The 144,179-nt window shown below is 39.7% G+C and overlaps 1 protein-coding gene and 1 pseudogene across 3 annotated transcripts; one reads left to right on the top strand and one right to left on the bottom strand.

Moving 5' to 3' along the window:
• The first annotated feature begins 56,399 nt into the window (after positions 1-56,399).
• Positions 56,400-115,617, top strand: LOC114293906 (protein LIGHT-DEPENDENT SHORT HYPOCOTYLS 10 pseudogene; annotated as a pseudogene). Of its 2 annotated transcripts, XR_014340327.1 has the most exons (3): positions 56,400-57,174; positions 112,996-113,032; positions 115,337-115,617. The product of XR_014340327.1 is annotated as a protein LIGHT-DEPENDENT SHORT HYPOCOTYLS 10 pseudogene, transcript variant X1 (transcript). The 2 variants fall into 2 exon arrangements; XR_014340328.1 differs by lacking the exon at positions 112,996-113,032 and having other exon boundaries at positions 115,337-115,565.
• Positions 69,759-72,503, bottom strand: LOC145799762 (uncharacterized). The gene is made up of 3 exons (XM_082889396.1): positions 70,909-72,503; positions 70,394-70,770; positions 69,759-70,102 (listed from the first exon to the last, which is right to left on the bottom strand). The coding sequence occupies exons 1-3, from the start codon at positions 72,501-72,503 to the stop codon at positions 69,759-69,761; spliced, it is 2,316 nt and encodes a 771-aa protein (XP_082745522.1).
• Positions 115,618-144,179: the final 28,562 nt, after the last annotated feature.

Below are 144,179 nucleotides of genomic sequence, written 5' to 3' on the forward strand. Positions count from 1 at the left end.
AAACGTACTACTACGGTACTATTACTCAATAGTGCACAAAGATTTTCCCAAGGTTTATTACAAGTCGACATAGTTGTCTTGCGGATAACAGAACATTAATAATAACTATTAACAGAAGGCAAATGTATCACTGCATTAACAGGGACAGAACAATTCATATCATAACGGCCTCGGGCCCACGTCTATTACTAGGGACAGAACGACCTTAGGTCCATATCAATGCCATTATTCAAGCATATTCATTAATTGAATCAAAGCACAATATTAATGGAATAGGCCATTCACAAATAATAATACATAGATCATAATCACAGGAAGTAAATGAAACATATCGATACACTACTATTACTCTCAATGATCGGCTCCCAGTAGTAATGGGACGATGTCCTCGCCTCGACCTACAAGCACAGTGCACAACACATATTATGAGATCACAATCGATCCTTTACTTATTCTCTTTGATCATTTAATCAATTAGTCATGGTGGTACCAAGCTCATTATTCCTTAATAAGTTATAATCCATGCCTCAGAAGATGGGAGGAGTCGATAGGAAAATGGGTCAGACGAAGAAATGGTACAAACTGGTAAACAGAAAGTGAACAGTCGTCACTAATTTGGGCTTAACTATTTATGTACTTAGAATTTGGGGCTAAGACCACCACCATTGAAAACTAGACTTCCGGAGCTTGATTTTAGGCACAAGAATAACTCAAAACGGAGTCCGGATGCAAAAGATATGCTTATTCAAAGTTACCCAGTACATGCTGAAACAGGGGTGGCCGCTCGTGTGCCCATTTTGGCCACTCGTGCGGTCTGGGCCAAAAACCAGTCCGAAAATGACTCTTTTTGCTCCAACACTTGGTTTTTCCATTTTTAAGCTTGGTTCTTAACATAAATCACTCAAAAACATGTAAAATTGCCTCATAACATGGTAAACTAAAATCAACCAAGTGTAATCTCATCTCAAATAAATCAGTCTTTGCCTCAAGTTTGGAATCCAAGTCTCATCTTTTCCATATATTCAAACTTCCATAATATATGCTCAAAATCGTGCAAATACATCTTACCCATGGTTGATTCTCATGTTAAATCTTGTTATTCTATAAGATTGAACCCATATCAAACAAATTAAAGGAAATCAAGGTTCAATTCCTTGAATTCAACCCAATAAACTCATAACCCAACACACTTATTCATTTACATATCAAACTTCCAAGTTAATCTTTGATCTCATGTAGTAGATGAATTATCTACAAAGATGATAGTTAGAGCCCCATACCTTCAACCTTTCCTTTTTCCCTTTGATCTCTTCAATCTTCCAAGCTTTATGGTTGATCTTCTCTCTTTAATTCCCTTCAACCATCCATGAATGTTGAGCTTTCTTAAAGAATTTGTCTCTCCTTCTCTCCCTCTGTCTTTCACAGTTCTCTCTCTTTCTACCTTTGATATTTTTGGCTCAAATATCTTGAGTTCCCAACTCACATAACACGTCTCCGTATATAAAAATATGCACACACTTAAGCTTTTCACAATAAGGAGGGCCAAACACGCCCTTACGAATCGCACAAAATCAAATTTCAATTAAACTTCCCAGATGACTCTAAAAATTATGTTGATCATAAATATGTCCTCTGTTCCGGTTTCTGAAGCCTCTAAGGCCTTCAATTTACAGTACAAAATTAACCACCCAAACGTGTATTAACGAAACAGACAAATTAGAATTCCAATTAATTTTCCCAAATAGTTCTAAAAATTCCCATTAACATACCCAAGTACTCAATTTGGATTTCTAAACCCGTAAAGGTCGGTAATGTCAATTTTAAAGCTGTGGCTCAACAGATAATTCCCCAATTTGAACAGATATCATTAAATTAAAATACTTTAACCCACAAGGACTTAAAAGTAATTTCGGATACAGATTTTGGGGTCGTTACAAGTCGGGCCTCAAGGTTGAGAAGGATCCGATGTTGTACAATATCAGGATCGATTCCAGGAATGTCTTTCTAGGACCACACGAAAACATCTTTGAAATCTTTTAACAAAGCAACTAAGCGCTCACGCTCCTCTGAAGACAACGCGGACCCGATCTGGACCAGACGCGGATCCTTCTAATTGCCCACATTAAAAGTAATGATTTCATCAATAAGGGATTTTGCAAACCTCTCCTCCTCTTGATTAATCAAATTTTTCAAAACCAGAAGAATTCCTTCCTTTTCATTTTCATTAAAATTTTGAAAATCCTAATCAATGCAATAAACAAGCGGCATAGAGAAATACTCAAAATTTGTTGCAACATTCTCATTCATAAAGTCCAGCTTATCCAACTCTTCGGTTACAACGTCTCAAAAGAAAAAGAAAAAGATGACCTGGACAAGACCTTGGCATCCGGGTTATCACCCCCAATAATACTGGACTCAGACTCAGAAGAACCAGAATCCGATTCTGACTCCATAGACTCTGTGGAATCAGATTCTAGCTCACTACCCGACTCAGAACTACAAAGGTAGCCCTCCTCCAATTGTCAAACAAGAGATGGTACTTCAGATGCATCCAAAATGCTGCTAGATGGGTTCACACCCGATTGGTCCCTGATCATGGAGATGGTCAAGTTATCTCCCAAGCTCTCTGAGTCAGTCGGAGGATCTGAAAGCAGACATGTCAGTGCTGCCCCTACTCCAAGCTTGTTACTGTCCGAGTCGTTGTCCATGCCCTGTCCAGCTTCAGCAATTGGTTCAGCTTGTTCCTCGGCATCACTGCCTTGCAACTATAAGTCGAATAAAATCTCGAAACCAGGGACACGCTGCTTTGCAGAATTCATCCAGGGCTCGGGAAAGCCACAAAATGGAAAGTCTTCACCCTCCCAAACAAAGTGACCATTCAGGGTTACCCGAATCGGTCTGTGAATGAGCTCATAGCATTTCCCAACCTGCTTGGCTTGAGCTCTGTCTGCCATCTCTTTCTTTTTCCTGGCCCAATCCTCTTTGGTGGGCGTATAGCCAAGACCAAAGGCATGCGGATTATGCGGCACATCAGCCAATGCTGTGATGCCTTTCCGGCCACTTCTTCCTAACCCCATTCTTGGCACATATTGGGGCTTGTTCATGAAATAAGCTGATTAGGCGCTGTCATACAAGCCCTCATCAGCTGCCAAGATGTTCAAAATCACCCGGGCCTCAACCAGAGTAAACCCTGAAAGGAAAACATCCTCCTCGCCATGAACGATTTCCAGCACAGGTGTAGTTACCTCTAGCAGAGGATGGATGGACGAATTCCCAAAGACGATTGCCACTCCCTTCCCATGGGGGTATTTCAGCATTTGATGGAGGGTAAAGAAGACAGCTTTCAGCTGGTGCAACCAAGGTCTCCCTAGTAGTAGATTGAAAGTGGCTGGCACATCCAAAACATGGAACTCAATATCTTGTTGTGCTAGGCCCACTTGAACTCTGATCTGTACCGTGCCCATAACCTCTCTGCTTGTGTTATCATATGCTCGAATCACCTGGGCTGTACGCATGAAATCTACTGGTTTCAAGCCGATGGCATAAGTTATGCGGGAAGGACAGACGTTGATAGCTGACCTAGTGTCGATCAATACCACTGGCATCCACTTTTCTATACACTCCACTAATATGTACAGAGGTTTGTTGTGTGCTGAGCCTTCTGGCAGTGGTTCTTTCTCGGAAAAGGTTAAAGTTGGCACGGCGCCTCCTGGGAAGACCAATCCTACAAGTTGTTCAAGAGTCATGTCAATGGATTATTTGGCCCAATCCATCACTGATAGTACAGCCTGTCGATGCACTCGAGAAGCCATAAGCAAACCCCAGATTGAAATATCGGCTTGAATTTTCTTTAGCTATTTCAACACCGCCTCTCCTTTCAACTATTTTTCCTTCTACTTCTCAACCTCTTTATCTTTCCCAGAGGCTTCAGCTTGGTCTAAGTGCTGCTGCTTGAAATACCGTCCACTTTTTGTCATATGGTCAATCTCTTTAGTGTACCAAGTATTGCCTGGTAGGTCTTCACCCCAACCTTCTTCGGCGTAAGCCAAAAGTAGATCGTCATCCTCCCACCATATCCCTTCGGTAACCGACAAACAATTGTCTGGCTCTGGTTTGATCATTCTCACATCAGAAATATCCCCCACAGGATGTTGGGCTTTTCCAGCTTCCTATTTGTCTTGATCCCTTTCTTGCATAAACCGCTTCAACGCGGCTTCCTGTTTTGCATCCGCAGTACTCACGGTGCCCAGTTCCTGAGCTAAATTCTTGATGCCGGTGCTCTCCGATAGTTTCCCCTTTTCCTCGGCCATTCCAGCCACTACAGCTATTCTTGCTTCCTTTTCTTCAAGTTTTGGTTCAGTTCCTTCCTCCCTGTCAGGTTCATCACTTAACCATCCTGAGTTATCTGTCGACCCATTCAAATTAAACCAGTCAATCTGCACGTCCCCCTGATCTTGTTCGTCATAGAACTGCAGATTCTCCAAGTATTCTTCCAGGTCTGCTAGATCATCCAGACCTTGGCTCGGGCCATCTTTCCAAACCACATTGACCTCCACTGCTATTGGTAATACCACCTCGGGCTTGGCTTGATCAGTTGGCACAATGTAACAGTACGAGTCATATACCCCCTCAGATAAGTTTGCAGAGCTCTCAAGCAATGGACTGACATTTACCTCCAAGGCATACCACTCTTCTTCTACCATTGTCACCACCACGGGTTCAGGTTGAAGTGTGGATGTGTTCATCATGCACAAGTCCATGCTTTCAGGAATGAACAACGTCGGTTTATGTAGGTGGAAAGAGGTAATACATGCATTGGGGTCATAGGGAATGGCCAGTGTATGTATTGAATTTAGGTTCTGGGGTGGGGGAACTTGGTTGTGGGCCGGGAGAGGGTTGGTGGTTACATTTGGCTTTTAGGGTGGCGCTATCACCTTGTTATCGATGAGATCTTGAATCTCATGACGCAGCTTGAAGCATTGGTCGGTGTTGTGACCATACTGTTGGTTAAAAGCATAGTATTTGGCTGGGTTGTGTTTAGGTGGGAGAGGATCGGGTAGTGGATGTGGCTCTAATGGCTTAAGATGCCCCTTTTTTATCAGCACCTTCATGGCTTGGGATAAAGGCATGTAGAGTGAGGTAAAGACCCTTTGGGATCAGGCTTGGTTGTTTGAGGTTTGTGGAGTTGTGCTGGCGAAAGGGTTGGCAGTCTTGGCTGTGGTACTGACGACATTCACATCAGATGGGCGTGTAGTTGTGCTTCCACTAGTGGTTTCATTGGAATTGCGCGCAAATGACCTCTTGGCCTGCTCCTTCTCATCGGTTATCAACCCTTGTTTCATTGCATCTTCAATCTGAACCACTATATCATGGAGCTCAGTGAAAGTGAACAATGGTAAGAAGATCATATTCTACAATAATTTCCCTTGCAGATTGTGGACCACCATCCTGATTTGATCCTTCTCTGACGGCTTAGTAGTCATCATCGAAGCCTTGGCCCTCTACCTCGTTACAAAGTCTGAGAAGCCCTCATTTGGCTCCTAATGGGTTGTCTCAAGATCACGGGTTGTGACATCAATCTGAGTATTGTATGAGTATTGTGCGATGAAGGCCTCGGCCATTTTCTCCCAGCTCAGCTTCACTAAATCCTCCAGTTTTGCAAACCAGATAGCCGTTATTCTTGACAAGGTCCGGCCAAAAAGTGACAGCTTTTGAAGTCTGGTGAGGCCCATCAGCCACAGGATATCGGAGAACAACCGCAAATGGACCATGGGATCCCCAGAGCCATCGAACCGATCTATGTGTGGCATTTTAAACCGATCTGGCAAGGTTACTGCAGAGTCAGTATATCCATCTTCGATGTCCAGGATTGAGTTCACAACCTGTGCCCGCTTGAAAAGCTTCTCTAGCCTGTTAACCTTAAGTACAGTTAGGTCAACCTTGAATTCAAACGGAGGCTCAGTTTGATACACTGGTGCCTTGGAGGTTTGAGGTGGGATCTGTTCCACTTGGCTGCCTTGATTCTCAGCCTGGGCATTAGTAGTAGTTCCGGGTGCTGGGATACCCGCAGGAGGTGCATGGGAAGCAGAAGCCGCTGCTGGCTGTGGTTGCTATTGCTGCAGCCTATTTATTACTTCGGCTTGATGGGCTATAACTTCATCTTGGTGAGCAGCATCTTGCTGCATGGTTTCCATTGTTTGCTGGAGATGACGAATCAAGTCCTCCATACTGACTATAGGGTACTGAGTCATCTGAATAGGTGAGTGATCTCTTGCTGGCCTAGATGTAGAAGATTCAGCCTGACTAAATGCAGGTGATTACTGAACCGCTGAATTGTGCCAAACTCTCCTCCGTCTAGTAATCGGCGGGAGCGAAGCAAACACAGGTTGTCCCCTAACAAGATCCTCGGATCTATAAAGTCTACTTACACTGGTCTAGAGTGCTTAGGGGCTATCCGAACTATCTGAAGCAATTGTGATAAACTACCTTGCAAAAAGAAATAAAGCAAAAAGGAAAGCAATAATTAGAACCGCACAGCACCTCAACTCTGATGTTAACAACACACAGTTGTAATCAAAAGCTGCAAAACTGCACTCAACACTGATTTCTGCCTCCAAATCTGATACCCAAACTTGCAACTGATACAGACATTCTTGTAGAGTTTCACTCTAAAAGCACATACCATTTAAGTGGGAGCCAAAACACCCTTATGAGGGGAGGGTTACCTTGTCCTAGTTTCGTCAAGAACTAGGGTTGGCTATTCAAGCAAAGTGGTTTCACACAATCTTGTATTCAAGTGAGCATCTTGTCCTAGTTTGGAACAATCTCTATGGCTTTCCATATACAACTAGGCCAAATGGTCAAAAAATGGTACCTCAGCAAGACTACCTAATATACCTCTCACACCTAACACCGAGAAGTGAAAGGAGGATCAAGCGGTACAGCGGTAGTCCAGATCCAAGAGTTGTGTTCCCATCGTGGCAGAGCCCACGACCGGTCAGCCTTTTGGCAAGCTTTTTAGGCAAGCCTCTGGAAAACTGTCCAGGAATAGCAGATGGCAAACACAGTGACTTAGGCGCACCCATACAAATGCAATGCAAAGAAATATATAAGTGTAGAAAAGATTTCGTATCTTGAGTTCGAGTCAAGTTCTCTAAATCCCCAACAGAGTCACCAGAAACTGTAGCTCAGCTTTTTCACACCCCTTTCAGAAACTCAAAAGAATCCCTACAGTTCAGACTCCCGTGATTCTGAATCTAATCTCACAAGTGCAATGTGAAACAGATAAACACCAAAGAGTCCAAATCCGACAAATTGTTTGGAAAATTGATTTTGAATCAAAAATGCCAAAATTAGACTGCTTTTCCAGATATAGAGTTGCCACTTAAATATTTTACTTTTGAGGAAACTTAGGAAACCCATGACTCGTGCCAAAGGTCATGTATCTGTCACCACCAAAGTTGCCTTGGTTCGAGAACTTGGGTACGAGAGGGGAAGGTCATGAATAGATTTGAGCACCCCGCTCGCCTGATCAAAGATCGGCCTCTACTAATCATGGTATGAATCCTATGTACATTATATGCTCTTGTTCCAGTTTATTAGGCTAGCATTACTATGTGATGCGCACACACACAAGGTATAGACTAGTTTGCTAATATTGAAACAATTCAATTTCATGTTTGTTTTTTGAAAATGGTTTGATTTTTCCGCTTAACAAAGTGGGCTTAAAGTATGTGAATTTGCCACTTGACAAAGTGGGCTTAAACGTACATTTATTGAATCATTCCAATTCAAGCAACAAGCCTTCATCCACAGGCACTCAAACAGTTCAACAAGTAAGCACTCAGCCTCATGGCAAGCATGCTATACATGGCAACAATCACACTCATGCAATTATGCTAAAGCACTAAAACTCACCTAGTACTCCAAGCTATGATAAAAACAAAAGAGTTAGAAAAATGCATTATTCCAAACTATGCGATATGACTAATGCAACACATATGAAGAATGCAATTAATAGGCTCGGCTACTAATATGACACATGAATCGATTTAAATAGCATGCGGTCTAAGCACGTATTCAAAGAAGTATTGAAATGACAATGCAGTTAGAATGATGAATCGAGCCTCAGTGCATGCAATACAAATGAATGCAAACATGAAGTATGCTAATTGACATGTGATGCTCCTAATCTAACCATCATAAGTAGATAAATAAAAGGGAGAAAGACGTGGGGTTCGAAGACATACACATTATTACATTACGCTCTCACGAAGGAGAGTCCGAATCAATAAGCTAGCTAATTAACTAACTAATTAAATCTAAGCTAATTAAGCTAATTATTACAAAACTGAATGAATGACTAGCTAAACTACTTAACTAGTTATTACAACACTTGAATTAACTAACTAGCTATTCTAACTAATTAAATAATTACAACACAAATGCAATTAAAATAAGCAACTGACTACTACGCCTCGGGAAACGAGGGATGTGCATGCGCATGCTCGGATTCCACCGAAAAAGACCACCGTTTAGCTTCGAATACCTCTGTTTACACAGTTGAACACCAACACTACTACTCACTCTGCTCTGCCTCACCAACACTCTGCTGTGTTTTGCATTAGTGGCTGGTCGGCCACTAGTAAAGGCTGTCGGCCAAGGATGGTGGTCTACCAGCCACTGATGCACAGGTTCATCTTGCTATAACAAAGGACAAACAGAGCATATACAGGGTATTTCAAGAGTTTGTTTTCACAACCTACCCCTCCTTTTCATGGGAAAATCAAAGGAGTAGCAAGTTTTGGTTCACAAACCATCAATGGATGCAATTTCATTGCATGATGGCTTGTGAAACCAAATGTGCAAGTTCAATAAATGCAAAACAAGACACAAACCTCCTCTCTTTCATGAATGATCAAGGGAAGAAGTCAACCTTGTTGACTTGAATCATTTCATCACTACCAAGTATGAAATGGTTCAAGTTTCCATGTGTTCAATCAACGTCCGATTAAACACAACAAGTTATTATCTTGCTCACTTTTAGTCCTAAGTTTTAGTTACTCATTTTAATTTACCAACCATTCTTTAATCCAATTAAGTCTAAAAGGTGAATTAAAGTCCTCTAATGGAAAGAGGGCTCAAAACACAAGTTGCTTTGGGTATGAAAGCAATATCATACCGTTGGTAATGAATCCCCTAAGGGATTAAACCATTAAGTATGAAACCTCAATTTCATACTTGGGCAAGCAAATGACTTGAAACCACTTTCAAAGCAAAATTAAAAGCCAAGAAAGAAAGGAGGTTGCAGAGTTATACTTGCTGAAATGAAGTAAGAAAAACACTAAAACAATGCAATCAACTCAAACAAGTGGTGTCTAAAGGCCTAAAACAGCAAGCTTGTGAGGATACTTACACTAGAAGAATGCAAAACAAGACTCAAATGACTTAACCAACCCCGAATAGAGTTAAAATATTCTAAATGAGAGATTAAAACATGCTAGAATTTATCTAAAACAAGCTAGATTATTAAGCTAGCGCATAGCATAAACTAGGCTAGTAAGCAAGACAAAAGGAGGGGAGGCTAACCCCTCCAAATTTAGATTTCAAAACATGATTTTGGCAACCGAAATAGCGCTGAAAATCAGTGTTTAAAAGCTTGAAAAAAGATAGTAAAAGGTGGGAAACATTAAGGCAAAGGCCTCCAAAACAAAGAACAAAGAATGGCTATCAACCCCTCAACCTTTAATGGCCTTAAACCCAAGCTTCGGCCCAAAAAAACACAAAGTTTTGACAGCCCAAAACAATCAAAAACCAGTAGGAATAGAAGCAAATAAAACAAAGTTACAAGCAAAGTCTTATACCTTTGAAGAGAAGAGCAACTCTAAGCAACAAAACCAAGCAAACAACACCCTCTAGAGCTCAAACCAAGCTCAAAAGTACCTAAGCTCAAAGATGGTGACATTTGGTTAAGGGTGTATAGGCAAAGGTTAAGGAATTGTAGTCAAAAGTGTAGAGAATTTGTAGAGAGAGGAATATTTTTGAGTTCAAAATTTTCTAACCTTACTACAAGAGAGAGGGGGTCCCTATATATAGAAAACGTAAAATTCCCTCAAGGGGATCCAGCCCTAGATATGGGTGAAGATGCATGTATCTGTGCAAACAGCTGGCATAAAATATATGCAAAATACATTGGTGGCCGGCCTACCATCAGTGGTGGCCGGCCTGCCACATCAGTGACCGGCAGCCCAAAAGTGATGGCCGGTTGCCTCTAGGGATGGCCGACAGGCCACCAGAGGTTGCAGGCTGGAAGACCAAGGCATGGTTCAAAAATGAGACAAAAAGGATGTAAGGTTTGAAAGGCTCAAAGTTGTGGTATTCCGCTGAGGACTTCGAGCACTTGGCGAGCATGTAAACTCATCATCGGGTGTGTACGCGAGGACGCCCAAGTCATAAGAGCCGTCAAAAATGAGGTGTCTACACACAGGCGCATGGTTCTATCTTTCTTTTTCACAAATAATACTGATGCACCCCATGGCGAGGTGCTTTATCGAATAAACCCTTTGTCCAGTAGGTCTTGCAACTGTTCCTTCAATTCTTTCATTTCAGCAGTAGCCATTCTATAAGGGGTTTTTGAAATAGGTTGAGTGTCTGGCACATTATCAACAATAAACTCTATCTCTCTATCTACTAATTGCCCTTGCAATTCATCTGGGAAGACATTTGGAAACTCTCTAACAACAGGAATGTTATTCAATTCAGCATTCATAGAATGTTCAGATAATACACAACACAAATAGCCCTAACACCATTTCCTGATCAATTTACATGCTTTCATTGTAGATATCAGATAATGTGGTGGCACTACCTCATTACCCACAAACACAATCTCTTCCTGCCCTGGTGATCTAAATACAACTCGTTTCGTTACACAATCAATGGTGGCACAGTATTTAGATAAGCAATCCAAGCCCAGAATTACATCAAAGTGTCTAAAGTCCAAGGGCAATAGATCTACATACAAAGTAGCATTCCCAATATGCATATCGCAAAATCAGCACACAGATGTACACAACACAGATTCTCCAGATGGAGCAGATACACATAACAAATATGGCAATGATTCTAAAGGTCTACCCAATCTAGATGCAAATGTATAAGTTACAAGGAAGTGTGTTGATCCGGAGTCTATTAACACAAAAGCATCCTGATTACATATAGAAATAGTACCTGAGACGACAGTTTCTGTATTCCGTGTATTGCCCGGAACGAGTGCAAAGACTCTCCCCTACCTCACAGTGTCTCCAGTGGTGGTAGGCCTCGTAGTGTTTCCGGGTTTTAGGATCAATGCAGTTGAGCTAGACTGTTTTGTTTACAATCCCTAGCCATATGCCCTATTTTACCACATTTAAAGCGGGCCCCTGACACACGGTAGCAAACCCTACGATGCCTTTTACTACAAATGTTGTACATTGAAGATGTGTCTCGGGAAGAGATAGAAGTACTTGAGGAGCTCGTATTCTTCTTTTTTGAAAGTCTTTTCTTTGAAAAGAAGCCCTACCTCTTACTTTTCCAATCAATCAATGATTTGCTCTGCCTGGCTAGATTAGCTTCTGATATTATGGTCTGATCCAATACATTAATGTAAGTTTCTAGCTTTAGTACATTCACCTTGTCCAAGATATCATCTCGAAGGCCTCCTTCAAAATGTCTTGCTTTCTTATAGTCAGTATCGACCGTGTGTGCTACAAATTTGGCCAATTCAGTGAACTTGGCCTCATACTCAGCCACTGACATGTTGTTTTACTTAAGTTCCATAAACTCTGACACTTTTCTATCATGGACACATTGTGGAAAGTATTTATCATAGGAAATTTCCAAAAACCGTCTCCAATCAATGTCTTTATGATTCTCACGCATCAACATCCACCACCTTCTCGCTTCGTCTTCCAATGTAAAGGTGACTAGTAATACCTTCTATGTTTCTTGACAAGGAAACACCTCAAAAAAAATTTCTATTCTAAGGACCCATGCCTCTGCCTTCAACGGATCCAATCCTCCATGAAATTGTGGCCGTTTCATTTTCTTGAACTCTTTAGTAAGAGCTATAGTTCGATCATCGTTGTGCAAGTCTGGTACAAGTGGTGCCGGAGGTGGAAGTGGAGGCGGAGGGTGTGGCTGTTACCACTGTTGTTGTTGTCTCAATGTTTCTACCATATCCTGTATTAGCCTTTCCATTCTGTCCATTTTGGCAGTCGAGGACTCCTCTAATTCATCACCTTTTGCTCTCACCATTGTCTGATTAAACTTGCATTATTCTTTATACAAAATGTTCACAAGTATGCATATACAATAGAGCATACATATTCAAGTAAATCACAGTGTAAGCAATTCACAAAGTATATAGCACATAATCATCCATTTCAAAACATCTAAGCATATTTTCAATGTCTTCAAGTCAATACTTATCACATGAATGCATCCTAGATCTCTTCTAGATGCTTATTGCTCATTTGGACAAGTGTGTGAGTCATTAACTCGTGCTCTGATACCAATTTGTCATGACCCAATCCTGCCCCTATGGATAGGGTCATAACCGGCCAGTAATCATGAGATTACCAGTGGCCTCAAACCTGATTAAACATATTACAATAGAAATGAGGTGCCAAACGGAAGCAAATTTAAAAAAATTTGTCCAATAAGCTGTGCTTACATGGCAAAGCAAAACATTTCAGAAGTAGTATATAATAACTCACACACATATGCATAGAATTAACATCTTATATTCATCTAGGAACTTTCAGATATTCAACCAGCCAAACAAAAACTTATGTACATAGGTGATCCAACGTGTTCACCAAAATAGCAGAAAAGTAAACAAAAGATCAAAAGAACAAAAAATAAAGTCTCGTGCATGAGACATTCGGGCTGACTCTTCAAACTGACTTCCTCTCACATTCTTCACTAAGGCTAGGTTTGGACCTCTCTTTGCCCACCTACATGCTCATAAATCAGAGTGAGTGAAAGCCCGGTGAATAATATCAAAATAAAGAAATTACATGAATGAAATTTGTAACGAACATATCCAACAGCCTTAGGCCCATTCATGTTTCTATCTAGTACATCAAACGGCCTCAGGCCCAAACATATGCCTCGGGCCCAATTCATTCTTATCAAATGGCCTCGGGCCCAATTCATCCATGTCAAACGACCTTTGGCCCATTCATTTATGTCTAACAACATTTGGCCCAATCATTCATGTCAAACGGCCTTTGGCCCAATCATTTATGTCAAACGGCCTTTGGCCCAATCATTTATGTCAAATGGCCTTTGGCCCAATCATTCATATCAAACGGCCTTTGGCCCAACGTTCATGTCCAATGGCCTTTGGTCCAATCATTCATATCAAACGGCTTTTGGCCCAACATTCATATCAAACGGCCTTTGGCCCATTCATTCATATCAAACGACCTTTGGCCCAATATTCATATAAAACGGCCTTTCGCCCAATTATTCATGTTATGTGCATTTCATACTTGAGATCATAAGCATGTCGTAATCATAATCATATTCCAACGGCTTTATTCAATCATTGGCATGACGAATATCCAATTCAATTTAACATCTCCATAGAACTCATGCGTAAGTGAGCATTTGGAAAGTAGCATACTTCAATACATTCTTATTAAGATATAACTCACAGTGTTCTACTGATGGATTTGCCCTTGTGCTTGGCCCTACATAATTTACAACATATCGGGTCACAAGCGATTCAATCCATTCTCAAATTATTTATTTCTCTTAGGCCTCTTTTCTATCCCTTTCACTCATTTACAATGTTTCATGGATGCCTAAGAGTGCTTAGAAATGAAAGAGAACGGAAAAAGAAGCGTAAAGCAACTTTTCAAAATTTCTGAAAAAGGATTGGTCGCTCAAGCAGACTGCAAAACTTTGAGAAAGTACTGGTTGCATGCATTTTACGCTCGAGCGAGACTTTTGACACTCGAGTAAGAAGTCTGGAAAAATAGGGTACGCTTGAGCATAGCTTTGGCCACTCGAGCCGTTGTGCAATTTCTACAGAACTTCTGGGAGATCGACTTTCATGCTCGAGCGACACTTTTCTCGCTCGAGCAGACAAGTCAAATTCTGTGTTTTCCAGAACTCTATTTGAAGCTCAAATCACACTCCCAAAGCCCAAAGCTTGCAATTCTTATACCAAAATATGGAAAAACATTGCCTAGCATGTAAACATGGGTAACTTGAACCCAATTGTCCAAAATCATGATCCATATTTCAAATCATCACAAACTCTTTCGTAATTTCAAAACTCATGCAACTAAGCCTCCAATCTGCATAAATCATGTATGCATGTAAAATATTTACTCCAATTCCACTTCAAATGATACAAATGATGCTCAAGGTCATAAGGCTCAACAAAACTATACATGCATTAACATGCCAAAAGCTCAAATGTATATAAAGCTCACTGTAGACACCCCATTTTTGACCGACCTTAAGACTCAGACGTCATCGATTGAGCGCTCGGTGATTGCTCATGTTGTGCTCGTTTCAAGGTTTTGGAGTTCTTGGCTGAGAGCCTCGCCTCTAGACCTCGGGACCCTTTATGTTTTCACTCGATCTGCGGACTAAGTCTTGTTTTCTCTTCCTGGAGGGAGGGAGAGGTCTTGTAGACCATCTCTTAGTGGTCGTAGACTACTTTTCGTGGTTGTAGGCCATTGTTCCCGTTTGGAGACTAGTTTTCGATTTTTGGAACCGTCGGTCGTGCGCCTCGGTTCGAGACCGCTTAACATTCTCCGTTTGGCACGTTCTTTGGAACACACCTTGTTTCCTCTATCTAGAGGGACACTGCGGTCCGGGAGACCACTTTTGTGGTCGTACGCCACTTTTTGTGCTCAACAGCCAGTGTTCGAGGCCCCCAGCCGCGCGTTTTGCCTCCCGAACTCTCGTTTTGCATCCGTGTTGGTTCATTTTTGGCATGAACCTTGTTTTCCTTGTTTGGGAGGTGGTACAAGGGTGGGAGACCACCTTTTCTCCTTGGAGACCACTTTTCCCCACTGTAGACGTCCCCGAACGTCCCGGGAGAAATCCTGTTTGTTCATTTGGGCTCACTACAGTTCGGACTCGATGTCACGGTTCTTAATCTGATCTCACAATGTGCGATGTGACATTGATAAATCACCAAAGAGTCCAAATCTGGCAAATCGTTTTGGAAAACTGATTTTTAAGAAAGAAGTGCCAAACATGGACTACTTTTCCAGATACAGAGTCGCCACCTAAATATTTTATTTTGGGGGGAATTTAGGAAACCCTGACTCATTGCCTAAGGCCACGTGTCCGTCATCACCAAAGTTGCCTCGGCTCGGGAACTTGGGTACGATTGGGGAAGGTCATCTATGAGCACCCCTGCTCTCCTGATCAATAGATCGGCCTATACTAAACATGATATCTAGTTTTTGATAACACATGCGTTCTTATTCTGGTTAATTAGCTAGAATTACTATGTGATGCGCACAGCAAAACAAGTATAGACTAGATCGCCTAATTTGGAACAAAGCATCGCATATCCGTTTGTTTGGAAAATTGTTTGAAGTTTACTACTCGCAAGTAGGCTAAAACACAGATTTCAATGAATCATTCCAATTCAAGTAATCCAACCTTCACCCACAAGCATTCAGGCAGTTATAACACATAAGCAAATAGCCTCCTGGAAAGCATGTTTTCATATTAACATTCACATACATGCAAGATGCTAAAACATAAACACTCACAGTGTACTCCCAGCCAAAACAAGGAACATGTTAGTAATCCATGTATGATCCAAGTCCATGTTAAGATGGCTACTGCAACACATACAAAATGCAACTAGAATAGGCTCAGCTAATCTAAGAATGGCATGTGAGATGCGACAATTCGATACACGTATTCAAGTTGGATTTGAAATACTATGCAATTAGTATGATGCGCCGAGCCCGGTGCATGCAATACGAACGAATGTATGCAAACATGCGTAGCATAAGGATGCTAATTGAAGCATGCCCTAAAACTAACCATCATAAGCTGGTAAATAAAAGGGAGAAAGATGTGGGGTTGGAAGACATGCACACACACACGCACACTTATTACAACATTGCCCTCTCTCGGAGGGTCCGAATAAATAATACAGACCGAATAATTAATCAACCACCCTAGCTAATTAAATATTACAAAACCCTTAATTAATTAACAAATTAATTACAAAATAATCCAAGTATGAAATAAAAGAGGCCGCCGCAGCTCCGCCTCGAAATGATTGGATGATGTATGCTCGATTCGCCTCGCCCGGAAACCCGTTTCCATGCCAACTGTTGCCTCTATTTGCACTGTTTCATGCCTCTGAAAGCTGCACAAGTCCCAAGGCTACTTCTGAACCACTCCCTGAACACTGTGGGAGGTCACCGGCCAAGAGACAGGACTACCGGCCATAGAAGGATGGTCATCGACCAAAGATGGGGCATTTCTTCCTGCAGAACACTGGTTTTGCAGGAACACTGGTTTTGCTGCAATAGAGGACAGACAGTGCATGACATGGAATTTGCAAGCCAAATGTATGCACGACCACCCTCTCTATCATGCTATGAACTCAAGGGAGTATGGCTCTCGACCCTCGGGCCACCAATCACGCATTTCGATACATGATGGCCAAAGGTGTCAAAGGTGCATATCAATATGGAATGAATGCAACAAACAAATGAATGCTACACACTCTATCACGTTGGGTCAAGAGTGTCGGCGACCGAGGATTGAGGCACGCTTCGTCACTTTAAGTACTAAACGTCCCTTGATCCTCATGTTTGGTTTGACACCCCAAACCAAACAACAATGCAATGCATGCAAGTATGCCAAATATAGTGCAATGCATGCAAACAATGCAACATGAGCATGCCGACTCAAAGTAATGCAACGTAACATGAATATGCCAAGTGCAACATGGCTCAAGCATGCACACAAAGGCTAAAGTAGCGAGCATGCCAAATGCAAAGCAACCTACACGAGCATGTGACAAAAGGTAAACTAGCAAGTATGCAACAAGATGTACCATGTTAAGCATGCGGCTATATACAAAGATGGACTTAGACCATAGTGGGAAGACCTTAGCCACGTCCAAAACAGTAGCCAAAGTGATGCATTAAGGTGTCGAAAGGGCAAAACACGCATGTTCACACATTGATCCATAAACTATGCAACAATGCACAATCCTCAAATATGAGTGAGATGTGATAAACATGAGAATATGACAATGCAATAGGCTCTGAAATCATGTTAAGAGTGATGCCAAATCAACTAAACAAGACAAGCATGGCATGCTAATGGACTTAAAGCTCAAAGCTAGCCAAAGGACTTGAACCATGGCCATATCAACCAAGCCCCAAGGGACCAAGGTGACCCAAAACAATCCCATGGCAGGCCAAAATAATGCTAGAACATGCATGGGATGAGGCCAAAACATGCTAGGAAATGGGCGCAAAAATGAGGGGCATTCAAAGCCACAAAGAGAGCACTCCACTACAACTACCTTAACCACACATGGCATGGATTATTCAAAGAAAAAAAGAGCTATAATATGCCAAAAGGAGCCCCAAAACCCACTAATATGGCAACCCAAGGACTTAAACAAAGAGGCATGCACAATGACCTATTTTAAGGCACAAAAGAACAACTCTTCAAAGCTTTGAAAGGGTGGTAAATGCAAGCATACAAGCATGGAGCATGGACTGAAATAGCATGATAAATTATTCCAAATCACTTGAAATAACCCGAATAAAGCATGCTCATGACTCATACACTCAAAGCTAACAAGCTAGGATACATGGTGGCTATACAAAACATGGCAAACATGACCAAATTAACACCAAACAGAGCTTAAACATATCAAAACATGGATAAGAGTTTCATGAAGTCAAGCTAAAACATGCAAGTATGATGGTCTAAATGCATGATACATGTTATGACAATAGAGGGGATTACAAAGCAAGTGCATGATGCAAACAATAAGCCATCGAACCAACATGAAACAGAGGTCTAACATGATAGACTAACACCGAATACCCTCTGAAAGGGAGCCAAATAAAGCCATGCAAACATGCTACCTTTATGAGCCCTAAATGCAAGCAAATGAGTCATAAGGGGAGAGGGGTGTCCCTCCCCTATACAAGACCTCAAAACCACTTCTCTACCACTGAAAATCGTCCAGATTTCAGTGGTGAGAAGGCCAAAACAAAAGGGTTACAAAGCCCAAAAAGGAAGGCACAAAAAGAGACCAAACAAGGCCTAAGAGGGGGTGGACGACCCCCAACACAAAAGTGACCTTAATGAAACATCTTAAGCACGAAAATACAAAACTTTTATCAGTTATACACTAAGCTTAAAACAACATGCAAGATAGGCTAAAAGCTTAAGGCAAAATGGGGAATAAAAGAGTTAGTTCTCACCCTTGGAGAACACTTCAAGAACACCAACTCCAGCACCTCCTTTTGATCAAAAACCAACTCAAAACTCTAAAATCAACCCCTTAAAACCTCAGCAACCAAAGTATAGTGTAACACTAGGTGTCTTAGTGCAAAACTAAGAACAAAAACCCCTTTAGAACACTATTACACACACAACTATATACAGAGAGGGAGATATAGAGAGAGAGTGATATATATCATATATTACAGGTTGTTCAACCTCTAGAAAGGAAGGGGAGGCCCTCCTTTTATAGGAATTCAATTCCTAAGCTTCTTGGAGAAGCCAACACAATGGAGCAAATCCTTCCATACACATGTATGGAGGGGGTGTACTGTGGATGCCAGCTGTGAAAGCTGGCATAAAATATCTGCCAAAAGTAGATGGAAACGGGTCGGCTGAAAAATATGGCCGATTGACCAACAAAAATGGCCGGCCGACCAAAAACATTGCCGACCGACCAAAATATTTGGCCGATAGCAAGAAAACAAGGCCAGTGGCCTCAAGCTAAGGCCGGTGAGGTGTGGGGATGGCCAACAAGCCATTCCCTGCCCTCAGAAGCAAAAACACAAGTGTTTGGTGCACAACCAAGCACAAAACAAGCAAGTCGAGAGGTCTTGAGGCAAGGCGCGCGACCGAAACCTCCGAGAACTCCAGACGAACACGAACATGGATGATCATCGAGTGTTCAAACGATGACGTCTAAGTCTTGAGGACGGTCAAAAATGAGGTGTCTACTCCCACCAGCCGGTTTTCTTGTCGGGAAACTAGTTTTCTTGATCTTTGGGCCACATTTTCTGGTTTTCCACCCCACCATTGGCTTGCTTTCAATGTGGAGACCACCAATACCCTTGGCCAACCACCTTTTTTGGTCGGCTGGTTTCCTCCTGTGTGGATGCCAGTTGTGCCAGCTGGAAGGCACAGACTGTATCCTCCATACACGTGTATGGAGGATTTGCACCCAAGTTTTTAGCTTCTTAAGGAAGCTTTAGCTTCAAACCTTTATAAGAGAGACCCTGCCTCTCCTTTGCACAGGTTTAGATTTTGGCTAAGGCAAAAATATATATATCTCTCTCTATATCTGTACATTTTGGGTTCAAAAGTGTGTTGTTCTTGACCTATTGCACCACACCTCATAGTCACACACCCCCACCATTGATCTGAGGTTCTTGGAGGGTATTTTCAGAGGTTGAAGAGTTGGTTTTTGGTCCCAAAACTTGTTAGTTTTGCTGAGCTTCAAGGGTAACTCATTTTCCCTCTTTTTAAGCTCTATTCTGATCATTCTCTTAGCCATACTTGCATGCATATTTAGGCTTTGTTGTCAACTAAAAAAAGCTTCATATTTAAGTGTTTTTCATGTTTGTTTAAGGCTCTTTTGGTGTTGAGGGTCATCTACCCTCTTGCATGCTCTATTTAGCCTTGTTTTGTGCCATGCCATGACACCTTTGTGTTGATCTTTGCTTGGGCTTTTAGCCACTGAAATCTAGTGGATTTTCAGTGGTTTCCATGTGGTTTTGAGGGCCTAAATCAGAGAGGGGAGACCCTCTCTGTTTTGGCCTTGTTTGTTTGCATTTTTGGCCCTCCAAAGGAGCACATACTTTTATACTTCCAAGGCTTGGTTTAGGCCCTTTTTGGTGACTTTTGGGACCTGCCTAGACTTTTTCTATGGCTGGTTTGGTCACCTTGTGTTTTCCTCTTGCATGTGTAGAATAATCCCTTTCATGGCTTATCAAAGTAGCACCTCATTCTTTCATGTATTGGTCATGTTTCAGTTGGTTTTTGGCCATCATTTGGCATGCCATGATTCTTTTTTTGGCTGGTTTGGTAGCCTCTCGTGTGCTTCATATGCTTGTAGTGTAAATCATGTTAACTAGCTCGAAATGCATGACATTTTGGCCCTTTATTCTAGCATATTTTGGCCTTGATCCAAACTGATTTTGTTCATATTTTGGGCTGCCTTAGCTCTGTTTTAAGGCCTCTTGGTCGAATGATGCTTGTCATGCATGCTTGTAGTGTAATAGCCTTGCCTAGCTTTAAGTTTTTGAGGTCCCTTGCATGCCTAACTTGAGGTATTTGCATGTTTTGGCACTATGAGGAAAGATATTTTAGAGCTTATTTCTTGGCCATATTCTCATGTTTGTCACTCTTTCAATGTGCTTGAGAGTTGCATCATTATACCCCATTTGTGAGCCATTGCATGGGCTTCATTTTTGTGTCTTTCAAGCCATCATATTAGTTCACTTTTGCCCCTATTTTGGCCTGCATAGGGTCTGTTTGGAGTTGGTTTGGCCATTTGAGCATTGCCTTGCATGCCTATAGTGTAATACACTTCACTAGTTTCAATGCTTGAGCCATTCAACATGCATTGTGTGAGTTGTTTACATCATTTGGAGTCATTTCGTATGCCATTTCAGAGTTGGAACATGTGTCCTTGCACTCCATATTTCATCCTTTTCAATGTGTTTGGAAAGTTGTGTTTTATGTCTTAGGCTTGGAGCCATTGCATTAGGCATGTTTGCATGAGTTTTGAAGCCTTGTTTTCATTATCTTTGGCCACTGATTTGGGTGTGGCTGAGGCCCATCCATTTTGGTTTAAGTCCATTTTGCAATGAGTATGCCATTGTAGTTCATAGCATTGAGTATGCCACATTGTCGCATGATTGATCATTGCATTGTGCATGCCTTGTTCATCTCATTGTGTATATTAGTTCCATGTGCATTGTGTATGCTAGTGTCATGAGCAATGTGCATGCCATGTAGCTTATAGCATTGTGTATGCTAGTTGCATGTTTGCATGTTATCCCTTGCATGTTTGCATCACTTAGTTGCATTGCAATAGGATTGTATGCTAGCGTCGTATTGGTGCATGCCATGTTATGTGTTGCATTGTGTTTGAAATAGGAGTTAGTCTGAACACGGGAAGCGAGGTGTAGACACCCCATTTTTGACTGACCTTAAGACTCAGACATCACTGATTGAGCGCTCGGTGATATTGCATATTGTGCTCGTTCAAAAGTTTCAGAGTCCCGGCTGCAAGCCTTGCCTCTGGACTTCCGGACTCTTTCGTGCCTTGCCTTGATTTGCGAACCAGGCTCTGTTTTCTCCATTTTCTCTTCCCGAAGGGAGAGAGAGGTCTCATAGATCATCCCTCAGTGGCCATAGGCTACGTTTCGTGGTCGTAGGCCATTTTTCCCATTTGGAGCCCAGTTTCCGATTTTTCGGAGCCGAAGGCCGTGTGCCTCGGTTCGGGACCGCCTAACCACCACCGTTTGCTCCAGTTTTTGGCACACACCTTGTTTCCTCCCTTTTGAGGAACACTGTGGCCCGAGAGACCAACTTCGTGGTTGAACGCCACCTCCGGTGCTTAACAGCCTGTTTCCTCCGGTGCTTAACAGCGTGTTTCTGAAAAGCCAGCTTTATTTCTTCATCGCTCTCTGTCGCCCGTTTTCCTCACTAAAAAGCTAATGTTGACCACCCCGGGGCCACTTTCTTTAGCCCTAAACCCCATATTTGTGTTGTACACACCTGGGAGGCCACCAATATGTAAAGGCCGGCCAGTAATTGTCCTTGACCCTTTTGAACCCCTCTAAAAAGTTGACTTTTCTCTCTCCTGGTTCACATTTTTTGGGTTTTGACCACATAGTTGTGTTGTGCACACATGGGAGGCCACCTTTTTGAGGTGGCCGGCCAGCAATCTTCATTGACCCTTTTGACCCTTGCCCGGCCGGCCATGGGGGGTGGCCGGCAAGCCACCTAAACCTTTTGAACTTGGCCGGCCATGATCCTCTCTCCAAGTGTATTCCAGCTGTGCAATTTGTTTCCCCCCAGATTTTGTATCCGAGGGGGGCTGCCTTTTGGGGGGAAATTTGAATTTGATTTTCCCCCCCATTCCTTGCCTCTCTCCCTCTATAAAACTAGCACCCCAGCTCCATTTTGAAGGGTTACGAAAATTGTTTAGAGCCATTACATACAATCCTCCATCTCTCTCTCCTTCAACCCTCCAAACCCTAAGAGTCTTGCACCATTTGCACTACAACCCATAGCACCACACCTCCACAGTCCATTCCAGCAACTTGGAGGCTATTTGCAGAGGTTAGAAGCTCAGAAATTTGGTCCAAGAGCTGCTGAAGTTTGGTCTTCAAGGGTAAGTCTCCTTCTCCTCTTTTCTTACCTTATTTTGCTCTATATCTAAGCCATATTTGCTAGCATTTTGGGGCTATTCCCAAACTGCAAATGGTCTTATTTTGAGCTTATCTTCATGTTTGATCAAGGGTCTTTCTCTGTTTGAAGCCACCTGCTACCCCTTTCCCTTTATCCCTCTTTTATGGCTATTTCTTGCATGATATGTTATACCTATTTGTAAGCATTTATGGGCTTCGAGCCAAACTGTAAAGTGCTTCATTTTGAGCCCCTCTTCAACTTTGTTGAAGGGCTATTCACTTTTTGAGGCCAGCTACTATCCCTTGTCTCTATTCTCTCTTTTAGAGCCATTTTTGCATGATAGATTAGCCCTATTTGTGTTCATTTTTGAGACTTTTTATAAACTGGAAAAAGGCTTTTTTTGACATCATCTTCATGTTTTATTAAGGGCATTATTTTATTTGAGGTCACATGTTTCCTTGTATGCTTGATTGTCCCTTGTTTTGAGCCTTACACCTAAGCCCCAGTTGCATGCTTTGTTTGGCCTTCTAGACACTGAAATCTAGTGGATTTTCAGTGGCTAGCACACTATTTTGAGCCTCCAAATCAGAGGGGGGGTGACCCCCTCTCTCCTTGACTTGTTTGGTGGTCATTTTGGCCCTCCAAAGAGATCCTATCTTGCATGCTTTGAAGCCACTTTCCAGGGTCAATTTGGTAAGTTTTAGGACTATCATATTTGATTTTCATGGTTGTTTATGCCATGCTAAATGTCTATCTTGCATGTGCTTAATAACTCCTCGCATGGCCCTCTAAAGTAACTCAGCATTTTTGCATGTGTTGGCTTCATTTCAGTGGTTATTTGGGCCTATTTTCACATGTTTTGTTCACTGATTTTTGCTGGTTTGGTGAGATTCCATATGCTTCACACACTTTCCATGTAAACCATGTTTGCTAGTCAAAGTTGCATGCCACTTTAGTCCATCTTGCTAGCACTTTTTGGCCAAGCTTTGAACTAAAAATCTTCATGTCTTGGGACTACCTTGGCTCTGTATTTATACTTCATGATCAAATAATGCATGCTTTGTATAGCTATAAGTCATTGCATGTGCCTAGTCTTGAGTTTCGGGGCTCATTCCATGCATCGGGTGCCATTTTTTCATGTTTCGGGGCTGTTTAGCATCATGTGTTCAGTGCTGAAATTCACATGCTTGTATGCCATCTTACATCCCTTGCCATGCCTTGTTAGAGTTGCATGTTGTGCCTTAGGATCGGTCCTCAGTTTGCGTGCATGTGTGCACGCATTTCGATAGTCCCATTTTCACCTAGTGGCTACTGATGTGAGTGTGGCTGAGGTCCACTCATGTTGGTGTAAGTCCATCGTGCATTATGTATGCCATTTCATTTCATAGCATTGTGTATGCTAGGTTGTATGTTAGAGCATTGTGTATGCCTCGTTACATCATGCATTCTGTATGCCACTTCATAGCATTGTGTATGCTAGGTCGCATGTTAGGATTGCATTCATGCATGTCATGCATATTGCATAGTGCTTGGGATAGGAATTAGCCCAAGCACGGGAAACGAGGGACATTTCGTACTCCGAGTGACGGAACGTGTCTCAATTCCCTGTCGCCGACATTCCGGATTACCCATGATGGAGTTTAGGCCTTGTTGTGTCCATATGTGCATTCATTTCATATTGAGTCGTGCAAATCAACTCCTCGGCCATCATGCATCGAGATGCGTGATTGGTGGCACGAGGATCGAGGACTACACTCCCTGAAGAGTAGTCATGCATACATATGTGAAAATACTTTGCCATACCCCTGTGTTGCTCTCTGTTGCAGCAAATCAGAAATCAGCAGCCTTCCGGAACTTGGCACGTATCCCGAGAACAATTGCAAATAGAGGCGAACCGGGGCATCACAATGGATTTCCGCGCAAGGCAACTCGAGCATGCATCATCCATCATTCGAAACAGAGCTGAGGCGGTCCACGGATTTGCGTGCAATTTACTGCTTTTCTAGATTAATTTGCTAATTAATTAGGATTTTGTACTTATTCGGACTATACTATTTATTCGGGACTATATATTATTTATTCGGACCCTCCGAGTGAGGGCACAACTGTAATAAGTGTGCGTGTGTGTGATGTATGTCTTCCAACCCCACGTCTTTCTCCCTTTTATTTACCCGCTTATGATGGATAGATTAGGGCATGTTTCAATTAACATACAGTATGATAGCATGTTTGCATTCATTCATCTGTTTTGCATGCACCGGGCTTGGCGCATCATACCAACTGCATTTGTATCTCAATTCCAAGTTGAATACATGTTAGTTGTAGTATTTCACATGCCATCTTTAGAATAGCCGAGCCTATCTTAGTTGCATTTTGCATGTGTTGCATTAGGCATTTCTTTATAGTTAGGATCATGCATGGATTTCTAACATAGCTTTTGTTTTGGCTTGGAGTACTCAGTAAGTGTTTATGCTTTAGCATCCTTGCATGTGTGTGAGTGACTGCCATGATAGCATGCTTACCATGAGGCTATATACTTATGTGATATAACTGTCTGAATGCCTGTGGGTGAAGGTTGGATTATTTGAATTGGAATAAATGCATTGACTGTGAGTTTTAAGCCTACTAGATAGTGGCAAAATCATGTTTTTCTAAGCCCACCCGAGGGTGACAAATCCACGTCTTAGCCTACTTGCAGGTAGCACCATCAAACTACTTTCAAAAATAAACATGAAATGTTTTGTTCCAATTCAAACGATCCAGTCTATACTTGTATGTTGTGCGCATCACATAGTAAATCTAGGCTAATAACCGAAATAAGAACGCATAAAGTTTTCAAAACTAAATATCATGGTTAGTAGAGGCCGATCTTCGATCGGGCGAGTGGGGGTGCTCACGAAGTGACCTTCCCCAATCGTACCCAAGTTCCCGAGCCGAGGCAACTTTGGTGATGACGGACATGTGGCCTTAGGCAACGAGTCAGGGTTTCCTAAATTTCCCAAAAAAATAAAATATTTAGGTGGAGACTCTGTATCTGGCAAAGCAGTCCATGTTTGGCACTTCTTTCGAAATCTGTTTTCTCAAAACGATTTGCCGAATTTGGACTCTTTGGTTCAGATTTAGAACCGTGACAATTTGAGAGTCTGAACTTGTAGTGAGCCCAAATGAACAGAACGGGACTCATCCTCCCGGGGCGTTCGCGGACGTCTACAGTTTCTGGCGACTCCGCTGGGGATTTAGAGAACTTGACTCGAACTCATGATATCTTGTTTTAACTACACTTATGTGTTTCTTTGCATTGCATGTGCATTGGTGTGCCTAGGACACCGTGTTTGCCATCTGCTATTCCTGAACGGTTTGCCAGAGGCTTGTCTTGTCAAGGCATGACCATAAGGCTGGCCGGTTGTGGGCTCTGCCAGTATGGGAACACAAACCCCAGTTTTACCGGGCACCCTTTTTGACCATTCAACCTAGTGCATATTCGGAATCCATAGTGACCACTCCAAACTAGGACAGGTTGCTTACCCGTTTATAGGTTGTTTGAAACCGCTACGTGCGTAGTGAAACCCTAGCTCCTGACAAAATAGGACAGGGAAACCTTACCCCAACATAGGGGTGTTTTGGCTCTCACTTGTTAGTTATGTGCTTTTAGAGTGCGTCTCTATACGAATGCATGTATCAGTTTGCAAGTTTGGGCATCAGGCATGCGGGCACCAGTTCAGTGTTTCTGGGTATCAAGGGCCTGCGGGCACCAGTTCAGCATTTTCGGAATCAGTTATCTGCGGGTATCAAATTCAGTTTTAGGCAGTGATTTGAGAATAATGATCAGTGGTCGAATACAGTTATTCAGCTTTGTTTACATCTGTTCTAGTAAAATTGGGCTGAGATGCTGCCTGTTTTCTCTTTAGGGGGGGATCAGAGATTTAGTTCAGAGCAACCAGTGTTCTCCTTCATTGAGGTAGGGCAGAAAAAGGCCAATCGAGGCCCACCAGTCCATCAGATCCGTCAGTCACTTGTCCGGTTCATCAGATCCATCAGTCACCAGTCCAGTCCATCTGATCCGTCAGTCACCAGTCACATCACCTCTGTTCAGTTCAACAAAACTCGTGATGACGCAAAATTCAGAAGAAATTGTGGTTACGGCAGCCACATCAGACCAAGGAATCACATTGCAGGGTGAGACCAACGTTGAAGTACCACACCCACCTAGGTCACCTGCCGCGCACCCGGTCTGGACAACCCAGTTGTTTCAAGCTCGTGAGCCCACCACGTTTGAGTTGATGGGAATGATTCGCGACCTTCAGAGATCCGTGGCTGATCTAGCCTACGGAATGTCTGCTCCACCACCAACCACATCGTATGCCGGGAACTTCATACCGGAGGAGTCCCCGCTGCTAGGACGAATTGTAATCGAACTTAGCCAACCTGAAGCCATCCCAAGTTCCGGCAATGGCATGTCGACGACAACGGGGCTCCACTCTGATGTAGCAACTCAAACCTTCTACCAAGCCGAGGCGAGTGGTAAGAACAAGATGAAGGTGGACACCGATCCCTACGAACAACTCCTGTGGGCTGTTGAGGCTTTGAAAGCTGGAGGATTGAATAAACAGCAGGTGCTCGCTGTTGTTGTAAAAACTGTGGATGACATCTTCCCCACTCAGGCCGAGAGCAGTTTAAGCCAGAGGGCAAATCGAGATGGGGACCGTCGTACCAGAACAGTTCCTTCCAATCCTAACCCTGTACCTGGAAAAGATCAGAGAGCCAAGGCAGCACCTGCCGACCCTTTTTCGAGTACGTCCAGCAAAAGTCAGCAAACCTCGAAGTATCCGCCCCGAGGTCGCAGGGTCTTCCATGCCCTCTACATGCCTTTGTCTAAGGCCTTTCAAATCCTCGTCAAAAAAGGGCACCTCGAGCCTCGGCCTCTCCCGAGTCCTCTTCCAGCTAAGCATGATGGTACCCAGTACTATGCATACCATCAACAAACCGGTCACAGCACCGACAACTGCTTCCGTCTTCACCACGAAGTGCAAGATTTGATTGACAATGAAGTCATCCTCCCTCCAAGCTCAGCGAAGTCTGTCACCACCGGGTTGGTGGATTTCGAGGATAATGCAAGTATGTGATCAGGGGTTCGACCACCTATGGGCGGCGCGCAGTTTACCTCGGATGTGGCGTATGGCACGCACTATTTTGAGCATTTGCGAATGCTAGTTTTGTAGTTTTTGACTTGGGTGTTGAGTCAGTTCTGTAGTTTTGTTTTGAGTATGTCTCATTGTCTCGAGTCAGTCTTCTTGATTAAGAGTTTGTCTTGTTGTATCGAGTCAGTCCTGTTGTACAAAGGTCGGGTGATTCCGGGGGTGTTACCTCGGGCATCACCATTTTGTTTTGTGTTTGTCTTCTCCTTTTGCTTTGAGTCAGTTCCTGCTTAGAGCCAGTTACACCAACAAATTTGAATGGAACAGCGATAATTTTTACGCTCTTGCATTTGCTTCTGCCATGTGCCAGTTGTGCCAGAAGTTCTTATTGAGATGGCAGTATTTGACCAGAACTGTGTCTTTTCTGTGCCTTGAACTCGTTGCATTGACCTAAGTTTTTAAAACTTTTTCTAACACTGTGGTGAAAACAAAGAGGAAGGAATTCCTCGGGATTTGCAAAAATTTGATCAACTGAGAGAAAGAGAGGTGTGCTAAGCCCTTAATGAATGAGATCATGCTTGTTAATGTGAGTACTGAGAAGGATCCTGGCATGATCCAGATTGGTTCTACATTGTCTTCAGCGCAAGCGACTAGTCGCTTTCTTAAAAGATTTCAAAAAATGTTTTGCGCGGTCCTGCGAAAACCTGTGTGGAATCGCTCTTGAGATTGTGTAGCCTAGGATCGCTCTCAGCCTCGAGACTCGACGCTTGCTTTCAAACCTCGAACTCAGACTCAGAAAGTTCAAAGGTCAACCATAATGTGAGGCTTGCGTGGCCAGATTCGAAGCAGCCCTCGAACTAGGGGCAAGAAAAGTCAGATCAAGAAGATCAAGTGTTTTCAAAGGAAGCTTGTGAAGCTAGATCAAAAGCCCTCAAACTAGAGGCAAAACTGTCAGATGTGCTCGAAGAGTCAAAAAATTGGGATGTTTCTCAAGCTAACAAAGATCGACAAGAATGCTAAATCCCAGAGGGGAAGAGAGAAGAAAGTATTGCTGAAGAAAAAACTGAGTTCCGATCTACAACACTAGGGGCAAATTCAGCCTCCACGGGATGGACTCCTGCATCGTCAGCGAACAGCAGCCACTCTCTTGGATTCAGATGGATTCGAGATCTCAGAACCATTTGACATGGACTAAGCTACACTTTTATCCTTAAGAGGCTCGCTGGGCCAAAAACCCGGAAGGGCGACTCAGGCAAAAGTTAGAGCAAGAAAACGAACAAAAAAAAAAATAACAAAAATGCAAAGAACAAAAAAAAATGAAGAAAAAGAAATGAAAAATTCTAAAAAAGAATGAACAAAGTAGAAAAGAAATGAAAAGAAATGAAAAGAATTGAAAAGAAAAGAAGAACATAGCTCGCAAGGTTGAAAACCCGGAAGGGCGGCCTTGGCGAAAGTTAAAGCGCAAAAGGAGAGGTTAAATACCCGAGTGTACCTTAACCCCGAACTACGTAAGGCTTGATTCCCATCTTTGGGATACGTAGGCAACTTCATTCTGAAGTCTAGCCGTAAAACACTCCAAATTGATTGTGCCCACGTAATGGTTTTGATCATCTTTGCCTTCTCTGTATCTGAGAGTTTGGTTGTGTTCGTCACTCTGAGGACTGACTACAATGCGCTGCGGTGCCATTCAAACAAGGGGCAACTTTCCGTTGCCGTTCAATGCGCTGCGGTGCCGTTCAAACAAAGGGCAACTTTCCGTTGCCATGAAGCTCTCTTCAAGCAGGGGGCAATTTTTCTTCGGATCTGAGGCTGTGCATCTCAAGAGTAGGTTCCGTGCTCGTTGAGCAGTAGTCGTTTGCAAAAATAGTTTTTAAAATTTTTTTTTTTTTACTGAGGTTGACTAATTTCTCGAAAATTATTTCATTTTCCCAAACTAGACCATTTCTTGGACCCAAAAAAGGAAAATTTTTCAATGCTCATAACCTGACTTGCATGATTTCAAATCAAAAATCGAACAAGTGTGTTAATCTAACTCTCATATTGGTCAAAATTGTTTTAGTAGAAAACCAAAAAAAAATGGTCAAAATTATGAACTAGGGGCACAGTTGAGTCAGGTGTTCTGTCTTTCCCCCATTGTCAACATGCTTGCCAAGAAGGGCACTCTACCTGCTAGAAACGGCACAGCTGAAGCTATCAGTAAAAAGCTGGAAGCTCTATCACCCTCCAAGCAGTGAGGTATCAAGCTAAGTGCGAAACACGAATTGGAATGGATCAAGATATTCCACTTCCTCATCTGGATAGATCTGATCACGTCCAAACTCCCCAGCAAAGCATCATCAACCGATGTCAGCTGCAGATTTGCTACACACCCAGTTGTAGCGCAACCCCTCTGTGGGAGAAACTCACTGTTGTGAACAAGAATAAGAATCTGGTAGAATGCCAGGGGCAAGAGCCCACAACTTCCTGCTTACCCATCAACCACCCAGGGGAGGGATTTAAAATGAGAGATTGAAGAATAGAGAGGTATGCGCTAAGAGAAAAAGTGAGGAAAAGGGCTTTTTCAGAAAAACAGAGCCTGAGGGCCGAGTGATGTGAGAATCACAATTGAGAAAGGGTGGGAAACAATACCCAGAGAAACTGGCTCCTCGCGAATTGAGAGGTCTCTCGTCTTTGTAACACGTCTGTGTGTCGTGTCTTTCGTTTTGTTTGTCTCGATTCTTGCTTTGAGTTGTTCTGAGTGTGTCTCGATGCGTTTAGGTTGTTTACCCTTTGTTTTCCATTGTTGAGTCGTTTTGGCTGTGGTCAGTTATAGGCTCAATACCCGGTTGAGAACCCTTTTCTCATTTCAATTTCAAAAATCGTTTTGTGCTCAGAGTGCCGTATCGTTCTCCACATTTGTGCAAAACAAGATTTTGTTCTTTCAAACAAACCGCAGGGTTCAACCCGAGTCATATGGGAACAGTAAAGCCAGAACCCATCTGAAGCTATATAGGTTCCAAACTTCGAAGCAAAAGGAAAAGAGGAAGATGTCGGACATCTGAGTTTGTTTCAACTTTTGCAAGTTCCTTCATCGCATCCTGTATGATCAGAATGAGCTGTGTTCAAAATTAAAAGACTACTGAGTTATGAACCGTGTGTTCAAATTGAGCAGTGTTATGTTATGAGTTGCGTGTTCAAAAATTGAAGTATATGAGCTGTGTGTTCAGAATTGCAGTGCGTGAGCTACATGTTCAACATAAAGTATATGAGCTGTGTGTTCAGAATTGAAGTATATGAGCTGTGTGTTCAGAATTGAAGCATATGAGCTGTGTGTTCAGAATTGAAGTATGTGAGCTGCGTGTTCAACATGAAGTGAATAAGTTGTGAGTTCAGAAGTGAAAATTTATGAGCTGCGTGTTCAGAATTAAGAATGAGCTGCGTGTTCAGAATTAAGAATGAGCTGCGTGCAAATGAAAATGAATGAGCTGCGCGTTCAGAATTGAAATATGTGAGCTGCGTGTTCAAACTGAAGTGAATGAGCTGTGTGTTCAAAAGTGAAGTGTATGAACTGTGTGTTCAGTATAAGCTACGTGCAAATGAAATGAATGAGCTGCGTGTTCAGAAGAGACATGTGTGGGCTGCGTGTTCACAAGTGAAATGTGTGAGCTGTGTGTTCAAAGTGGGATGCATAAGCTGCGTGCAAATGAAATGAATGAGCTGCGTGTTCAACTTTTAAAAAACTGTGGGCTATGTGTTCACCATCAAGAGTTCGGACTGCGTGTTCAACTTTCAAAAATGGGCTGCGTGTTCAGAAGTTCAAAAGTTTGAGCTGCGTGTTCAACTTTCAACAAGAGTGTGTTGCGTGTTCACATTCAAAATATGGGCTGCGTGTTCAGAAGTTCAAAAGTTTGAGCTGCGTGTTCAACTTTCAACAAATGAATGCTGCGTGTTCACAATCAAAATATGGGCTGCGTGTTCAGAAATTCAAAAGTTTGGGCTGCGTGTTCGACTTTCAACAAGTGTGCACCGCGTGTTCACAATCAAAAAATGGGCTGCGTGTTCAGAAGTTCAAAAGTTTGAGCTGCGTGTTCAACTTTCAACAAATGTGTGCTGCGTGTTCACAATCAAAAAATGGGCTGCGTGTTTAGAAATTCAAAAGTTTGGGTTGCGTGTTCGACTTTCAACAAGTGTGTGCCGCGTGTTCACAATCAAAAAATGGGCTGCGTGTTCAGAAGTTCAAAAGCTTGAGCTGCGTGTTCAACTTTCAACAAGTGTGTGCTGCGTGTTCACAATAAAAGATGGGTTGCGTGTTCAGAAATTCAAAAGTTTGAGCTGCGTGTTCAACTTTCAAAAACTGTGAGTTGTGTGTTCACGACAACAAGTTTGAGCTGTGTGTTCAGATTTCAAGAAAATGTGGGCTGCGTGTTCACGACAAAAGTTTGAGCTGTGTGTTCAGGTTTCAAAAATGTGGGCTACGTGTTCACGCCAAAAGTTTGAACGGCGTGTTCAGAAATTCAAGTGCTTGAGCTGTGTGTTCAAAATGCAAACCAAATGCTGCGTTATGGACTGAGTGTTCAGATTGAGCTGTGTGCCTGAAAATGAGCTGTGTGCCTGAAAAAGGAGGTGTGTGCCCGAAAAAGGAGCTGTGTGCCCGAAAAATAAGCTGTGTGCCCACAAACGAGCTGTGTGCCCGAAGAATGAGCTGCGTGCCAGAAACGAGTTGTGTGCCCGAAAATGAGCTGTGCCCAAAACAGTTGTGTGCCCAAATAAACAGAGTGCTATGTTTTGAGCTGCGTGCCAAATGAACAGAATATTGTGTTGTGAACCGCATGCCAAACAAACAAAGTGTTGTGTTGTGAGCCGTGTGCCAAATGAATGGAATGCTATGTCGTAAGCCGTGTGCCAAGTCTTGCGTTGTGCATGCATTTTATCGCGCTATCTTACGCACCTCATTCGCACTGCTTGTGCATTGCATTCATCGCGCTATTTCGCGCATCGCACTATCTTGTGCTTTGCATATCGCATCGCGCTATCTTGTGCACCTTACCTGCACTTGTTAGTGCATTTTATCGCACTATCTTGCGCACCTTATCTGTATCGCACTGTTTTGTGCATTCACCCTGCTCATACTGGTATGTACACCTTTAGCATCGCACTATTTTGTACATCTGTTTAGCACTGTTTTGTGCATTCGCTCTGCATCGAACTGTCTTGTGCACATTGTATTTTTGTATCATTCGCGCTGTCTTGTGCACTTTCTGGTCTGGGAGATCTTAAATCCTCTGGTCTAGGAGACCTTAAATCCTCTAAAGGTGTAATTCCTTTGGTGTTTGTCGTGCCCGAACGACTTTCGGCGGTCTGGTATAGCCACCTGCCTGTGTTTACGGTGAGTTCCTAGGAGACCAACTGAGACGGTGGAAACTAGAGTTCGAATGGCTCACGCCTAGAACGCAAAGGTTCGGGATTTCCGAGACTAAAGTCTGGTTTAAATACCCAGGGGTATATCCTCGGCTTGAAATCTGTATGGCAGCCCCATAGATTGAGATAGCATGTGTATGCACCTCAATTCTGGATACTGAACCAACCTAGTCTGTCACCCTGTTGGAGAATAGGAAAAGCTGCAACCATAGTCGGGGAGAAAAGTAGTCCCTGCAATTTAATCGAGAAAAAGCAAAAGATCCCCAGCAGCATGAGGCACGGTATTGTATGTACAGTTCATTTGAAGCTGGTGCGACCAGACGAACCGGACGGTATTGTATTCTCTGTGTGAGACGTGGTGAGAATTGCATAATTCTCTTGCATCCTTTCTGCATGTAATGTAGTTTGGTTTGATTTCATTCGCCAGCTTAAACTGTCACATTCATTGTGTATGATTGCTTCGCTACGGCTGCCTTTGCATAATCATAAGTTACGTCCGGCTTTGTGCATATCATTTCGCATCTTGCCCCTTGCCTGCAGGCACGCCTGCGGGCGCATCGCTGTTTATCTCGCCTGTTTGTCTAAGTCTTCAGCCTTGTCAAAACTGGGTCGTCTCTGGGCTTTGACATTCACTCACGTCACTTATGACTTCCGAGTTCTGTCAAAGAGGGGCAACTGTAGACACCTCATTTTTGACCGACCTTAAGACTCAGACGTCACTGATTGAGCGCTCGGTGATATTGCATATTGTGCTCGTTCAGAAGTTTCAGAGTCCCGGCTGCAAGCCTTGCCTCCGGACTTCTAGACTCTTTCGTGTCTTGCCTCGGTTTGCGAACAAGGCTCTGTTTTCTCTATTTTCTCTTCCTGAAGGGAGAGAGAGGTCTCATAGATCATCTCTCAGTGGTCGTAGGCTACGTTTCGTGGTCGTAGGCCATTTTTCCCATCTGGAGCCCGGTTTCTGATTTTTCGGAGCCGACAGCCGTGTGCCTCGGTTCGGGACCGCCTAACCACCTCCGTTTGCTCCGGTTTTTGGCACACACCTTGTTTCCTCCCTTTTGAGGAACACTGTGGCCCGAGAGACCAACTTCGTGGTCGACCGCCACCTCCGGTGCTTAACAGCCTGTTTTCGGGGCCCTCGGGCCCCGTGTTTCGGTCCCCGAACCTTCGCTTTGCATCCGTTTTGGTTCATTTTTGGTGGAGACCTTATTTTCAATGTTAGAAAGCTTGTAGGAGGGTGGGAGGCCAGCAATTGTTCTGAAAAGCCAGCTTTATTTCTTCATCGCTCTCCGTCGCCCGTTTTCCTCACTAAAAAGCTAATGTTGACCACCCCGGGGCCACTTTCTTTAGCCCTAAACCCCATATTTGTGTTGTACACACCTAGGAGGCCACCAATATGTATAGGTCGGCCAGTAATTGTCCTTGACCCTTTTGAACCCCTCTAAAAAGTTGGCTTTTCTCTCTCCTGGTTCACATTTTCTGGGTTTTGACCACATAGTTGTGTTGTGCACACATGGGAGGCCACCTTTTTGAGGTGGCTGGCCAGCAATCTTCATTGACCCTTTTGACCCTTGGCCGGCCGGCCATGGGGGGTGGCCAGCCGGCCACCTGAACCTTTTGAACCTGGCCGGCCATGATCCTCTCTCCAAGTGTATTCCAGCTGTGCAATTTGTTTCCGCCCAGATTTTGTATCCGGGGGGGGCTGCCTTTTTGGGGGAAATTTGAATTTGATTTTCCCTCCCATTCCTTGCCTCTCTCCCTCTATAAAACCAGCACCCCAGCTCCATTTTGAAGGGTTACAAAAATTGTTTAGAGCCATTACATACAATCCTCCATCTCTCTCTCCTTCAACCCTCCAAACCCTAAGAGTCTTGCACCATTTGCACTACAACCCATAGCACCACACCTCCACACTCCATTCCAGCAACTTTCAGGCCATTTGCAGAGGTTAGAAGCTCAAAAATTTGGTCCAAGAGCTGCTGAAGTTTGGTCTTCAAGGGTAAGTCTTCTTCTCCTCTTTTCTTGCCTTATTTTGCTCTATATCTAAGCCATATTTGCTACCATTTTTGGGACCGACCCAAACTTGAAATGGTATTATTTTGAGCTTATCTTCATGTTTGATCAAGGGTCTTTCTCTGTTTGAAGCCACCTGCTACCTCTTTCCCTTTATCCCTCTTTTATGGCTATTTCTTGCATGATATGTTAGCACTGTTTGTAAGAATTTCTAGGCTTCAAGCCAAACTATAAAGTGCTTAATTTTGATCTCCGCTTCAACTTTGTTGAAGGGCTCTTCAATGTTTGAGGCCAGCTACTGGCCCTTGTCTCTATTCTCTCTTTTAGGGCCATTTTTGCATGATAGATTAGCCCTATTTGTGTTCATTTTTGAGACTTGTTATAAACTGGAAAAAGGCTTGTTTTGACATCATCTTCATGTTTTATTAAGGGCATTATTTTATTTGAGGTCACATGCTTCCTTGTATGCTTGATTGTCCCTTGTTTTGAGCCTTACACCTAAGCCCCAGTTGCATGCTTTGTTTGGCCTTCTAGACACTGAAATCCAGTGGATTTTTAGTGGCTAGAACACTATTTTGAGCCTCCAAATCAGAGGGGGGTGACCCCCTCTCTCCTTGACTTGTTTGGTGGTCATTTTGGCCCTCCAAAGAGCTCCTATTTTGCATGCTTTGAAGCCACTTTCCAGGGTCAATTTGGTAATTTTTAGGACTATCATATTTGATTTTCATGGTTGTTTATGCCATGCTAAATGTCTACCTTGCATGTGCTTAATAACTCCACGCATGGCCCTCTAAAGTAACTCATCATTTTTGCATGTGTTGGTTTCATTTCAGTGGTTATTTGGGCCTATTTTCAATGTTTTGTTCACTGATTTTTGCTCGTGTTGTGAGATTCCATATGCTTCACACACTTGCCATGTAAACCATGTTTGCTAGTCAAAGTTGCATGCCACTTTAGTCCATCTTTCTAGCACTTTTTGGTCATGCTTTGAACTAGAAATCTTCATGTCTTGGGACTGCCTTGGCTCTGTCTTTATACTTCATGATCAAATAATGCATGCTTTGTATAGCTATAAGTCATTGCATGTGCCTAGTCTTGAGTTTCGGGGCTCATTCCATGCATCGGGTGCCATTTTTCCATGTTTCGGGGCTGTTTAGAATCATGTTTCAATGCTGAAATTCACATGCTTGTATGCCATCTTGTATCCCTTGTCATGCCTTGTTAGAGTTGCATGTTGTGCCTTAGGATCGGTCCTCGATTTGCGTGCATGTGTGCACGCATTTCGATAGTCCCATTTTCACCTAATGGCTACTGATGTGAGTGTGGTTGAGGTCCACTCATGTTGGTGTAAGTCCATCGTGCATTGTGTATGCCATTTCATTTCATAGCATTGTGTATGCTAGGTTGTATGTTAGAGCATTGTGTATGCCTCGTTACATCATGCATTCTGTATGCCACTTCATAGCATTGTGTATGCTAGGTCGCATGTTAGGATTGCATTCATGCATGTCATGCATATTGCATAGTGCTTGGGATAGGAGTTAGCCCAAACACGAAAAACGAGGGACGTTTCGTACTCCGAGTGACGGAACGTGTCTCAATTCCCTATCGCCGACATTCCGGATTACCCATGATGGAGTTTAGGCCTTGTTGTGTCCATATGTGCATTCATTTCATATTGAGTCGTGCAAATCGACTCCTCGGCCATCATGCATTGAGATGCATGATTGGTGGCACGAGGATCAAGGACTACACTCCCTGAAGAGTAGTCATGCATACATATGTGAAAATACTTTGCCATGCCCCTATGTTGCTCTCTGTTGCAGCAAATCAGAAATCAGCAGCCTTCCGGAGCTTCGCACGCATCCCGAGAACAATTGCAAACAGAGGTGAACTGGGGTATCGCAATGGATTTCCGCGTAAGGCAACTCGAGCATGCATCATCCATCATTCGGAACAGAGCTGAGGCGGTCCACGGATTTGCATGCAATTTATTGCTTTCCTAGATTAATTTGCTAATTAATTAGGATTTTGTACTTATTCGGACTGTACTATTTATTCGGGACTGTATATTATTTATTCGGACCCTCCGAGTGAGGGCACAATGTAATAAGTGTGCGTGTGTGTGATGTATGTCTTCCAACCCCGCGTCTTTCTCCCTTTTATTTACCCGCTTATGATGGATAGATTAGGGCATGTTTCAATTGACATACAATATGATAGCATGTTTGCATTCATTCATCTGTTTTACATGCACCGGGCTCGACGCATCATACTAACTGCATTTGTATCTCAATTCCAAGTTGAATACATGTTAGTTGTAGCATTTCACATGCCATCTTTAGAATAGCCGAGCCTATCTTAGTTGCATTTTGCATGTGTTGCATTAGGCATTTCTGTATAGTTAGGATCATGCATGGATTTCTAACATAGCTTTTGTTTTGGCTTGGAGTACTCGGTAAGTGTTTATGCTTTAGCATCCTTGCATGTGTGTGAGTGACTGCCATGATAGCATGCTTACCATGAGGCTATATGCTTATGTGATATAACTGTCTGAATGCCTGTGAGTGAAGGTTGGATTATTTGAATTGGAATAAATGCATTGACTGTGAGTTTTAAGCCCACTAGATAGTGGCAAAATCATGTTTTTCTAAGCCCACCCAAGGGTGGCAAATCGACGTCTTAGCCTACTTGCGGGTAGCACCATCAAACTACTTTCAAAAATAAACATGAAATGTTTTGTTCCAATTCAGACGATCCAGTCTATACTTGTATGTTGTCCGCATCACATAGTAAATCTAAGCTAATAACCGGAATAAGAACGCATAAAGTTTTCAAAACTAGATATCATGGTTAGTAGAGGCCAATCTTTGATCGGGCGAGCAGGCGTGCTCACGAAGTGACCTTCCCCAATCGTACCCAAGTTCCCGAGCCGAGGCAACTTTGGTGATGACGGACACGTGGCCTTAGGCAACGAGTCAGGGTTTCCTAAATTTCCCAAAAAAATAAAATATTTAGGTGGCGACTCTGTATCTTGCAAAGCAGTCCATGTTTGGCACTTCTTTCGAAATCTGTTTTCTCAAAACGATTTGTCGGATTTGGACTCTTTGGTTTAGATTTGGAACCGTGACAATTTGAGAGTCCGAACTTGTAGTGAACCCAAATGAACAGAACGGGACTCATCCTCCCGGGGCGTTCGGGGACGTCTACACGAGGGACGTTTCATACTCAAAGTGACGAAACGTGCCTCGATCCCCGGTCGCCGACATTCTTGACTACCCATGATGGAGTTGTTGGCTTTAGGTGTTAATATGTGCATTCATTTCACATTGAATCGTGCAATCTGGCTCCTCGGCCATCATGCATCGAAATAAGTGATTAGTGTCCCGAGGGTCGAAGACTACACTCCCTTGAGTTTATGCAATGATGGGGAGAGTGGTCGTGCACACATGTGTTGCAAATACTTTGTCGGGCATCTCTCTTTCCCTTTGTTGCAGAAAACCAAAAACCAGGAGAGGAAACTGGTCGGCCGACCAGATTTACTGGCAAGCTGACCACTTTTTTTGGTTTCCACCACAAAAGGTAGTCGGTGTAGACACTCCATTTTTGACCGTCCTCAAGACTTGGACATCACCGTTTGAACACTCGGTGATCATCCACGTTTGTGTTCGTCTTGAGTTCTCGGAGGTCTCGGCTACTCGCCTTACCTTAGGACCTCTCAACTCGACTGTGTCAGTTGTGTTTTTGCTTTGGAGGGCAGGGAATGGCTTGTTGGCCATCCCCACTCCTCACCGACCATGGCTTGAGGCCACCGGCCGTGTCTTCTTGCCACCGGCCATTGGTGTTGGCCGGTCGGCATTGTGTTTGGTCGACCAGCCATTTAGTTGGCTGATGGCCTCCTTTTCTGGCCGGTACCACATTGTTGCCTCTTGCAGGCATGGTGCATGCCAGCTGTGCCAGCTGGGATGCACAGACCCTACCCCCACACACGTTTGTGGCTGTTTTGGCCCCTTTGCACCCTTTTTGATCCAAACTTCTTCTAAAAGATTGCACCCTTTGCTCAAGCTTCTTCAACCCTTTGTATTAGCTTCCTCAAGAAGCTTGCACCCTTAGCTTAGCTTCCCTTGGAAGACTTGACCCCTTTAGGATAGCTTCTCTTGGAAGCTTAGCCTTTTCCATGGTCTATATAAGGAGACCTCTCTTCTCCATTTGGGAGGTTCAGCAAAACCAGACCATATATGATATATATTTGATATATATCACTCTCTCTCTATATATCTCCCTCTCTCTCTTCATTTGTGTGTGTTTGAGGGCCTAAAAGTGTATTTAGTTCTTAGTTTTGCACTAAGTCACCTACTATTACACCATACTTCAACTTTGGAGGTCTTGAGGGTTTGTTCTTGGAGCTTTGGGTCGGTTTTGATCAGAAGAAGAGGCCTGAGCTTGCTGTTCTCGAAGTGTTCTTCAAGGGTAACACTATTTACTTTATATTCCCCAATCTTGCACTAGTCTTTAACCTATCTTGCATACTGATTCAAGCTTTGTGTATAACTAAAAAAGGTCTTTTATTTGCATGCTTAAGATTTTTCATTAAGGTCCTTTTGGTGTTGGGGGTCGACCTCCCCCTCTAAGGCCTTGTTTGGCCCCTTTTGTGCTCTCTTTGATAAGCTTTGGGGACTTTTGTGTATTGGCTTTCTCACCCCTGAAATCTAGTGGATTTTCAGTGGTGAAAAAGGGGTTTTGAAGTCTTGTATAGGGGAGGGACACCCCTCTCCCTTTGTCTCTCTTTTGTTTACATTTTTGGCTCATAAGAGCAGCATGCATGATTAGCTGTTCTTAACTCCATTTCAGAAGTTTTTGGGTGTTATTTGGGCATATCTTACCTTTGTTTTTGGTCAGATTAAAGGTTCCTTGCATGCGTAATATACTTGCTTTGTATTCCCCCGTTTTGCCTAGAAGTGCATCATGCATTTAGCCTACTATGCTCTCATGTTTTGGCCTAACTTTGTGAAGTTCTTAGCCATGTCTTACCATGCTTAAGGTCTGTTGGGAGCTTATTTGATCATATTTACCATGTTTGGTATAGCCCCTTTGTATTTTGGCTTGTGAGCCTTGAGTATGTGAGTCATTAGCATGCTTTAGTTGGGTTGTTTCAATGATTTGGAGTCATTTCTCATGTCATTTCAGCCCCTAATCCATGCTTGTATACTTGCATTCATCATCCCTTTCATGCCTTGAAGTGTTGTTCTTTTATACCTTGAAATAGGTCTTAATGCATGCCTCTTGGTTTAAGGCTTTAGGCTGCCATATCAGTGGGTTTGGGGGGCTTATTTTGCATGTTGAAACTCTTTTTTTGGTTGTGTAGCCCATGCCATGAGTGGTTGAGGTGGTTGTGGTACAATGCCCTCTTGTTGGTCTAGAATCCACCTTTGTTTTGCATCCATTCCTTAGCATGAATTGACCATGATCTATGCATACTTTAGTCTTGTTTCAGAATGCTAAGGGACTGTTTTAAGCCATTTTGGTCTGGTAGGGTTTGGTTGGTATAGCTATGATTTGGACCCCTTTGTTAGCTTCAAGATTTGGGCCCTATTGCATGCCTTGCTTGCATATTTTGTTGGATTTGACATTATTCTTCATGTGATTTCAGAGCCTATTATAATGCCATGTTCTCATGCTTACCACCCCTCACTCATAGTTGAAAGTTGGACATTGCGGTCTAGGTAATGGACCAATTAGCATGCTTGAATACTTTGCATTTAGTTGCCTTCACCCATCGCTCTGGCCACTGTTTTGGGGTGTGGCCGAGGCCTCCCATTTCAGTTTAAGTCCCTCCTTGTGTATAGTTTCATGTTTGACATATTGCCTCTAATTACATGCTTACATTATACCATGTTTGCATCACATGTTAGGTTGCATCGCATTGTAGCATTGCATGCTTGGCACATTACACACTTGCATTTGGCACATTACATACCTACATGATAGGTTACCTTGCATTTGGCATGTCTTGTAACTTAGCCTCATGTTGCATATTTGAGCTACATTGTATACGTGCACTACATTTTGCTTGGTTTGGGGTGTCAAACCAAGCATGAGGATTGAGGGAAGTTTCATACTTAAAGTGACGAAACACGTCTCAATCCTCGGTCGCCAATGCCCTTGACCTCAACATGATAGGGCATAAGGCATTCATCTCTTTTTATGCATGCATTTACATTAAGTTGCAAACTTGTTGCCTTAGGCCATCATGCATTGAAATGCGTGATTAGTGGCCCGAGTACCGAGGGTCACACTCCCATGAGTCCATAGCATGATTGGCCGAGTTGCCATACATACATTGCTTTGAATTTCCTTGCCATGCACTGTCTACCCTCTGCTGCTATCAAAAACAGGTTTCTGTAGGAAGAAATGGCCAGCCAGCCACATAAAGTGCCGACCGACCATCAATGTCCAGCCGGTGGTGTAACTTTTGGCCGATAAGCCCATCCCCATGGCCGGTGAACTTGAATTGTGGCCAGTGACACCCTAGAGCACTCAGAAAGTGATTCAAAATGGGTCTGGGGACTTTCAAAATTTTTAGAGGAGCAAGGCAGTGTAAACAGAGACAACAGTGGCATGGCACGGGTTTTCGAGCGAGGCGAGTCGAGCATGCATCATCCTAGCATTCCGAGGCAGGGCTGCGGCCATCCTCTTTCTGCATTTAATTTGTTAATTAAATAGAAGATATGTAATATTTAATTAGTTAGAAGAGTTAATTATTTATTTGTTTTGTAACATTTATTCGGACCCTCCGAGCGAGGGCAATTGTGTAATAAGTGTGCGTGAGTGTGTGTATGTCTTCCAACCCCACGTCTTTCTTCCCTTTTATTTACTAGCTTTCAATGGTTAGTTTAGGGCATGTTTCAATTAGCATACTTATGATAGCATGTTTGCATACATTCATTCATTTTGCATGCACCGGGCTCGGCGCATCATACTAACTGCATTTGTATTTCAATCCCAAATTGAATACGTGTTAGCTGTAGCATTTCACATGTCATTTTAGAATAGCCGAGCCTATTGTAGTTGCATTCCTGCATGTGTTACATCAGGCATTTCTGTATAATTAGGACCATGCATGGATTTCTAACATAGCTTTTGTTTTGGTTTGGAGTACTCTGTAAGTCTTTTCGCTTTAGCATCCTTGCATGCGTGTGAGTGTTTCCATGACAGTATGCTTACTATGAGGCTATTTGCTTATATGATATAACTGCTTGAATGCCTGTGGGTGGAGGTTGAATTACCTGAATTGGAATAATGCATTAAAACTGTGAGTTTTAAGCCCACTAGATAGTGGCAAAACCATGTTTTCTAAGCCCACCCGAAGGTGGCAAAATCTTCATTTTAGCCTACTTACGAGTAGCAGACCGTTTTCAAAACAAGCATAAAATGTTTTGTTCCAATTCAGGCGATCCAGTCTATACTTGTATGCTGTGCGCATCACATAGTAAATCTAGGCTAATAACCGGAATAAGAGCTCATAATATTTTCAAAAGAAAATATCATGGTTAGTAGAGGCCGATCTTCGGATCGAGCGAGAGGGGGTGCTCATAGCTGACCTTCTCCAATCGTACCCAAGTTCCCGAGCCGAGGCAACTTTGGTGATGACGGACACGTAGCCTTAGGCAAACGAGTCAAGGTTTCCTAAATTCCCTAAAAATAAAATATTTAGGTGGCGACTTTGTATCTGGCAAAGCAGTCCATGTTTGGCACTTCTTTTCTAAAAATTTGTTTTCTCAAAACGATTTGCCGGATTTGGACTCTTTGGTTCAGATTAAGAACCGTGACAATTTGAGTCCTGAACTGTAGTGAGCCCAAATGAACAGAACGGGATTCATCCTCCCAGGGAGTTCGGGGACGTCTACAGTCGGCAGGTGGTCTCCCATGCCCATAAGCTGGTCAGCAGCCTTCCTACAGATTCCCAGGGTGGAGTTTCATCTCTCTGGAGCTTTGTGCAAGTTTCTGAGATCAATTGCAAACAAAGGCGAGTTGGGGCGTTGCGAGGGATTTCCGAACAAGGCAATTCAAGCATGCATGCGTCCTTTGTCATTCAAAGCAGAGCTAAGGCAACCCACATTCATTTAGTTTGTATGCTCATTTAGATTGCTTACTTAGTTAGTGTTGTGTAATAATTAGTTGTAGCTTATTATTCATTTTGTTGTGTAATAACTAGTTCAAGTAAATTAGCTTAGGTTAGCTAGTCGGTTATGTATTATTCATTCGGACCCTCCGTCGAGAGGGCAAATGTTGTAATTAAGTGTGCGTGTGTGTGATGCATGTCTTCCAACCCCCATTTCTTTCTCCCTTTTATTTACCAGCTTACGATGGTTAGTTTTAAGGCATGTTTCAATTAGCATCCTTATGCTTCGCATGTTTGCATTCATTCATCTGTCTTGCATGCACCGGGCTTGGCGCATCATACTAACTACATTGTATTTCAATTCCAAGTTGAATACATGTTATCTGTAGCATCTCATACGCCATCTTAGAATAGCCGAGCCTATCTTAGTTGCATTTCACATGTGTTGCATTAGCCATCTTAGCATGAACTAGGATCATGCATTGATTACTAACTAGTTTCTGTTTTGGCTTGGAGTACTCGGTGAGTGTTTATGCTTCAGCATCCTTGCATGTGTGTGAGTGACTACCGTGATAGCATGCTTGCCATGAGGCTAACTACTTATGTGATATACCTGCCTGAATGCCTGTGAGTGAAGGTTGGATCATTTAAATTGGAACAATTCATCGATTGCGAGTTTTAAGCCCACTTGAGAGTGGCAAATCACCATGTTTTCTAAGCCCACTTAAGGGTGGCAAAATCCGTATTTTAGCCTACTTGCGAGTAGCAAACCGCTTTCAAAAACAAACATGAGATGTTTTGTTCCAACTTAGGTGATCCAGTCTATACTTGTATGCTGTGCGCATCACATAGCAATTCTAGGTTAATAACCGGAGTAAGAGCACATGTGTTTTCAAAAACAAGATATCATGTTAGTAAAGGCCAATCTTTGATCGGGCGAGCGGTGGTGCTCATTGCATGACCTTCCCCTCTCGTACCCAAGTTCCTGAGCCGAGGCAACTTTGGTGATGACGGACACGTGGCCTTAGGCACGAGTCAGGGTTTCCTAAATTCCTCCAAAAATAAAATATTTAGGTGGCGACTTTGTATCTAGCAAAGCAGTCCATGTTTGGCACTTCTTTCTAAAAATCAGTTTTTCAAAACGATTTGCCGGATTTGGACTCTTTGGTGATTTATCAATCTCGCATTGCACTTTGCAAGATCAGATTAAGAACCATGACATTGATTCCAAACTGTAGTGAGTCCAAATGAACAAAATGGGATTTTTTCGGGACGTTCGGGCGCGTCTACACTCACATGTATGTCTATATAAACTTCAATTTCATCATATTTAGCTCAATTCTTGTTCTTTGTTACATACCATGCTAAAATTCATGTAATTATGGGTTTAAACTCAAGAATTTGAGTTCATTACTTACCTGGGAGCTCTAATCCTCCTATTCCTAGCTAGTTATTGAGTTATCTTCCTCAATCGTCAAGCTCCTTGCCCAATTCTTCAAATTTTTCCTTCACTCTCTCTCTCTAGAGTCATCTCTCACTCTCTCTCTAGAGTGTAACTTCAGATTTTGAGCTTATAATGTGAGCTTAAATGTGTTTAGTCCTTATATATACTAAGTGGTTAGTTTAGACTAATCCATTGTAATTAAGGTTAACTAATTGAGTCTAATTCATTCAGTTTGATCCAATTATTTTGATCCAAATCAATTTTTAATTAAACTTCACCGTAGGCTCTAAAAATCATGCTAATCACAAAAATACAAACAATTTCAGTTTCTGTTGCCACTACGGCGTTCATTTTAAATTCTATAGTAGAAAATCAAACAAATTTTCCTATGGTGAATAGATAGAAATTCAAAAACACATATAATCATATAAATGGCACTCAATATCATATTAAGCACATAACCACAATCATAACTAAGATTAATTAACATAACATGGGACAAGGTTATCACAACAATTCTTCATTGTGATCACTTTCCACATCTCTTATCAATGCAACATCATAATACATTTAGAAGGGATAAAATAATACAAAGTTAACCTTCAAGCATTTTTCATATATCAATCATCATAATATAATTCTAAATGATGATATAACAACTTCAACATTCAAGCATTCTCCACATGTTTTCAACATCATTTTCTAAACATTGATTTTCCAAGACAACTCAACCATAAACATCAATGTCAACAAATTTTCATTTCCTTCATGAAATTCTTCATTTAATATAACCAAAGAAATTTCTCCATCATTTCTTCACATAACAATTTATTAAGCACCAATTTCACAATATCTCAACTTTTTTTCCAAATTTTCCAAAACAACACCCTAGAACATACTCATATTCGCAAAAGTTTTGGAAAAATAGATACAATCAACTTCTAACATCAGCTAGGGTTCAACAACCCAAAATCATAGCTCACAACATAATGAAATATTCAAAACGTGTATAAACTTGCAAAAATGTATATATAAGTCAAAGATTATCCCGACCTCAGGCTTAGAAGATAGAGGATGAAAACCCTAGAAATCAACACTGGCAAAAACATGATCCAGTCGGTTATAAACGTGGCCCTCATCGCCCTCTTCGATTTGGTGTAAGAAGCCCCTTCAAACTCTTAAAGATTGGAGCTTAATCGTAAAGACAAGTTGGATTTTGGTGTGTTTTTAGAGAGAAAGAGGAGAAAATAGATGCATATATATATATATATATATAGAGAGAGAGAGAGAATAAAACCTAAGCCACAAACACTTTTGGCATTTGTTTTAAGAAAAAGAGCACGAAAATCGAGACAAACACGCTGAAATCCGCCCCAGCAGAATGCCCAATCCGCACGAGCGGAAATTTTCCTCTCATAGGCGGATTGCTCCAAAGAGTTACCTAGAAAATCCACCAAAAATCCACTTGAGCAGGACCCAAAATCCGCTAGAGCAATTTTCTGCCCAGAAAACATTGAAAATTTTGGAAAACTCTATGAAGATCCGCTCAGGCAGTTTTCAATTCCGCATGAGCGGTTTTTGCCCAGAATCTCATAATGTGATTTTGCAAACCAAAGCAAGTTCCAATGCCCAAAATTCAAAGTTTTCAACCTAGAAAAGTTAAGAGAGGTTAAGTAAGAGTAAAAAAGGAATCTCAACGACCTGATACGGTAAACAAAATACTAAAAGAAATGCATACCATTCAAGCCCAAAACCCTAGGACATCACAAATCAGACCATCGATTTCTTCAATCTAGTCTCACAAGTGCAATGTGAAACGTAGATGAGAGTCCAGATTTGACAACTTTTATAGAAAATTCATTTTATTACAAATTATTTACCAGAAATGAACTACATCACCAGATCTTAGAGTCGCCACCTAATATTTTGCAAAAATTAAGAAACCCGTGACTTGTGCTAAGGCCATTGTTCGTCGTAACTAGAAATGTCTCGGTTCAGAACATTAGATATGAGGGGGGATTAATTGAGCACCCTCACTCACCCGATTAAAAGATCGGCCTCTACTAAATCATGATATGAATTTTATTAACTTTATATGTTCAAGTTTTGATTATTTAATAAATCCTAAAATTTACTATATCAAACATACAAGTATAGATTATGTCATTCATTTTGGAACAATTTGATTTCATATATTTTTTAAAGAGTTTTGAATAATGTAAAACTCAAAAGAAATTAAGTTCACAAACATGAAAATCAATATTATTCCAAATTAAGCACAACCTCCATCCATTGGCATTCATACAATTATATCAAGTAAGCAAGTAACCACATAGTAGGATACTTAAACATAGTAAGAAAAACACACACAAGCGGGATGTTAATGCATAAAAACTGTAATACTCTAGAAAAAAAAAATTCTTTCTCTTCGCTTGAGCGTCAGATTGTGTGCTCGAGCAGTCTTTGTGAACTTTCAACACTTTTGCAGGTTTGCAGAGATATTGGGAAATGGAATTCTTCTCTTGAGCGGTATTTCTTGAGCTCAAGCGGTGTTGGCTCGAGCGGTCCTTCTTGCGCTCTAGTAATGGTCATCTATTTGTAAAACTTCTGAGAGTTTGTATTCTTCGCTCGAGTGGTCACTTTGTGTGCTCGAGCGGTCCCACTTATTGTGTCTGGTCGCTCACCCAACACTGCTTGTGCTCAAGAGGTCTGTTCGAGATCAGCCAGTATAAAACCAACTTTTTGCTCATTTTCTCTCACTTTTTTCTCTTTCCTCTCTCTTACTCCTTCATGACCAAAAACCCTAACCCTCAAACCTTTGATTTCACCTTATTAAATTAAGGATCAACCTTAGATCATGCAAGATTAGTGAAGGAAGAGTGAAGATCTTTCTCTTGACCGATTGGATTGCAATTTCGCCAAAGTTTTTGCTTGGGTCTCCTTGTTAGCTCTCATTCTTGAGGCTGGGAGTTCTCTTAACTCAGTTATTTATGATTTCGTTCGATTTTGATGTATTATGGGATGTATGGGTTGATTTGAGTTTGAAATCTTTGATTAAAAGATGTTTATATTTCAAAATTAGGGTTTTCACCCAAACTTTTGAAAGACTTAGAATGTTTTGGTACATTGATGGTTAATAGTTGATGATTTGAGGATTTAACAAAGAAATGAGGAAAACCCCCAATTTTATTGAAAACCCTAGAATTGGGATTTTTAAATTAAAAGAGGATTTGAGTTGATCGGTACCTTATGTTGAAAATTAAAGTGATTTTTCACATTGATTAGTGTGTTAGATAAATTTATTATCTATGATGATAATATTGGTGACTTAAATAAGTAGAATTGTGTGAATACTTGGAATGTTGAAAGGATGTAAGGTAATGGTTTGCATAGGTTGATGGTTGGTAAAGAGTAGTACATGGAGTCTTGAAAATGAGAATAGTTCATTAGATTTTATTTGTTAAACTCTTGTGCAATTAAAAAGGAATTTCGAGATAAAAATGAAGGTTTGGAAACTCATACATTGCATTGCATTCCCATGGTGTTAGATTATTTAAAGGTGTGTGCGTGGTTTTGAATGCGTTGTGTGAGTTAAGGTGCCCAATTTCCCTTCCGTGCTCGGTGGCCAAAAAATGTGAAGATGTCCTTGGTATTTTGGTAAAGGTGCCCAATTGCCTTTCCATGTTAAGCGTCGGTAAATGTGGGGGGAAATGTTGAAATGATTGATGGGTGTCCAATTGCCCCTCCGTGCTTGGTGGCTGGTAAATGTGAAGGTTTTTAAAAAGTAAGAGGTGCCCACTTTCCCTATTGTGCTTGGTGGCCAGTAAATGTGAGAAGTATTTTGAGGTATCTTACGTGGAGTGTTACAAAACGAAAGTTGTTGGTTACGATAATAAGTTGAGTCAACATAGGTTACAAATCATGCATTTCAGAATTTGGTTTCCAAATAGAGTTTAGTCATAAACATGGCATGGCATTGCATAGCATAATTATATTGATCATACGCATATTAATCATATTTGGTTATATTAAGTTTACTTCCTACTGAACGTAAAAGCTCTCTCCCTTTTTATGGGCTAGACATCCTAAAATTCCATGTGATGAAGATGAACCTTGATATTGTTGAAAAGCGGATGGAGTTCAACATGAAGCATTGAAGCTTCTTTTTTATGTTGTTTGCCTATAGCTACCAAGCTTATTTGTTGAGTAAGGATTTTATTTGTTGAAATCAAGACTCTTAGTCTTGAAATATGTAAGCCCTTATGGCAATTTTTGATGTGTATTTAATATTACAATGTGTTGTAAATTATTACAATGAACTTGAAATAAGATCTATGAGAATATGGAAGATTTCACTTTATTGAATTGTTTACATTTATTTATTTTTTATATGAATGTCATGAAATTGAACAATAATAATGGCTTGGTAACAAATTATATGGTATGAATTTCGGGGCATTACAAAAACTTACATATTTACTGATATCCTACAAACAGTTACGAGACAAACTTAGTAAAACGTCCATGATCTTATATACAAAATTCTAATGCAATACATACACAAAATGTGGCTAGAGATTCGGCTATTAAAACATGACATGTGAATTATCTCAAGAACATGAGATAGAGCACACAATCACATAGGAATTGATTAAACCTACAAATGCAAACTTAGCCAAATCAAGACGCATGAAGCATAGATGTAAAGCATAGATATGATGAAAAAAAATATTATGCTTATGTACAAATAAGAAAAACAAGTAAATAAAAGGGATAGAAAGAAATGGGGTTGGAAGACATACATAGAAAGAGATAGAAAAAAGGGGGGTTGAGAATTATTACAACATCGAAAATTATATGGAAGAGATTGAAAATTATTACAACAAAATGATAAGAATATATGGAAGAGATTTAACTAAAAATTACAATCATCTATCGGAAATCGCCTTGCTAATTGCTTGGAAATACTCTATTTTGGGGAATTCCTATTTTTCTTGCAGCCAAACCAAGACAAAACAAACAAAACCTTTCCAAGAGATGCATATGTACAAAAAAGCTATCAAATGAAAAATCTAACAAGTATGAGAATTGAAGTTAGGAAACACCAAACTAAATAAATAGATGAAAATCTACATTTATCTCTTTGTGAATAAGAGTAAATTAATACTCAAATCCATGCTATTAATTAAAGAAAGTAGATTGTCATCATTTCAGTGGAGAAGTCTTACAAAATTTGTGAAAACTCTATAGGACTTCTAAGAAAATAGGGAAGACAGAGAGAAAAATAAACATAACTCATCAAAAGTAGTTAAAGACTCATCTTCTTATTCATGAAATATGTATGTAAAATCTATTTTCATGTTCAAAATTGGCCGAGAAGAGAGTTTTTAACACTTTTAATGAGAAAGTCTTTATAACTTCAATTACATATTTATATCACATATATTAAAGATCACATATTTAATAAAGAAAATACAATAAATCAAATTAGAAGAAATGTAAGGAACAACTTCCACAACCCAAATATCACATATTTAAAACAATAAAGAAAATATAAGAAAATAAATAAGAAGAAATCTAAGGAACAGAGGCTCAGCCTTCCACTTCTACAACCTAAATATCACATATTTAAAACAACAAAGAAAATACAAGAAAATAAAAGAGAAGATCGCAAAAAATTACCTTTGGAGGAAAGGGTAAATTTTCTAATTAGCAAACTTTCTTCTTTACACCCTCATGTTTATGGTGTATGGTTTAAAATTCCAGCGAGATGCTTCAAGTTCTACCTTTAATGGAATTTTAAATAGTTGAAAAGACTCTCTTGCTCTCCAAATAACTTAAGGTTTTTCAAAAACAATTTCTCTCTCCAAGATTTTTGAAATAAAAATTCCCTTAGACAAATTTCTTTCTCTTTTTCAAACAAAATTTTCTTTCTCAAAATTTTTGCTCTTGTTTTTCAAACAACAAAATGAGGTGGTATTTATAGACTTACAAAACACCCAAAACACATGACTAGCCATGTGGTATTTTCAACATGACTTGCCATGTGGTATCTCCAAACCATGTGACTTGCCATGTGGTATGAGAGCCGATTTTTCAAAACTGCTAAATTTTTAGGACAAGAAAAAATTCGTAAAAAATATTTTTGAATAAGTCTAAAATAATTTGGCCAAAACGAGTGAAAGTTGGGATTTAAATCTTAAATTTGACTTTTCTGCTAAGAAATTCATAATATAACATATTTCAATTTTCATCATTGAGTGTTCAAAAGAAAGCGCCAAAGTCTTAAGACCGGTCAAAATGGGATGTCTATAATAAAATATAGGTATATTTTATTCACATTTTACCTACATTTTCCCTTTCTGTTTTCAAATTCCTTCCAAAATCTCTCAACCAAGCACAATGTTAAAGTTTTTAATTTTTCCCGATTTACTCCCCAAAACTAATTTCTATCAAATTTTAAGAACCAAAATTCAAAATTCTTACTCCAAAATCCAAACCTAAATACAAATACCCCATAATTTTTCTCTTTAATTTCATCCCGAACTTTCACTACTCCTTTAGTTTCCCTCCTCTTTTGTTTTTTTTTTTTTTTTTTGATCGGCGAAGAAAAATCTTTATTGATGAAAGTAACCAAAGAAAATACAGAACATCAATAAAGAGGAGCTCGGAGCTAACAGAAGCTCCAAGCGCCAGTTGGTGAGAAACCAACAAACAAAACAAAATAACAAGAAGAGGAAAGAGACAACAAAACATAACAGACCAACCGAGCTACACCCAAAATGCTTCAGATTTGCACAGACGCAACGCTGGTTGAAGACACCAAAATGCAGATCTACACCACACAGATAGAACCGAGCTACACCCAAAATGCTTCAGATTTGCACAGATGCAAAGCTGGTAGAAGACACCAAAATGCAGATCTACACCACACAGATAGAGAGCTTCACACTACAACAACCACCCTTCAGAGTTGCAACACTACATCACACATCAGATCATCTCACAGATGCAGATCTTCACAGAACATCACAAAACAGAACACTTGCCTCAGATATTCAGCAGCACACAGATTCAGAAGCAGACCACAGAACCACAACAAAACACAGATTCAGCACCCAAACTAACACAACAGCCCCAACCTATCAGATGATTCCCAAAATCACAGGAGTAGAGCAAAACCAGAGCTGGGCAGCCACAGAATAGAACCAGCTTCTCACAATGAAGCAAACAGAGGCATGACTGATAGGGATTTTAGTATTAATGACCATGACCATGACTGATAGGGATTTTAGAACAGCCAAAATGACCATGACTGATATCCTAAGTACAATACATCACTAATATCCGCACCCAAAAGGAACAAACAGAGCTTACAGAGACACCACCCAAGCAAAAGCAACAGAGATATAAACTCAATAGCCACAAATAATTTGCCTCCAATTTAGAACAACATCAACCAAAGAGAAAGGAAAGTCCTTGAGAGAGTTTTTAAGCCAGAAAGCTAATCTGAACCTAATGAGATCCCACAGTTTATCTGGGTTCGGACTAGCATTGGTGAAGACACACTCATTTCTATGCTTCCAGAGTGACCATAGAACTACAAGTGGGATAGCTCTCCAAAAATTCCTGAGAGGACTCTTAAATTTGACACCTATCCACCAGTTGAGAAGATCTGGCACCGAATCTGGGATGCACCATTGAAGCCTCCATTCAAACAGCACATGACACCAGATGGACCAAGAGAAAGGGCAATGGAGTAAAATATGTTGAGCAGATTCAGGGGCAGAATTGCAGAAAGAACAGCTGGTGGATGCAGAGGGGCCAAGGATGCTGAGAATTTGCAAGAAAAAAGCAGATTTGATTCTATTTTTCCAAGCCAACCACCCAAAGAAATGGACTTTAAGAGGTAGAATGTTACTCCAAATGAATTTGGTAATATTAAGATTGGGCCTATGAAAAGAAGAGCTGAAGGAATAAAGAGAAGACACTGAGAAAGAGCATGAACCTGCGGAAGAAGAAGACCAAGCCAAACTATCAGCACTAGCTGGGTTCAGAGAAGGAGTAGAGGATAACAAAGCTATTAATCTCACTTCATCAGCCAGCTCCCAAGCATACAATACTCTTCTATAAAGGAAGTGCCAATCAGGGCCTGATTTCCTAACAAATATTTGGTGGAGAGAACCACTCTTTTCTGTAGAAATATTGAAAAGGGAGGGGAACTCCTCCTTGAGATAAGAAACACCACACCACTTATCATGCCAAAACTTCATTCTGCTACCATCCCCAACCTTGATATAGCAGTTCCCCAAGAAGAAATTGAAAATGTTACTATTTTGAATCCCAATGAAGGAGATATCCTTCCACACCCTAGAGTGTTTATAAGAAGAACAAACAGGAGGATGCCAACTATGTGCTTCAATTTTGTATTTGCTGCAGATAATTTTCCTCCATAGTGCATTTGTTTGATTCCCAAATTTCCACCACCATTTGAGAAGCAGGCTTACATTCACATCTCTAATCCTTCTAATGCTCAGGCCTCCTTGGGCAGAACTCTTTGTGACCTCAGTCCATTTCACCAAATGAACTTTTCTTTTTAGTTCATTACCACCCCATAAGAAAACAGCTTCAATCTTTTCAAAATCTCAAGCCACACCTTCAGGCATCTTGAAGAGAGAGAGGTAGTATATAGGTAGGCTTGATAAGACAACCTTAACCAAGGTTAATCTTCCAGCAAAAGATAGCAATTTTCTCTTCCACCCTGATAGTCTTGATCTAATGTTATCAAGCACTGGTTTCCAAGTGGATTTCCTACTTGGGTTGGCACCTAGAGGCAACCCTAAGAATTTCAAGGGCAAGCTGCGAACCTTACAATTCAATAGCTTGGCAAACAAAAACAGTGACTCTGCTGCTACACCCACCCCACAGACCACATTTTGTGGTAGTTGATTCTCAATCCGGATAGGACTTCAAAACATCGAAGAACTCTTTTGATAATTACTACCTGATCCATATCAACATCACAGAAAAGAATAGAGTCGTCCGCAAATTGAAGATGAGATATAAGGACCTCACGAGCCCCAACCCGAACTCCATTGAGGATGCCAAGATCAAGAGCTCTGGTGAGAAGAATATTGAGCCCTTCAACCACTATATTGAAGAGGAAAGGTGATAATGGGTCACCTTGCCGAAGACCTCTTTGCGGAGAGAACTCTTGCGTTGGTGAACCATTCATGAGGACGGAGATGCGAGCAGTAGAGACACAAGTTTTCATCCAAGAGACCCATTTAGACCCAAAACCAAAGCTAGACAGCAAAGAGAACAGAAATTCCCAATTGACTGAATCAAAATCTTTCTCAAACCTTTACCCTAACCTTAACACCTCTAAACCTTTATCGGCCCTTTATGTCCTCTTTCTTCATCGTACATCCCACCTCCATGCCACTACTATCGTTCATATACACCAAAATATCTCTCTTTTTGATTGAGTTTTTATAATGTGTTTTTTAATTTCTTTTTTCAAAAAATAGTTTGGTGAAAAAAAAAAGAAAAGATAAAACACTAATTATTTTATATGGTTTTCTCTTTTTTGAGTAGAAATGTTTTTTTTTTTAAATTTGAAAAATATATTTTTGATATTTATTTTTTTTAAACTCGTTTCTAATTATTTAAAACAAAAACACAACCAAATTTAAAAAAATTTATTTTTATGCGACATGGCTACTAAAGTGGCATTTTTTCATTCAAAATTGAATGGTTACTTTATTTTGGAAGTGAATTAGAAAAATAAATTCTAAATTTTAAGACCCAAAATAGAAAAATTGTGAAACTTAAGGGTGGACAAAATAGAATTTACCTATTTTATGCCACGTGGCTGCCAAGGTGGCATTTTCCATCCAAAATTCAATGGAAGTTTATTTTGGGAGTAATTAAATTGGGAAAGATTTTAAACATTAAGGGCTCAAGTGAAAAAATAAAAAATAAATAAAGACCAAAGTGGGAAAACTCAAAAATTTGAAGGGGACAAAATGTCATTTTTTTATCAGCAAAATAAAAAGAACATTTATTGTTGAAAATTCTGAAAATTCAAAATATTACATCAATAAAGGAAGCAGATAAGTGCAAAAAACATCATAACGATGTATAGTAATCTCAACTAAATTGGCACCAAGATGCAAGCCAAATGGGACAAAATGTAATTTGCCAATACTTTATTAGTGCTGATGATGATTGTAATGATTTTTCACACTAAACCTTTTGAGAGTGAAAGCAAGTTCTTGAATCGAATCAGATGCGATGGCTTTACTAAGCCATGTCAAATTGCATTTAAAATCTTATGAACAATAATTCAGTAATGAGTCAATGGATTAACTTCAAGCAGCAGCCCTTGTGTTTCACAATATCTTCATGAAAAATTAAGATGTATGAAAGTCAAAGTGATTTATACGTGATATTGTGTAAATAAATCTTCAGCTTTCATCACTTAAAAAAAAAAAGAAAAAAAAAATCTTTTTTTTTTTTTTTATCAGCAAAGAAAACTTTATTGGTTATAACAATGAAGAACAAAAAAAACAACCAATAAAGAGGGGGAGCAGAGAGCAACAAAGCTAAAATTTATACTGCTACTCAGTTTTTTGAAATTCTCCCTCCTCTTTGAGTCTAATTGGTTTCACCATCTCAAGTTGTAGATATGATATATTTGTGATATGATACTGATAAATGTCATATCAGTTAATAAAAAAAATTACAACTTTTAAAAAATTTAAAACATGAATTACTTTAACAATATGATGAGTGTCACATAAGTTAATACAAAAATTTTATAACTTCTTAAAAATTTGTATAGAATTACTCAATGTGGTATACATGTGATGCAAATGAAAATGATAGCAATTGTATTAATGATGGCAGTTACAATAATTATAGATTAAACTAGATAAATATTATTTATCACCACTATCATCTTATTTCGTTTCTTATGTAAATTTATACCACAATATAAAAGACAGGTATATTTAGAAAAATAGTGTCTGTGCTCACCACACAGCTCCGTAAAATAAAATATGCAGATCAAAAAAAACATGAAAGTAAAATAAAAATAAAATATTCTGATAATATATTACAGACATCCTGAAATTATTATTAGTGCTAATAGTCTAATTAAAACAGAGAACATGTAAATGAGGAGAAATTAGTCAATATTATTAATTCCATTAACTAATTAATACCTTTTACATTTTGCATCAACATCAAAGTAATGTGTCCCATAAGTTAATAACTATGGAATTAGGAAAAATTTTGGGGTGCAGATGCTGTTTTCACCATGGATTATTAAACTGTTCATTTTTTATGTTACAATTTATCTCCTAAATAATAAATAGTCTATTTGCCAAATAATATTTACGGTTTGATTTTTTACAAATAAATGGCATAAACTAACATAACTATAGTTATAGGATAAATTTAATTTTTTACATAAATGTATACATTCTGATCTAAAAAATAAACAATTTAAATTATCGAAATGAGACCCATAATAAGTTTCACATGTCCAAATAGCAAGGTTAAAAGAAACTGGATCCATAATTATTTATAAACTACCTGAACTTGTTTCAATAATATTGAGTAATTTCTTGAAAATGATAGAGTGGGAGGAGAAGAAAAACACCACCATTGGGCCCATATATGTCTTGTCTCCTTAGTAGACTCCAGAATTGATCTTCTTTTTTTCTTTTACTGCAGTACCATTTTCTATCACCTCCTTCCCCCCTTTTTTTTTCCTTGTCATTCTGATCTAACAAAATAAAAAAATTCTTCTGCACAACCATGGCAACCGAAATAGAGAAAGACTCAGCAGAAGGATCATCGCGATCGGCCAGTGATCATCAGCAACAGCAGCAAAAGGCACCACCATTGAGCCGATACGAGTCACAGAAACGCAGAGACTGGAACACCTTTGGGCAGTACTTGAAGAGCCAGAGACCCCCAGTTTCTCTGTCACAGTGCAACTACAACCATGTATTACAGTTCCTTTGCTATCTCGATCAGTTTGGGAAAACAAAAGTTCACTTACCTGGCTGTGTCTTTTTCGGACAACCAGACCCTCCTGCTCCATGCACTTGTCCTCTTAGACAAGCTTGGGGAAGCCTCGATGCTCTGATTGGACGGCTCAGAGCTGCGTACGACGAGAACAGTGTCGGTGGATCACTGGAGAGAAACCCTTTTGGCGATGGAGCTATTCGTGTTTATTTACGCGAAGTTAAAGCGTGTCAAGCGAAGGCAAGAGGGATTTTGTACAAGAAGAAAAATAAGAAGATGAAGAATCAGATGATCAAGGCAAACCATGATGAATTCAACTCTTCGAAACAGTCCGGTTAAGGAAAAGTCTTTGGATCAAAATGGTAAATTCATTACTGAGCATTGATCATGATAGCTATATAATTTGAAAGTACTATATATTTCTAAATTAGCTTAAAATTCTGCTCTTCATGGAAAGATAATAAAAAATAAAATCAAACACATCAGTTAGAAAAAGAGGTGAACACAAAAAATAGTTATGAACTAAACTATTAGCAGGTTTTTTTTTTTTTTTTTTTTTTTTTTTGGTGAGGCCATACCAAGTAATCAAACATGAATTTGGGTGATCCAATACCTTCATAAGAAACCCTAAACCCACCACTCCAAAACCCTAATTTTCATAATGAGTTTTAAGGCCGTAAACAAGATTTAATGAAGAACCCTGCTAAGAAATCTTACCTTAAGCATCTTTCACCCTTGCAAACAATGAAACAATAGTGCCCATGATTGTAGTGGGGGGGGGGGGGGGGGGGGGCAGTACACACACACTCTCTCTCTCTCTCTCTCTCATATCATGAAAAACACTGTTTATGTGGTTTACAAATTTGAATTTTCTCTTGTTTACCATGGTTACTCGGTTACCTTAATTACATGGTTACTTTTCTCTTGTTTTTGGCTCTTTTGGGATTTTACATGATTTTGTGCTTCCATGGATGATCATGTGATATATACTACTTTGTAAGTGATTTAAAAAGAAATTGAGGTGGAGATTAATATATCTAAAAATTCTTGCAAGCTCATATACATTTGAATTCTCATTATAAAAACCAGAATATCTTTCTTCCCCACCAACTATGAAAATCGTTATTGAGATTCCATCAAATATAGGTCATTAGAATCCTTATTATGTTTTGAGTGATTATAAATTCATTGGTTGCATTGTTATATAATTAACTGCAGGTCATTATTAGGTATTCTCAGAGTATGATCATGTGGTACTCCATAATATTATGATTAAAGGAAAATATAAAATATTATAATTTTGTATTGGGTGATTGAAGAATTTGAAAAGGCCTGATGAATGATAATTGATGAAAAAATATCGACACATGATATTCCATGAATACCTAATAATTTTCTATTAAGTACTTGGTCTCCCTCTATTGATTGAACACAGTTAAAATTGCTTGCCAATATTTTTGCAATTGGCTGTGCTGCCATTTATGTTTATATATTTACTTTGAGAAAGACAATGATACACAGGTGTGTATTGTATATACCTTATAATTAAAAAATATATATATAATTTCTTACTTTTTGAATCATAACATAAAAAAATAAATAAATAAATAAATCACAACCAAACAACACATAAGGCATAAAAAGAAGTACGATTTTTGACTTTTTATAAAAAAGATGTGTAGAAAAGTAGAGAGTAGATATTGATTGGTGTGTAATAGAAATTGTAAAAATATCTTTCTTTCTTATTATCATATGATAAGAGTTTACAGATATTTATACACAATGTATACTCACTGAGTTTGTTACAAAACAATCTAACTAATTCACAATCTAACTAACTAACAATCTAACTAACTCCCTTTATTCTCATAACTATATATATTATAACTGCTTTGATATCCTACACATGTGCGAGCTGAGGTGTTTTGTGTTGGCTTCTCTGTTGGCTGCACTTATGTCTTGAGCTGCTGAGAGTGTGGCTTGAGTTGCCGATGCACTTGTGTCTTGAGCTATTGAGAGTGTGGCTTGAGCTGCTGAGATGAGTATTCCTCAATACTCTTATCATTCCCCTGCAAACCAATGGGGCTGGGAAGCACCATTAGTTTGTCCTTAAGATAATGAAACCGAGAAGAAGACAGGGGCTTAGTAAAAATGTCAGCAACCTGATCAACCGAAGGAATATAAGAAAGAAAAATTTGTTTAGAAACAACCCTTTCACGAATGAAATGACAATCTATTTCAATATGTTTTGAACATGCATGAAAGACTGGATTTGAAGCCAAAGCCATAGCCGATACATTATCACACCAAAGAACAGGGGAAGAAGAACAAGAGATGGACAACTCCTTGAGTAGCTATTGAAGCCAACATAACTCAACAGTTGTATGAGCCATGGATCTATATTCAGCTTCAGTTGAGGATCTAGAGACAGTGGCCTGCTTTTTAGCAGATCAGGAAATAAGATTTGGACCAAGGAACACACAAAAGCCTGAAGTTGATCTGCGATCCACACAGTCACCAGCCCAATTAGAGTCAGTGTAGGCATGAAGAATGAAAGGACCAGGTGTGAAGGAGAGGTCTTGAGATAAAGAGCCTTTAACATATCGAAGAATCCTTTTTACCACAGCAAAGTGGCCAACAGAAGGAGAGTGCATATGCTGACATGCATGATTAATTGCCAAAGCTATGTCAAGCCTGGTTATTGTTAAGTACTGTAAGCCACCAACGAGAAGGGTCAAAGAAGGGTAAATCAACAACAAGATCAGAGGAGGACTTGAGAGCCATAGGAGTGGAACTAGGCTTGCAATCCACCATGCCAACCTTGAGTAAGAGTTCACCAACATACTTTTGTTGGGAAAGAAAAAAATCATGTGAATGAAACTAAACGGAGATGCCTAAGAAATAGGAGACAAGACCCAGTTCTTTCATGGAAAAGATCTCATGCATTTGCACAAGAAGAGCATTGATGAGAGTAGAATCATTCCCGGTGAGCAAGATATCATCAACATAAACAAGAATGATGACAATAGAAGATAAAGCAGTCTTGACAAATAGAGAGGAATCTGAATGACTAAGGAGAAACCCTTGCCCAAGCAAGAACTTAGAGAAGGTAGAGTACCATGCTCGAGGGGCCTGCTTGAGGCCATAAAGAGCCTTGTGGAGCTTACAGACATGAGAAGGATACTGAGGGTCTATAAAACCTTGAGGTTGATCCATATACACTTTTTTCTAAGGTACCATGTAAGAAAGCATTGGAGATGTCCAACTGCTTAATAGGCCAATGGTGATGAAGAGCTAGACACAAAAGCACACGAATTGTAGGTTGTTTGGCCACTGAACTGAAGGTCTCATGGTAATCAATACCTTCTTGTTGATGATAGCCCTTGGCAACAAGCCGAGCTTTATAACAAGCTATAGAACCATCTGAGTTCTTTTTGATGTGGAAAACCCATTTACAGCCAATGGAAGGCTTTTGAGAAGGAAGGGGCAATAGAGACCAGGTGCCTTGATGATGGAGGGCCTGAATTTCTTCAGTCATAGACTGAAACCAAATAGGAGGTTGAAGAGCCAGCTTAGTAGTGGTAGGTTCTGTGTGGCTAAGATCAGAAGTGTGAGTTAGAAGAGCTTTAGTTTTGGACCTGGTAAGCATAGGATGAACATTAGAAAAAAAGTGAGAAGACAAAGGAAGATCAATAGAAATAGATTGAATAGGAATAGAGACAGGGACAGAAGTGGGAGCAACTGCAGTAGGCTGTATAGCAGATGAGTGAGCGGCTGCAGTAGGCTGAGGAGGAGACTGGACATTAGGCCGTATAGTAGGCTGTATAGCAGATGATAATAGAGCAAGAGTAGACTAAGGAGCTATAGGAGCTACAGGAAACTGAGACACAGTAGAGCTGGATGGAGAAGAAGGAAAAAGCTGCGTAGGAGCAGACTGAACAGTAGAGGAAGCAGAGGACAAAAAAAAAAGAAATAGCAGGTAAAATAGGAGAGACTACAGTAGTATGAGGAAAAGGAAAATAACTCTCATTGAATAAGACATGTCGAGAGAGAAAAAATTTTCCTGTAGTGGGATCCAAGCAGCTGTAGCCTTTAGTGGAATGGTGATAACCCAAGAAGACACAAGGAGTGGATCTGGGTTGAAGTTTGTTGGAAATGTAAGGCCTAAGCCAAGGGAAACATTGACAACCAAAGTCTTTGAGAAATGTGTAATCTGGAATGGATTTAAACAATAACTGATAAGGAGAGGAATGACCTAGAGATAGACTAGGCATTCTGTTAATAAGAAAGACAGAAGTGGCCATGGCCTTAACCCAATACTCAAGAGGACAGAAGATTGAGACAATAAAGCAATAGCAGTTTGAGTGATATGTTGGTGTTTTCTTTCTGCAATACCATTCTGTTCAGGAGCATAGGGACAACTAAGCTGGTGAAGGATACCATGAGATGCAAGATAATCAGCCATTTTATGATTCACAAGCTCACTACCATTATCTATGCGAAAAATTTTGAGTGAGAGATTGAATTGATTTTCGGCATAATTCTTGAAATGAACAAATGTAGAGTACACTTCACTTTTAACAAATAAAGGAAAAATCCATGCAAATCTAGTGAAGTCATCTACAAACAAAAGATAGTATTGATAGCCATTCTTGGAAGCATGGAATGGTCCCCAAACATCACTATGTACAAGAGAGAAAGGTTGAGAAACAGTTGATGTAGAAAGCTTAAAAGGAAGCTTGTGAATCTTAGCTACATTGCAAGGAGTACAAGACAAAACATTACATTTATTTGAAAAACTAACAGGTAAATGTTTAGCTATGTGATGAAACTTTAAGGAGGAGGGATGGCCCAATCTTTGATGCCAAGTGTCCAGAGACACCTTTGACTGAGAAGAAGTGTGATAAGCTTGTGAGCAAGGAGTAGTAGAAGAAGAAGTAAAGTGATATAAGCCATGAATATGAGGGCCTCTATGGAGCACCTGTTTCGTAAGATTGTCCTGAATGATTCACAGAACATTTATTATCTTGAGCCAACTTATGCAGAGATAATAGATTTGATGAAATTTGTGGCACATGAAGCATATCTTGAAGATGAAAAGAAGATTGTGGAGTTGGTAAAATACTCTTACCAACATGGTGAATAGGTAATTTCTGGCCATTGCCAACTATAACCTGATCAGTCCCATGATAGGGCTGATAGAGATGGAAATTGCTGAGATCATTGGCAATGTGACTAGTTGCAGCAGAATCCACAAACCATGGGGTGGAAGAACCAGATGTGGAAAATTCTGGACCAAATGAAGAAGGTGGAGATTGAACTGCAGAATAAGCTGTGGCTTTGGATATGCCAGATAAGGTGGAAGAGTTGGTGGATGAATAATTGGGATCCATTCTGAACCAACAATCAAGAGCAATGTGATTGTGACCTCCACAGATTTAACAAGAGGTAGAAGATCCTTGAGTGAACTGTCCATGGCCTTGTCTACCTCTAGCACCTCTCATAGAGAACCTATTACTACTGTATCTGCCTCCTCTGCCCCGATAAGAGCTGTGGCCCCTATAATTTGAACCTCTAGATCCTGACGACTTAGACTCAGTATTTTGAGTTGCAGAATAGGCAATAGTGGAGTCAGTGTTGAGAGCAGATTTGGTCTTATTCTCCACGTGAATAGACTCTAAATAGAAAAGAGAACTTAACTCTTCCATAGTGATTTGCTTATCTCTAGCAGGAATTGTTGTTTTGAAAGCATCATACTTGTCTAGTAAACCATTTAAGTGTAGAAGAACCAGATCTTCATCATCAAGGATGGAAGAAGCAAGACTTAGTTGATTAGTTATGGTTTTGATTTGTAAGAGATACTCTTCCATTGATAATTTGGACCCAGGCTGCAACTTGTTCTTTAACTGATGGATATGAGATCTAGATAAAGATGTATATCTCTTCTCCAAGGCAATCCAGACTGCAAACAATGTGGAAAATGAGGAACAGATGCAAACACGGGTGGAGAAAGAGTAGCAGTGAGAAAGCTAAGCAGATGAGCATCGATAATCTTCCAATTTTCAAACTCAGGATTTGGAATAGATTTTCCTAAAGAATCCAGCACTTTTGGATCTGGTGATGCATTTGATCTAGTAAGAAACCCTAAGAAATTAGTAGCACGAAGAAGATTTTGGATTTGATTTTTCCAGATCAGAAAGTTAGTAGAATCTAACTTGACTGTGATAAGAGAATTAAAATTTGATAGAAAAAGACTCAGATTTGATGGTAAGATGAATGAAGATGAGCTTGAAGATGAATACGCCATTGAAGAGCCTTTACTTGTTGGAGAAGAAAGGCTCTGATACCATAAAAGAAATTGTAAAAATATCTTTCTTTCTTATTATCATATGATGAGAGTTTACAAATATTTATACACAATGTATACTCACTGAGTTTGTTACAAAATAATCTATCTAATTCACAATCTAACTAACTAACAATCTAACTAACTCCCTTTACTCTCATAACCGTATCTATTATAACTGCTTTGATATCCTGCACATGTGTGAGCTGAGGTGTTTTGTGTTGGCTTCTCTGTTGGCTGCACTCGTGTCTTGAGCTGCTAAGAGTGTGGCTTGAGCTGCTGAGATGAATATTCCTCAATACTCTTATCAATGTAATCCAAATAACTGCACTTATGCAAACAAGTGCACTTATATAGTTTAACCCAAACGAGGCTTAAATATCTCATGAGTTATAACTAAAATAAGATCATAACTAAAGAAAAAAATTGGTCATAATTAAAAAATAAAATGACATAACTTAAGAGTGTATATGATAAGGAATGTATATAATAGAATTTCCCATTTAGTTTTCCTAGAATCGTATGTTTGATTGTGTTTGGGTTGTATTGAATATTGGGGTAGAATTGGATTTAACATAAATCTCAATTTGTGTATTTACAAATAAAAAAATGGAAGTGCTATTTCCGCTTTAATTATTTATAAATTCACTCCAAAATATATTTTTTTAATGAGTATTCAAATATGTTATGTGTAAATTTGAATACTAAAATGAAATTTTAGAGTACATTTATAATAATGACAAAGAATGAGAATAATAATTCTTGAAAAAAATTTACAGAAAAACTAAGATCCAAAATTTAAGCCAGAATTTTTTCTAGAAAATTAATATATGGTCCAAATTTAGCTCTTGGATGTTGGAAACTACATCCAAAATTAATTTGAGTTACACCTTAAATTTTATATATAAGTTTTTGCGTAAAATTTCTTGATTTGTAATATTACTAAAAATTTTATTTGAAGTTTCTGATTCATGATTTTGGAATCTTAGCAATTGTAATAGGACGTCTTAGCTTTTTCATTTATTGGATAGACTTATCACTTATCCTCTGGTTCAACAACTATTAGTGGACTTCTTAACTTTCATTTCTTCTCCAAGATATCAAACAATTTATAGACAAAGCTAAAAGCCTCTTAGATAAATTTGCTACAATTGGTCGACAACTTTCTCTTTAAGATTTAAATCTCTATATTTTTTAATGGTCTTTCGTGATATCATCACCACACTCGCCATATGGCCTTCTCCAATTCCATTTGTTGAGTAACATAGCCTTCTCATCAACAATAATTTATTCCATTTTGATGCCTTATCCTCTGCTATTGTGACTGCCTTAGATGATGCCCTCAGGTTCAGATCACTCAACAAACCACTTTCTGTTGGATGTGATCGTGGACACAATTCCCATGGTCATGGGCCCATCACTATTGGCTTGTGGTTAACTATTGTTTTGCCCCCTTTGGTGACTACTGCCCATCTTCCTTTGATTCTTGAATGCAATGCCAAGTTGTTAGTGGACTCAACTGTACGGGGGCGAAATATTCTCTGCTTTCCGTACTCCTTGTACTCCAAGCCTCTCTTGACGGCGTCTACCTGGTAACAAAGAAACGGTGAGCTGCCCGGCGGTGGTGTGCCGGATAGACCCTCCGACGATCAAGTCAGTCCACTTGAGGAAGGAGAAGACAGATAGAGAGAGAGTATTTTCTTTTGGGGGAGAAGTTGCATATCTCTAACGTTCGTCCTCCTTCCTCCTTTAAGGCTAGCCATGTAGCCTCAAGATTATGTGCGCTCTACCTCTGTTGTCCTTCCCAAGACAGGTGGCAGTGCTCGCCTCTCACCACCTTACGCGTGTAAAGGCTTAGTCCTTCCACCAGTACATGCAGAACTGCCTAACGGTATTAAGGCATGTGTGAAGCAGAGGTCCCTTCCCTCGTGCCATTGGCCCAGGTGGCACACCTGACTGTAGTACCACGATCGGGCTATCTCCCACGAAGAACTATCACCACAGGCGCTCAACCGCACTATGCCCCACCGGACTGCCCCTTGGCAAAGGGGCGGCGGGGTGATGCTCATGGGCCGGGCAGGTATTGACCGGTGTATCGTGGCATACCGGTCGCGAGGCATGCCGGCCTCCGTCCGTTCTACCTTCATCCGAGGTTACATTGAATCTTCCCATCTCGGCTCACCGGTCAGAGACGCACCATCCCTCCCTTGTCCACAGTTTAACCCGAGCTATCCGTAGCCCGGTCTCGCCATTTAGCCGTGTGCATCGCCGAATGTTTGCTAGTCGCAGCTCGGCCAGGCTTGGTTTCCGTCCGGTCAGCCGATCCTCGAGACCGAGCAAAACAGACCCGTCCAATCTCTGCTCAGCCGTACTGACGGTGCAAATCTCCCCTCTCAATTGCCCCTTAACCCCATCTGACCTGGTCGTGACTGGGGTTACCATCGTGACCGAGCTAACGGATTGAGTTGCTCCATCACCAAGCCGAGCATGATTGGGGGCAAATCTGACGCCGAGCTGTCCTGCTTGGTCGGCCATTTCCTCCCCAGTCTCATCAAGGGTCGTACAATCGTACTGACAGCCACGTTTCCAGTGCCACGTGGCTTCACGCCACTGGGTCGTACAGCCAACTGTTCTGCACGCGCTAAATTCAAACGGCACAGCCGTTTGGGGTTTCTTCCCCCCTCTTTTGTATTCCAACGAAGGGCCTAAACCCTTCACTTTTCACCTTCCCTTCCACACAAGCCCTAAACCTCTCAAGCTTTCGGACCACTGCCATTATTGTTTCTATGCCATATCCCCCATTTCAAATCCTTTCGAAGGCCACAATCAAGCGCTCGAGGTCGCGTTCACCCTCACACCTGTCCTTCTGGTAAGTCACACTACCCCCCCTTGCATCTCTTGCTTCTACTTCTCAAAGTTTTTTCATACATGTTCTTCATTCCCGTGTCACTATGCTTCGTATTTTTGTTTATTTTCGGGGCCATTAGAGTTTCATTTCCTTGCTTAGATCTCGCACACCCTAGGGCAAACAAGAACAGCAGGGAAGGATGGGGCTTTCATGCCCCTTGTTTCTCCTAGGTTCGAACGAGTTCGTCCTATTTCTGGGATGAACAGTTTGAATCTGGGCAGAACCGAGCAAAATGCTCGCTTAGATCCATAAATGACACACCGGCCGAGCAAAAACTGGTTTGTGACTTCTCGTAGAGGTTGTAGCCGAGCAAAACTACCGATTAAAACTTGGTAATAGTACTGAACCGGGCAAAAACTTGAGCTCGTTACTTAGGCCTTGACCGAGTTAACTCGTCAAGTAGAAACGACCGAGCTATAACTTTAACCGAGCCAGCTTCGGAGAGTTAGAACCGAACTAGGAAATCGACCAAGTAGCATACCCAAGGTAGGGGTCGAACCGGCCAAACACCAATAATCCCTTCACTAAGCCAATTCCCATAGGGGCCGTGCAATTTATGCCGTGCTAACCCTTGGAATTATTTTTTAACAATGCAGAACAAATAGGGCCGACCAAGCCAGTCCAGCACTAACTGGTGGAGCTCAGAGTCTGAGCAGACCCACAAAAAATTTTGACCGAGGTATACACTTTATCAAATAAGACCGAGATAGATGGGGAAGTACCGCTATATGGTTAGCTCGCCCGGTGCGATGGCCGAATTTCGCAGGGATTACAACATCCCAGATGACGTCATCTTAGAGCTCGCCAAAAAGGGAGACGCCCCTTGGGGAGATCTAGACCGGTGCCCCTTTACGGTCGTGTCAATAGTAGAGGGAGGGCTCCGCTTCCCAGTCCAGCCTTTGATCTGTGAGTTTTTGAGGCAGACAAGGCTTTGCCCGACCCAAGTTTCAAATAACACTTACAAAATAATAAACGGGGTCGCCGAACTGAACCGGATGCTCGGACTCAATCTTGGTCTGGCTGAAATTTTTCATCAGTATAGTCTTAGTAGTAATAAGAGCGGGTTCTGCTGGTACCTCAAAGTGAAGAAGGGCCGAGCAAAATTAATAGAGGGTAACCCGGACAAGGAAACAAACGACGACGACTTCTTATGGGTGTCCGGTCGCTATGAGGACACCGAGGCACCCATACCGGGATGGTATATTAGAAAGGATTTTGGTAGTGCCGGTGAGTCGACCGAGCTATTTTCTTTTCGCACTATTCACTTTCCATGCCGATCTAACACTTGTCTTCTTTTTGCAGATAAACACCTAGCAGCAGACTACTACCGGGCCAACCAAGAGGCCATCAGAGTCCTGCTACGCCATCCTGCCGAGGAGAGGGAGGCTTCCAAATTGCTCGGCTTCGATCAGACATACCACTACACCACGTCGCGCAGGAGCCGGGTTACCGATTTTCTGCGTGCGCCAACCCCAGAACCAGATCCAAACTTACCACCGATCAGGCTTATTCCACTCACCGCCGAGCAAGAAATAGCGAAAATCAGGGCCATCAAGTCCCTGATCACCGGGGAAGAAGACGAGTCCCAAAGACAAGAGGCAGCCGGGGGGACATCCTCCGTACACGCCGTGCAGCAAGAAGGGGCAGTGCTGGCGCTTGCCAGCGAACAACCGGCTGGTCGGTCCAAGAAGCGGCCGAGGAAGGAGCAAGTCGGGCCGCGTCTGGCCGATGAGGACTCTACCGATGGCGTCTCCACCAAGCTCGGGGACCAGGCCGAGCAACCACAGACCGGCAAGTCCAAGGGCCCAGCCACCCCCCCGGTCTGGGCGCCCGAGTTCAAATACTAGGGCCGGGCAGTTTCTTCTGAGGACTCCGTCTACGCGGACAAAGATTACTCGCTTGGTTTCAATTTGACCAAGGGGTTAATCTTGCCCGCCGATATGAAGAAACATGACGAGCTTTCTGACCTCAAGGTCCTCCGCTCGGCGGCGAAATCCATAGTGCTGGTAAGTTCTCCATTTTTTATGTCAAACTGTTTGCTCGGTTTTTGCGCGGTTTTTCGAGTACTAACGATCTCTTATTTGTTTTTAGGCCGCGCAAAAGAACTACTTGGCCCACGACCGGATGATCAAAGTACGGCAGAGCCTGCGGAATGCCATAGCCGAGAATAAGGCTTAGAAGGATGAGATAGCGAAGCTCAAAGCAGCGCAGGAAGCAGTTGAGGCCGAGCGAGATATCCTAAGCCAGAAGGTTGACCGAGCTAACGAGGACAAACTTCGGGCCATGAAGTCAACGAAGGCTCGGTATCTCACCGAGCTGAGGAAACTGCGTGATGCGCACAAAGCCGAGAAGGACAAGGCCGTGGAAGATACAGAAGACCGGGGATACGCGCAGGGCGAGAAGACCTATGAACGGCAGGTCCAAGCGACCAAGGACATCTTTTTCAAATGCGGCTGGAAAGCTGCCGTGGAGAAAGTTGGTCTTGGTCAGGATTTTGACATGTTTATCAATCCGCCTGCTGCCTATATCCCGGTCTACATGCAGGCGTACTCCAAGGCCACCCAAAACCGACTCATCACGGATGCAAGGAAAGAGGCCGAGGAAGAAGCTACCGCCGCGAAACTAGCCCAACAAAATCCTCCCGAAGCATCTCCAAGTGCAGAGGAAGAGGCTGATCGGGAAGTTGCCGTGGTGGAAGGAACTGACGATGACGCCGAAGAAATCTTGGCCGAGCAAAATGTGGAAGAGGCCGAGCAAACAGTGCAAGTCGCTGAACCAACGGTTGACGTAGATTTGGATTGACCCTTTTTTGCTTTTTTTTTTTTTTTTTTTTTGTAACCGGGCTATGTTCCCCCCGTCTTGTACTTAAATTTCCATTATCAATGAAGACTTTCGACTTTTGGCTCGCTCATCTTCTATTTCTGTTCGGTTTGCGTCTGCATGGATTCCTTAATTCAATTGATGAATATTCACAACTGCCAGGTCGGCTGTGCCGCACAATTTTGACAAGCTAAAATCGCCTCAGACGTTTGCTAAGTAGTAGTTCGGTTCCATGAACTGACGTCACTTTCAGGCAAAATATGCTCGGCCTTAATTAGTTTGTAAACTTCAAGCAATGTCGACGTGACCGGGCAAAATCAGTTCGCCTTTTAAGTTGGACAAGCCGCCAACGTCTCTTTGAGGCCGAGCAAATTCAGCTCCGCTTCTTATCGTTTGGACAAAATTCCAACATTCCAAATTCTACCGAGCAAGCTCCGCTCGTTTTCCATATTGGACAAGACACCAATATGTCCACTGGCCCGAGCAAAATCAGCTCGGCCCTTACACTGGGCAAAACACCAATGTCTCAGCTGAGTTGGTCATGACGCCAACATGTCAACCGGGCGAGCAAAACCATCTCGGCCCTAAGGCGAATGGGGCCTTACGCCCATTATATCTTTTGACAATGCAACTGTTTGTGCGGTTTGCATTTATTCCGGCGAGAGTAAATCAATCCGGTCCCATTTAGGTTGGTCTCTTGCCCCTGGTACTCATAATTGTCTTGCGTCCTTGCGAGTCCATTGTACAAAGATGTGATTCCAAACAACAAGAGGGCTATTTTTTATTACAAAAGCATTGCTATCCTTTACATTAAGTGCCAAAGGGCGAAAGGTCTAAAAAAGCTAAAAAAAAACACACAAGCAAATTACATCTTAAAAGTAAAAGACCTTGAGGTTGGCCGTATTCCATGGTCTGGGGACAGCCTTGCCGTCTATATCTTCCAGATGGCATGCCCCTTTACCGGCAAGACCAATCACTTTGTATGGTCCTTCCCAATTTGCACCGAGCTTTCCCTCACCAGGGACCACTGTGTTGCCAAGCACCTTTCTTAATACCCAGTCCCCAATCTTGAACATCCTGGGATGCACAACCTTGTTATATTTTTTGGAGAGTTCTTGTTGATAAGCTGCTATGTGGATCAGTGCTCGCTCCCTCCTTTCTTCAGCAAGGTCTAACTCCAATGCCAACGCTTCACTATTCAGATCTGGCTGGAAACCTTCAGAGCGGATGGTTGGCATACCAATTTCCAACGAGATGACGGCCTCCATGCCGTAGGCCAAAGCAAAAGGTGTTTCCCCGGTTGACCTCCTTGGGGTAGTGCGGTATGCCCAGAGCACATTAGGGAGTTCTTCAGCCCACTTGCCCTTAGCTTTCTCAATCCGTTTCTTCAGCCCGTCCAGGATGGTCTTGTTTGAGGCCTCTACTTGACCATTTGACTGAGGATAGGCCGGCGTCGAATTGTAGAACTCGATCTTCAACTCTTCGCAAAATCCGCGAAAGAGCTTACCATCAAATTGAGCGCCGTTATCCGAGATGAGGGCCTTGGGAATGCCGAAACGGGTGATCACGTTTTGCCATACAAACTTCTTCACGTCCTTTTCCCTTATGGTCGCCAGTGGCTCGGCCTCAACCCACTTGGTGAAATAGTCGGTGGCGGCGATGAAGAATTTACGGTTTCCCGGTGCAGCTGGGAGTGGCCCAACAATGTCCAACCCCCAAAGCGCGAACGGCCAAGGACTTGTGAGGGGGAGCAAATCTCTAGCCGGCTGGTGGATCTGGTGGGCGAACTTCTGACACTTCTCGCACCTGCGAACATATTTTTGCACATCTGCCTGCATACGCGGCCACCAATAACCGTGAGAAATTGCTCGGTAAGCCAGGGACCTGCCCCCAGTATGGTTGCCACAGATGCCCTCATGTATCTCATAGAGGAAAGCCTCCACCTTGGTGGGGTGGACCCATTTCAAGTACGAGCCGGTGAAAGATTTCTTGTACAAGGCCCCGGACGGGGAGAGCCAAAACCGCTCTGATTTTGCCCGAACCTTGTGTGCCGCCTTCTTTTCTTCAGGCAGAATTCTATCTTTCAGGAAGGCGATGATAGGATCCATCCAAGAAGGACCCAAGTCGATGCAGAGTACCTCGGTTGATTCTGGTTCCTCAATGCTTGGCCTTGGTAAAAATTCTATCATCAAGGGGTTAGGAAAAGCTGTCTGGGCAGAAGCGAGTCCGGCCAATTCATCAACCGCGCTGTTGTCCTCGCGGTCGATTTGTTCCAACCTTATTGCAGCGAACTTCTTAATCTCTGCGCGTACTAGCGCCTGATACTTGGCCATTCTTTCGTCCTTCGCTTCATATTCCCTTGAGACCTGATTGACCACCAACTTGGAATCACTAAATACCATACGGGCTGTGGCTTTCATTCTCAGCGCGCTTCTTAGTCCGACAAGGAGAGCTTCATACTCAGCCTCGTTGTTGGATGCTGGGAAGCCGAGTGTAATTGCCTGTTCGATGATCAGCCCGTCTGGCGAGTTCAGCACGATGCCCAGCCCGACCCCATGTCTGTTGGACGCCCCATCAACGAAGAGCTTCCACATCTCGCCAATAAACAGCTTCCAGCAATCAGAGGGGTTCTGGGAGCTTCTCATTTCCAAGTTTCTGATCGATTCATTCTGGTCCCTTTCCTTGTCTTGGTTGGGTTCATCGTCGTCGGACTTTGTTAGTCCGGTCATGCTTGTCTCTTGTCCTACTTGCGAACCAACACTCGTTTCTGTTGCAAGAACCATGGGTTGTGCCGAATCCGCACCAACCAAATCAACCGGGCACACTGGATGCAACCCGGGGGCAAATTCCGCCACAAAGTCGGCAAGTGCTTGAGCCTTGATTACGGTGCGTGGTCGGAACTTGATGTCATATTGCCCTAATTCCACGGCCCATTTTAAAATTCTCCCAGTGAAGTCTGACTTTTCAAAAAGCACTTTAAGTGGGAACTCGGTTAACACAACTATTGTATGGGCATGAAAATAGAGTGCCAGCTTTCTTGACGCCATCATAAGGGCCAACGCCAATTTTTCCAAGGGAAGATATCTTGTTTCGGCTGGGAGAAGAGTCTTGCTTACATAGAAGATCGGTAGGTGCTGGATGCCTTCAGCACGCACCAATACCGCGCTGACGGCGTGCTGGGAGACAGCCAAGTAGAGGTACAACTCTTCGCCTGGCTGAGGCGTGACCAAAATAGGGGTTGAGGAGAGATACGCTTTCAGGTCTGCTAGTGCGTGGTCGCACTCATCATCCCAGAAAAACTTGGACTTCAGAGTTTTAAAGAAGGGCCTGCAACGATCGGAAGACCGGCTGATAAATCTGTTCAGCGCGGCTGCCATCCCGGCAAGATGTTGCACATCCTTTGTGGAGTTGGGACGCTCCAGGTCTTGTATGGCCTTGATCTGTGATGGGTCAGCTTCAATCCCTGGATTTGTGACGAGAAAACCTAGAAACTTTCCGGTGCCAACTCCGAAGGCGCACTTTGCAGCGTTCAAACGAAGCTTGTGGAGCTTAAGTATAGCGAACATTTTTGCAAGGTCGGCGAGGTGTTGAGATTTTTCCTTACTCTTCACCACCATGTCGTCGATACAGGCCTCCATTGTTCGGCCCAGAGGAGGAGCGAACATCTTCGTTACCATCCTCTGAAAGGTCGCCCCGGCATTCTTTAGTCCGAACGGCATGACTTTGTAGCAATATAAGCCTCTGGGGGTTGTGAATGACGTGATCTCTCTGTACGGTTTATACATTGCAATCTGGTGGTAGCCGCGGTATGCGTCCAGGAAGCTAAACTTCTGATGGCCAGCGGTTAAGTCCACCAGCTGGTCAATTCGTGGAAGGGGAAAGCTATCCTTGGGACAAGCTCGGTTGACAGTCTTGTAGTCAACGCAGACTCGCCACTTGTCGTTCTTCTTTGGTACAACCACTGTGTTGGATATCCACCGAGGGTGCTGCACCTCCTCTATGGCCCCAACTTCCAGCAAAGTCTTCACTTCCTCCGCGACCACTTCTGCATGGTGCAAGGCTGAGCGGCGCGTCCTTTGAATGACTGGCCGTGCATCAGGGAAGACATTTAACTGATGACAAATGAAGCTCGGGTCGATGCCAGGCATGTCATAAGGCATCCAGGCAAAGGCCTCCAAATTGGAAACCAATAAGTTGACATAATCCATCCGTTCGGCGCTAGACAAGGATGATCCCAAGAGGAAGAATTTTGTTGGATCGTTCTCGTCAATACGCACTTTCACCAAATCTTCGACCGACTTTTCCTCGGCCTTTCTTCCTACGTCTTCAAGGACCTCTTTACCCTCGGGCCCTTCAATCATTTGGACGAACCCTTTGGCCGCTCGGCTGCCATTTACCGCAACGAAGCATTGTTTCGCCATCACCAGGTCCCCCCAAATTTCCTCTATTTGTCCGCTCGGTGCCGGAAAGCGCATGACCTGGTGGAAGGTCGAAGCAACTGCTTGCATGGCGTGTAGCCAACCCCTGCCTAAGATCAAGTTGTAAGTGGATGGAACTTTAAGCACCCAGAACTCTACTTGCTTCACGACCGATCCCGCTTTGACCGGCAATATAATCTTTCCGATTGGCCATTCCGGCTGTGAGTTGAAGCCAACCAAAGGGGACGTTGCGGGGGCCAAGTCCTTGTCTTCCAACTTCATTTGTTTAAACGTGTCATAGTACATAATTTCTACCGAACTTCCCTGGTCGATCAAGATTCTCTTGATGTCAAAGTCTTTGACGCGAAGAGTGACCACCAAAGCATCATTGTGCGGCATCTGAACTCTCTCCAAGTCCTTGGTTGAGAATGAACGGATGTCCCTTTCTTCGGTCTTTCCTTTCTTCATAGCGGGCTGAACCGAGAGCACTTCCCTCATGTGCTCGGCCTTCTTGATCATCCCTCTCAGCTCGCAAACCCTGGCCGGTTCAATGATTCCGTGGATGACGTTGATTACACCTTGCAGGGGCGCTTCTAGGGCGGCCAGGCCGTTAGGCTCGGCTTGGTCTGCTGGCGTGGCCTTGATGCCCCCATCTATGTATTGGTCAAGATGCCCCGCCGCCACCAACTCCTCTAAGTGTTGCTTGAGCGGCAGGCAGTCCTCTGTTCGGTGCCCCCGTTCTTCATGAAAGGTGCAGCGATATTTTGAATTGAAGCCCCTCTGCGCACTCCCCAACTTGGCCGGCCAACGGACGAAGGGTTCGCCTCGAATCTCGCTCAAAATGCGGTAGATGGGAATTTTAAACACCGTGGTGATCCCAGTCCGCGCCTTCAATTTTCTTTTGGCATCCTCCGCTGCATCACGGGGAGGGTCAGCCCGGTCGTTTCGGCGGCCCTTGTTTCTGTCATCACGGTTTAGACCATGGCGCTGGTCTTTCGACCGGTTGTTTGGGCGGTTATCCTCCTGCCCAACCGAGTGAACTTTCCCCGCAACCCTCCTATCCGCCGCGACCGGATTAACCTTCTCGGTCACGGAGGCGGCATCATCCTCCACATGAATGTGCTCACTGATCCGCTGCATCAATGACTCCATGGTTGTAGGTTGATGCATCGTGAGTGAATCTCACAGCCTATGTCTGATTGGGAGACCCCGTTTGTACTGAGTGATCACCAGATTGGTGGGGCAGTCGAGGATCTCATTGTAAGTTTCCCAGTATTTCGCATTGTATGCCTTCAACGAACACCCAGACTCCATCTTGACGCCCAGGAGATGGTCGACCTCCTTCGGCGTTCGTGTGTTGGTTTTGAATCTGGTGACGATGGCTTCCGCTAGTTGCTGCCACCCCTCAATACTCCCCTCTGCGAGCCTCTCGAACCATTTCAAACCCAGCTCTCCCAAGCTTGCGACGAATATGAGGCACATCAAGGCGTCATTCCGCCGGTGTCCAGCCATTACTTGCCGGTAATGGCTCACATGCATGTATGGATCCGTCCTTCCATCGTACAAAGTGAACTTTGGCTGGTGGAATCCGGTGGGGAGTGGCGTACTCTCAATCTCTAGAGATAGCGGCGTGGCTGTAAGTCGCGCCAGCACTTTGTCCACCAGCACCGGGGCCATCACTTTGGGGGCTGGCATCGCCACTTCCTCACTATAACGCACTGGAGCGCTTAACCTCTGCAATGCCAGCACTCTCCGAGCCTCCCGACAGCGCGCCCTCTCTTCCAATACATCCCTTAAGTCCCTGGAACGCGTGGAGAAAGAGGATCCCGACGAAGGCGTCGGGCGTGAGGGGCGGTATGTGTTGTCGCGAGGGAGGGACCTGCCCTCCCCTTGGTTGGAGCCTCCAACCCCATAGTTCCTGGTGATGGAGAGAGAGTGGGTCCTCCCTTGGCGGCGACTGCTACAACGAGGGGACGGTGTGCGCTCACTGAGGTTGCCCTCTCCAGCAACACCCTTCTCTTTAATCTGGCATTTCAGCAGCTCCATCTCCGCCGCCATCTTGCGAATGGCGGCATCTTGGTCCTTGAGTTTGTGCTCCAAGCGCTGCGCATGGGACTCCCCCCGGCATCTGCGGCCCCCAGGACTCTGCGAGCGATCAGCACTCCTTCTGCGTTTGTCTCGCGCACTTCGCGAAAGAGTCTCTAGGCCCGCCATGGCTGGAATATTCAGAGGACCTTCTCTCAAGCGGACGTACTTAGGTGTGACGCCATCGACGACGGACAGTGGGGCTTCGCCGTTGTTGGCCATGGAAATGGTCAAAGAAGCCCTGAGAACAAGGGTTGAGTATCAAAAAACTTCCCACAGACGGCGCCAATTGTACGGGGGTGAAATATTCTCTACTTTCCGTACTCCTTGTACTCCAAGCCTCTCTTGACGGCGTCTACCTGGTAACAAAGAAACGGTGAGCTGCCCGGCGGTGGTGTGCCAGATAAACCCTCCGACGATCAAGTCAGTCCACTTGAGGAAGGAGAAGACAGATAGAGAGAGAGTATTTTCTTTTGGGAGAGAAGTTGCATATCTCTAACGTTCGTCCTCCTTCCTCCTTTAAGGCTAGCCATGTAGCCTCAAGATTATGTGCGCTCTACCTCTGTTGTCCTTCCCAAGACAGGTGGCAGTGCTCGCCTCTCACCACCTTACGCGTGTAAAGGCTTAGTCCTCCCACCAGTACATGCAGAACTGCCTAACGGTATTGAGGCATGTGTGAAGCAGAGGTCCCTTCCCTCGTGCCATTGGCCCAGGTGGCACACCTGACTGTAGTACCACGACCGGCCTATCTCCCACGAAGAACTATCACCACAGGCGCTCAACCGCACTATGCCCCACCGGACTGCCCCTTGGCAAAGAGGCGGCGGGGTGATGCTCATGGGCCGGGCAGGTATTGACCGGTGTATCGTGGCATACCGGTCGCGAGGCATGCCAGCCTCTGTCCGTTCTACCTTCATCCGAGGTTACATTGAATCTTCCCATCTCGGCTCACCGGTCAGAGACGCGCCATCCCTCCCTTGTCCACAGTTTAACCCGAGCTATCCGTAGCCCGGTCTCGCCATTTAGCCGTGTGCACCGCCGAATGTTTGCTAGTCGCAGCTCGGCCAGGCTTGGTTTCCGTCCGGTCAGCCGATCCTCGAGACCGAGCAAAACAGACCCGTCCAATCTCTGCTCGGCCGTACTGACGGCGCAAATCTCCCCAATCATCAACCACACTGTTACTTTTTGCTATTAGTGTTATAATCATACTGCTCCTCTCTAAGCTAATTATGTAGCACCATCCTCAATCTTATACTAGTTTCCTATGCAGCACATCTTGTAATTCTTGACCTTTCTACCTTGACCTAATATGCTAAATAACATGGTCCCAATTAGCTTCGTGTGGGAAACAGTCAAGGTTGTCAATTTCCAACATTGGTAGTATTATTGCTCATACTCCCTCCACTTCTTTTTGTTGGTTTAATATGTTATACTATCTTACCAATTTTTTTCTCTTTGTTCATCAATTCAAAAAGGATGATGTGCATTTTTGAGTTTCATTATTTACATTTTATTAATAAGGATTAGGTCACCAAGAAAATACTGCTTCATGTGGGAATGATTTTGGTCTTCACAAGTTGTCCTCCTCCGTTAATCTTTTTGAACAGGTGAAATCTATATGTAGATATTGTCATCTTGGTCATACCCTTCGCCATTTTCTTCCTTAGATCATTGTCACAAATAAGTTGCCTTACATGTCAAATAAATTGTAGACATTGTGCCTTATCTTGTACAATGCATGCATATATAATATATTGTTTACCCATCTCACAATTAGACTAGTAATTCAATTTAAATTGTAGAGTTCTAATTCTATTTTACTTTATACCATTATAACTATGCAGCCTAAGGTTTATTCTTAAGAGATCTTTTACAGTGAGTTTTGGGGTGAGAAGGTATGCATCTTGCTAGAGAAATTTCAAACTCTAACATCACTTTTTTCGCATGAATTTTGATTTAATGCAACAAGATCGAGGCCAAGAAAAATCCCAAATTAATTTTATGAGGATGAATTGGTCAATGCAATACCTTAATCTTTATCATCCTAACCAATGTTGGTCTTAGAAATCTTTGTGCCATTCTTGCCCTTGCTCTTCAAATCTAGACAATTCTTCTTTCAATGCATTTTGTTATGACAATTGACACATTCATGCTTTGTGAGCTTTGATTGAAATGTTGATGATCTTCTCGACTTAGAATGAGATCTACCTTATCCTTTACTAAATTGTGTCTTTTCTGATCTATTCCTTGGCATCAAGGCTTCACTAGACGTGTCTTAATGAATATGCTTATTTTTCTTTTGGTATTCACTGTTGATTAAGATGTTAGATGCATCATCAAATTTGATTTCTTCCTTCCTACACAAAAGTGTGGAAATTAAGTGCTCATTCGTGTTGGGAAAAATATTCAATAACAACAAAGTATTATCCTCTTCTTGAATCTTAACATTCAAGTTCTAGCAAATTAGCAACAACTTTATTGTTGCATTAACATGTATAAGACTACCTATTGCCATATACCAAAGTTCTTATTTCCATTGAGCTTTAAACTTCAAACTTTGAATTGGAGATTGTAGTCCTCTACCTCGTTTTACTTGAAGAACCATCTTCCAACTTATTTTCTTCAATTTTTATCATCAATAACCTTAACAAATTCTCAATCACACTAGGATTATTAAAGACTATGAATATGAAGAATAAGAACCAACTTATCAAAAAGAAGAAAGAAAAAAAAAAACAAAGAAGATAGACAGAAAAACAATCACAAAAGCAAGACACTGAGATTTAGGTGATTTAAAAAAATTAAAAAATTAAAAAATTAAAAAAAAAATGTGAAGGAGCTCATTACATCAATTATCCATGTGATACTTGCACTGAATCAAGAGGACAAACTACGTTGGAGAGGAAATAGTAGTGGAGTTGATAAGTCATTTTTCAACAAAAAAAAGTAAAATACTGTACATAACACGTATTCCGTAAAATAGTGGCAAGTTTAAGTATCGAATCCATAAGGCTAAATTGTTTAAACCTAAAGATCAAATTTTAATTAATTCCAATGGAGAGAATATTTGTTTTCAATCTAAAATTAACTAAGGACAATTATTAAACAAAAGTAAAGCTTAAGGTGAAATTCAAGTAGAGAGGCGTTTGGGATTTCGATTCTACCACTAATTGCATAACAAGTAATTAATGTATTAATTCTAGTAAATTAATAATTTGGATAATAGTGATGTATCGTGCCTACAAGGCCCGATATCATCATCAAGAGAATGAGTACATTCAAACAATAGGCATAGATCATTTTCGGTCGGCATAAATCATCCACACTAAACTACAGTTCCTGCACAATTCGTCTTCCCTAAGCATGACTCATCTCACAATTTATACTAATTGATAAACAGTTGTATGATCATATGTTCTCAATCACATAAATCGAATACATTAATCGAATAAAATTTTATTACATAAAAGGTCTTAAAAGTTCATACTAAGATTATCCAAACTAAATCAAAACTAAAATTATAATACGTAAATATAAATTACTTGATTAGGGTTTCATTTCAATGCCAAATAAGAAGATTAGCCGCTCATGGTTGAGGTGAATTCCACCATCATAGATGAGAACTCCATGAATCCACCTTGTAAAGCTCTTCTCCTTGCCTCTCTGGCCATTCCCTTGGGTTGAAGACCCCTCTTGTAAAGTTTGAGAGTCTTCTTTATAAGCCTCCATGTGTTAGGTCCAATTAATTAAAATTGGATTTAGAAACTTGAAATCATGTCTTTTATGGCTTGTGTAGATTTGGGTAAAGGAGTGCTTCAAAAATTCTGGCTAAGTCTGAGAAATCTGCTCATGCAGAAAATAGTTTAGCATATGCGAATTTAAACAATAGCAGATTCTTGAAGATAGATTTTGACCTAGTAAACATACAAATTTGAAAATTTGTATTTCACACAAAGTTGTAACCCTCTAAGTTTTCTTTTCACCTCCACTTGAATCACCTTAATCTAATATATATCCGATGAGAGAAATATGTCCAAAATATTAAAATCGTGCAAAGTGACTAATATAGCATGATTTCATCAAATTCAATATTTTCTTCTCAAAATCTCACGGACTGTGTTTTTTTGATTTTATTATTATTCTATTCTCTTCAAATCTTTAAACATTATCTTTTAGGCTTGATTAAAGCCATCCAAATATTTAGTTAAGCTTCCAAAAACTTCCAAATTACGCCAATTCTACGTAGGAACTTGATTTTCTTGAAAACACACGAAACAAAATAAAATCACCAAGTAACCACTGAGTTATAAACTATAAAGTGTAGTTTGGATGGCCTAAATGTGTAACATTTCGTCACATATTAGGAGTCTTCTTTGTTTGATTAATGTGTAACTTTCTTCAATCTAGTCCAAGCTTTAATTCGATTCTTATCAAAGATATCTAGAAAATTTTTGTTCCCTAAAAATAATATATATATTCTATTTGCAAAGCTCTTTTGAGCAGAATCCCATCAAGAGATCTGCTTATGAGTTGGACGATTATTATTGATTGGTCATTTTTTAAATAAAAAAGAAATCACTATACACGATACTAATTTTGTAGAACAATGGCTCTGTAGATATCGTACTATAGAGACTAGTGGAGTAAGTTATGTTGATTCTAATAGCAATTCTAAAATTTAATTCCATCAAAAGGTCATGGAGTGAATCAAATTACTAAGTAAAATAGAAATGACTAAGTTAATTAGGTAATTAAAATTGGTTTGTTTCGATGTACTGAGAGTGTTAGGAATTAGAATCCACCACTAATCACACAACACATAATTTATGTATTTGATTCTAGTAAATTAATGGTTTTGGATAATAGTGATGTATCGTGGCTCTAAACCTTGATATCATCATCAAGAAGATATGTATATTCAAATTACAGACACAAATCATCTTCAGTCGTCACAAATCATTTACACTAAACTAGAGTTACAACCCCACTCATTCCTCCTATGCATGACTCACCTTATAGTTTGTATATTCAAACAAATAAAGTAGTTATATGATCATGCATTGTTAATCACAAAAATTGAATACGTTAATCGAATAAAACTTTAATTGAATAAAATATTTCAAAAGGTCATACAATGATTATCTAATCCCAAAGAAAAATTAAAATCAAAATACATGATTACATGATGTTTGACTAGATTTCAACTCAATCCCAAGAAGAAAGCTTAGCTGGGCATGGAATTAAAGGTTGAAAAAAGTGCTTTGGATTGGTGATTGGAAGCAGCTCTCTAGCTTCAAGCCTTCCTTCTCCAAATTTTTGGAACCCTCTGAATAAGTTTTGAGCCTCCTTTTATAGATCCAACGTATTTCTGTTAATTAGCCATGCACATGCAAAACAACGTAAATTTGCTCGTACGGCCTAGATGGTTTGCTCACGAAAATCAAAGGTAAATTAAACTTTATGAGTCAAATATTATGTTTGTGTGACTCATAAATTTCGCTTGAGCAGATTGTGTCAGGTTCATAGTTTTGGCTCTTATTCACCATGTTGTCACACTCTTAAGCTCTAATACTCGATATGCATACATAACAAGGAAAATGCCTTATTACATTATGTATCAGAAGATAAAGGACTAAAAGTACAAGTTGAAGGGCCTCAATATGTAATATTTTGGCTCTGATCAATTATCCATTTCAGTCCTGGTCTACTTAGTGCCTTCTATGGCTCTCATGAGGAATCTATTGATCATCTTCTTTTGTATTGCAAGTATTCATGGAGAGTGTGGTATCATATGGTGGGGAATCAAGTGAATGTGTCCAACTAATTTGATTTCCTTTTTAGTTAGTGGTTTGATTGAGGTTTTGTTGATCTTTGTAATGCCCCCAACCCTTCACATGTCATCAATATTGCTTTAGGTCATGCCCGCACGGATTTATTCTTCCTAGTGGGTCACCCATCCCAGAACTACTCCAGCCTAAGCACGCTTAACTAGGGACTTCTGCTAGGGATTTCACCACTAAGAAAAAGGCCTCGATGCTATATAAGAGTCCAGGTTTTTACTTTTATAGCCCAGGAACTCCCCATTCATTCTTGATGTGGGACACTGGGACCTTACAATCACCCCCCCTTAGGGATGCACGGGTGCAGTAGCCTACTAGCTCACAAGCCCGTCCACATGCACAGAGAGATGCTAGGGGCCCACACTTGGTACTCTGGAGAGTCAGTTCTAATACCATTTGTAACGCTCCAACCCTTCACCTATCATCGATATTGTCCGCTTTAGGCCATGCCCGCACAGATTTATTCTTCCTAATGGGTCACCCATCCCAGAACTACTCTAGCCTAATCATGCTTAACTAGGGAGTTCTGCTAGTGATTGCACCACTCGGGAAAAGGCCTCGATGCTATATAAGGGTCCAGGTTTTTACTTTTATAACCCAAGAACTCCCCCTCCATTCCCGATGTGGGACACCGGGACCTTACAATCTTAAGAAACAAATCTAGGATTTTTTTTTGTTTCTTGCGATAATGTATGGTCATTGTAATAAACAAGGAATGACGTTGTTTTCAAGAATTTTTTGATTTTTTGGAATAGATTTTTTGACCTTATCAAAGTTAAGACAACCTTTTGGGAGAAACTAAAAATTAGGAACCATTTTTCAATTGATAATTTCTCGTATGATATTGAAGTAATGCAATGTATCAAGCTAAATGACATTAGAAGCAAGGATTAGTTCTCTTTTCTAATGATTTTGCTTTGGTTTTTGATATGTCACTGGTTGTTGGATCTACTTTGTGTTGATATAGTTATGCTTTTGAGTAGCTTGGTGTTTGTTATCTTTCATTTTGTTTTGGTTTTTCGTTTTCTCTTTTCTTTTAGGTGTTAGGTCTCTATTTTGGTTAGTTTATTCTGAAGTGGGTTTTTGGTTTTGAGCAATCTTGCTTATGTAGTTAGGCAACTTGTCTCCTATCTCGTCTTCCATCTTTGTCGGTCTTCGGCTTTGCATATGATTGCTCTAGGGTTTATGCCAACGTAGTTAGGATATGGTCTCTAAGAAATGAAGCTTTTGACTTAGTCTATTTTGTTTTCATTGGTGTAATTTGTGCATATAATTTGTACCTTTGTGTTGAATCAATAAATTTCTCTTTTGCTGATGAAAAATATATATATATTGTTTTGTTAGAGCATCTCTTGCAATTTTTCTCTAAATTATTGCAAAAAAGTAATTTCCCTATGTTTAGATAATTAATTTTTGACTCTCTTCCCCAACACTAGTCCTTATTTTTTTTAATTCATTTAAATATTATTTTATTATTATATTTAATTTAACTTATTATTTTAGAATTTGATGTGACAATGATATTAAAGGAGGAAGTGACAAAAGAAAAGAGAAAAGAAAAATAAATTTTATACTCTTAGGGGATGAATATAGACTTCTCAAATGGGGGAAACTACATAATGTTCCTGGGGTACCACGCGTCCGTACTCAACCAATTATCATTCAATATGTCCCCCCCATATTATCCAATCACCCAACATAATACCCTACCTACCCACCTTCTCCACCAATCACAATATTATAGAATACCACGTGTCTATACTCCAGAATTACTAAATAATTACCCATCAAATAGAGGGAGCCATTGTGACATTTCCTAAATTTAGGGAGCTACACAAGGAGTCTATTGGACCTTGTTAAAAATCAAGTTTAGGGTGTTGTGAAATAACAAAATTCATTTATTGACCTAGCTAGAAGGTTAGATACTTGGTGCTAGAAACTTAGTTCAAACATTGTTGCCATATCACTATAGTTTTAGAGGATAGAAAATTCAAATTCAATGCGAATATTGTAGTTTTACTTCACATATTCACATTATCAAAGTCATCTATAAATATATAATATATGTAAACGTTTCAAAGTGAAGGAAAGAAGAGCGAAAAGATGAAATGAGAGTTTGAGAGAGAAAGAAAATCTTTCTTTTTGTATGTTTTGGTTAAGAAATTTGTACGTGAATAACAAGTTGTTTGTAGCTTAAAACTATTTTTTTGAATTCTAGTTGAACTACCATACGTAGTTTGACGTGCCACTACCACTAACAAAGGTATTAGATCCAAAAACTCAAAGTGTTTTAAATTTGCCTAGAAATCAAATTCAAAGTTATTTAAATCAACTTTGAACACACGGTTCTATTATAATCCTTATTCTAGTGTTAACAATGCAAAAAGCATGATCAAATTCCAAGGGACCAATCAAGACCCAAACCCGTCCCTAGAGGTTAGGATCATAACCAGCCAGTAATCATCAGATTACCTACGGCCTCAGACAGAAATCAGTCATATTTAATATTAATTGGGGGCTAGATGCAGAAGCAAATTAGAAATTTTGCCCAATGAGATGTGCATATATGGCCTTACAAAAGCCTTTCACATTATATTAATAACTCACATGTCATGACCCGAACCCGTCCTTAGAGGTTAGAATCGTAACCGACCAGTAATCATAAGATTACCTATGGCTTCAGACAGAAATCAGTCATATTTAATTACAATAAGGGGCCAGATGCAGAAGTAGAATTAGAAATTTTGCCCAATGAGTTGTGCATATATGGCCTTACAAAAGTCTTTCACATTATATTAATAACTCACACCTTACAGTCAATATAGACATACATATATCCAAAATCATTCAACAGCGGTCTAAATAGAAACTGAGTTATATACTTAGATACAGACTTGGTTCTACGGGACCATAAAAGTAGACAAAAAGAAAATCATAAACAAGCCTCACACGTGAGCCATTCATAGAAGGCTCCACGATATCTGACATCCTTAACAGGTTCACTAGGGCTGAAGCTGGACATCCCGTTGCTCACCTACATACATATAAATAAAGAGTGAACTAACGCCCAGTGAATAATATCAAAGTAAAAGGGTTAAGTGAATGAGCCAATTTGAACAGAGAAGCATATTTAATCAATAAGAATATATAATCAGTAAGCATTTTACATCAGAACAACCTCAGGTCCAATAGTTTACAGTGTACAGTATGACTTCAGGTCCAACATGTAATAGTGTACATTATGACCTCAGGTCTAACAATTAACAATGTACAGTATGACCTCAGGTCTAACAGTTAAGAGTGTCACCGATCGGATTCAGTCATCTCTTATTAGAACGACCTTGAGGCCAATGTTACAATAGTATAATGGCCATTCAGTTATTGCAATTGCATATTAGTCATTCAGACTAATTAGAGATTCAATCATATCATATCAGTATTATCGTAGATCCAGAATGACCCTTTGCTCCACTTTATCTAATATACCAACTGGCCTTAGGACCAATTTAGATATATTGAGCAATCTCGCTCCATGATTCAGTTATACAGATTGACCTTGAGTCCACCATCAAATTATGTAGAATGACCTTGAGTCCATTTATTATAGTCACTTCATAGAGATAGTATGTCGTTCAGTCGATTAGTAACTCATTCACATGTATCAAATCATTGATTCAGAAAAAATGACCATATAAGGAGAATCAGAAAATAAAGTATAAGTAAAATATCTTACTAAGATATTACTCACAGTGTTCAGTCAATTGATTTGCCCTCGCAGTTGACCCTACACGATTCATATCACATACAGAAATCGTGTCACGATACTATTCAATCCACTCTTCAATTCATTTATCTTTCTTAGGCTTCTTATTAACTATTTAGTTCATTTAGGATGCTCAGTATGTGCCTAAGGATGCTCAGAAATGAAATAGAATGGAAATTGAAACATAAAAAAACTTTTCAAAGTTTCCTGAAACTGGGCACTTCGCTCGAGAACACACTTCGTCACTCGAGCGGTTCGACAATATGCAGAGGGTTCGCTCGAGCGCACACTAAAGACTACAAAAGTATTGGATGCTCGATTTTTACGCTCGACGATCACTCGATAATCCATCAAGCCAAGTGTTGAACAAAAGTGGTTTCGCTCGAGTGCACACTTGGTCTCTCGAACCAATGGCCAAATGTCTGTAAAAGTACTGGATGCTTGTAAAGTGCGCTCGAGCCACCTTTTAGTTGCTCGAACGATCTGTGGAATTTATGGAATTTTCAGAATACTTCTTGAGCTTCAAAACACATTTTTAAAGAGGGTAAACTTGTATGTTATGCTCTAAACTTCAATTGTACAACCATAAGCATGAATTCAATAGCCAATACACAAAATTGAAGCTCAAAACATCATAAATTCATCATGAATGTCCCATTTTGGTCCAATGTCCTTTCTAAAACTCTATACACATGAAATTCGAGTCCAAAGCTTCATGATTTATGCATGCATGAATTCAATGACCCTCTTTTCATCTCAGATAACATAAATCATGCCTTAAAATGATATTTCATAACAAACTCATACATGCATGTTCAAAATGATCTCATTCTTGCAATTTTTTTTCAATTCATGCATTTAACTATATATCCTTCTTAAATTTACAATTACTTGACTTAAACTCATGAATTAAGGGTCAATTATTCACTTGGAGCCTTTAATTCTTCCAACTCTAGCAAGTTTTTGAGCCTAGCTTCATTATTCTTCAATCTCTAGAGCAAATCTTTAAGTTCTTCTCTTCTCTTCCTTGAATTCTCACTTCTCTCTCTATTTTGTGTATAATCTCAACAAGTTTGAAGGGAAGAGCTCAATTATATGAGCCTAAACACTAGTTGGTCATATATATAGTAGGTGATTAGCTTAGGTTATTTAAGTTTGATTTAGGCTAATCAATTCTTCTTAATTCTAATCAATTTAATCTAATTATTTTAATCTAAATAAAGTTTTAATTAAGTTTCACCGTAGGCTCCAAAAATTATGTTAATCATAATGATACAGTCAATTTCGATTTATGTCGCCTCTACGGCCCTCAATTGCTGATTATAACAGACTGTAGTACAGATATCTCTACAATAGACATATGTGAATTCGAAAGCACATATAATCACATGATTAGCATCAAAATTCACATTAAGCACAAAATCAGAAGCATAATTAAAGATTAACGACATAACATAGAATGCAGTTGTCACATTCTCCCCCCCTCCCCTTAGGAAGTTTGGTTCTCCAAACTTATGTTACCTTCCATTGGAAACAGATGTGGGTAATGTTGTCCCATCTCATCTTCTTTTTCCCATGTGGCTTCCTTCCTATAATGCTATTTTCATTCCACTTTCACCATTGAAATGGATTTGTTTCTCAATTGCCTTAGTTGTCGGTCAATAATCTGTTCTGGCCATTCTTCATATTCTATATTCTCATCGAGGGCTATTCAGTGATAATCAATTACGTGGACTGCATCTCGAAGATAGCCTCTTAACATCGATACGTGGAATACATTGTGCATTTGTTCCATGCCCGGCGGTAAAGCAACTCTGTAAGCAACTGGATCAAGCCTCTCCAAAATTTGAAATAGTCCATTGTAACGAGTTGACAACTTACCCTTCTTACCGAATCTCAATTGGCCTTTCATTGGAATTTCAAGGATAAACACGTAATCACCAACCTCATATTCGAGAGGCCTTCTTCTTACATCTGCATAACTCTTTTGTTGGCTCTAAGCTGTCTTGAGTCTTTACTGGATAACTTTAATATTTTTGGTGGTAGTTTGCACAATCTCAGGCCCAAATAGAACTCTATCCCCGACTTCTGTCCAACAGACTGGTGATCTACATATTTTTCCATATAAGACTTCATATGGTGACATGCCAATGTTGGAGTGAAAGTTGTTATTGTATGTAAACTCTGCTAACAGTAAGTAATCCTCCCAACTCCCCTGAAAATCTATGGCACATATTCGAGACATATCTTCTAGAGTCTGTATGGTTCATTCTGATTGTTACGCAATACTAAATCTTAATTTTGTTCCCAATGCCCTCTGTAAACTTTTCCAAAATCTAGATACAAACTTCGGATCTCTATCTGACACAATAGACACTGGCATTCCATGCAAACAGACAATTTCATCAACATATATAGTGGCAAGTCTATAAACATCATAAGTAGTCCTTACAGGAAAAAAATGTACAGATTTAGTCAATCTATCAACTATAACCCAAATAGAATTCATAACTCTCGGGGTTCAAGGCAGACCAACAATAAAGTTCATAGTGATATGCTCCCATTTCCATTCCGAAATAGGGAGAGGTTGAAGTAGACCTACCGGTTTCTGGTGTTTAGCTTTAACTTGCTGACACTGAAGACATTTGGACACATATTCTGCAATTTCACACTTCATATTAGGCCACCAATAACTTTGTTTGAAATCCTGAGACATCTTGTTGTTGCCCGGATACATCACAAACAATGAGAATTCACTTCTTTAAATCAGAGATGTTTGGTGTTAAGTTTTTATTCCTAGCAATCCTGTTTGACAAAAAATCCTCTCAGTTGTACTTGTTTTCGCACTTTCATTTCAGTGAGGCTATGAGTTTTTAGATGCGAATCCAACTCGAATTGTGCCTTGCAAAGAAGTTTATGGTGCTAATTCTTTCATGATTGCTATTTCGCTGACTATGACGGGAATCGAGCTACCCGGTCAGGTCGCGGGGGTCCAGGGGGCAGCGCTACGGTGGGGTTGAGGGGCAGCGCCGCCCCGCCAAAGAAAAATGCAAAAATGCATTTGAAGTTACTTGTCCACTCGAGCGGACATTCCCCCGCTCGAGTGGAGAATCCTTGGTTCCAGAAGTTTGATCACCTACAAAAATACTGGAAAATGTTTTTTCCCGCTCGAGCAGAATTTCTTGCGCTCAAGCAAAGACCGCGAAACCGATTGCTATAAATATATGTTTCAGTCAGATTTTGGGGTTACACTTCCAAATCTTCTTCTTGGATATAAGGGTTTATATCTGAGGCTATTTTGCTAGTTTTTCTTTGATGTTTGATTGAGTATTCAACTCATGGTTTAAAAAGCATACATCAAAGGATTATTTGTTTATTCTGTACAAAATAGAGAGTTGTTCTTCGATGGATTCTGGAGAATTCGAGCCTAAAGCTTTGGTGGATTCTGGAGTGGTTCATCATTGTGATTCGACATCAGCGTTGTGGATTCAATGTTGGGCAAGACAATTTTGAGGTGAAGACGGGGCTAGAAAAGACACATAGGGGTTGGTTCAATTTGGACGTGGATTCGCTAGGTAATTGAGAGTATACCTGTGTAATTCCTTTATATCTTTTTAGTGAATTGTTTTGTGGCTTTTGCCCGTGGTTTTTTTTATCACAATTGGAGGTGCTCCAACTGTGATTTTTTCACGTAAAATCGTTGTGCTGATTTTTCTTTGATTGTTTGATTGAGATTTCTATTTACTGATTAAAATTGATACATAATCACAAATCAATATCTAGGGAATTTTTAAGTTTTTTCAATTTGGAACACGCAATCTGTTTTTGAATTTCAACACTTAGTTCTCCACACTAAACCCCGGTCTCGGATTCATTTCGAACTCATCAATTATCTTCTTGAGGAACTCATCCTCCCTTTGTTTCTATTTGATCCCATCAATAATTGTTGGTTCAGCTAAAATCATGGCTATCAATCCGCCTTATTCATGTAATACTACTTCAATCTCGAATTTCTCAAAATCTTTTAGTACTTCTTCTTGTTCAGTAAGCAAACAAGCTAAGTACCCCGTTGACTTTCTGCTCAAAGCATTGGTTACTGTGTTGGCTTTACTCAGGTGATATTGAATTTGAATATCATAATCTTTTATCAGTTCGAGCCATGTTCTCTGTCGCATGTTCAACTCTTTTTGGGTAAAGAAGTATTTCAAGCTTTTGTGATAGGTATAAACTTCACATTTTGCCCCATATAAGTAATGTTGCTAGATTTTCAAAGCAAACACAACTGCAGCCAATTCTAGGTCATGTGTTGGATAATTCTTTTCATGTGGTCTCAATTGTCAGGAGGCATAAGCAATTATCTTTCCATTCTGCATTAACTAAGCAACCTAAACCTTTGTAAGAAGCATCACTAAAAATCACAAAGTTTTCCATACCGAAAGGCAATGTCAAAACTGGTGTAGTAGTCAATCTCGTTTTCAGTTCTTGGAAGGCAGATTCCCTTTCATCATTCCACTCAAATGGTTGCCCTTTCCGAGTTAGTTGGGTAAGTGGTACAGTTATTTTTTAAAAGTCTTTCACAAACCATTTGTAGTACCTAGCTAAGCCCATGAAACTGCGGACTTCCGTTACGTTTGTCGATGTAAGCTAGTTCATAATTGCCTCTATCTTTTGTGGGTCTACAGAAATCCCATTTATGTTGATGACATGCCCTAAGAAGACAACCTCATCTAACCAAAATTCACATTTCTTCAGTTTAGCAAATAATTTTTTTTCTCTAAGTGTTTGCAAGATAATTCTCAGATGTTGTTCATGTTCAATTCTACTCTTTGAATATATCAAAATATCATCAATAAAAATCACAACAAACTCGTCAAGGTAGAATTTAAAAATTCAGTTCATAAGATCCAGAAATATTGCAGGGGCATTAGTCACTCCAAATGGCATTACAAGAAATTCGTAGTGACCATACATTGTTCTAAATACGGTTTTCTCAACATCTTTTGCTTTTACCTTTAACTGGTGGTATCTGGATCTCAAATCAATCTTTGAAAACACATGTGAACCTTACAACTGGTCAAATAAGCCATCAATTCGCAGCAATGGATTATTCTTAATTGTTACCTTGTTCAGCTCCCGATAGTCAATATACAAACGTAGGGTCCCATCTTTTTTTTTCACGAACAATACTGGTGCACCCGAAAGCGAAGTACTCGATCTAATAAAACCCTTATCATGGAAATCTTGTAAATGTTCTTTCAATTCTTTCATTTCAATGGTACACATTTTGTAACGAGTTTTTGAGTTTTTGAGATAGGTTGGGTGCCTGGTACAATATCAATAGTAAACTCTATTTCTTTGTTAACCAATTTCCTTTGCAGTTCATCAAGAAATACATCCAGAAAGTATCTAACAACAAAAATACTTTCTAATTCAACATTCATAGATTGCTCAATCAAGATACTACACAAGTAACCTTGACACCCCTTCCTAAGAAATTTACATGCTTTCATTGCTGACATTAAATAAGGTGGAGCCACTACACCATTACCAACAAATTCAAATTCATCATGTCCTGGAGGTCTAAAAAGAACCTGTTTTGTTACACAATCAATAGTAGCACAGTACTTAAACAACCAGTCCATTTCCAGAATTACATCAAGGTGCCTAATATCCAAAGGTAACAAATCTACACATAAGGTAACACTGCCACAAACACTGTACACAAATGTACACAAAACTAACTCCCCAGATGGAGCAAATACACACAACAGGTGTGGCAATGATTCTAAGGGTCTATTCAATCTAGATGCAAATGTAGTAGACACAAAGGAATATATGGATCCGGAATCAATTAACATAGAAGCATCATGATTACATATAGAGATAGTACCTGTGACTTGGGACGAGTGTAAAGACTCTCCTTGCCTTAATGCATCTCTGGTAACGGTAGGTCTCACAGTGTTCCCTGGGACAGGGATAGATCTAGTTGAGCTAGCGGTTGGCCTTCCACTCATTTGGTCAATCTGAGGACAGTCTTTAACCATATGGCCAACTTTGCTACACCGAAAACATGCCCAAAATGTGTGGTAACAAACTCCCCGATGTTTCCTACCACAGATTTTACATGTTAGTGCAAAGTCCCTTGAAAAGCTAGAACTCGATGAACCCATATTTTGCTTCCTAAATCTCCTTCTTCAAAAAGAAGCCTTGCCTCTTGCTTTTCCATTCAGATGGTTTATTTTTCTTGGCCATATTAGTTTCTGACATTAAAGCTCAATCTACTACATCAACATAAGGGGGCAATTTCAATACATTTATCCTTTCTAGGATATCGTTACGGAGACCACCCTCAAATTTTCTTGCCTTTTGATAGTCGATGTCAACCATATGCAATGCAAATCTAGCTAGTTCGGTGAACTTGGCCTCATACTCAACCACAGTCATATTGCCTTGCTTCAGCCCCCAAAATTTAGATACCTTTCTATCACAGACACACTATGGAAAATATTTATCATAAAAGAGCTCAAGAAATCGTGTCCAGCTCATGCCCTTGTTATCATCATGCATCAACATCCACCACCTTCTTGCTTCATCTTCCAATGTGAAAGTGGCTAACTGTACTTTCTGTGATTCAAGGCGCATAAATACTTCAAACAACTTTTCAATACCGAGGACCTAAGCTTTTGTTTTCAATGGATCCACTCCCCCGTGAAACAGTGGTGGCTTCATTTTCGTAAACTCCTTGGTGAAAGCTATTGTTCAGTCATCATTTTGTAAGTCGTGCACAGGTTGTACCGAAGGTGGGGTTAGCAGTTGTTGCCACTGTTGTTGCTGCATTATTGTTTCTGCCATGTCCTGTATCAATCTTTCCATTCTATCTAGTTTGGCAGTAGAAGATTTTTCTATTTCTTCGGATCTTGTTCTCACCATTATCTGATGAGACTTGCATTATATTTCATACAAAAAAACGTACACAATATACATAGGCAGAAGGAGCACATATATAGAGATAGGCAACAATTCTTATATCATGTAGTCATATATTTTAGAACACTTTAGCATATTCTTAATGCATTCAAGCATATATTTATCACATGAATGCAACTTAAGTCTTTTCCAAACACTCTATTGCTCATTTGGACAAATGTGTGAGTTATTACTCGCGCTGTGATACCACTATGTCATGACACAAACCTGCCCCTAGAGGTTAGGATCATAACCGCCCAGTAATCATGAGATTACCTACGTCCTCAGATAGAAATCAATCATATTTAATATTAATAGGGGGCCAAATGGGGAAGTAGAATTAGAAATTTTACCTAATGAGCTGTGCATGTATGGCCTTACTAAAGCCTTTCAAATTATGTTAATAACTCACTTGTCATGACCCGAATTCGCCCCTAGAGGTTAGGATCATAATCGGCCAGTAATCACGAGATTACCTATGGCCTCAGACAAAAAATAGTCATATTTAATATTAATAGGGGGCCAGATGCGGAAGCAGAAATAGAAATTTTGCCCAATGAGCTGTTCATATATACTCTTACAAAAGCCTTTCACATTAAATCAATAACTCACACCTTACAGTCAATATAAACATACATATATCCAAGATCATTCAAAAGTTGTCTAAACAGAAACTAAGTTATATACTTAGATACAGACTTGGTCCTACGGGACCACAAAAGTAGACAAAAGGAAAATCATAAACAAGCCTCACACATGAGGCGTCCATAGCAGACTCCACGATATCTGACATCCTTAACGGGTTCACTAGGGCTAAGGCTGGACATCCCGCTGCACACCTACATACATATAAATAAAGAATGAGCTAATGTCCAGTGAATAATACCAAAGTAAAGGGGTTAAGTAAAGGAGCCCCTTTTAATAGAGAAGCATATTTAATCAATAAACATATATAATCAGTAAGCATTTTACATCAGAACGACCTCAGGTCCAATAGTTGACAGTGTACAGTATGACCTCAGGTCCAACAGTTAACAGAGTCACCGATCAGATTCAATCATCTCTTATTAGAACGACCCTCAGTCCAATCATTTACAGTAGTATAATGGCCATTCAGTTATTGCAATTGCATATCAGTCACTTAGACTAGTCAGAGATTCAATCATATCATATCAGTCAATCAATCTTATCATAGTTCCAGAACGACCTTTTGGTCCACTTTATCTAATGTACCAAATAGCCTTAGGCCCAATTCAGATATATTGAGCAATCTCAGTCCATGATTCAATTATACAGAGTGACCTTGAGTCCACCATCCAATTATGCAGAACAACCTTGGGTCCATTTATTATAGTCACTTCATACAGATAGTATGTCGTTTAGTCGGTTAGTAACTCACTCACATGTAGCAAATCATTGATTCAAAAAAAATGACCATATAAGGACAATTAGAAAATAAAGTATAAGTAAAATATCTTTACTAAGATATTACTAAGTTCAGTCAATTGATTTTTCCTCGCAGTTGACCCTACACAATTCATATCACATATGAAAATCGGGTCACAATACTATTCAATCCGTTCTTCAATTCATTTATCTTCGTTAGGCTTGTTATTAACTCTTTAGTTTATTTAGGATGATCAGAAATTAAATAGAATGGAAATTGAAACATAAAACAACTTTTCAAAGTTTCATGAAACATGGCAATTCGCTCAAATGCACACTTGGTCGCTCAAATATTCTAAGGGTTCGCTCGAGTGCACACTTGGTCGCTCGAGCCATCTGTAAAGACTACAAAAGTACTGGATGCTCGATTGTTATACTCAATGGTCACTCGATAATCGCTCAAGCCAAGTGTTGAAGAAAAGTGGTTTCACTAGAGCGCACACTTGGTCTCTCGAACCAATGGCCAAATGTCTGTAAAAGTACTGGATGCTCGTAAAGTGCGCTCGAGCCACCTTTTGGTTGCTCGAACGATCTGTTGAATTTATGGAATTTCCAGAATACTTCTTGAGCTTCAAAACACATGTTTAAAGAGTGTAAACTTGTATGTTATGCTCTAAACTTCAACTGTACAAGAATAAGCATGAATTCAATAGCCAATACACAAAATTGAAGTTCAAAACATCATGAATTCATCATGCATGTCCCATTTTGGTCTAATTTCCTTTCTAAAACTCTATACACATGAAATTCAAGTCCAAAGCCTCATGATTTATACATGCATGAATTCAATGACCCTCTTTTCATCTTAAACAACATAAATCATGCCTTAAAATGATATTTCATAACAAACTCATATATGTATGTACAAAATGATCTCATTTCTTGCAATTGTTTTTCAACTCATGCATTTAACTATATATCCTTCTTAAATTTACAATTACTTGACTTAAACTCATGAATTAAGTGTCAATTACTCACTTAAAGCCTTTAATTCTTCCAACTCTAGCAAGTTATTGAGCCTAGCTTCACTATTCTTCAATCTCTAGAGCAAATCTTCAAGTTCTTCTCTTCTCTTCCTTAAATTCTCACTTCTCTCTCTATTTTGTGTATAATCTCAACAAGTTTGAAGGGAAGAGCTCAATTATATGAGCCTAAACACTAGTTAGTCATATATACAGCAGGTGATTAGCTTAGGTTATTTAAGTTTGATTTTGGCTAATCAATTCTTCTTAATTCTAATCAATTTAATCTAATTATTTTAATCCGAATAAATTTTTAATTAAATTTTACTGTAGGCTCCAAAAATTATGCTAATCATAATGATACAGTCAATTTCGGTTTATGTCGCCTCTACGGCTCTCAATTGCTGATTATAATAGAATGTAGTACAGATATCTCTACAATGGATAGATATGAATTCAAAAATACATATAATCACATGATTAGTATCCAAATTCACATTAAGCACATAATCACGAGTATAATTAAAGGTTAACATCATAACACAAAATGAGTTCTCACAGGACGCATCCTCATGCGTTAAAGAAATTACTTATGCATGGGCTTCAGTTGCGGTATGCACTTCACACTACTAAGGTTAGGTGATCTCTACAATTTTCGGTAGCATATAGAATATTCCAATGCGTATTCTGGTTATCGACAATCTTGACCCAAATCCGGTTTTAACATAGATACGACCAAGTTAAACTTGGTCGATATTGGATTCAACCTATTTAAATTTTAACTTTGTTCAATTTGTACCAAACCAGTTCATTTGGTCTAGTTCGACTCTGACCACTTGTGTAGAAATTTTATTTCAGCCTTGAAGTTTTGTAATTTATAGAAATCAACGAATGGGCAACATAAACTTCTTTCAATCTCAATTTCTGAATTTGAGCAGGCAAATTATAAGAACGAGGAGTTTTTAGATGAAGTGTTACTTTCCTCGCAAGATTTATGATACTTGGTAAACTGAGGATACGACAGAACCAGCTAGTCAAGAAGATGAAGAGAAATTGAACGAAACCTTGAAGACAATGATGAACGATTCAAGAAATATAGATAAAAAGGCCTTGTGCCCTATTTATCAAGGTATATATGAATCAAAATTTGAGAAGATTTTGTCTGCTACCATTTTTAAAGAAGCATAGGGAATCTTTCAAAATCCGAATCGAGGGATTGAATGAATGATGAGAATTCGATTTCAATTGTGAAATGAGGAGTTTGAATTGTTGCAAACAAAAGACAATGAGATGATTTCATAGTACTTTACTAAGACTTTAACCATTGTGAACCAAATCGAATAATATGGAGGCAAGATGGATGATATTCGAGTTATGGAGAAGATATTCCGATCACTAAGTTCGAAGTTCGAGTATGTAGTTATTACAGTTGAGGAATTGAAGGACCTCAACACTATGATTGTGGATTAGCTTATAGCCACACTGGAGATCCATGAGAATACAATGAACAAGTGGACTACCTCAAGTCCACTAGAGTAGGCTCTTCAGTCAAAGTTGACATTTAGTGGGAATGGAGAAAAACAAAAGGAGGACACCATAGGGAGGTAGAGAAAGAGGTCGAGGATATCGTAGATGAGATTATAGAGAAAGATGTAGAAAAGGTTCTAGTAAATGGAGAAAAAATCAACAACTAGTTGATAGCAGAGGACATTGACAAGGATAGTGTATAGACAGATGTTGTGACAAGAGTCACATGTAGTGCTATAAGTGCAACGAGTATGGTCATTACAGTAGTGAGTGCACAGAAGAGGTGCAATGTTACAACTACCATAAGTATGATCACTAAAGCAACAAGTGCATGGAAGAGGCAACGAATGATGAAATTAACAATCACGTGAATTTGTAGAGAAGGTAGAGGTGACAACTTGTAGTGTTGTTGCTAAAATAAAAATAAAAAAATAGGGATGAGTCTTAGTTAAAAATCAAGTTTAAGGCCGAGGGGGGGGATGTTTTTGTTAATGTATATATGGTATATATTCCTAAATATATTAGGTATTGATTTCCTAGATATCCTAGGTATTGCCATAGTTAGGATACTCTTTCTCATAGTTAGATTTCTAGTAGGATATGCTTTCCCAGCTTATATATGCAGGCCTTCTATTGTATAGGAAAATTCACTTTCAATACAATTCATTGAATACAATACATATTATTTTCTCTTTCTCTACTATTCTAACATGGCATCAAAGCTAGGTTAAGTACCTAGTAATTTCGCTTTACCAACGAGTGGCAACCTTGCCTTGGTCGCCCACCAGACCTCAACCTATTCCATTGTCATGTTTTCCTTTAAGTATCGCTTCGTGGTGATCTCTTTCTCTATCCGCTGGTTTATGTCTACTCCAAATATCTTTATCATATATATATATATATATATATATATATTTTACTCGTAATACATTTTTCTTTTTTCCTCCACTCTATCTTTTCCTTTATTTCAGCCTCAAATTGGTTTCTATCTTTAAACCTATTTGAGTTTGAGGGGGGTTATTATACCTATATCATAGTGAACATGGTTATACATCATGCAAACCACCTAGCCACCTCCTTTGGCGCACAATCCAAGCCGCACTCTCTGGTGCACAACCCAAGCCGCCCCTCTCTGGCGCATAATCCAAGCTGCTTCCTCTGGTGCACCACCAAACTCGCCCCCTAGCGCACTATCTAAGTCACCTTCTAGCGCACTCAGTCATCTGTTGCCATCGTCGTTTAGCACCACGTCATAAGTCATGTGTGTGCCATACTTGCTAGTTTAATATCCGGTTAATTCTTATATCAGTTTGGCATGACCCCTTTAAACTGTCTCGATATTGATTCCGGTTAGTTCCTACATCGGTCCAACATAACTCATTTAAACTGTTCCGACATTGATTTCGGTTAGCTTATACATCGGTCCGGCATGACCTCTTTAAACTGTCCTGACATTAGTTCCAGCTAGTTCCTACAATGGTCCGACATGATCGTAAACTGTCTCTTGGCATTAGTTCTAGCCAGTTTTTATATCGGTCCGACACGACCTTAAATTGTCTTGGCATTAGTTTCAGGCAGTTCCTACAATGGTCCGGCACGACCATAAATTGTCTCCCGACTTTAGTTCCGGCGTCTGATCTATTTCAAGCTCCCTTGAGCTCCAGTTCGGATTTTGCAATCTATTTGTCTTTTATTTTATTTAGTTTTATTTTATGTTTTAGTTTCTCTCTCCGAACTCAAGATGTTTATTCTCCTTGAGTTTGAGAGCAGATGTTAATGTATATATGGTATATATTCCTACATATATTAGGTATTGATTTCCTAGATATGCTAGGTATTGCCATAGTTAGGATACTCTTACTCATAGTTAGATTTCTAGTAGGATATTATTTCCCAACCTATATATACAGGCCTTCTATTGTATAGGAAAATTCAGTTTCAATATAATTCATTTAATACAATACATATTATTTTCTCTTTCTCTACTATTCTTAATAATTCACTAACCTAGCTAGAAGGCTAGGAACTTGGTGCTCGAAACTTAGTTCAAACGTGGTTTCCATATCACTATAGTTTTGGCAACTAGAGAATTCAAGTTCAGTTTGAATTATAATTTTGCCTCATGTATTTACATTATCAGGTTCATCTATAAATTGTAATGTATCTAAGTGTTTCAAAGTGTGGGAGTGGAGGAGAACAAAAAATAAGATAGAGTGAGCTTGAGAGAGAAAGAGAAACTTTCCCTTTTGATGTTTTGTTTCAGAAATTTGAAGTGAACAGTTTGTTTGTAGTTTAAAACTATCTCTTTGTACTGTAGTTGAACTACCATAAGTAGTTTGGCCTGCCACTCCCACAAACAAGGGCATCTATTGAGAATGCTCTTTCAAGAACATTTTAGGGGGACTTACGTGTAAATTATAATAAGTTAACTTATTGTCCAATAGGTTTTATAACAATTAATGAAATTTTTCATTAAACACTATTTAAAAATGTCACTAATTGTTAATTTTTAACGATAATATGAAAATTTTGTCACAAAAAAATCACTAATTACAAGTTTTAGCGACAGTTTAAAAAAATCGTCACAAAAAAGTGTCATTAATTCACGTCTTTTAGTGACAATTTAAACAATTCGTCACAGAAAAACTTCACTAATTGTAAGTTTTAGCGACAATTTATGAAATCCATGACAACAAAAAGTCACTAATTGTCAATTTTTAGCGAAATGTAAAAAATCGTCACAAAAAAATTATTTTTAGTGACGAATTTACAAAGACTTATTTTTAATAGGACTTAATGAGAATTAAGTCTAATTATTAGGACCTATTGGTAGTTTACCCAACATTTTTCATTTTACAGATAAAATGAAATGAGTTATATCTTCAGTGATTGATCAAGAACACACATGGAGTTGAATGTGGAACACCCATTTAACACAGTTGATGGGGAGCAAAGATTAACCATTGGAGCATTTAGAAAATGAAGACAATGGCGTTAGGTTCCGATCTGAACAAAGTTTCAAAGGGAGAGATTCTCCCAAAAATTACAGTAGACAGGTGACGATTTTTACAGATTACTTACCGGAGGGCATGTATGCATCATGTTTAGGAAGGATTTTTGAAAGACATGGCAGAGTCATGGATGTTTGTATTCCTAAGAAAAGATGATTAAGAACAAACACAAGATTTGGTTTCATAAGATTCAATCTCTTGGAGGAAGCAGAGAGAGCCATTCACATGATCAATGGTGTTTGGTTAAGATACAACCAACTTGTAGTTAAGTTGGCTTCTTATTCTTTCATCGATTTTAACTCGTATCTGAATCTGCTAGTTAGTTCAAGAGCAAACCACAATTATACCTTACCTCGGCAGCTAGAAATGCTCTCGGCAAAAGGTCGTTTGTTGAGGTGGTTAAAGGTGCAGGTTCCCTTGTGAACAAGGTTATTGGGGCCAAGGTTGAAGGCAATACATGGCTCCATAAGAGCACGGTGAGCAAGTTATGTAACCCATGCTCCGTATCGATGGTTCAAGATATCTTCTTAAGTGAAAGGGGTGAAGGATATTGAAGTCAAATCCCTAGGAGGAAGGTTCATGTTGCAGTCTTTTTTTGTCGTCAGACTTTATAGATCAAATGTTGAATTGTTATTGGCTTTCCAATTGGTTTGACTTTATTAAATCATGGTCTGTTAACAAGCCTATCTCTCCTTAGAGAAAAGTCTGGTTCAATTGTCTTAGAGTTCCGCTGCACGTTTACTTTTTTCAGCATCGGTAAGTTTTGGGGGGTGAGATCATTTCCTTGGATGATAAAACCTCGAAAGGTTCATCTTTCGAAAGGGGTAGGGTGCTTATCGACACTCCGATGATGGATATTATCAAACGAATTATCACTGTTCGAGTTGATGGTAAAGACTACAATGTTAAAGTGGCTAAAAAAATCTTCGATTCATCTAGTCTGACCATTTTTCCTGGCTTAAGAGCATGTCCTCCTTCAGCGATTGATGAGGTTTCCGATGACTGTTCATCCTCCCCTTTTCTTGATAGGTGCATTGAGGTGGAGGGACTTGTTGAGGTGGATCAATCTCTTTCGGTTAACAGACTGGAGATTTCAGCAAATGTTGAAAAGTGTGCTTCAGCTGTCAATTTTCTTAGGAATGGAAAAGAGAACAGTGTTGACATTGATCTAGTTAGTTAGATTAAGCATTCTCTAGCGGCCGTGTGTCAAGTTGAATAGGCTCATTGCACTGCTCTCTTGAGCACGGGGGATTTGCCTAGCGAATGCGCAATCACTACTGCTCGCATGCAATTTTAGGGGCGCAACAAATCCGAGATACTTCTTCCGCCTCCCATAATTTGAATTTACTTGATCATATAAACATGGGGTAGATCTAGGTGGAAAATTGTGGGAATTCTTCCTTGGGCCTTGCGGATAACCCAAACGGGTTGCATTATTTAGATGAAGACCAATCACTCATTGGCCCATTCAACCGCAATAAACATGAAGGTAAGAAAGGTAAAAAAGCTCGTATTAATAAATCACTTTTAAAGTTAGGTCTTCCTCTCAAATGTGGGAAACGAAGGAAAGGCATTAGGAGAAATTCTCCAGGCATTGAGCCTTCAATTGTCCCCGAATCTCAATCCTCTATCTCCTCCCACTCAATACATAATTGCAATAATTGGGCTCAAGTGAGGGAGCCAGAGCATGATTCACAAGCCTTATTGATGGAGCACGCTAATGACACTCTTCTAACCACAAAGGCTTTGAGCATTAATAGAAAAGAAAAAAAAAAAAAATTGAGTGATGTTATTGAGATTGAGTTGAACAATAAAGCAAGGGTCATCAAGAAGAACTATAGGAAAAACTGAATTGTGTCTGGTACTACAAAGGCTTGGTTGTTTCTTTATTCTCTCTTAGACTGCCTGAGGGACCTCTGTTTTTCATTAGTGGGTGCTGTGCTTTGGGGTGTATTTTTCTCTGTTTTGGGTTCTTTTGGTTAGGGTGATTTTAGGTTCTTTTGTTTGGTTTTAGTCAGGTGGTTAATTTTGGGGGTTTTTTGCTGGTAATGTTGGCTTTGCCTTGGTTCCATTTAGTTTTTTGGGTGTTTTGGTTGTGTTGGTCCTTGGGTGGCTTTGGTTTAGCTTTGCTATTTTCCTTAGCCCCCTCTTTTTTGGATGTTTGCGTTGTACACCTTGTACTCTTCATTCATCAATTTAATTCTCCTTTGCCGATCACAAAAAACAAAACAAAAAAAACATTGCACTTTATAGAGTAGCTAGCTATATATATAATGAAAGGTTGCTACCTAAACTTATCCTACTTCTCCAATCCCACAAGAAAACATAATATGCCAAAAATGTAGTTTAGAAGACTAAAATCGACGTGACCATTGTCAAAGCCATTGCCCCAACGGTAAATCTATAATCTTTGCACTTTGTGTGAGTCGGAAAATTGTACAGATAGATGAATGGCTGCTGGAGCAGTCAGAATATATAATATTTCTAAATCTTCACACCTACTTATTCTAAAAAAAGTAGGAGAGGAAAGCTGAGAAAAGTTTCATTCTCCCAAAAAAAAAAAAAAGAAAGTCAAGAAAAGTTTCATACTATGCCATTAGTCTGCTTGTCAACTACATGATAATTCAATTTGTGAAAAGTGCTTAGTAGCGTTTGACGAAATAGAGGTATTCAAATATTAAGAGCCTATTTGTTTACAGATCCATTTGTTATGGATTCTACTTAGTAGTTCATTTCTTTTGAGTACTTTATAAGTTGGGCACCAGCTTGTCCAAGTGTTAGAAGTTCAGTTTTACTGTTAATATATAATTGAATATAATATAATATAATTGAATATAATATAATACTATACCTGTTGTTAATATAGTATAAGAGTCAACACCAATTATAGCATAGGATTCCCTTTGTCAGAGTGCTTTCGGTGCGCCACCAGCTTTCGGCCACGTTTTCTTATTATATTCAAATGTATCATCATAATGTTTGTGTAACAAACTCCTATATAATGGAGCCTCAATATTGATTCAATATAGAGTTTAGATTACAAATTCTCCTTCAATATTACTCTCTCAATTTATCTTTCATAATTTATCTTTCATGGTATCAGAGCACAGGTTTTCTGCCTAGCCTCTTCTTCCAAAATATTTTTTCTACAGATTGCATTTCATCTGTATCCCCTTTTTTTTTGTCCATCTCTGAAATACAGTTTTCACCACACCAGAGCCTTCGTCTCCTCCGGACGATTCCAACGCCACCAATTTCAGCCCAATCAGACGTTACACGCGCTCTCACGCGCCACTTCTGTGAACGGCGCGTCGCCTGCCTCCGCCTTCCGCCTCACACGCGCTCTACGCGTCCTCCACACTGTCCCGTGCTAACGTGCACCGCGCACTACCTTGCTAACGTGCGCCGCGTGTTTCTGACGTCAGCACACGTCAGCCCTCTCTGCTACCGTGCACTGCCTAGCCTGTTTTGCTAACGTGCGCCGCACCCTTTCTTGCTAACGTGCGCCGCGTGTTTCTGACGTCAGCACACGTCAGCCCTCCTGCTACCGTGCACTGCCTGGCCCGTTTTGCTAACGTGCGCCGCGCCTTTCTTGCTAACGTGCGCCGCGCCCCTTTGCCTCTCATTTTTGTGCCTCTGTGGTCATATTTTGGGTCGTTTCACTCCTTTTCCCACTAATTTTGGCCTTCTGAATTCACTGGTAACCTCGGTTTTTTTAGATTCTATCACCATTGTGCTATTTTTCCCTCATGGATCGCCTGGATTCCTCTAATCACCCAATTTCCGTTATTCTTGACGGGACTAATTATGTCTTATGGGCACAAGCTATGTCTGGCTTCCTCAAAGGAAAGAAACTTTGGCGCATCATCACTGGGGATGTGTGCAAACCCGTTCAAGGGACCACAGATTCCGCTACCACGGACTCCGCTGCCAAATATGTCGATCAACTGGAAGATTGGGATAGTAAAAACTATCAGATCATCACTTGGTTTCGCAATACTTCTATTACATCTATCAGCCTTCAGTTTGGTCGGTTCCAACTTGACTCTGCTTCCTCTCCTGCCAAAGCAATCTGGGAATTTTTACAAGAACGCTATCGGACTACTGGCCTTGCTCACCAATATCAACTTCTGAGTCATCTTCACGGTATGCGTCAAGAAACAACTCAAACCATCAATGATTTTCTCTCCCAAATGTATTATGCTTGGGATCAGCTCGCTCTTTCTGAACCTCCGTGGGATTGTACTAAGGATGCTACCTTGTTTACTGCCTACCGTGACCAACAGCGCTTAGTTCAGTTTCTCATGGCTCTCACTCCCCGATTTGAGCCAGTCCGCGCATCTCTCCTTCATCGCACTCCTTTACCCACTCTTGAGCAAGCAATTTCTGAACTCTTGTCCGAGGAAACCAGATTTGGTACTCTCCATCCACACCCTGTGGACTCCGTTCTTGCCACTCCCCAGATTCGAAGTTCTCCATCCTCACCATCACCACAGAAGTCCAATGCCTGCAATTACTGTCACAACCGCAATCTTCCGTCAACTCATCTTCTGGTCAATTGTCCAGTTCGTCTTTGTCGGTTTTGCAACAAGACTGGCCATGGTCATCTCCAGCAAGATTGCTTCCGCAATCCAGCCCGTGCCTCTCGCAATGGTCCTTCCACCGGGAATTTTTCTCGCAACCACTCTCACCGTTCTGGGACTCCATTTAAACCAATGACTGCCCAACGAACTGCTGCTGCTGCCTCAGAGGATTTACCCTCCTCTGTCCCTATAGACCCTTCTACTCCAGTTTTCTCTCAAACTGACGTCGCAGCCATGTTTCAACATTTTTGGCAGAATTCCGGTACTCCTCCATCTACTGCTTTATCTGTCACCGCAGGTAACACTTCTTGGTATTTTGACTCCGCTTGTTGTAATCACATGACCTTTGACCCTACTATTTTTACTCCTCTCTCTTCTACTCCTCATGTTCCTTCTATCCATACTGCTGATGGATCTCTTCTGTCTGTAAGTCATGTTGGTTCTGTTTCAACCTCTCACTTATCTTTATCCCATGTCTATCTTATGCCTGCTCTTACTTTAAATCTTATCTCCATTAGTCAATTATGTGAGCATGGTCTAACTGTTACCTTTTCCCGTACTGGTTGTTTGGTGCAGGACCCTCGGACGGGGCAAACTCTTGGGATAGGCCGTAAGCATGGGCGTCTCTACGAACTCATCCATCTTCATGTTCCAGATTCCTCTCAGATCACAGCTCCTACCACTACTACCACTGCTACCACTGCTACCACTGCTCCTCCATTATTTTCTTTTCAGCTTTGGCATTGTCGTTTAGGCCATCTTTCTGTTGGTCGTTTAAAATCTCTAATTTCCAGTGGTCATTTAGGTCATGTAAGTTCTGATGTTTTAGATTGTGTGTCCTGTCAACTTGCCAAACAACCTGCTTTGTCGTTTAATAAAAGTGACTCTGTTTCTCTTGCACCATTTGATCTCATTCATTCTGATATTTGGGGACCTTCTCCTACTCCTACTATGGGAGGTGCACGCTATTTTGTTGTTTTTATAGATGATTTTTCCCGTTTTACCTGGTTGTTTCTTATGAAAAATCGCTCTGAGCTCAAACAACTTTATTACAATTTTGCTACAATGGTTAAAACACAATTTTCTAAAAATATTAAGGTTTTTCGCTCCGACAATGCCATGGAATATAAAGATTTTGACTTTCTTTCCTTTCTTCAGAGTCATGGTACTCAACCTCATCGTTCCTGTCCCGGTACGTCTCAACAAAATGGACGTGCTGAACGGAAACATCGACATATTCTTGACACTACTCGAGCTCTCCTTTTGTCTTCCTCTTGTCCGGAACATTTTTGGGGAGAGGCAGCTCTCACTGCTGCTTACACTATCAATTGTATCCCTACACCTGTCATTCATAATCACACTCCTTATGAACGACTGCATGGCACCCGTCCCCCTTACACCAACTGTAACAACCCTCATACTGTTTACTGACTAGGGACTGATTGATTACCGATAATTACCGATTACTGCTAAACGGAACTGATAACTGACTGATAATTGAACTAAGTAAAGTACTGAACTGACTGATTGAAATTGGAATCTGAATTAACTGAGCATATGTCACTTAATTGCATTCTATCTGTTTGATTGTCTGATTATCTGTTCATGTTTATATGTTTAAACTGCTAATTGAAGGCCTTATCGGCGGCCGAATTAGAAACCGATTGATGTTCCGTGACCCTCATAATTAATGCGATTTTATGGTATATTTATCTGAAAACTGATTAGGTATGATTAAATTAGATTAAATTAAGCTAATTAAAGAGTTGGACTTAATTACCGAATTGCCACCCTTAGTGGTCCACTCAAATACACACACTTGAGCCTTATGTACACACTTGTAGAACATTTCATCAGCCATTTCTTCTTGTCTAGCCGACCTTAGAGAGAGAGAGACTTGAGGAGTTGATTTCATCTCAATTTTGCTTGTGAATTGTTTGGAAATTGAAGAAATTGTTGAAGAAATTGCATGGTTGAGCTCCCTTCTTGAACTACAAGACTTAAGGTAGCTCCATTGTCTTCTTGTTCATGTTTTGAGTTGATTCTTGCATGATTCATGCTTCATTGTAGAACTAAGTCATATTTTGGCTCATTGTTGTTGATTTGAAGCTCAATCTTTGCATGCATGTTAGTATTGATGAGTATGGAGGTTGTAGTCCATGTTTCATCACATGCATGTCCATCTTTTGGTCATACTCCATGAGTTCATCTTATTTTCGAAGGTTTGAGCTCTTTTGAAACAGCATCGAAGCTTTGAAAATGATTTAAGATCATGCATGTCATGTTTGAAGATTGTTCTTGAAAATGATTTGAAATTGGGTTTGAATTAAACACCCTTGGGCTTTGATTTCTCAAAATTGAGCTTGAATCATGTTATTCCATGTGTTTATAAGAGTTTTCCAGAAAATGAGCCCAAGAGGATCGGTTTTGAGTTGTTAACAACTTGGTTTTGAGCTTGGAGGTACAATCTGGGTTTTCCAGATTTTGCACTTCCGCTCGAGCGGATGAAGTACCGCTCGAGCGTAGAATTCGAGCATCCAGCATCTCTGCACTGTTCTGCAGTCCGCTCGAGCGGAGGATTGGGCGCTCGAGCGGAGTCAGGTCTCACGCTCGAGCGGGCATCGAGCGGAGATTTCACCCATCCAGTACTTTCATGGTACGCTCGAGCGGGAAAGTTTACGCTCGAGCGGGTACCTTTGTTTCATGTACGCTCGAGCGGGGAAACCTGAGCTCGAGCGGAATTCTGTTTTCTGAAAATACTTTTCAATGTACATCTTTGCATCCTCATCCCACTCTAGGCATTCTTAGGCCTAGTTTAAGACATATTAATGAGGACATAGATGTAGAACACACCAAGGCAAATTAGGGATTAAGTTATCATCTTTCCCAGCTGTGTAGCTTAGTGTGTGTTCAATCTGTTAACTGTGTAGGGTTGGCGACTGGAGAGACACGCTCTAGCATACTGTAGCCCAGAACTCTGTGAGTAACAATTGTGTAAAGATATGTTCAACTGATTATCTTCTGAATACTGAACTGAACTGTTTACTGAACTGGTATTATTTACCGAATGAATGTATGTCCTTTATTTCTGAACTGTACTGTGGCATCCTTAGTATCTACGGTTTACTGTTACTGTTACTGTCACAGAGATCTCTGTCGGTTTCCTTGTGGAACCACTACTGTTTACTGACTGATGGCCATCATTACTGTTCGGTCTTTTAAGACCTACTGTTACTGTTATGCTAATGGATGTACCACATATGACTGTTTACTGTACTGAGCAACTGAATTACTGATTGAAATGAACTGTTTTCATTACTGTAAGGACATTCATTCTAAACCCCTTTACGCTTTATGTTATTCACTGGGCTTTAGCTCACTGCTCATATATATATGTAGGTGTACAGGCACCAGACCGCAGCTAGAGGCGTCAGGGTTACTCCAGTTTTGTCAAGCCAGCCTTTGTGCCTCACTGCGAGGTTCCGAGCCTACTGTTAGGGCTTAAGGGTGTTTTAGAGTTTCCCCCTTTTTGTACTGTTTCACTGTTTTGTATAGACTGACTGTTTACTGTACTGTTATACAGGGATTAGGTCCCTGTACTGTGTGACTGTTAATTTTGTATACTGTGTTGTACAGACGGAATGTTTTCTGTACTGTTTTTGTATAATGTATGAAAAGCCTTTTTGCATACAGGCTGTCACAGCTCAATGGACACTATTTATTTACTGTATTGGCTTCCGCCAGGCCCTGTACTCTGTTTCACTGTATTACTGTTCAGCAGGCCTTCGGTAATCTCGGATTACTGGCCGGTTACGGTGCTAAACCCATAGGGCCGGGTTTGGGTCGTGACACCAACCTTAGGGTTTTTGGATCTGCCTGTTTTGTTCTTCTTCAACCTCATGAACGTACCAAACTTGAACCACGTTCTCGCCTTTGTTGCTTCTTAGGGTATGGTATTGAACACAAGGGGTATCGTTGTTGGGATCCTCTCTCCCAACGACTCCGTATCTCTCGTCATGTCATCTTTTGGGAACACAAAATGTTTTCCTCTCTCTCTCTCTTTCGTTTGTCCGTTCCCTCACCCTCTCTATTTTTTACTGACCCCTCCACGGATCTGTTCTCGGATGAGCTTACTTCACCGCCCTTACCGGCCCCTCTCGAGTCCTCTGATGAGCTTACTCCACTCCCTCTCGAGACTGCCTTGCCTTCTGGTCTGTCCCATGCACCTGCTCCCTCTGATGGTCCTGCTCTTGCTCCCTCGGGATCCTCCCCTCCTGGTGAGTCTCTCCCTCTGGCTCCTCCTGCCTCTACTCGACCACACCGGGTAATACAACCTTCCACTCGTCTTCGTGATACATTTGAATATAATAAGAAAACGTGGCCGAAAGCTGGTGGCGCACCGAAAGCACTCTGACAAAGGGAATCCTATGCTATAATTGGTGTTGACTCTTATACTATATTAACAACAGGTATAGTATTATATTATATTCAATTATATTATATTATATTCAATTATATATTAACAGCCCCCCTCAAACTCAAGGAGGATGAACATCAACCAACTGGAGTTTGGAGACAAGGTCAACGAAGCGGCCAGGAGAATGGGCTTTGGTGAAGATATCAGCAGGTTGATCAGCAGAGGAGATGGGATGGAGATGGACAGTACCATGAGTGACGTGTTGACGAATAAAATGACAGTCAATCTCAATGTGTTTGGTGCGATCATGAAAAACATCATTGTGAGCAATTTGAAGAGCACTTTGATTGTCACAAAAGAGAGCAGTAGCGCCAGAGGGGGAAACACCCATGTCAGCAAGAAGCCAACGAAGCCAGAGAAGTTCCTGAGTAGTATCAGCAAGAGCACGATATTCAGCCTCAGTACTGGAGCGAGCAGTAAGAGATTGTTTCTTGCTGCGCCAAGAAATAAGAGAATCACCCAAGAAAAAGCAGAACCCGGTAGTAGAGCGCCGGTCAGTAGGATCCCCAGCCCAGTCAGCATCAGAAAAAGCACGAAGCTGGAGAGAGGAGCGGGCGGAATAATGAAGTCCATGAAACAAGGTACCTTTGAGATAACGAAGGATACGAACTAATGCAGCATAATGAGGTGTACGAGGAGCGGACATAAACTGGCTGACAATATGAACGGCATAGGCAATATCAGGACGAGTAACAGTGAGATAGACAAGGCTACCAACCAGCTGACGATATAGGGTAGCATCAGAGAGAAGAGTGCCATCAAGAGGTGTAAGACGACTCTGAGGCTCCAGGGGAGTGGAGGCAGTCTTGCAATCCGTAAGACCAGCGCGGGTGAGAAGATCAGAGGTATACTTAGCCTGAGAGAGAAAAGACCCCGTGGAATCATGGAAGATTTCAAGACCCAAGAAATAGCTGAGAGGACCAAGGTCTTTCATCTCGAAATGATGGCTAAGAAATTGTTTAAGGCATACAATACCATCAAGATCGTCACCGGTGATAATCATATCATCCACATAAAGGAGAAGCAAGGTGGTCCCTTGAGCAGTTTTCCGGATAAAAAGAGCAGTATCATAAGAACTGGAGGTGAAACCACAGTCATGAATAGTAGAGCTGAACTTGGCAAACCAAGCGCGCGGAGCTTGTTTGGGACCATAGAGAGCACGCTGAAGTTTGCAGACTTTATGAGGTGGACAAGTAGACCCAGGGGGAGGTTGCATGTAGACTTCCTCAAGAAGAACACCATTAAGGAAAGCATTTTTCACGTCCATTTGATAAAGATCCCAGTGTCGGGTGGTAGCAACTGCAATCAGGCTGCGAACAGAGGTGAGACGAGCAACAGGAGCAAATGTCTCCTCATAGTCAATACCATATTCTTGGTTGAAGCCTTTTGCAACAAGGCGGGCTTTGTAGCGCTCAATAGTACCATCAGAACCAGTTTTGATTTTGTAGACCCATTTGCAACCAATGGCAGTCTTGCCAGGAGGAAGATCAACAATGTCCCAAGTGTGAGTTTTGTCTAAAGCCTGCAATTCATCAGTCATAGCTTGCTGCCAAAGAGGATTAGAGCGAGCCTCACGATAGGAGGTCGGTTCATAAGTAGAAAAAGCAGTAGAACCAACAATAAAGTCACGAAGACGAGTGGAAGGTTGTATTACCCGGTGTGGTCGAGTAGAGGCAGGAGGAGCCAGAGGGAGAGACTCACCAGGAGGGGAGGATCCCGAGGGAGCAAGAGCAGGACCATCAGAGGGAGCAGGTGCATGGGACAGACCAGAAGGCAAGGCAGTCTCGAGAGGGAGTGGAGTAAGCTCATCAGAGGACTCGAGAGGGGCCGGTAAGGGCGGTGAAGTAAGCTCATCCGAGAACAGATCCGTGGAGGGGTCAGTAAAAAATAGAGAGGGTGAGGGAACGGACAAACGAAAGAGAGAGAGAGAGGAAAACATTTTGTGTTCCCAAAAGATGACATGACGAGAGATACGGAGTCGTTGGGAGAGAGGATCCCAACAACGATACCCCTTGTGTTCAATACCATACCCTAAGAAGCAACAAAGGCGAGAACGTGGTTCAAGTTTGGTACGTTCATGAGGTTGAAGAAGAACAAAACAGGCAGATCCAAAAACCCTAAGGTTGGTGTAAGGGGGACGGGTGCCATGCAGTCGTTCATAAGGAGTGTGATTATGAATGACAGGTGTAGGGATACAATTGATAGTGTAAGCAGCAGTGAGAGCTGCCTCTCCCCAAAAATGTTCCGGACAAGAGGAAGACAAAAGGAGAGCTCGAGTAGTGTCAAGAATATGTCGATGTTTCCGTTCAGCACGTCCATTTTGTTGAGACGTACCGGGACAGGAACGATGAGGTTGAGTACCATGACTCTGAAGAAAGGAAAGAAAGTCAAAATCTTTATATTCCATGGCATTGTCGGAGCGAAAAACCTTAATATTTTTAGAAAATTGTGTTTTAACCATTGTAGCAAAATTGTAATAAAGTTGTTTGAGCTCAGAGCGATTTTTCATAAGAAACAACCAGGTAAAACGGGAAAAATCATCTATAAAAACAACAAAATAGCGTGCACCTCCCATAGTAGGAGTAGGAGAAGGTCCCCAAATATCAGAATGAATGAGATCAAATGGTGCAAGAGAAACAGAGTCACTTTTATTAAACGACAAAGCAGGTTGTTTGGCAAGTTGACAGGACACACAATCTAAAACATCAGAACTTACATGACCTAAATGACCACTGGAAATTAGAGATTTTAAACGACCAACAGAAAGATGGCCTAAACGACAATGCCAAAGCTGAAAAGAAGATAATGGAGGAGCAGTGGTAGCAGTGGTAGCAGTGGTAGTAGTGGTAGGAGCTGTGATCTGAGAGGAATCTGGAACATGAAGATGGATGAGTTCGTAGAGACGCCCATGCTTACGGCCTATCCCAAGAGTTTGCCCCGTCCGAGGGTCCTGCACCAAACAACCAGTACGGGAAAAGGTAATAGTTAGACCATGCTCACATAATTGACTAATGGAGATAAGATTTAAAGTAAGAGCAGGCATAAGATAGACATGGGATAAAGATAAGTGAGAGGTTGAAACAGAACCAACATGACTTACAGACAGAAGAGATCCATCAGCAGTATGGATAGAAGGAACATGAGGAGTAGAAGAGAGAGGAGTAAAAATAGTAGGGTCAAAGGTCATGTGATTACAACAAGCGGAGTCAAAATACCAAGAAGTGTTACCTGCGGTGACAGATAAAGCAGTAGATGGAGGAGTACCGGAATTCTGCCAAAAATGATGAAACATGGCTGCGACGTCAGTTTGAGAGAAACAATCTCTTACTGCTCGCTCCAGTACTGAGGCTGAATATCGTGCTCTTGCTGATACTACTCAGGAACTTCTCTGGCTTCGTTGGCTTCTTGCTGACATGGGTGTTTCCCCCTCTGGCGCTACTGCTCTCTTTTGTGACAATCAAAGTGCTCTTCAAATTGCTCACAATGATGTTTTTCATGATCGCACCAAACACATTGAGATTGACTGTCATTTTATTCGTCAACACGTCACTCATGGTACTGTCCATCTCCATCCCATCTCCTCTGCTGATCAACCTGCTGATATCTTCACCAAAGCCCATTCTCCTGGCCGCTTCGTTGACCTTGTCTCCAAACTCCAGTTGGTTGATGTTCATCCTCCTTGAGTTTGAGGGGGGCTGTTAATATATAATTGAATATAATATAATATAATTGAATATAATATAATACTATACCTGTTGTTAATATAGTATAAGAGTCAACACCAATTATAGCATAGGATTCCCTTTGTCAGAGTGCTTTCGGTGCGCCACCAGCTTTCGGCCACGTTTTCTTATTATATTCAAATGTATCATCATAATGTTTGTGTAACAAACTCCTATATAATGGAGCCTCAATATTGATTCAATATAGAGTTTAGATTACAAATTCTCCTTCAATATTACTCTCTCAATTTATCTTTCATAATTTATCTTTCATTTACAATCCATAAGGAAAATCACATAAAAGATAAATGGGTAAGAATGCTTCTCTAGTCCCTTCACAAGATAGCATTGCATACTGTGGTCATACATGGAGGTGTGCTAGCACATGATTTAGCTTCCCTTTCGGTGTGAACTTAGTTCGGATCGTCTTGCTCGCTATGATGCTCTTTACTCCCTCCATCTTTATTGATTGTATCCTTTCTCCTTTTTGGATTATCAATAAAGTTTTAATTTGCTGATCAAAAAAATACTTGGTCATAGTGACCTACCTTTGTTGAACTCTGCAATCCATAGGGACACTTCATCTATTTTTTGTTTCATATTCTACTATTGGTTTAGGTTCATTTTCGTATTCGTCCTCTATAGTAGTAGTCAGTTTTGCTTTTGTGATATATGTCAAGAGCTGCAACTAAGACTATACAATTCAAGGTTTTTTTTTTTCCTTTTTCTTTTTTCTCTTTTGAATCATTGAAAGTCAATTGTTAATTATTATATTAGCTCCTAAGGGAGTTGAATCCCCGACCTTTCCTTGATTCTAGTCTAGCTGCTGATTTTCTTTTAGCCTTTTGTGTTGGCATTTGTATTGAACTTGTTAGCTTTGGTTGTTGTATTTCATTACCTCTGGTGGTTGGCTTCTCACCAACTTCGTGATGTTCTAACAAATGATTGCGTTTATTTTGCGGTGCCAACCTAGTTGTGATTGATTAATTTTGTTGTGATACTCTTTACACTCACCCTCTTTGTTGATGGTCGTCATTTGTATCTATCTTTATTTATCATCAATAGCCTATTGACATTCCTTTTGTTCTGAAATGGAGACTAACCAAACAAATTCATAAAAGAATCTATATGCTGTTAATTAGCAGATGGAGTATTTTGATAATGTTAACTCAGCTTGCTCTAATTAATTGATACTAATTAAATTATTATTACTATTTATTTTTATTTTTAAGTACTATTTTTACAAGTGATATTATAAGCAAGTTAAATTCGAAGATAATATATTCTCACTTATTTCTCGGTATTGTAGGAGAAGCATGCAATGGGAGATCAATGGATGGTAATAGGTAAGCTAGTCCAGATACCCGGTTATAAAAAAAAAAATTTAAATTAAAAAAGAAAGTATAAAAAAAAAAAAAAGGGTAAAGGGCACAATATTAGGTTTCATTTCATATAACGATCTTGGTTTAGACCCAATCCATTTTCTTACTTTTAAATCTAAGAACCCATGTACTTAACTATTGTTCATCTCATTTCCATCTTGCTGCTCGTTGAGTTTGGCTATTGGGAGTTTTGGTTGCGTTTGAAATAGGTTGGGAAATTAGTTTTTCAATGAGTTATTACCCAGATTTTTGTCTATTTGCTCAAACGGTCTTTTTATTGCACTCGAGTGTTCTTTTATAGTCTACAAAACTACTGGAAGGGAGTCATGTGCGCTTGAGCGGTGATTTTGGTCACTCAAGCGATGTCATTTATTGTTTCTGTTCGCTCGAGCGATGTTTTGGTCGCTCAATCGACCTGTGCGTTTATCAATCCGAGAGAGGGCCATTTTCAGTACTTTTTCATCTCATTCTCTCTCTAAATATTTCAAAACCCTAAATCCACACACACACACTCTCTCTCTCTATCTCTCTAAATTCTTACCTTCTCGCTTTAAATACTCTCAATCCATTGGTTTCCTAACCCTAGTCCTTTGGAGAAAAACATTGAGTACGTCGAGGGCTTCGTTTTGATCAGTGAAGTTATTGTTTTCGGCTCCATCAAGTTCTACCCCTTTTTTCCTTTTGTCTTCTACTTTGAGGTAGGAATTTTTTGCTTCTTTTCAATACTTCGTTTATAGATAGATATGTGGTAGATTTTATTGCATAAAAAGCATGTTTATTATGAATTTTCAAAAAGTGTGTAAGAGAGATTTATGGTTTGTTAATGTGGGATTTCTAATTGTTAATTGGTAGTTGTTTCGGTTAATTGGAGAGTAGTTTTACGTGTTTATGTTGAAGAAGGGGAAAGGCCCTAATTTAATATTATTAGCTTAATGAATTGAAAAGGGGTGAAATTGAAAATTGGTTATGTTTTATGTGATTTGGCTTGTGTAAGTGTGTAAATTGTTAAATTGAAGAGTTAACCATGACGATGGGACTAGTTGGGATTGATTATGTTGAGTGGAGTCGGGTTGTGGCTTTAACGTTATGGATGTGGATTTTAATGAAATGTAGATATTGGATTTTTAGAAAATGATTGGGGTATTGTGATTTGGAAAATAAGGAAGTTGGTTTTGGAAAGAAAATGAAATTATAACCTTTTGCACAATAAGAATAAACTTGAGATTGGATTTTGAAACCTTTAGATATTATTATTATGATTGTTGTTGGACTTGAGTTCTGGTGAGAATCGGATTATTGTATTATGTGTGTTTAATACATATGTTTAAAGGTTTTGTCTTTCATCATTGGTGGAAGACGACATTGTGATGTTGAATAGATTGTGTATGTAGTACACTTGGGTTATTTATGCTTGTGGTATATTATGATGGTTGGAACTGTACACATGCTAAAAATGAGGGGTACCATTATCTTCCAGTTAGCGCCTGGAGAATTGGTTGCACTTAGAATAAGAGATACTAGTACTGTCCAGCTAGCACCTGGAGAACTTGGCAAATGTATCATTACCTTCCAACGGGTGTCTAGTAAATTGGTAAAGGTACCATTACCTTCTAACGGATTTTGGTAAAGTGGTAGAGGCCCCATTCCCTTCCAACTGGTGACCGATAAATTGACTTGTGTTATGAAAAGGTGTATCATTGGCTTACCATACTTAAGGCAGATAGAGTATCATTTTGTTTCTCGTTATCATCTCAGTTCTATTTATGCATATCATGCATGGTAATGGGTATATTTTTGAATGAGGTCGAGTTGTCTTATATGGTTATGTTGGGAGCATTATACATGTATTACCTTTTATTCGTTTGGGATGTTTTGGAAATATATTTGAAATGGGTGTAAGTTAAATATATTTGAAATGGGTGTAAGTTTGGAAATTAAGGGAAACGTAAATGGGTTTTGTGGATTTGTTTCGAAAACCTATTGTTGTCAAGTGAATAAAAAGAATTTAAAAAAATGTTTTAAAAAAAAAGTAACAAGAAGAAAGAAAAGTGAATGATTTATGTTGTTGAATAAATTAAATTATTTTGAGAAAAAGTACTAGCATGAGTATATCTTTGAGTATAAACCGAAACCTCCTGTATATGATATGATATGATATGATATAAAGCATTTTATAATTATAGTTATTTATATGTTTTTATTGTTTAGAATCATGTTGAGATCCTTACTGGACTTTATATTCATCCCATGTTGCTAATCCTTTTTCAGGTGAATGTCGAGAACTATTTCAAGATCAAGGATTTTCTTTATCTGTTGGCCACGAAGCCTTTTGTTTGTCGGCAGAACGCCTTGATGTAAAAAGGTTGAACCCTTCCTTTTATATGTAATTATGCAAGCCTGTGGACAATTTATCTAATTATATCAAATGTTGCATACATTGTGAATTTCGAATAAGAGAACCCTTATCTAGTTATCATAGTTAATGTTTTGAATATCAGTACGTTATCTCTGAATTTATAATAATGGTTTTGGTAATATTATCTAGGAAATAATCTCTTCCTACAGACATAATTATATATAGGGCGAATTACACTAACGGTCCCTATGATTTGGAACTCGTGTCATTTTGGTCATTGACTTTTTAATTGTGACACATTTGACTTTGAATTTTAAATTTTATTCTAAATAAAAATAATTAAAGATATTATTGTTTAATTTCAAGGGCAAAGTCGCCAATTTGATAAAATATAAACTAATTTAATAGAAATAAATGCCAAAAAAAATATTTTTGAATTTAAAAAAATTATTTATACCCGCCAAAGATAAAATTATGTAAAATTGATAAATCTTTTACACATTTATTTATTTATTTATTTTACCAAATTAATTTTTATTACGTGTTTGGATAATAATCATGTAATGAGTGGTTGTTTTTATATTCATTAAATTAGTTTCTTTTTTTAAAAAAATCAAATATGGCAACAACTTTGATATTATTATTAAAACAATTCATTAAATCAAAAAATCTAAAATTAAAAATATTTTATATATTAAAAATATCGATTACACATTAATATGCACACACCAAAAAAAAAAATTTTGAGACAAATTACACTTTATCTAATTAAGTCACATTATGTGGAAGGTCTAAAATGATCTTATTTTCTCCTTTAATATATTGTTTTCTATCCATGACAGTAGCCATAACAATCATAATTTAGGTAGCCATGACATTTCCTGTGGATAACAGCGAGGAGGAAATGAGAAGGAGAAAATATAATTGGAACGAGTAAAGTATTTTCTCAAAAAATTATATAAAATTATTAGATAAACCTTCATCTCGATATATAACACCCATCCCATCATTATATTATTTTTCATCATGAAGTAATATTGGTGCTCAATAGTAGTTTTCTTTCTTTCTTGGGTTGAGTTGCATTTGTCCCTCCTTACCATATGATATTAGAGATTCAAAAGTAAAATTTCTATTTTACTACTACTTCTATGGTCCTGTTTAGTAGAACTGTGAGAAAGTGCTTATAACTTATGCCTTAACAGCTTATAACTTATAACTATGAATATAAGTTGATTTTTGACTTATAAATTAAGCATCTCCTGCTCCACTCAAAGAATAAGCTGATTTCTGACTTATAAAAAGTTATAAGCTGCATTGTTAAGTTAAACCAAACACATCAAAATAGCTTAAATTAAGCTGAAAGTTGAAATAAGCAGCTTTTAAACTGCACCAAACAAACACTATAAAAGATATTATAACAGAATAATGTAATAGTATTTTTTATGCAATTAAAAATATCTCTATAAATTTTTTATTTTAAAGTGACTGACACATAATTCAGCTAAATCATTATATATGTATAAATTTTCTATTTATATATCACAACTCCAAAGGATAAAGGGATGAAAATTTTGGATGAACTTTTCTTAGGAATAACCCTTGTGGACCTCTAAGAGTTGGTTTGGGATGTAGGTTGACTTTTTAATTTTTTGACTTTTTTAACTATTTTAGTCTGGGTTAAAAAGTTTGATTTGAGAAGGGCTTTTTAATTTTTTGACTTTTTTAACTTTTTTGTAAAAAAAATATAATAATTATGAATTAAATATGATATTTTATTTTTTATAATTAAAATAACTTATTTTATTTTTTATAATTAAAATAATAAATAAAAAAAACTCCTAACCCACCTTGCCAAACGGAGGCTGACTTTATCTTAGAGAATTTCTTCAGGTAGAGGTGCCCTCACTTTTGGAGGTCAAATGTCATTCTCCTGGGGACAGCTGCATGCACACATTTCAGTACAAGGTATGTGTGTGTATATATATATATAAGTACATATGTATGTGTACATGGGTTTTCTTGTCTTGATAACAAAGTACGATGTTACTCGCACTAGCGTAGTTAAGAATTCAGTAACAACAATGATATCGATCACTAATTTTAGATTTTTAAAAAGACTATTAATAACATGACACTTAATAAAAAATATATATATATATATAACACCAAGACCAAAACATCAAATCATTTTTAGTGGGGCCCACTGCCACATCATTCTCCTGGGAACAGCAGCATGCACACATTTCAGTACAAGGTATGTGTGTGTGTATATATATAAGTACATATGTATGTGTACATGGGTTTTCTTGTCTTGATAACAAAGTACGATGTTACTCGCACTAGCGTAGTTAAGAATTCAGTAACAACAATGATAGCGATCACTAATTTTAGATTTTTAAAAAGACTATTAATAACATGACACTTAATAAAAAATATATATATATATAACACCAAGACCAAAACATCAAATCATTTTTAGTGGGGCCCACTGCCACATCATTAGTGATAGCACTAATTAATGCTCTCACTCATTTTCCATTTAGTAATGTGGACCATAAATTAATGATAATATTAATTTTTTTTTCATAAGAAATAATAGTGAAATATTACTAAACTTAAATATTAAGAGTTTATTTGAATAAATGTGAATTTTAAATTAAAAAATTTGAGATTAAATTTTATACAAATATTAAGGAGTAACTATTTTATAGGTGGATTGAAAAATTAAAAAAGAAAATAAGTTGAGATAGAAATGATATATTTTAATAGAGAAATTCTATAAAACATACTGTAAAAAAAGTGTCTATCATATGTCGCAATTATAATCTTTGTGATCTTTCGTATAACACATTATAGTGTTAGATATAATTTAACTATAACTTCTTGTGGTTATTATTTTGGTTATAACTATATATAAAGTAATAATCAGTTATGACTCACTCTGATATTAGTTATGACCTATTGTAATTTATTTTTTTATTTTTTTATTTTTTATAATTGAAGATGTGTTGTTTGATTATATAATTTATAGAGGTCATTTTAGTTATGAATAGAAAAAAACACATGGAGGATAAACTCCACATCTCAAATATAACTAACAATCTAATAAATTTCATATCTTTATTGAAATTAACTATATTTGTATATCAATAATGATAGAGATCACCATTATATTAAAATTTTCACAGATAATAGGATGGATTACACTAATAGTCCCTATAGTTTGGAACTTGTGTCACTTCGGTCTCCGACTTTTCAATTGTGACACATTTGACCCTGAATTTTGAATCTTAATTAAAGATATTATTAGATTTTTCAGGGGTAAAATTATCAATTTGATAAAATATAAACTAATTTGACAAAAATAAATGTCAAACAAATATTTTTGAATTTTTAAAAATTATTTCTACCCGCTAAAAATAAAATTATGTAAAATTGATAAATTTTTTAGACATTTATTTATTTTTTTTACCAAATTAATTTTTATTATGTGTTTGGATGATGATCATGTAAAATTAATTTTTATCAATTTTACATAACTTTATCATTGGTAGATAAAAATAATTTTTAAAAAATTAAAAAATATTTTTTTGACATTTATTTTTGTCAAATTAGTTTATATTTTATTAAATTGACGATTTTACCCTTGAAATTAAATAACGATATCTTCAATTGTTCTTATTTGAAATAAGATTTTAAATTCAAGATCAAATGTGTTACAATTGAAAAGTCAAAAGTCAAAGCGACACGAGTACCAAACTATAGGGACTGTTACTGTAATTTGCCCTAGATAATAATGACTTATCATAGTCTCTTTATTTTTAATCAAAATAATTGTTATTATTCTCATAATTTTAAAAATATTATTGATATTTCACTTTAAATAATATTTTTATAAAATTTTTTATTTAAAATATTTTTTTATGTTTTTAAAAAAAAATAAAAAATTCTCAAAACCCGGGGGCACGTTACTTCCGGACCGTACGTGCCTCCGCCACTTGTTGCTTGGTAGTATTGTAGTGGCTCATAATCATAAAGACAAATGTTTTCAAGACAGCTGTATGTACAAATGTGGAGAGAGGGGGCTTTTGAAACAATTGAGTAGCTTAGAGACTTTTTTTTCCGTCCCAAAAATTGGCCGTCCCGATCACTAGGACGAGGATATCAAGATTTTAAGTAACTAAATTGCCCTTAGAACTTTCTCAAGTTGTCTAGACACAGAGGCCTGGTTTGTTTGGTGATATGTTTTTGAGATTTGATCAATAATTCAATAAAATATATAATTTTATATTTAAATAAATAAATTAAGATCTAAACTAATAATTTATCTGAATATGATATCTATTATACGGTCGACTATTGAATTTCATGAAATGGTGAGATACAAAACGAGATTAAAGAGAGGTTTGAACTAATAGATGATTGGGCTTGTTTTTTTATGCCAATACGGGATTGATTTGTTTCATTATGATACTCTGTGTAGTTTGATTTTTGTATCAGTAACCTTTATATGTTGATTTTCATTAATAAGTCTTATTTTGCTGATTAAGAAAAAAAATAAATAAATAAAAAGAGATGAGAGGTTTAGACTAATTGCCTATACAAAATTGATAAGATTTTATTATTCTCTCCTCATAATTGTAAATCATTCCAAATATGAGATATGATACACATTCTAAAAGAATCAATTTTAAGAATATTAATCCCGTCTAATCTTATCCGCTCAAGCAACATGATCCAAAGGTACACGAATAATGATGCTAAGATATGTTCTAAAGGATTTTTCCATGACTCAGGCCTCGTTTGGCAAGTTAACATTTTAGTTAAAAAGTCAAAAAGTTACTAAAAAGATCAAAAAGCCTATAACTTATGAGTAATGATTCATTCCCCCTTTTCCCCCACCCCCTTTGACCCTCTCTCTCTCATTGGTTACCTTTTTTTTTCTTTTTCTTTTTTTTCCTGCTCCTCCAATCACCTCCTGCCACATGGCAAAGGGGGTGAGGGGGTGAACCCCAAAAGGGGAATCAGGATCCTCTCCTTGCAGCCTCCATCCTTGCGCCCGTCCTTGCAGGCCTTCGGGTCTACTTTTAGACCCAATTTTGATAATCCGAACCGTTCATATTTTATGATTTATTCAGTATATCATACCTGTAAAAAATCAAATTGATCGGATATCAGAAAGTATGTGTTCGAAAAATTGAATTAAAAACTATTTTTTAAATAATTTAATAAACAGTTTTCCAAACACATACTTTCTGATATCCGATCAACTTGATTTTTTACAGGTATGATATACTGAATAAATCATAAAATATGAACGGTTCGGATTATTAAAATTGGGCTTAAAAGTAGACCCGAAGGCCTGCAAGGACAGGCGCAAGTACCAGGCTGCAAGGAGAGAACCTTGGCTCCCAAAAGGGGGTCCCAAGCATTATTCATAACTTATACCAAAAAGTCAAAAATTCACTTTTTCTTTCTACTTTTTGTATATCTTTTCGTAAAAAATTAACAAATTATCCTAAACATATTAGTTTTTTAACCTCATATTTTAGCTAAAAAATTAAAAATTACTAAAATAACTTATTCCCAAACGAGGTCTCAGTTTGTGGCTAAATGGAATAAAATAATTATTTTATGACATATCTATTCTCATATTTGGTTAGAAAAATATAAATTTTAAATTAAATCATCATTTACCATTGTTTTTTTTTTTTTTTTTTTTAAAAAAAAAGAAGCTTTCCATTAAATCCATTCCTGTTCAAAATCATCTGATATTTTTTCTTGCATTTAATGTTGCGCTTAAATTGTAAACTAATAATATAGATGTTATATAGAATGCTTCAAGTTCAATGTGTGCATCTTTTTCTTCTTCCACAAGGATTAAAAGTGGTTTGGTGTTAAGACTATTAGGGCCTGTTTTGGAATCTTTAAAAAAAATTTAAAAAGTCTAAAAATTATTAGAAAAGTTAAAATGTTATCACTATTTATCAAAAAAATATAAAAAAAAATTAATTTTACGCAAAAGTATTACAAACTGAACTGACGTCCCACAAGCACGAGCTGACTTTTTGGGAAAAATTACACAGGCGGGGTGCACAAACAACACAGTGCTGTTTGGCCCGTGGGGGCCCATCACGGGTCCCGTTTTGATAATCTAAACCGTTCAATGTGTATAACTCGTCGAGTAATATATTTCTACAAAAAATCACGTTAATCGAATATCACTAATTACATGATCAAATCAGTTTTGTATAAAAAAATGGATGGTATTATAGTTAACGGTTGAAAAAAAATTAATTCGATTAGATAGCTATCGATATCCGATCAATGTGATTTTTTACAGGCATATAGTACTCTACAAGCTCTACACATTGAACTGTTCCGATTAGCAAAACGGGACCCGTGGTGGCCCCCACGGGCCGAACAACACCATCCATTCAATGCCTGAAAATTGAGGGAATCATCTCTTAGCTTATACACTGCACGCTGTCCCTTACCTCATCCCACCATATAGCCTATTTTATTACAATCTTCCCTTATACACTAATTTATACAATTTTTTAATACATATTTTTTCGTAAAAAGTCAAAAAGTTATCTTAAACAACCATATTTTTTTCCTTAACTTTTTAGTCCAAAAATTCAAAAAAATGCACTTATTTAGGACACCCCAAACAACCCTAAGTATGGTCATGGTCAAAATAATTTAGTATAACCTACATTTTTTTAATAATTTTGAGAAGTTATATTATTTTTTTGTAATTATATATATATGTTTGTCGGCAGATGATTTGCTTGAGAAGTGAGTAATTGTAACGCCCCCAAAATAATAACATAGATATGATTCACAACAGTATAAATAACAGTTACATAAATCAAAGTATAAATAATCCTTTCATTACATGAAGTAATAATACAAAAGAGTTTAACATAAGCGAATGCCCTAAGGGCTTACATCCTTCCAAGACATACTTGGTTACAATAAAAGAGAGTGTCGTAAACTCTATACATATAAAGCTCTTGGCTTGAGTAAACATTTAAACATGAAAATCAGAAAATAGAGCATCCAGCTCTTAAGTCCTCCCATGCTACGTTCTTGGAGGGAGCATGTCAGCTGTACCTGAAAATGGTTTTCCAAGTAGGGTGAGTCAAACTCCAGTAGAAACATCCTAACACAATATATGAAGTTTAACTAAGATATACGCGCCAAGTAAATGTTCCACATTCATAACCAACTCACATTCTAACCATATTCCTTCATTACTAATACCTAAACACTTCAATGTTGCCATTTTAAGGAATTTTCATCCGAGGGAACCGGCACCCATATATGCACAAGATATGAAGCTTTGCCATTTTACGGAATTTTCATCCGAGGGACCCGACATCCATATATGCAAGGTTTCAGGACTTTTACCCTAGACACTCCGACCAACTTAATTATAAATGGAGTCCATCTCCTATCTGCTCCCAAACAATGATACATATGCAATGTGTTAAAACACCGTCATGTACAATGATTATCTATGGCACATATTTAACATCTTAATCATACCATCATATTCAATGAGATAAATTTAAACGATAGGTTTCAATTCACCTAATCCACATGCAGTTTCTACAACAATCGTGACTATCCTCCATCGATAGCCCAAAACAGATATACAATCTTTTAAACAGATAATTTATCAAATTTCCATAGGTGAGTGATTTAACAAATCTAGCTACACCATTCATACACACAACTTCCCAATTTCATATTTCTCACACAAATTCCATTGTTTATACCAAAGAATTATTTAGCTCATCTTAGGAAAAATTTCCCTCTTATTCCAAATACTAACCCAAATATCAAATTCATCTATTTTAACACAAAACCACCTCATACTCCAACCCCATGGTCAAATACACAACAATACATAAAACCACTCTTTCATAAATTTCAACCTAACCCTAGGTTTCCTCCAAACATCCCAAATTTCACCATATTTTCACAACAACAAATACCTAGGTTAAAAATCATAAACAAGTGTAGAAGATCCCTACCTCAAATGGAGAAACTTAAAGGAGAAGAAGAGAAAAACCCATGATGCTCCAAATCCAAACTTTTTCGGATCAAAAGATAGCCCGCGTGATGCTCTACCCTTTTTACAAAGGAATTAGGGTAGAGACACTCTAGATCAAATGTATTTGTAGAGAGAATGGGTAATTTAGAGAGAAAGACAGCCGATCTAGGGTTTTGGAAGAAAAGAGGATCAAAAATAGAGTGTTTCACCTCTGCTGCGAACTGATATACACGAGGCTTGCTCAAGCGAAGGACTTGTCGCTCGAGCGACCAGACACAAAAGGACCTCACTCGAGCGCAAGAAGCGTCGCTCTAGCGAACAATGCAAAGCTTCAGGTCTGCAATGCAGAAGCACGCTCGAGCGCGAGGGTTCTCGCTTGAGCGAAGGAACACATAACAAAGGGCTAGCTCGAGCGCAAGAGTGCTCGCTCGTGCGAAGAATACCAACCTTTAAGTCCTTCAGAGACGCAGATGCACGCTCGAGCGCAAGAGTGCTAGCTCGAGCGAAGAGACACACTACATAAATCTCGCTCAAGCGTAAGAAGCTTCACTCGAGCGGAGAAACAAATACCCACAGCTTACTCGAGCACAAAAAGCCTCGCTCGAGCGAAGAAGCCAAAACCTGGGCAGCAACCATTTGTTCAAACTCACAACCCACCTGTTCCAAACTCACTCAACGCATCCCAAAACTCAAATACAAAGAATAAGGGATGGAAATAAGATATAGACAACAACATAGAACCACGGATCCCGAGTCCGGAATACAATAAATGACGGGGAAAAACCTGGAGTGCTATAACCTCCCCCCCTTAAAGAATTTCGTTCTTGAAATTTCAAAACAAGTGCCAAAACAATCAAATTATTCCCACTATGATAATCTTATCAATTTTAATCAACATAACTCATTCTCCGGTCACCTCTTCTCATTGACTTGATACACAAGTTTCAATGGTGAATCACAACTCATATATTTCCAAAACATTTACAATGTTTATACTCAACTCAAGTTCCCAAAATTCATGCAACACTTACAATGTTTTCAAAATAATACAACATGCATAATATTCCATATTTTCAAGACATATGTAATGCTTATCCGAAGCCAATTCCACGAGACATCCTTATCATATACAATGTTCATATTAGTCTGTGTTTCCAAGACATATTTAGCATATACAATGTTTTTACATTTCATGAACAAAACTAGAATCTCGACATATGTTCAAACATCAACAACCACAGTGTTCTAAGACATCCACCACGTCTTAACTACCGACAGTACCCAAACCAGTATTGAGTGCTTAACACTCCAACATAGGAAACACGAAACCACTCGTACCCATGGCTTTTGGTCAACTCTCATGGAACGAAAATGCAAAATAAAGCACGAATAATCGATAACGTTATGGCACATCAATGCCCGTCAATTTCAAGTCTTTGCCAAAAGACACACAACATATAACCAGCAACTCAGGCTAAATCAAAATATGACTTCTCAAAAGATATTCCATTCAGGTTAAAGAGAACGTTTCATTTACCCCATTTGTTTCAAAATATTCAATTTTCCCCAAAAAGGTGTTCAAACTCCCTCCGTCACAGTTTAAACACCGCATTAACAACTGGTCAAGGCAAAGCTCAGGGATTTTCAAATTATTTTCCCGAAAACAGAAATCACTATTTCACACTTCGACCCAAAACCATTTTAGTTTACGAAGAGTACCCAATATTGGCCTTCCTCCAAATTATTCATCAACATTTCTCCAGTGAATCACAACATAGTCACTCAACAAAACAGCCACACTCACAGTGATGACACAATACCCAAAACAAAATTTCCATGATGAGGACCATTATAAATTTTGAAATGCCAACAACGCAACAACACTAGGGAATAGATGGCAAGCCCACTAATCACATAATGGCGCCAAGTGCCTATAAGGCCGAAGTTGCCAATTGAAATTCCAAATCGATTACTATAGCCCAAAATAACCTTCCAACTGTCTATGTGAAAGTTATATTCTACAAGAATACACTGTTTATTACACAACCCACAGTTTCGAATTATCCCCGAGGTGGTTATATATCAACCAACCCAAGTATCAACCAATCAATTAGACAACATTATTCACCTATTCTATTCCCCGAACACCCACATACCACTTAACTTCTCCCAACTTTGTATCTATACCAACTTTTGTCTGACCTTACCAACTCCAAAATAGAGTTCCATATACAACCTCTCAGGTCTAATAAATCACTCCAGATTCTTCAAGGTTAACCCACGGTGCTTTGATTTCCCATTCACCCTTCACACGAATGCCTAAGCGGCACACACATCCTCGCTTCACATTTGAGTCCTAACTAGACTTTTCAAGTAAAACACGATACACCATCTCAAGTCAACGCTCACGCCAGTACCTTACATCATCCACACAAGGACCGAATGAGTCAAAACAACTCTAACATAGTGCATCACTCACTCTACCCAATCTGAATGCCTCACTCGGAGTTCTGTTGTCAAAGCTGGATGACAACATCCACACCAAGGTGACCCAACATTATCAAATGTTAAACTACTCAATTCCATCATCAACCACACTACTGTCTTACCAAGGCACTCTCCTGGGATTGCCCAATGATCGATCCCCTTCTTCACATCATCTAATAACAACAGACGAACCACACACCACCACATACCATACTAGCATAATCTCCTCACTTAATGCACGCTATTCTACACCCAAATTGAACCCCTCATTCTGAGAATGTACTCACGACCTTGATCGAATTCACACTAACGATATTTACATACTTGTTCTCTTGCGTCGAATTAACTAGCAAAGGCTTACTATGTTACAACACCATCGTTACTACGTAACCACTCGAACCAAACACAAGAAAACATAGTATCTCCATCCCTCAGTGACCAGCAAGGTCAACTCTTTAATCCGTCATCACTCCATCACTCAGTACACCAGTGCAACCAAAACGCTAGGTCTCATAGTCCACCCGTCATCTGTTGATACTTATAGAACAATTACCCTGAACCAAGCCCCGAGCACACACACGAGACCTACAAGATTTTCAAAGTTTTACCACCCCAACTCTATAGAAGAACGAATGAAGTTCTCAACACACTCACTAATATTCTAAACCCCAACTCAAAACACCAATCCACTGAAACCCTGCACATAGGTCACCCACTAACTATGGGTAACACACCCGACCAATCTTTCTAATAACACCTCGTAACTTATTATGAATTGAGGCGTATGCCCCTCACACCCAAATACAATAAGGAATCCTAGAACTTAGGAAATGCCCGCTATATCACTGTTTGAAATATAATACTGGCTACTTCAAACACATTGCCCATGGAACCACTACTGTTTACTGATTGATGGCCATCAATACTGTTCGGTCTTTAAGACCTACTGTTTACTGCTATGCTAATGGATGTACCACATATGATTGAATAACTGTTCTGACTGAAATACTGATTTAATGGACTGTTTTCATTACTGTAAGGACATTTCATTCATAACCCCTTTACGCATTATGTTATTCACTGGGCTTTAGCTCACTGTTTATATATATATGTAGGTGCTCAGCCACCAGATCGGAGCTAGGAGCGTGGGTTAGACTCCAGTTTTGTCAAGCCAGCCTATGTGCCTCACTGCGAGGTTCCGAGCCTATCGTGTTAAGGCTTAGGGGTGTTTTACAATTCCCCCTTCTGTACCGTCTACTGTTCTGTATAGACTGAATGTTTACTGTACTGTTATCAAGGGATTAGGTCCCTGTACTGTGTGACTGTAAATTTTGTATAGACTGTACTGTTTGTATATGTGAATGCATGAAAAATCTTTTTGGCATACAGACTGACACAGCTCAATGGACATTATTCATTTACTGTATTGGCTTCCGCCAGGCCCTGTACTCTATTTTACTGTACTACTGTTCTGTAGGCCTTTGGTAATCTCGGATTACTGGCCGGTTACGGTGCTAAACCCATAGGGCCGGGTTTGGGGTCGTGATAGAGTGGTATCAGAACGATAGTTAACCACGAGTCATACCGCACACACGTGTCCAAATGAGCTATAGGGTGTCCTAGAAAGTAATTAGGGCATCTCATGAACTTGAAAAGTGTGTGGCTATGTTACGACTGAATATATGTTAACGTGTTAGAACTGTTAAACAAATGACTGCTTATGTTTACAACTGTTATAACTGCTTATAGTGAAATGGACAATGCGAATGAACCTGAATCCTCATCTACTGAGGCAAGAATGGAAAGAATGGAAAGAATGATGGAACTGATAACTGCTAGACTTGAACAACAACAGAACCAACAACCCCCACCTCCTCCTCCTCCGGTACAGCCGGAACCTAATGTGAATGTGAATGATGGGGATATTATTGCTCTCACCCATAAATTCAGCAAGATGAAACCGCCATCCTTTCAAGGAGGACTGGAACCGTTAAAGGCTGAAGCTTGGGTGCTTGAAACAGAAAAACTATTTGAGGTGTTCCCGTGCTCAGAAGCGAATAAAGTATTGTTAGCTACCTTCACCCTACAAGAAGAAACTAGAAGGTGGTGGATGTTGATCCGCGATACAAATACTGTTATGACTTGGGCTCAGTTCAAGGAGTCCTTCTTTGAAAAGTATTTTCCTCAGTGTGTCAAGGATAGAAAAGTGACTGAATTTGAACAGCTGAAGCAGGGCACGATGTCCGTTGTGGAGTATGAGACGAAATTCACCGAGCTTGCTAGATATGCACTGCATATGGTAGATACTGAATATAAGAAGGCCAGGAAATTTGAAGGCGGCCTTAATGTTGCAATTCTCGACAGAATAAATGTTTTGAAGCTACCGAATTATGTAAATGTTCTTGACCGAGCCTTGATGGCTGAATCAAACATTGAAGCATTGAAAACTGAAACACCAACGTCGGAATGGTGTAGTAAGAGGCAGGGTTTCAAATTTAAGAAAGGCAAGCACAACCCGGCCAACAAGAAACAGAATACGGGGTCGACAACTAGCCCCAGCCAAGGGAGTGGGTTTATACCACCCTGTCCTGAGTGTGGCAAGAAGCACAAAGGGGTCTGCTACAGAATATCTGGAGCCTGTTACAGGTGTGGCAAGGTGGGCCACATGGTTTAAGACTGCCCCTCTGCTCCACAAGCCAGTAGTAAAGCTGCACCAAGCGCAGCAGCATCAACTGTAGCACCAAAGCCTAACCCCAGAGCTACCGGGAAAGAGCCCATGAGGCAGGGCCGAGTGTTCGCCCTAGTACCGGGAGACGTACAAAATACTGAAACCGTTGTGTCAGGTATCCTCTCTATTTGTGCACAAAATGCATATGTATTAATTGATTCGGGGTCTACGCATTCTTATGTATCGCATGCTTTCTCACGGAAATTGAATAGACCCTTAGAACCCATGAACTATCTGCTAGCCGTATCATCCCCCGTAGGAGGATCCATGACATGTGCTTATATGTACCCCGCATGTGAAATCATTGTTGGGAATATGCATCTGTTTATTAATTTACTACCATTGAACATTGATCATTTTGATGTAATATTGGGGATAGATTGGTTACAAAAATATCATGCCACTATTGATTGTGTGACCAAGCAAGTTGTTTTCCGTCCACCTGGTTTGCCTGAATTCGTGTTTAATGGGAGTGGAGTAGTACCTCCTCCGTATTTGATTTCGTCAGTAAAAGCCGTTAAATTAGTTAGAAAGGGGTGTAAGGGATATCTGTGTTCTGTACTGACTGTATCTACTGATGATAATGCTAATGTGAACTGTATCCCTATAGTCAGAGAATTCCCAGATGTCTTTCCAGACAATTTGCCAGGAGATTTGATTGACAGGGAGATTGAGTTTACTGTTGACGTGGTTCCCGGAACACAGCCGGTTTCTAAAGCTCCGTACCGAATGGCTCCAACTGAATTGAAAGAACTGAAAGTGCAACTGCAAGAACTGTTAGACAAAAAGTTCATCAGACCCAGTACCTCACCATGGGGTGCGCCTGTTTTGTTTGCAAAGAAGAAAGATGGCTCATTGAGATTGTGTATAGATTACCGTGAACTGAACAAGGTAACTGTGAAAAATAAATACCCATTACCGCGCATTGATGACTTATTTGATCAGTTACAGGGTGCTCAAGTGTTTTCTAAGATCGATCTCAGATCGGGATATCATCAACTGAAGGTTAAACCGGAAGACGTTGATAAAACTGCTTTTAGAACAAGGTATGGCCATTATGAATTTTTAGTTATGCCATTCGGAGTCACGAATGCCCCTGTTGCATTTATGGACCTTATGAACAGAATTTTTAAACCATACCTTGACAATTTTATTGTTGTATTTATTGATGACATATTGATTTACTCCAAGAATATAGAAGAACATGAACATCATCTGAGACTTGCCCTACAAACCTTAAGAGAACAGAAACTGTATGCTAAACTGTCTAAATGTGAATTTTGGCTTGACCATGTTATGTTTTTTGGGTATGTTGTTAGCAAAGATGGGATTTCTGTTGATCCGCAGAAAATTGAAGCTGTAGTGAACTGGCCTAGACCAACGAACGTGACTGAAGTCCGAAGCTTTTTGGGATTGGCTGGATATTACCGAAGATTTGTCAAAGATTTCTCCAAGATTGCTTTACCGTTGACTCAACTGACTCAGAATGGGATATCATTTGACTGGACTGATCAAAGAGAATCTGCTTTTCAGGAGTTGAAAACTCGATTAGTGACTGCACCGGTTTTGACTTTACCTTCAGGTACGGATGGTTATACTGTATTTAATGATGCTTCTCATAAGGGTTTGGGGTGTGTGTTAATGCAAAATGGGAAAGTTATTGCTTATGCTTCCCGACAGTTGAGACCACATGAAAAGAACTACCCGACCCATGACCTGGAACTTGCTGCAGTAGTATTTGCACTGAAAGTCTGGCGTCACTATCTGTACGGGGTGACATGTGAAGTATATACCGACCACAAGAGTTTAAAATATTTCTTCACACAGAAAGAACTGAACATGAGACAGCGGACATGGCTAGAATTGATTAAAGATTATGACCTACAGATATTGTACCATCCGGGAAAAGCCAATACTGTTGCCGATGCATTGAGCCGAAAGTCAATTGGAAACTTAGCCTGTTTGCTTACCGGACAGAAAGAGTTGCTTTGTGACCTTGAAAAATCTGGAATCGAAATTGTTTTGCGAGAACAAGGTGGAACCTTAGCTGCTATTTCTGCTCAACCGGCACTGATTGAAGAAATTAAAGAGAAACAGCAACAGGATGACTTCTTGAAGAAGATCATCGAAGAAAGAGAATCTAAACCGAGACCGGGATTCAAATTTGAGAACAATGTACTGACATTTCATGAAAGACTGTGTGTACCAAATGATACTGAACTGAAAGGAGAGTTCTGCAAGAGGGCCACAATTCGAAATTGTCTATCCACCCGGGGAATACGAAAATGTATCAAGACCTAAAACAGAATTTCTGGTGGCCAGGAATGAAGAAAGAAATCGCCGATTTTGTATCCAAATGTCTTCATTGCCAACAGGTCAAAGTTGAACATCAACGACCTGCCGGACTATTGCAACCCTTACCCATACCAGAGTGGAAATGGGAGCATATCACGATGGATTTCATCGTTGGGTTACCTCGCTCCAGAAAAGGTATGGATTCAATTTGGGTTATTGTTGATAGACTAACCAAATCTGCTCACTTCTTACCTGTCAAAACAATTTATAATGCGGACAAATTGGCTGTTATCTATATTGATGAAATTGTGAGACTGCATGGAGTGCCTGTGTCTATTGTTTCTGACAGGGATTCGAAGTTTATATCGAGGTTTTGGCAAAGTCTACAGACTGCATTGGGTACTGATTTGAGGCTGAGTAGTGCTTATCATCCTCAGGCAGATGGCCAGTCAGAAAGGACCATCCAAACTCTGGAGGATTTACTGAGAATGTGTGTCCTTGATTTTCAAGTGGACTGAGGAAGTCATCTGCCATTAGTCGAATTCGCCTACAATAACAGTTACCATTCGAGTATTGGTATGGCACCTTTCGAGGCATTGTATGGCAGAAAATGTAGATCTCCGATTTGCTGGGCAGAAATTGGAGATGGGCCTTTACTTGGCCCCGAGATGGTTTATGAAACAACTGAGAAAGTAAAACTGATACAACAAAGATTGAAAACTGCACAGAGCAGACAGAAGAGTTATGCTGACGTCAGAAGACGAGACAGAGAGTATGAAGTGGGTGATCACGTATTTGTAAAAGTGACACCGATGAAAGGCCAGACTCGTTTTGGAGTCAAAGGCAAGTTAGCACCGAGATACGTCGGACCATATGAGATTATTGAGAAAATCAATCCAGTGGCGTATCAAGTTGCGCTCCCTCCTGAAATGGAGCATATGCATAATGTTTTCCACATTTCGATGTTAAGAGATTATCTCCGGGATCCCTTCCATGTAATAGAGCCTACCCACGTAGTGTTGAGTGATGACTACACTTACGAGGAACGGCCTATACAGATTGTAAACAGACGAATCAAGAAACTGAGGAACAAAGAGATCCCGCTAGTGAAAGTCGACTGGCAGAACCATGGTGGCATGTATGCCACTTGGGAAAGGGAAGATGACATGGCTAAAAGATATCCTGAACTGTTTCCACTGAATCCTGCTTTCTTCCAGAATGAAGGTAACTCAAGTTTAGAGGACTAAACTCTTTATAAGGAGGGGAGACTGTAACAACCCTCATGCTGATTACCGATTAATGACTGATTGATTACCGATAACCATCGATTACCGTTAAACTGAATTGATTATGACTGATGATTGAACTGATTAAAAGTACTGAACCGACTGACTGAAATCGAAACTGAATTAGCCAAGTATAACTATTGTGTTGCACATTCTATCTGTTTGATTGATTAATTATCTGTTCATGTCTTTGTGTTTAAACTGCTAATTGAAGGCCTTATCGGCGGCCGAATCCGGAATTGATTGACGTTTTATGATCATCATAATTAATGTGATTTTATAGTAAAGTTATCTGAAAAAGGATTAGGTATGATTACATTAGATTAAAACGAGTTAATTGCAAAGTTTGCCGTAATTACCAACTTGCCACTAAGTGGGCCACTATCTCACACACCTTTGAGCCTTGTATACACTCATACACTTGAATCAAAAACCATTTCCTCAGCCCTTTTTCCTTACACTAGCCGACCAAGAGAGGAGATAGGAGAGAATTGAGCTCAACTTGAGGATTGCTTGCTAATTGAAGTGTGGATTGCTAGATTGAACCTCAAGACTAGTGATTAAGGAACCTAGGTATGAATTTCATCCTTTTGGTTTGTCTTTAAGTTGATTCTTGCATGGTCCATGTTTAATTGTAGAGCTAAGTCATGTTTTAGTTCATACATGTTGATATAGAGCATAATTCATGCTTGCATGTGTTCTTGGTTGAATTTGGAGTTGAGTTCATGGCAAAATGGTGCATGCATGTCCATAATTGTGTAATGGTCCATGTTTTCAACTTGTTTTTGGATCAATTGGCTCCTTAGAGCATCAGATTGGAACTTCCAAATGATTTGAATTCGTGCATGTTTGCGTGTTCATATTGTTCATGAAATTGGTTTAAATTGAGTTTGAATTAAACACCCTTGGGCTTTGATTTCTTAAAATTGAGTTTTGAAACGTGTTATTCTATGTGTTTATAAATGTTTTCCAGAAAATGGGCCCAAGAGGATCGGTTTTGATGCCTTTGAACTTGGTTTTTGGCTTGGAGGTGCAACCTGGAATTTCCAGATTGCGCATTTCCGCTCGAGCGGGGGAATCGCCGCTCGAGCGTGGAATCCGAGCATCCAGTATCTCTGCACTGTTTTATAGTCCGCTCGAGCGGAGTCATGTCTCAAGCTCGAGCGGGCGTCGAGCGGAGATTTCACCCATCCAGTACTTTTACAGTACGCTCGAGCGGGAAAGTTTACGCTCGAGCGTGTACCTTTGTTGCGTGACCGCTCGAGCGGGGAAACTTGCGCTCGAGCGGGACTCTGTTTTTCTGAAAATGCTTTTAAATGTGCATCTTTGCATCCTCCTCCCATTCTAGGCATTCTTAGGCCTAGTTTAAGACATCTTGTTGAGGATATAGATGTAGAACACACCGAGGCATTAGGGATTAAGTTGTTATCTTTCCCAACTGTGTAGCTTAGTGTGTGTTCAACCTGTGAACTGTGTAGGGTTGGCGACTGGGGAGGCACGCTCTAGCATACTGTAGCCCAAACTCTGTGAGTAACAACTGTGTAAAGATATGTTCAAAATGATTATTTTCTGAACAATTGAACTGTACTGCTTTCTGAACTGTTACTGTTAATTGAATGAATGTATGTCCTCTATTCTGAACTGTATTGTGGCATCCTTAGCAACTACTGTTACTGACTGTTACTGTTACAGAGATCTCTGTCGGTTCCCTCGTGGAACCACTACTGTTTACTGATTGATGGCCATCAATACTGTTCGGTCTTTAAGACCTACTGTTTACTGCTATGCTAATGGATGTACCACATATGATTAAATAACTGTTCTGACTGAAATACTAATTTAATGGACTGTTTTCATTACTGTAAGGACATTTCATTCATAACCCCTTTACGCATTATGTTATTCACTGGGCTTTAGCTCACTGTTTATATATATATGTAGGTGCTCAGCCACCAGATCGGAGCTAGGAGCGTGGGTTAGACTCCAGTTTTGTCAAGCCAGCCTATGTGCCTCACTGCGAGGTTCCGAGCCTATCGTGTTAAGGCTTAGGGGTGTTTTACAATTCCCCCTTCTGTACCGTCTACTGTTCTGTATAGACTGAATGTTTACTGTACTGTTATCAAGGGATTAGGTCCCTGTACTGTGTGACTGTAAATTTTGTATAGACTGTACTATTTGTATATGTGAATGCATGAAAAATCTTTTTGGCATACAAACTGACACAGCTCAATGGACATTATTCATTTACTGTATTGGCTTCCGCCAGGCCCTGTACTCTGTTTTACTGTACTACTGTTCTGCAGGCCTTTGGTAATCTCGGATTACTGGCCGGTTACGGTGCTAAACCCATAGGGCCGGGTTTGGGGTCGTGATATACTACCACTACCACCGTCCATCACTGGACCGCTAAAGTCGGCTACTCTCAAGCCCAAAACACCCTAAGAGCTCACAAGCTACGGGCAGGAACTACTGATATGTCCAAACTGGCCACACTTGGAACAAATACATAATTCTCCACTAGTAGTCTGAGAACTCGACTCTCTCGAGGCCCTCGAAATCTGGCCTGCTTGTTTCTCCTAACAGTATTGCCCTTGCCCAGACGAAAAAGGTTGAACCCAACTAGGTTGCAAAACTCCCGAAGAAGCCCCCGGTTGGGTACAGAAACGTTTAAGATGAACCGATTGATTACACCCCAACAAGTAAGTGGTTTCCGAATACGTGATTGGTCCAAAGTTTGAACTGGTGAGGATCCTAATGACTGTTTCCCCATCGAGCACTCGATTTTTCCAACCCTTGGCTGACTAGATGATCCCAGTGGTGCAACTACTGGTTGAACTACCAACCCTGCCCTCTTCCTCCGTGGGTAAGCTAGAGACTTGTGGCCCAGCTGACTACATTTGAAACAAGTGAAAACCCTCTGCTTACCCTTTCCCGCACCCAAACTCGGCACTGGAAAAGTAGTGTTAAACTGAGCTCTTTGAAACTGTTGTGGGTGAAAACTCCTCTGCCTCTTAAAAGGCCTACCAACGCCCCGAGTTACACGAGTCGCCGAAATGGCCTCCTTCCTACTCCGACCCATGACTAACATCGCTGCCTCTACATGAGCCGCAGCTTCTACAAGCACACTATAACTTTTATGCCAAGACCCGGCAATCCTTTCGTGGATGTCATCACACAGCCTACTCTAGAACTCCGAACAATGCAATTCCTCTGTCTCCACCAACTCTGGAGCAAATCTCGACAGGTTAGCAAACCATGCTTCAAACTGTACCACAGGTAGGGGTGCAACTCGGGTGGGTTCGGTCTGGTTAGGAGGTTGTCCAAGCCCAGCCCCAGTTGTGCTGAGACCTGCCCAAGCCCGAATTGTAACCCGAGGTTGTTTGCCCAAGTCCGACCCGAGTTAAACCCGAATTGTCCGAATTGCCCGAATTGTAAATTAAGTTCAGTTTTTTTTTTTTTTTTTTTTTTTTGCAGCTACACTATGAAATTATAAAAATTGGACTCTATTTACAATTATTATTATTATTATTATTTTTATATAAAATCATTAATACCATCAAAACAAATAATTTCTATAATATAAGAGAGATGCCATTATAGTAGTCCTTACAATTTATGTGTGAAAATAAAAAGAAAAAAAATAAGATTTTATGTTATTTGTATATATAATATATATTCAATATGATTTAATAATATAAATTACTTTAATATCATGTAATGACTAATAATTTATATGTATATTTAATATTTTTATATATCTATATATGTATAATTCGGGTTTCGGGTTGCTTGGGTTGCTTGACGTCTTTGCCCAAGCCCGCCCAAATTTAATTCGGGCTTCTAAATTTTTGCCCAAGCTCATACCGAATTTGAAAATATTTTGTCCAAGCCCTAAAAAAATTCGAGTTGGGCTCGGGTTGCTCGGGTTGAGCCCGCCCAAGTTGCACCCAACCACAGGTGTAGTACCTTGGCGAAACTCTACAAACTGTTTCCGTAACTATTCTCGTGTGAAAGGAGGGAAACTGTTACCTCCTCGTCTAGACATCCTAATAAGGGTAACCCAAAGAGATTAGCACACTCACAAAATCATCGAAGCTAACTCATTCGCATCCTAACACATCGAACAATAACAAATCACCCCACATAAGCACATAATCACATAAACACATACGGATTTTATTTCCAGATAATGGCTGTCCCGAGGTGTTGCTAGAGTTCCGGTTAGAAACGGTAGTGATCAAGTGCCTTTCCAACAGGACTCCCAAGAACCCATGGACTTGGCCAGCATCCTAGAAATTAAATCTCATACCCATATAATCATACAAGCATGTTATTACATAAGTAGACAATGCATACTAATGTCTCAACAAAGCGAGACAAACCCATTTTGGTAATAAACACTTCCCACGTACCCAAAGTATTCAAACCCGATACGCTCTAATACCAAGTTTTAACACCCCAAAAATAATAGCATAGATATGATTCACAACAGTATAAATAACAGTTACATAAATCAGAGTATAAATAATCCTTTCATTACATGAAGTAATAATACGAAAGAGTTTAACATAAGTGAATGCCCTAAGGGCTTACATCCTTTCAAGACATATTTGGTTACAATAAAAGAGAGTGTCATAAACTCTATACATATAAAACTCTTGGCTTGAGTAAACATTTAAACATGAAAATCACAAAATATAGCATCCAACTCTTAAGTCCTCCCATGCTACGTTCTTGGAGGAAGCATGTCAGCTGTACCTGAAAATGGTTTCCCAAGTAGGGTGAGCCAAACCCCAATAGAAACATCCTAACACAATATATGAAGATTAACTAAGATATGCGCGCCAAGTAAATGTTCCATATTCATAACCAACTCACATTCTGACCATATTCCTTCATTACTAATACCCAAACACTTTAATGTTGCCATTTTACGGAATTTTCATCTGAGGGAATCGGCACCCATATATGCACAAGATATGAAGCTTTGCCATTTTACGAAATTTTCATCCGAGGGAACTGGCACCCATATATGCAAGGTTTCGAAACTTTCACCCTGGACACTCCAGCCAACTTAATTATAAATGGAGTCCATCCCCCATCTGCTCTCAAACAATGATACATATGCAATGTATTAAAATACCGTCATGTACAATGATTATCTATGGCACATATTTAACATCTTAATCATACCATCATATTCAATGAGGTAAATTTAAACGGTAGGTTTCAATTCACCAATTCCACATGCAGTTTCTACAACAATCGTGACTATTCTCCACCGATAGCCCAAAACAGATATACAATCTTTTAAACAGATAATTTATCAAATTTCCATAAGTGAGTGATTTAACGAATCTAACTACACCATTCATACACACAACTTTCCAATTTCATATTTCTCACACAAATTCCATTGTTTATACCAAAGAATTATTTAGCTCATCTTAGGGCAAATTTCCCCCTTATTCCAAATACTAACCCAAAGGTCAAATTCATCTATTTTAACACAAAACCACCTCATATACCAACCCCATGGTCAAATACACAACAATACATAAAACCCCTCTTTCATAAATTTCAACCTAACCCTAGGTTTCCTCCAAACATCCCAAATCTCACCATATTTTCACAACAACAAATACCTAGGTTAAAAATCATAAACAAGTATAGAAGATCCCTACCTCAAATGGAGAAGCTCAAAGGAGAAGAAGAGAAAAACCCAAGATGCTCCAAATCCAAACTTTTTTGGATCAAAAGATAGCCTGCGCGATGCTCTACCCTTTTTACAAAGGAATTAGGGTAGAGACACTCTAGATCAAGTGTATTAGTAGAGAGAAAGGGTATTTTAAAGAGGGAGACATCCGATCTAGGGTTTTGGAAGAAGAAGAGGATCAAAAATGGCGTATTTCCCCCCTGCTACGAACTGATATACACGAGGCTCGCTTGAGCGAAGGACTTGCCGCTCGAGCGACCAGACACAAAAGGATCTCGCTCAAGCGCAAGAAGCGTCACTCGAGCGAACAATGCAAAGCTTCAGGTCTACAACGTAGAAGTAAGGGTTTTCGCTCAAGCGAAGGAATACATAACAAAGGGCTAGCTCGAGCGCAAGAGTGCTCACTCGAGTGCAAGAGTGCTCGCTCGAGCGAAGAATACCAACCTACAGGTCCTTCAGAGACGCAGATGTATGCTCGATCGCAAGAGTGCTAGCTCGAGCAAAGAGACACACCACACAAATCTCGCTCGAGCGCAAGAAGCTTTGCTCGAGCGGAGAAACAAATACCCAAGACTCACTCGACCGCAAAAAAGCCTCGCTCGAGCGAAAAAACCAAAACCTAGGTAACAACCATTTGTTCCAACTCACAACCTACTTGTTCTAAACTCACTCAACACATCCCAAAACTCAAATACAAAGAATAAGGGATGGAAATAAGATATAGACAACAACATAGAACCACAGATCCCGAGTCCGGAATAAAATAAATGACGGGGAAAAACTTGGAGCGCTATAGTAATACATATACATATGGGATAGAATTTGTGGGATAACTATCCCATCAGATTAAATGGTAAAATGATATATTTTTTCTCCAAATATTTAATTTAATTATGTATTATATTTAATAAAATTTAAATGTCTCAATTTAAAAATAAAATAACTTTATTTAATTTTTATTGATGTTTAATTTATTTATTTTTGTAAAATAAATTTTTATAGATGTTTTATTTTAAAATTTTATTGATGTTTTATTTAAGGGACATTTATACACAAGTTATAATTTATGAACTTATACTTCATTAAGTCATAACTAAGATTTTTTAGATCTTCAAGTCCCATAAAATTTTTAATAGTCGGAATTATCATTCAAACAGTGATTGTTCATCATTTATGATTATTTATAAAGGAACATAATAATTTGACATTTATTTTGATTTTTAAAACTTTAAAACATCAACTTTTAAATTAAAAAAAACTCGAATAAAAAAATTATGTGGAAAAAAAAAACTAAGATTTTTTTTGAAAAAATTGAAAAAATTGATTTTTTTTTTTTTTTTTTTGTGTGTGTGTGTATGTGTGTGTGTGTGTGCAAAACTAACAATTTTATGTTTATAAATGATTATGATGATGGAACATTGATGTGCAAAGTTAAAAAAAAAATTAAATAAATAACTTTAAAAATAAAAAAATTGATAATATTCTCAATTTTAAAACTGGAAAAAACTGATAATGTTCTCGTTTTTATGAGATAGTTAAATCAAACCAATAAATAGAAGAACAAAAATATTTAATCTTATATTCTGCTTTTTTCATCGGTTAGTGAAACAATTATCTGGAATACTACTATGCAAAATTAATAATGTTCTTAGTTTTAAAACTTGAAAAAAATTGATAATGTTCTCAGTTTTACTAAATAGAACATATTGGTTCAAAAAATCTTATATAGGACCTGAGCTACCATAACATTTGTAAATAGGACTTTTAGGCAATTAACTATTTATTTAATTTCATTATTTAAATTTTTATTGATGTTTCATTTAATAATTATTATTTTTTTAAATAAATTTATTTAAAATTTTATTTTAAAAAATAACAAAAAATTTTAATTGATATTTTATTTATTTATTTAAAAAAAATAAATTTATTAATTTTAAAAAAACATAAAATAATTTTTTATTTAATCTAGCCCAAAAAAATTAAAATATTAAAGACATGATTAATATTGATATTATTTAGTAAACAATTTAAAATGGCAAAATTATTTTTTGATCATTTATCCTTATTCATAATATCTCAAACAAACATAAGATTCAATGGAATAGTTCTTTTCTTACATCTAGTCTCATGACTAAATAAACATGAGATACACATCCTATCCAACTAAATAGTTGAAAGACTATATATTCCAGAATTAACAGTCTAATAAATTATAATCTCCCTTATTTAGTCCATCTAAACAAATATGACCTTATTATCCTCATCATCTTTCTTCTTTTTCTTCTTTCGCCTCCAGCTCTATATCTACTTTTTCTCTCTTTGTTTCTTTATCGCAAGGATCATGGTGGGGTAAGGGGTTTGTGGCGAGAGAGGGACTGAAAGAAGGGTTCACAGGAATGAAAAAGGGTTGGGTGAAAGTTTAGCAATGCGGAGGAACAATTTCACCTTTCTACTATATCATTTTAAATTTATTTTAATAATTTAATTATATTATTATAATTAAATTGACAATTTGAGCCATAATTCATATCAGAAGTACTATAATACATATATAGACATAAGAACATTAAAATAAATAAATAACAAGTATGCTTAAGCGATTAAGACTAAATTATCAAACATTTTTATTTGATTAAATCGAGTGTGAGAGAGAAAGAGAGATGAGTGAGAATGCTGCTAACAAGGGTTTTGATAGTTTCTATTTAATATGAAATTATTGTGTTAACTAATTGATATTTTTTTTTCTTGAAAAATAAAAGGGGAAATTACAATGAAAAAAAAAATTCAAGGTTTGACTCATGTAATAAAATAAATTCTAAATTTTAAATTTTGTCAATTTAAATTCTAATTTTTTAATTTGTCATCAATTTAAACAATTCGTTTATTTTCGTTAAGTAAAACCAATAATAAAAAAAAAGAGTATTTTAGCTGTGAAACTCAATGTAGATACATATAAAATGTCCATAATATATTTTTTCATTGAGTTTAATAGCTAATATATTATTTTTCTATCAGTTTTACTTAACGAAAATACACAAATTGTTTAAATTGAAAACACATCAAAAAAATTAAAATTTAAACTGACAAAATTAAAATTTTAGGATTTATTTTTTTATAAGGGTCAAACCCTATGATTTATTTTTATTTTTGTAACTTTCCAAAATAAAAAGTATACACTCAATGCATATGATGGAAATATTGTTTTACTTTTTAGAGTGGAACTACACTTCTTCTTCTTTTTTAATTTTTTTTTTTAATCACTAGGTAGAATGTTAGATGTTAGTATGAAAGTTTAGTTATAACAACAGGTATTCACCGCTACTCCATGACTTGAATTATAACTATTCCAGTTTAGATCCGATCCATTTGTTACTTTTGAATCTGGGAATCCATGTCCTTAACTATTGTTCATCTCATTTCCATCTTGTTGCTAGTTGAGTTTGATTATTTGGGAGTTATGGTTGTATTTGAAACAGGTTGGGAGTTTATTTTTCAAAAGAGTTGTTGTCCAGATTTTTGTCTGTTCGCTCGAGCGGTCTTTCTTACATTCGAGCGGTCTTTTATAGTTTGTAAAACTACTGGAAGTGAGATATCTTCGCTAGAGCGGTCTTTCTTGCATTCGAATAGTCTTTTGTAGGTCTGAACTTCTAGGAGGGGGTCATTATGCGCTCGAGCGGTGTTTTTGGTCACTCGAGTTGTGTCACTTATTGTGTTTGACGCTCGAGTGGTATTTTGGTCTCTCGAGCGGTCTACGCGTATATCAGTCGGAGGAAAGGGTTTTCTGATTCACTTTTCCATTTTTCACTCTCTCTAAACATTCCAAAAACCTAGTTTTTCACTCTCTCTCTAGTTCTTACATTCAAGCTTCAAATACTCCCAATCTATTGATTTTTTTAGCCTAGCCCTTTGGAGAAGAAGGTAGAGCACGTCAAGAGTTTTGTTTTAATCGGAGGAGTTATCGTTTTCGGCTCTGCCAAATTTCAACTCTTGTTCTCTATTGTCTTCTACTTTTGAGGTAGGGATTTCTTTCAACCATTGGTATGATCTTTACCTTAGTTATTTTTCTATTGAAAGAATCTAGTGATTTGAAGATTTTTGGCTAAACCTAGGGTTTGATTTTGAATTGAAAAAAGGAGGTTTCTAAATGGGTTCTTGAAAAAGGTTGTGGGGATGTGTTATTGGTTGAGATATGTCGAAATGGTGGATTTCTTTACTTAAGGTTGATTTTTGGAAAGTAAAGGGGGTTTTGTTCTAAAATCATGGATATTAGTTTGTGAAAGAAAATGGAAATAATGTGGGGTTTTGTAAGAATGGAACAATGTATATGTTGATGATGATGGTGGAGTTGGATATGTAATATCACTCCCATTTTGAAAATGATGAGATTATATCTTTTGTTGGAAATTATTTGTTATATAGAAATATCTATTTTGGGCTATCAATAGAGAATAGCTTTGATTGTTGTAGAAATTGCATGAGGATTAGGTGAATTGAAACTAATCATTCATACATCTAACATTGAGCATTGTTGCATACTTAAACATTGAAAATGTTTTGTTTTGAGAAAAATTGGTAAATACCTTGGTGAATCTGGTTAGGAGTGGGGGTGTGGTTGTGTTTGTTATATTGGCCTGTGTGTCCTTGGTGAAAGTTCATAAATGTATTGTTATTTAATAATTGTCATGGGATAAATAATGGTTATTATTTCGGGACGTTACAACTTGGTATTAGAGCTACCGAGTTTGAATACTTTGGGATTGTGAGAAGTGGTTATTACCACAATGGGTTCTCTTGCTAGAAGAGATTAGGAATAACCTGGCATGTTATGTGATATATTCTTATGTGACAAAGTGGGTATGATATTTAATTTCTAAGATATTGATTGGGTCTGCGAGTTTTTAGAAGTCCTGTTAGAAGAACACTTGATCATTGCTATTTCTAACTGAAACTCTGGCAACGTCGCGAGACGATCATTATTTAGAAAGGAAGTTCGTATGTGTTTATGTGACTACATGCTTATATGGAGTGAATTAATTGTTGTCCACCGCATTAAGACGCGAGCGAGTTAGCTTCGACACATTTGTAAATGTACTAATCTCTTGTGTTACCTTTATTAGGATGTCAGGATGTGGACATGGTGGTGGTAAGCATGGCAGACCTAGACGGTAGGAGGTGCAGTTACTAGATGATATTCCGGCATATGAGGAAGAGATTGGTCAGGCCAATGTGGTCGAACTAGTTGGTCAGCAAGCCATGGGTGCTTTAGCCCATGAAATGGCTAGAGTCTTGCGAGAATCCATGGACATTCTTAGAGCTGAGAGTCAAATCCAAGCCCATGTTACTAAGATAGGGCCGTCTTTTCTGAAGAGGGAGTTCTTCCAGTCAAATCTAGATGAGTTTTTGCGGGATCCAAATGAGCCACTGAAGGTGGATGAGTGGCTAGAGCAGATAGCGATGACGTTCAAAATGTTTGGCATCGAGGAAAATGGGCTGAGACTGACCTTGGCATCCTTCCAGCTAAAAAGAGATGTGGGTCAATGGTGGAAGTATGTGCGTAGATGCATCGGGGTGACTTGGGAAGCTTTTGTCAACACATTCCAGGACAAGTTTTTAGCACCCGCTGTTAGGAAGAAGTTGAGGAAGCAGTTTTTGAAGCTCAATCAGCTTAACACACCAGTGGCTGAGTTTGAGGCTATCTTTACCAGTTTATCGAGGTTTGCACTGGAACTTGTAGCGACAAATAAACGCCATTATTTGGAGTTTGAGAAGAGGTTGTGTCACACCCCAAATCCGGGCATGACCGGCCGTGGCCCACAGGGACTTAGCCCAAGGCACACGTAAGCCTAAACACGAATCCAATCACATTGAACAACTGAACAATAGTCCAATAATAAATAACCAAAACTCAATCCAGACATGCCACAATTATAAACGGCAAAATCAACCGTAATCAAAAGCCATCCAAACTTATGGGATATAAACAACCCACAAAATAAATAATTCTAAATAAAACCCAATCACAAAGAATGCACAAAACTCGACAAAGCAACCTAAAAGAAAATTAAATAAATGCCCTAGAGGTCCATGCAATTGAGTCCCCGCTACGCCATGAGTCCACTCTAAGTCCATCTAACACCTAGAAATGGTAAACAACTAAGTCAGCTGATAGCTCAGTGAG

Source organism: Camellia sinensis, chromosome 9 (genome assembly GCF_055761805.1).
Source record: "Camellia sinensis isolate YWXY chromosome 9, ASM5576180v1, whole genome shotgun sequence".
NCBI classification, from domain to species: Eukaryota; Viridiplantae; Streptophyta; class Magnoliopsida; order Ericales; family Theaceae; genus Camellia; species Camellia sinensis.

Excerpts from the sequence above, each read along its gene's own strand:
- LOC145799762 (XM_082889396.1), bottom strand. The coding sequence starts at position 72,503 with ATGGTGGTGAAGAGTAAGGAAAAATCTCAACACCTCGCCGACCTTGCA. Across the intron at positions 70,771-70,908 it reads GTTCGGGCAAAATCAGAGCG|GTCCCTGGCTTACCGAGCAA; the intron begins GTTTTGGCTCTC and ends TACTGGGGGCAG. Across the intron at positions 70,103-70,393 it reads TAACGGCGCTCAATTTGATG|GTTTCCAGCCAGATCTGAAT; the intron begins GTAAGCTCTTTC and ends TCCGCTCTGAAG.